Source organism: Hemiscyllium ocellatum, chromosome 23 (genome assembly GCF_020745735.1).
Source record: "Hemiscyllium ocellatum isolate sHemOce1 chromosome 23, sHemOce1.pat.X.cur, whole genome shotgun sequence".
In the NCBI taxonomy this organism is placed as follows: Eukaryota; Metazoa; Chordata; class Chondrichthyes; order Orectolobiformes; family Hemiscylliidae; genus Hemiscyllium; species Hemiscyllium ocellatum.
The window spans coordinates 59857654-59974652 of NC_083423.1; the positions used below are offsets into that span (position 1 = coordinate 59857654).

Genomic DNA, 116999 nt, shown 5'->3' on the forward strand with positions numbered 1-116999 from the left:
AAGATAATAGGAGCAAGCAATAAAGGAGATGTCAGAGGTAGGTTCTTTATGCAGAGAGTTGTGAATGCATGGAGTGCGTTGCCAGCAGTGTGGAGGAAACAGAGTCATTAGGGACATTTAAGCGACTGCTTGTACATGCACATGGATAACAGTGAGTTGAAGGGTGCATAGGCTAAGTAATTATGTTTTACATTAGGATTAAACCTCAGCACAATATTGTGGGCCAAAGGGCCTATTCTGTGCTGTACTTTTCTATGTTCTATATTGCTGAAAATTTGGGCATGAGCCCTCCTTCAGGATTCCTGAAGAAGGGCTCATGCCCAAAATGTCGATTCTCCTGCTCCTTGGATGCTGCCTGACCTGCTGTGCTTTTCCAGCAACACATTTTCAGCTCTGATCTCCAGCATCTGCAGTCCTCACTTTCTCCTATGTTCTATATTTCCAAGTCAGGATAGGGAGTGGCTTGGATGGAACTTACAGATGGTGGTGTTCTCATGTATCTGCTGTTTTGTACTTCTAGATGGAAGTGGTCATGGATTTGTAGTTGTTGTTGAAGGAGCGTTGATGAGTTGTGTGCCATGCTTCTTGTTTAGTGCAGAATTATTTGCAAAATATTTAATTTGGCAAGTTGTGCTTCCATGAGGATGCATATCAGCCTAATGTATTACAAAATGATTGTGTTTGGAAGGTCCATGTGCCTTCAGTTTATTGTGACCTTAATTCCCTACTTTGATCCCTTCATCTGATCACCTGATGAAGGAGTGTCGCTCCGAAAGCTAGTGCTTCCAATTAAATCTGTTGGACTATAACCTGGTGTTGTGTGATTTTTAACTTTGTACACCCCAGTCCAACACCAGCATCTCCAAATCTTGATCCCGTCAGACGTTCATCTCTGGCAATGTGTGCTCACCTGCCTCACTTCCCTCTGCTCAGTACAGTTGCCTGTTGACATCACTTCTTATTGGATCATTGAATGGAAACAATGGAGCAATTAGCAAGGCCAAAAATAGTAATGTTAAGATAAATCTTCATTCTTATCAGCAAGGTCCTTCTCAAATCCTATGAATAAATTATAGTGATTTGCCTTTCTCTCACACTTTCAGTTAATCTTTCCTCTTTCCTCACTCCAATCCAATCAAGGTGATCAGTTCCTTTTCTGTTTACTTAATCTGATTTTCTTTCCCCTTGTCATAAAACAATGAGTGTTGCTGAGAGATGGTTCAATAAACTGCAAGACAGACTCTTTCCTCGCATCTTGAATATCTAACTTCAAATCTCAATTGGAATCTGTTTGTGGTTAATTATTATAGCTGTAGTAGAAAGGATTTGTCTTTAAACACTATAAAAGAGTCTAATCAGTTTCACTTAAGGAGACTGCATCCTCCGCCATACACCCTCAGAGCTTGTCGTCACTTGTATTCATCAGAATACCACAGGTAAAATTTTCTCTGATATTGCTATGATTTCGTCTGTACAGTGCATTTGTTGTTGCGCAAACTGGTTGTTCAGAATTAATTTATAGCAGAAATGTGAAATCTCATAAAATGTTAAATGCAGTAATTTCTTTTCTGTTTGTCCAGTTCTCATCATTGTAAATGCAAAGTCCTGGAGCTGGAGTGTACAATTGTCAAACATTCTATTACACGGTTGGCATTAGATTAGCAGGGAAGTGGGTGTAACTACTGTCCTCAGTATCCCCACAATGGGGACCAAAATATTTGTTCAAAGTTACAAAACCTTTAAAACTATCTAGAAGGACAAAGGCAGCAGATACTTGAAAGTATCATTGATACTTGAAAGTATCATGTAACTTGAAAGTTACATTGGGTTACATTGCTTAAATAGGCCATTCCGCCCAAACAGTCCATGCCAATGATTATGCTCCATTCCAACCTCCTCCTACCTCACTCCTGCCTTGTGCTTTGTAGATGCTGGCCTTTGGAGTCAGGAGTTACATTACACAACAGCATTGAACTGCTCTGATAGCCATCATATTTAAATGGCTAGGCCAACAATTAGAATTTGTCTTTCTCCCACTAACTCTAGATCCCCATTAATCCTCCCACATTTGCTTCCGTAAAAGCGTTTTGGAAGTCTTGTGCACCATACCCACTAAATTCCCAGTAAGAATATTCACTGTATTCCACAAAACATTTATAGTCACTACCCTGGGCCACATCCACTGATTTACCTGTAACATCCACTGTATTCCCATAACAACATTCACTGTACTCACCTAAAAAGTTTTCTCCATACTAAAAATACAAGGATCTTATCAAATATATATCTGCATCTGAAAACACTGAACTATGGTTTCTTGTCTTCTTGCTGTTTCTCCCATCTATTTTGTTCATTCATGGGCTGTGGGCATTGCTATCTGGCCAGTATTTATTGCCTGTTTCGAGTTGATCTTGTGAAGGTGGTGACGAACTGCTTTCTTGAACCACTACAGTCCATGTGTTGTACGTATTTCCACAATGCGGTTAGGGATGGAATTCCAGGAATTTGACCTAGTCATGGTGAAATTAATGACAATATATTGCAAAGTAGGATGGTGAGTGGCTTGGAGGTAAACTTGGTGGCATTTTCAAGTATCTGCTGCCTTGGTCCTTCTAGATAGTTTTAAAGGTTTTGTCTGAGGATGTTTGGTAAATTTATGCAGTGCATCTTGTAGATCATACACACAGCTGTTACTAAGCATTGGTAATGGAGGAAGTGGGTATTTGTTAATACGGTGCCAATCAAGCTGACTGCTTTGTCTTGGATGGTGTCAAGCTTTGTGAGTATTGTTGGAACTGCATCAATCAAGGCAAGAGCGGAATATTCCATCACAATCCTTCCTTATACCTTGTAGATTGTCTACAAGATTTGGGGAGTCAGGAGTTGTATTATTTGCCACAGTCTTCCTAACCTTTGACCAGTTCTTGTGGTCATTGTGTTTATTTGGTGTATCCAGTTGGGCTTCTTAATGGTAACCCCAGGATGTTGATAGTGGAGGATTCGATGATGGTAAAGCCATTGAACGTCAAGGGGTGGTGATTAGATTATCGCTTACTGGAAATGGCTCAGAGCCTGTTGCCCAAATAATATTTGTCACTTGTCAGCCCTTGCCACTTGTCATCTGTTTATTGTCCAGTCTTGTATCATTTGAACATTGACTACTTCAGTAGTCTGAAGAGTCATGAACAGTTCTGAACATTGTGCAATCATTGGTGAATATCCCCATTTCTGAGCGTATGACAGAGAGAAGGTCATTGATTAAGCAGCTGAAGATGGTTTGGCCTAGGGTGCTACCCTGAAGAACTCCTGCAGAAATGTCCTAGAGATGAGCCGACTGACCCCCAATAATCGCAACTAACTTCTTGTGTGCCAGGTATGACTCCAATCAGTGGAGAGTTTACCCCCAGTACCCAGCTTTAATTAGATTAGATTACTTACAGTGTGGAAACAGGCCATTCGGCCCAACAAGTCCACACTGACCCACCGAAGCGCAACCCACCCAGACCCATTCCCAACATTTACCCCTTCACCTAACACTACGGGCAATTTAGCATAGCCAATTCACCTAACCTGCACATTTTTGAACTGTGGGAGGAAACCGGAGCACCCAGAGGTAACCCACGCAGACACGGGAAAGAATGTGCAAACTTCACACAGACAGTCGCCTGAGGCGGGAATTGAACCCGAGTCTCTGGTGCTGTGAGGCAGCAGTGCTAACCACTGAGCCACTGTGCCGCCCACTGAGCCACTGTGAGAATTTCTTGATGCCACACTCAGCTGAATGCTGCTTTGATATCAAAGATTGTGACTCTCATCTCTATTAAGATACTTAGATTGACCATATGATATTTATATTGTTAATTATCAAATCATTTTGAACTAGTTTAGAATTTACCTTTTCTTGACAATCAATCTTTTCTATTGGCTAAATATCCCCATCATTTTCTGTTTAATAATTCCTAACTCACAACTCTCTCCAACTCGCTACTGCCTCCAGCTCACTCCTGTCTACAGCTCACTATCTCTCTAACTCATGACTCCTGACAAGACAGTATTCTCTCCAACTTGATAGACTCTCCATCTTGCTACTCTCTGCAACTAACTACTCTCTCCAGCTCACTGTTCTCTCCAACTTACTACTCTGTCCAGTTTACTAAACTCTCTAGCTTACTATGCTCATCAATCATTACCCTCTCCAACTCACTATCCTCTCCAACTTGCTGCTCGCTCCAGCTAACAGCTCTCTCCAACACCCTACGCTAAATATCCCTATCAATTTTTGTTTAATCATTCCTAACTCACAATTGTGTCCAACTACTCTCTCCAGCTCACTGTCTCTCTAACTCATGACCCCTTACAATACAATACCCTCTCCAACTTGATAGATTCTCCATCTTGATACTCTTTTCAGCGCACTATCCTCTCCAGCTCACTAATCTCTCCAGTTTACTAATCTCTCTAGCTACTACTTTCATCAATCATTACCCTCTCCAACTCATTACCCTCTCCAACTTGCTGCTCTCTCCAGCTCACAACTTTCTCCAACTCACTACTCTCTCCAAATTGCTACCCTTTCCTTTTCATTACTCCAACTAGCTACTCTCTCAGGTTTACTGCTCCCTTCAACTTATTACCTTCCTCAACTCACTGCTCTCTCCATATCACAACACTCTCTAATTCACTACTTTCTGAAGATGCCTACTACTCTCTCCAACTTATGATTCTCTCCAGCTCACCACCCTCTCTGGTTCACTGCTCTCTTCACATTGCTGCTCTTTCCAACTCAGTAATCTCTCCAACTTGCTGCTATCTTCACCTCACAACACTCTCCAACTTGCCACCCTCTCAATTGCTACTCTCTCCAACTTGCTGCCATTTCTAGCTTTTTACTGTCTTCAGCTCATTACACTCCCCAATGCACTACTCTCTCCAGATAACATACCAACTCGCTATTCTCTCCAACTCGCTAATCTCTCCAACTTGCTACTCTCTCCAACTCACTACTCTCTCCACATCATTATTCTCTGCAACTCTGTGCTGTCTCCAGCTCACTATTCTCACCAACTCATAATTCTCCTCAGATCACTAAATGCATCAATGTGCTAATCTCTTCAACTTGCTACTCTGTCCAGCGTTTTATCTCTCCAACTCTCTCTAGCTCTCTGCACACTCCAGCTCACTACCATTTACAATTCACAAGTCTCATTGACTTTCTACTCTCTCCAGCTCACTATCATTTACAACATGCTACTCTCTCCAACTCTCTACTCTCTCCAATTCACTACCCTCTTAAACTCACTACCATTTCCAACCAGATGCCCTTTCCAACTCACTACTCTGCCCAATTCATTATTCTCCCTAAATCTCTATCTTGTCCAACTAAAAAGACCTTATTTTATACATCCTATTGCTGCAAATGTGTTGCTGGTCAAAGCACAGCAGGCCAGGCAGCATCTCAGGAATAGAGAATTCGACGTTTCGAGCATAAGCCCTTCATCAGGAAGGGCTTATGCTCGAAACGTCGAATTCTCTATTCCTGAGATGCTGCCTGGCCTGCTGTGCTTTGACCAGCAACACATTTGCAGCTGTGATCTCCAGCATCTGCAGACCTCATTTTTTACTTATACATCCTATTGGCAATCTGGATCTAAAAGTATTTGCAAATAGGAGGCGAAGAATGGTGGAGGGTTTTCATGATGTTTGGAAGCCTGTGACCAGCAGCATATCATTACACTCTCTAACTCACTATTCTCTCAAGCGCACTAATCCCTCCTAGTCACCATTCTCTCTAACTCACTGTCCTCTCCAACATGTGACTCTCTCCAACTCTCTCTAGCTCCATCACCCTTTCAACTCATTACTGTCTCCAGTTTACTGTACCCTCCAATCATGAGTCTCTCCAACTCTCTGCTCTGTCCAACTTACTACTTTCCAACTCATTACCTTATCTAAACTTGCTAGTCCAGCCAACTCACCAACATCTCCAAATCATTACGCTTTCCAACTTGCTACCATATCCAACTTACTACTCTCTCCATTTCAATACTCTCTCTAACATGTTACTCTGCGATTCCCTTTCCTCTCCAACTCACTATGACTCACAATAATTTGCTACTCTCTCCAACTCACAGTAGCTTACTCTTTTCAAATCACTAACCTCTGCAACTTGTTGCTCTCTCCAATTCGCCACTCTCTCCAGATCACTAATACCTCCAACTTGCTTGACAAAGCAACTTACTATAGTCTTCAACACATTATTCTATACAAATCACTCCTCACTATAACTCACCACATTTTCAAACTCACTACCCTCTCTAATTCACAACCCTCCCTAATTCACTACACTCTACACTTCACTAGCCTCTCCAACTCACTCCTCTTTTCAACTCGTTACTCTCTCCAGCTCACTACACTCTCCTACTTGCTACTCTCTTATGCTCACTACTCTTTTCAATCGCTACCATATCCAACGTGCTACCCTCTCTAGCTCCATGCCCTCTGCTACTCACTACTCTCTCTGAATTGCCACACTCTAACTTGCTACTCTCTCAAACTCACTAATCTCTTGAACTTGCTATTCTCTCCAACTGACTACCCTGTCCAAATTACTACACCCTCTAAAACCCTAATCTTTCCAATTTGTTATTCTGTTCAACTCGCTACTCTCCCCAAATAGCTATAAGCCTGTACTCTTACAATTCCACTACCCTGTCCAACTCACTATAACTCACTACTCTCTCCAACTCACTGATTTCTCCAATTCACTTTAACACACTACACTCTCCAACTCTGCACTCTTGCCAACTCACTACTCTCTCCACTTTGCTGTACTATCTTTGCTGTTACCCTATATCTAACTAACTACCCTATCCAACCTGCTTCACTCTTCATCATATTTGCCACTCTAACAAATTCACCATAGTCTCCAACTCATTATTCTTTCCAACTTGTCACTGTCTCCGAAGCACTACTCTCTCCATCTCGCAAACCTATCCAACTCACGACCTTGTAGAGTTCGCTATCCTATCCAATTCACTGCTCATTATAACTTGCCACTCTCTCCAATTCACTACCCTCTCTAACACACTATTCTTTCCAATTCACTACTCTCTCTGTCTCACTGCACTTTCCACTCACTGCTCTCACCAACCCGTTACTTGCCCCAACTCACTAACCCCTCCACCTCACTACTCTCTCCAATTGGCCACTATCTCCAAGTCACTATTCTCCTAAACTCACATCCATATCTATTTCATTACTCTGTAAAGCTCACTACACTCTCCAACTGACTACTTTCTCTTGCTTGCAACTCTCTCCACCTCACCAGTCTCTCCAATTCATATTTTCTCCAATTTACTGCTCTCTGCAACACCCTACCCCCTCCAATTTTCTACCCTCTCCACCTCATTACCCTTTCTTCAACTCACTACCATTTCCAACTCACTGCTGTCTTCAATTCACAATCTTCTTCAACACCCTTTTCTTTCTCATTCCCTACTCACTCCAACTCTTTATAGCCCATTACACTCTTCAATTGCCTCCTCTCTCTAATTCCCTACTTTCTCCAACTTTCAACTGGCTCCAACCCACTATAACTCATTTCCCTCTCCAACTCACTAATACCACCAAGTCATTACTGTTTTCAACTTGCTGTAACTCGCTACTTTCTCTGATCCATTATCTGTTCCAACTCTCTACTCTCTCCAACTCATTATTTTCTTCAATTTGCTACTCTCTCTAACTCACTATAACTGCCTCTTTCTACAGCTTGCTATTATCTCAAATTGCTATAAGTCACTACCCCTGTCCAATTCACTAATTTCTTAAATTTATTATTCCCTCCAGCTCACTATTCTCTCCAGCTTGCTTCTCTCTCCTCGACACTATTCTGTCCAATTCCCCCTCCTCTTCAACTCACTATCCTCCCCAATTCTGTTCAATTCATTACGCTTCCAAATCTTTACCCTGTCCAACTCTCAGCTCTATCTGACTCATTACCCTCATCTTTCTGAAATCTAACTTCATGGTTAACTCTTTCAACTGATGCACGTTTTAAAAAGATCACAAAATATATTTCACAGTTACATATTTATTCTGGAATTAATAATTCATTTTTCTCTGTTTTTAAACTGATCTCTCAGCCATTACATTGCTTTTCAGTAAGTCATCTGGAGGTGGTAAATGAGGATCTTGCCCAGATTGGAACCTATCACAGGTCAACATGCTTTCTGGGAACCAACATTACATTGTGGCTCGACCAGCTTACTCTGAAGTCAGCTTTAAAGAGCATAATCAGCAAGTGGAGAGGTATCACAAGACAATCTGGGACCATGTCAGGCTTTATTTCAGGTAAGTGATGTGAATTAATTGCATTGTTCTACAAAGGGGTCTATTCAATTCCATAAAACTATTTGGTCATCCTAAAGTAACGAGACAAGAACACAAATGTTGTTAGTTGAGAAAAGAACAGGCTTTGTCGATCAATTATCAATCATTCTTTATCAATTAGTTTATAAGGAATGCAGAAAGAGGTTGGAAAGTTTTAGGATAAAAAATGAGGTCTGCAGATGCTGGAGATCACAGCTGAAAATGTGTTGCTGGTTAAAGCACAGCAGGTTAGGCAGCATCCAAGGAATAGAAAATTCGACGTTTCGGGCATAAGCCCTTCATCAGGAAATGTTTTAGGTACAGGTTTTAAGAGCTCTCATTCCTGCCCCAGCTTGGGGTACATGTAGACCTGGTGTTCTTGAGTGAAGCCCATCAGGTCCCAAACTGAACAGATTTCCAGGAATTGAACCTGACCTTTTGACCTAACATTCTTGCCATTAGTCCCTTGATATGCCAATCCGTATGGTGACTTTTCTTCACCATGCAATCAAAGGACATTTCATTCCTGAGATAAGCCAGCACTTACACTGTCACTATAACTACCATTGTAGCTACGATATTTATGTAGATGATTCAGTTCAGTTTCTCATCAAGGGTAAACCAAAAGTTGCTGATAGTGGATGATTCAGTGATGGCAACTCCATTGAATATCAAGAAGCAATAGGTGGATCCTTGCTTCATGAAAATGGTCATTGCCTGGTGCTGTGTAATATGTTGCCACTTAGCCCAAAACTGGATATTGTCTAGTTCTTGTCGCATTTTTAGAGGTGGACTGCTTCAGTATATGAAGAGTTTTTGAATATTGTGCGGATATCACCACTTCTGCTTTTATGACGGAGAGATGGTCATTGATGAAGCATCTGAAGATGGTTGTGCCGAGGAAAGCAACTTAGGAACTCCTGCAGTGATTTTCTTTTCCCAATTTGCTCACTGCATTGTCCTGATTTTTGAGTATTAAGTCCTGATAATTGGAACTCCAACTGATTTGGTGAATGAGGTTCAAAACCCCTCTTTCATTTCAGAAATGGAGGAGGAAAGTATTTTTTCAATGCTAATTCTATTCCTTACTCAGACTTGAAAAGAGGCAACTGTTACAATATCATTATTAACATGGAACATTTTGCTACAATTGCTTACAATGTTGTTATACTGAATTGGTCAATCTGCATTTCACTCAGATGAAACATCATATTTTTGACGTTCACATGATAAGAGATAAAAGCGGTTTTGTGAATGACTGAATGCAACAATTTCCTTCTCATCACTAATTGTGTAAGGTATGCGGTACATAGTAAGGTTGCAGCTAAAGAACAGAATTCTGAGGATTTTCTAATGGTCTACAGATCAAGTGAAAATAAATCCCCTGTATTCTTTCCTGTACTTGTAGCAAGAATATTGCTCACAGCTAAATTTTCAGCAAATTCTTTTTAAAAATAGACAGATTAAATTCATACAATAATCCATAACATGGAAACATGTATCAAAGGCTTCAAGAAGCTTCTTCTCTGAGGTAGTTTCAAGTTATTGAACTGTGATCTTAACACCAGGACTAGCTTTAAATGCATTGGGCCCCCGATTTCTAAGACAGCTAATTTCTAAGACAGAAGTATTTGCATTAAGCCTTTATGTTATAAAAGAAAATGCAAAGTGTGAAGATTAAATGGAAGAAGTAGAACCAGATGACCTTTCACTCAATACAAGAATGCAATTTGGGTAGTGCGTTGCCTGCTCTTGAGCCTTCCAAATCCTTATGAAGGGACAGTTCTGGTCCCATCTCTTCCTTGGCAATAGAGGTAATCACACCAAAGGGTGAGATCATTGCAGCCATACTCCATCACAAACGTCCAGACATCTCTCAGAGCCTGCTGAGTTAGACCTGACAATTGTTTTAAGGCCTGGATTGGTGTTTACAACTCTCTCTTGCTCCTCAGCTGCTTGTTAGTCTGCTGCTTGACGCAGGAGGAGAACTGGACAAAGAACCTCCCTAACTGGGTACCTTATTGTCTTCACTCTGAAGTGGTGTTAATGATTGCCAACTAATTCTGTTGGTAATTTAAATACCCTCAGCAGGAAGTGGAAACATCTCACAGGAATACAGGTCCCTGGTAATGAGGGTTAACTGAAGAATTGTCACAAAGCTAATTCAAAGTGTGGAATCTGAAGTGTGTCTGACAGGATTAGAAACAAAACAGTAAGTGTTAGAAAATTTCTGCAGGTCTGGCAGTACCTGTAGCAAGAAAAACATAAAATTTGAGTCCAGTAACTCTTCTTCAGAACTGACAGAATTAGAATTGGTTTTGATTATGTCACTGGCCATATGCAGAGTAATATGGCACAATTCATTTCTTGGTTGTCTAAGAGATTGTCTCTCTTCCAGGTGTTCGACTGCAAAGGCAAAAAGGATCTTTTACACGTTCCTTCCCATCGCATCTTGGCTGCCAGGATATAATGTGAAAGAATGGCTTCCCAGTGATCTTGTGTCTGGTGTTAGCACTGGACTTGTGAGTGTCTTGCAAGGTACTACCAGGGGCAAATCAGCCCCACATGACTTAGTCCAAACAAATGCTTGGAATGTTAAACTAAAAATTTCATATTTACAGCCAAATTCAAACAGGTGATGATAAAGAGTTAAAGTGCCTGTCAACATTTTGTTGGTTTTAGTTCTATCATAAACTGATTGTTGATGGCCTTCGAGGATGCAGAAATTGTTCTATGCCTTATCTCTGCAATATCAATGTTTCAAAGATCATCTTGTCTCATGCAAAAACATCAAACAATGGATGACACTCATAAATTTATCCTGATATGAAACTTCCTGAGTTTGCTTTAACCAGCCTGTAATTAGGGTTGTTCATGGAAAAAAACATAGCACAGAGGGAAGCAATTGTTGACGTTGTGAAGGTGATGTGAGTGTGACAATGAGTATTATACTGTCTTTGATTTCTCATACTACTTATTCTGCCTCCAATATTGGAGGCCATCACAATTCCTTTCAACAAAATATTGAGAAGAGCAGAGTCATTACCTGAGTTCACATTACATGCTCTGTTCCCTCACCATTGACTTTGTGCCTCCTCCCTGGCCCCTACCTGAGACTATTCATGACCGTAGCATGTTAACTGACCTTAGGCTAAACCAGCAACCAGTAACTTCTGCATCATCAAAACCACCTATTTCCAGCTCTCATCTCACTGTGCTATGCTTCAACTCATTTACTGCTGACACCCCCACCTTCACCTTCTTAACTTCAGCCTTGACTCCAGGTTGGGATCTTACATTCTACCCCCTGTAAATCAGAACTGAATCTAAAATTCAACTGCCTATATCTTAAACTTGATCCAAGTCCCATTCACATCTGTGCTCCCTGACATATATTGCTCTTAAAGTTTAAATTAAAACTACTTCATGGTTATTCCCCTCTCTGTCTCTGTTAGCTCCTCCAGTTCTTCAACTTTCTGAGGCATTAATGTTCTCCAATTCGACCACCACACATGTTCCAATTTTTAATGTTCCAGTGTGCTTGGTCATATGTTCCAGAATTTCCTCTTCAAATCTTTCCTTCTGTCTTTCTTTTTAAAACCACCTCTTTTGTCTAATAATTGTCTGTTTGATAATTTCATGATATGGCTTGGTATCATGTTGTGTGGAGCAACTTGCAATGTTTTAGCATGATAAAAGAACTTTATAAACCTAAATATTTGTTGTTCATGCATCAGGTATTTTTGTCAACAGCAGTTTAGATAGAATGCTTGATATGTAAATTGGGTGGTTTATGGAATTCCTCATCTTCCTAGAACAAGCGAACAGGATTGTAAAATGAGAATTGTAAAATGAGCACCAGGATGATTGGTCGGGGTGACGTCAGGAAGCACTGCTTCACAGAAAGGGGAGTGAGAATCTGGAATTTGCTTCTGGAAAGGTTGTCGAGGGTGGAGGATGACTTAAAATCTGATCGATTTTTGTCAGCGAAGCATATGAAAGATATGGAGGAGGTACACAGATGAAGTTAAGATGTGATAGAAATAAATGGTAGGATGGCATTTGTCTTTACCAACTCCTTGTCTTCCTTGCAGCTTGAGCTGTTTGTAAACAGCATGTGTTAAAATAAACAAATGGAATTCTGCTCCATTCCAAGAATGTTAGTAGTAACAGTACTTTAATTTAAACCCACACCTAAACAGACATGAGAGGCAGCCCGGCCCCATATACCCAAGTATGACGTCATTCACTTTAAACCATTCCCATTGGTTCAAACCCACCACACACAAGACATCAACAGTAAACTGGTGCTCATCAATTGAACAACCAACCCCATCAATCACATCTTCAACCCTATCAACTGGATCCTCAATACCATCAACCCCACACATGCCCATCAAACTCATCACCAATCCAATCAACCCAAACGCAACCCCATCGAACCATACTCAATCCATTAAACACACCCCACCCCATTAACTGGACTATCAACCTCAACAAACACACCTCCCAATAGCCACTCTCTCACCCCAGCAACCACATTCTCATCCCATCAACCACCCCTCGTCCCATCAACCACTCCTCACTTCATCAACCACACCACCAAACCTGTCAATCATGTCCCTAACCTCATTAATGGACTCGCACCCTATCAAACCTGGGCAGCACGGTGGCACAGTGGTTAGCACTGCTGCCTCACAGCGCCTGTAGACCCGGGTTCAATTCCCGACTCAGGCGACTGACTGTGTGGAGTTTGCACGTTCTCCCCGTGTCTGCGTGGGTTTCCTCCGGGTGCTCCGGTTTCCTCCCACAGTCCAAAGATGTGCGGGTCAGGTGAATTGGCCATGCTAAATTGCCCGTAGTGTTAGGTAAGGGGTAAATGTAGGGGTATGGGTGGGTTGCGCTTTGGCGGGTCGGTGTGGACTTGTTGGGCCAAAGGGCCTGTTTCCACACTGTAAGTCTAATCTAAAAAAAAACCTACACTCACTCCCATGAATCACAATCCCACCCCCATCAAGCCTTTGCTGCCCCATCATTCCACTCCAACACCATCAAACACATCCCAGCCCAATCAAAACCTATCTCTAAAACCAACCACACCCTCAATCCCATCAACCACACCCCGACCCAAATCAGTCCTATCCCACCCCATTAAACATACCACACTTCCATCAATAAGATCACCACCCTCATCAAACCTACATTCACCAATGTCACCCCAGCTTCATATACTTTAAACCCATTTTAAACCCAACAACCCCCCTCCAAATTAACTAGAAACTCACCCCATTAACCCAAACACAACCTTACCATGTCAAACACAACACAAATCCAATTCTATCAAATGAAATCACAAATCATCAGCCCAAACCTGACCCCATTAACCTTTCGTAACTTTTTCCGGATCAGACTGACATCAGACTAACTGGTCTGTAATTCTCTGTTTTATCTCTCCTTTCTTGCTGAATGGCAGAGTTACATTTACTAACCTCCTATCTGCAGCTACCCACTGCAGAATTGAGGGCATTTTTGGCAATCATAATCAATGTATCCAGAGCCTCTTCAGCTCTCTCTTTTGGAATTCTAAGATGTGGGCTGAATGTTCTTTGGTATTTGTGACTTTTACTTCTTTAAGTTTTCCGAAACACTTTTTCTCATGACCAATTAATCTGTTTCTGCATCTAAAGGCTCGATGTTGACTTTATCTGATCTTCAAAGTTTTACAGTCTTGTAAAAATGCTTGCAACCCTAACAAGAGTAAAAATTCTAAAAATTCATTCTTATGGTCCTGACTAGTTTTCTGTCACGTTCTTAATTTCCCATTTTATAAATTTTTTTGGTCATTGCTTGTTGATTTCTAAAACTCCAATCTTCAGACTTTATTTCTCTTGTTTCTTCACTTCCTTCTCAGCATTTTGTATTCAGTCGGGTCCTCATTTGTATTTTCTACCCAATGCCTATTATAAGCACACTTTTTATTAGCACCGCTTTTTTAACCTTTAACTTTTTTTACATCCAGGCATCTGTAGATTTGCTTTTCCAATTTCAAAGAGTACATAGAACATAGAACATAGAACATTACAACGCAGTACAGGCCCTTTGGCCCTCGATGTTGCGCCGATCCAAGCCCACCTAACCTACACTAGCCCACTATCCTCCATATGTCTATCCAATGCCCGTTTAAATGCCCATAAAGAGGGCGAGTCCACCACTGCTACCTGCAGGATATTCCATGAACTCACGACTCGCTGAGTGAAGAAGCTACCCCTAACATCTGTCCTTTACCTACCACCCCTGAAGTACATCTTAACTGTATCCAAATAATCTCTTCTTTATACATAGCTCATTCTTCAGATACAGCTTTCCTCACTTGTCTTTGGCTCTAGTACATCCAACCTGACTCTATTCTTGCTTCAGTTTTCCCCCAGTTGATTATTCTTACTTTAGATTGTTTAATGTTCTTTTCCACCAACATCCTAAACCTTATGATATGATGATCACTGTCCCTTAAATGTTCCCCCCACTGTCTTTTGATCTATTTGGCTCACTTCATTCCAACCTACTCAACCACTCCTCATAAGACAGTACCTCCAGCCAATTGAACCTTCTCTGCACTAACTCCAATGCCAGTGTATCTGCCCTTAGATAAGGAACTGTTCTTAGTATTTCAACTGTGGCTTGATTAGTGCCTTTTATAATTTTAGCAATAATCTCCCTACTTTTATATTCTATTCTCTTTGAAATAAAACCTGCCACTTGCCATCCCTACTACTTGCTCATCTTGAATGTCTTTTGTAATTCATGTGGGTAGATTCCCAAATATCTCTGTTCCGTAGCCATCTGGAGTCTTTCTCCATTTAAATAATATTGAGTTCCTCTATTTTTCCTGTGAAAGGATATATCCCCACATTTCCTCATATTATATTTCATTTGCCAAGTTTTTATCTACTCACCTATTTATATCCCACTGCAGACCCAGAAAGCCACCAATTGCCTTCCACCTATTTTTGTGTCATCCACAAACTTGCCAACAGTACATTCACTTTCCTCATCCAAGACATTACAATATATTGTAAACTATTATAGTCCCAGTACTGATCCTTGTGGTACTCTATTAGTTACAAGTTGCTGAAATAACTCCACAGTGGCCAGTATCTTGTCACCAAGTCACCCTTTATTTACACGTGGAGAGTCCTTGACACTGACCCAGCTCCCTCAGAATAAGCTCTCAGAGTGAACAGATTTTCTGACACTCTTATTCTTATCTGTTAGCCAGGGTTCCCTGCTTGAACCAAATTAACAGCCTTAATCAGGGAACTCATATTTGATGAGGTCACCTGTCAATCACTACAGTTGCCATCCTGAAGATCTCCATGATCTTCTCTATCCTCTACAAGTTAGCCAAATCCTCTATTAATGCCAAAAATTACCCTTAACACCATTGACTCTTATCTTATTACATAGCCTAATGTGTGATACCTTATTAAATGCTTTCTGAAAGTCCAAATATATGGCATCCACTCCTTCCCGTTTATCTCTCCTGCTTGTTACCCCCTTCATCATAAATTTGTCAGGGATGATTTTCCATTCAAAATCTCACGCTGACTCTGCTTGATTAGGTTTCCATTACATCCTTTATGGCAGAGTCTAAAATTTTTTCACGATAGATATTAAACAAACTGACCTATAGTCATCTGGTTTCAATCTCCTCTTTTTGAATAAGGGTGTTACATGGGAAATTTTCCAATTCTCTGGGACTTTTCTCCAATCTTAGGATTCATGGAAGATTAACACCAGTGCATCCACTATCTTTGTAGTTACTTCCTTTAAAATCCTAGTATGCATTCCATCAGATCCAGGGGATGTATTGATCAGTTTCTCTAGCACTATTTTGCAAGTGATAGATATTGTATTTATTTCCTTCTTCTGTTACATCTTTGATTATTTAGTAATTTTGGAATGTTGTTATTATCTTCTAATTTGAAGACTGATGCAAAGTATTTATTCAGCACCCCCCCTTGTCTTTATTGGTTCCCCATTATTATTTCCACGGCCTCATTCTCTAAAGGGCCTATGTTGATGTTACCCTCCCTCTTCCATTTTATATATTTAGGGAAGCTTTGATTGTCCTATTTTAACTTTACTTATAATTTTAACCTCAAAGAGTATTTTCCCTTTTTCAATGGTTTTAAATGTTTCCATTCCTTTGCTTTACCACTAATATTTGCCACTTTGCATGTTTCTTCTTCTAATTTGATATGATCCATGTCCCTGATTCAACCTTTCCTAGAGTCTGTCTTACTCACTGTGAGTAAGACACTGCGAGGATCTTAAACATCTGCCATTGTTTACTAATCATCTTTTTTGATAGTCTTCTTTCCCAGTCCACTCCAACCAGTTCTAACTTCATTTCTTTGTAATGATGTTTATCATCATTGTTTTTGGCCTAAGTTTCTCACTCACAAGCTGAATTCTAAATTCTACCCTGTTATTCTAAATCCCAGCTCTGTGTCTTAGGATTGAGCCATCCACTATCACCTGATGAAGGAGCGACGCTCCGAAAGCTAGTGTGCTTCCAATTAAACCTGTTGGACTATAAGCTGGTGTTGTGTGATTTTTAACTTTGTACACCCAAGTCCAACACCGGCATCTCCAAATCATGACTACTTTGTTATGGTCATTGTTACTGAGGGAATCTTCTGCACTGAGATAATTTGTTAAACCTGTCTTATTACATACTACCAGATCTAAAATAGATTGACCTCTGTTTGACAGCCTGGTTCTCAACTCCATCCTTCAGACTCTAGCTCCAGCACCAAGAGTCTGACCCCCAGTGCTTGTGCCTGACTCACTCTCCCGTGTTCTGATTCCATTTCCCAAGTCCCAGTTCCACTCTTCATGTCCTGATTACTCCTACTGCTTCCCTAAAACAAAGGGATGGCTGTTGGAAGCTTTTTAGAGGAGACACATTTGCTGGATTAGGAGCTTTCCTGACTCAACCTTCCTGGCTACTCGACAAAAATCCAACCCAAAATTTCTTTAGGTGCCAACTCTTCCTTGACTTTTAGTATTTAAATAATAGATAGTAGTTTGGTAGTATAGCATGTGAGTATTGAGTATTCATGAAAAATACATATTTTGTTAGTTATTATTTATTATTAGTCAGCATCCTGTTAGGGGGATCAGTGAATTTGTGGTTGAAGTCTTTACCAATCAGTGCCCACTTGCCATCTAATGAGCATTCACTCCTCATACAGTATGCAAAGTGGTTTTCCTCTTGAATTGGTTTTCTTGCTGGGATCAAAGTAGATGCCCTGACATGGATTTAAATTGAAATCCATCTAACAGAGTTTTATCCAAGCGTTCAATGTCTCAGTGATTCATTGCAATTTCGCATCAGATTTGCCCATCTTTAAGAATTGATCATTGCAACTACCAAGAAAATCAGAAGTGATTTTGATAAATTATGATCATGATAAATTTTAGAATGTAATGTAAATATCTATTTAAGCAGCTATGGGGATCATGGAGAAGCAACCATAAGTTTCTTCAGTGAGGAAATGTTATTAACAACCATGCAGATGTAATATCCGGCCTGCTAGTGTACCATTTCTCTGTGTATTTTTGCAGGGCTGGCTTTTGCTCTGCTGGTGAATGTCCCTGCTAGCTACGGTCTATATTCAGCATTCTTCCCTGTCTTGACGTACTGTATTCTGGGAACATCAAAACATTTATCAGTTGGTGAGAATTTCAAATTTTAAGAGTTATTCATTATTGAATGATTGAAATTGTAAATTTGTAAAACATGCTCCTATCTTGAATATTTCTTGTTTTCACCAGGTCCCTTTCCAGTGTTGAGTTTGATGGTGGGCACAGTGGTGAACAGACTGGTGACTGATGGTAATACAGCAGTGAACAGTACTCTATTCCCTGATGATATGAGTATAGAAGACAGACAGGTCTGGGTTGCTTCATCTGTCACTCTACTTGCTGGGATTTTTCAGGTTTGTGTCTTTTTAGGTATTAAAAAAACTCATTCAAAAAGTAACTATTCTTAACAGTCACCAATAATGTTTTGTATTTCCAGTTGGCTCTTGGATTACTGCAAGTTGGTTTCATTGTCATTTACCTGTCAGATCCAATGATCTCAGGCTTCACCACAGCTGCTGCCATTCATGTCCTTATTTCTCAGCTCAAATTTGTCCTGCAGTTGAATGTTCCGGGGTTTAATGGACCACTTTCTGTGATTTACGTAAGTCCACACAAAAGGCTACTTTCAGCAACTTGCACACCTGATCATTATTATATTTATACTTAATTATACTCTAAATATAGACTATCTGCTTTGTATTATTTCAGCAAAGGGGAAGTCAATAAGTGCAAATTATATTTATATTAATATACTGTAATGAATATAATGATTAATCTATGTGTTCTGCACTATTTTAGACACTGGAATATATTTTCAAACATATCACTGAAACAAACGTCCCAGATGTCATCATTTCACTTATCATCATGGTTGTTGTATTTATTGTGAAAGAAATAAATGATCGATTCAAGTCAAAACTGCCTGTACCTATTCCCATTGAAGTTATAATGGTGAGTAGAGATCATTCAATCTCCATACAGACATATTGAGAAAGGTACCTTTGACTTCAATAGGAGCGTGAGAAAAGGAGGAGGCCATTCAGCCCTTTGAGCCTGTTCCATATTCAATATGATCACGGCTGACCTGTGTCTTAATTCCATTTCCCGTCATTTATTCTGCAAACTTCATTATTCCTGTTTAACAAGAATCTAGCCCCTGCCCTTTTCAATTGACACAGCAATTTTGGCAAGAGGAGCGTTTTATGACATCATCACTTAATCATCTTAAATATTTCAACTGAACCATCCCTGAACTTTATACTCAAGGGTGTATTATTCCAGTATTATTTTGGTGAATGTGTGCTGCACCCTCTCTTAAGATCCGTTGTCCAATCTTGAATGCTGCTTTCTGGGTGGGTTCAAGTTGAACTCTGTACAGCTTGAATGAAACTTTGCGTTCCATGTCCTTTGGGATAAAAAGCAAAATTGAATTAGTTATTTTTCAGTGAGTCTTTTGACCTGCCTATTACTTTTTAGTAATTTCTGGACATAGACCTTTAAGTTTTCTGTGCTACGGAGTACCCAGTTTCTTGCCATTTAGAAAATGCTAAATCTATTTCTCTGGCACCTATGGGTGACCATGGCTGTTCCCACTCACTGATTCTATCAATGTTGTTCTGCAACTTTCTGATCCCACTGATACTATTTTCTCGGTTACCCATCTTGGTGTCTTACATCTCCCTATTGGATTAGATTAGATTCTCTAAAGTGTGGAAACAGGCCATTTGGCCCAACAAGTCTACACCAACCCTCCGAAGAGTAACCCACCAGATCGACTTCCCTCTGACTAATGCACCTAACACTACGGGCAATTTACCATGGTCAATTAACCTAACCTGCACATCTTTGGGCTTTGGGAGGAAACCGGAGCACCTGGAGGAAACCCATGCAGACACAGGGAGAATGTGCAAACTCCACACAGACAGTTGCTCAAGGCTGGAATCAAACCAGGGTCCCTGGTGCTGTGAGGCAGCAGTGCTAACCACTGAGCCACTGTGCTGCCTACTACTTCATTTATAAAAACTGTGACAGTCCTGTACAGAGATCCGTATAGGAGCAAGTTACTGCAGATGCTAGAATCGGAACTGAAATATACTTTTAGTCACTTTGTATACATTCTCCTTTTTCTCTGACTCTCACCTATGTAATAATTCCCTATCCAATGCACTCTCATTTTTGTTGACCATCTTTTCACCTAATCACAGAATTACCCTTTTAATATTGCAGTGACTCCTCCAGTCTCTCCAGCACCCCTCTTTTACCAACGGTGCTCTGGCCTCCTCTGTAGGTCTTCCAATGAAACCTCTTGAAACTTTTGGAAGGCTCTATAAATAAATGCATGGGCTTAAATTCCACATTTGTGACCTTCTCAAAAGGTTCAACAAAGTTTACAGTCCATGTGGTCTCTCTTATTGCTTCATATTCATTCAAAGTACTCAGAACAAACTAAGCAGCTTATAATTTTCTAGTTTATCTCTCAACATTTCCCAAATAGTTGAACAATGTTGACAAGTTCCTAATCCAGAAGGATAATTCCTAAATTCAATGTTTTCATAAGATCAATAGATTTTCTTGCATTATACTTTTAATACCTAGGCCTGGAAACTATCTTACTGTAAATAAATTTATATTGAATATTGTTAGTTCCTGCCTTTGAGTCATTTTTATTTTTCTTTGTAACTCTGGCATTATGTCCTCTTATTTTACACTCTTTACTCTTGCCTCAGCGGTTATAATGGTGAGTAGGGAGCAATCAATTCCCATTGAAGTTGTAATGATCAGGGTCATTCGTTTTGCACGATAAGAGGCTCAAGTGGATTTATGCAAAGATGTTGCAGTTCACAAGTGAATATGGTTAATTATTTGGGTTTGTAACTGATTTATAAGAAGTTATATGATTATGAAACATAAGTATATTAATTAACCATGATTAATTATTTCACAACTCTTGGGATTGGTAATACTGACATTGCATTCACATTGATTCATTCAGTATTGATAAAATATGTAATGTTTGCTCTACATTTCCTGATGTAATTACCTCACTCTGACTGTAGGTGACAAATTTCAACTCAAAATAAACAGGTTTATCCTAATAGTCTCTCTTTGCAATCTCGCAGATACAATTTGATGTTGATTGCTGTGTTGGCAAAAAAATAAAGAGAGGAAGACTTGCTATAGATAGTGAAAAAAATATTCCCCACCTCAAAAGCATTACACTCAAATCACTAAATTCCCACAGCAGTCAGGTTGTGTTCTGCTTATTGGAAATTTCCAGTCAAAATGTCTTATTAGCTTCAAATATCTGTTAATTCTGGCAGTATTGAATAGATATCATAGCTGACACACCTTTGATCTCCACAGTTGATTCATCTTTGACCTCTATCTATGTCTCTTCCAATCAATAGGGACTGCTGTAAAAGATGTCCAGATCTAGAATCTGTTTGTGAAATGATCTCTTTTTGTTAAAAACTCTTCCTGCAATACATGGTGACTAAAGTGTTATACTGCCAGAGGAGGTTGTGGAGGCTGGTACAATAACAACATTTAAAAGGCATCTGGATGAGTACACAAATAACTTGGGATTGGAGGGATATGGCCCAAATGCTGACAAATGGGACTAGATCAGTTCAGGATATCTGGTTGACATGGACGAGTTGGACAGAAATATCTATTTCTGTACAATGCATCCCTACGACTCTATCTATGATTATAATTCAAAACAAATGCTGTATTTTACTGTGATCTTTGTGAAAGGTAGTGCAGGATTGAGAAGCCAAATAGTCTCCCTCTGCTCCTATTTTGTGTGTCTGTGTAATTTGTTAAGCATATACCAAGTACTAAATGTATGAAACTAGAAAAGTAAAAAAGATTTGATTGTTTTTCCTCATTTCTTTGTAGACAATTATCGCAACTGGGGTCTCGTATGCTTTCAACTTCAATGAAAAATACAATGTTGACATTATTGGAAACTTAACAAGTGGGTTAGTGATTTGTTTGTAATATCCTCTTTGTCATCTATGATCAGAACTCAGATTGAACCCAGACCTTTTAGAATCTCATTAAGACTGCAGGCTTTTGTGATTTTCTCGAGGTTTTCACCTCAAACAGTATATAGAATTAATCTCACAAAGCAGGCCATTCAGTCCAACTACTCTATATTAGTGCTTATGTTCTGTCCATGCTATCTTCTTCACCTTGTTTCTATCACTGATCCAGTGATCAAGAGCAGGAACTTGGTTAATATTCTCTCTGTCTCTCCTCTGTCACCTGGGTTGGGGTGGTGGTGGGGGGGGGGCGGGGGTGGGGGGGGGGTTGTGGGGGGGGGGTGGAGAGGTGGTATTGGGTGCTCCCAGGGCAGCAGCACTATCTGACACTTTTGAAACATGTTGAGGTGATTTTTCCATCTCCCTGGGAAACAGGCTATCACTGTGGGCAGATAACTCATGTGTAACCTATTGACCCAAATGTTTACAGCTAAGAGGGAGGTTCCTTGGCCCATTGTGTCTATGCTGATCAACAAAGATCTGATTACATTGCTCACTAGCCCATTCTTCAAGACAACCAGGGATGGACAATAAATGCCAGTGACACTGATATCCCAGAATAATTCAACATATGAATCCTATTGTCCAACTTTTGTCCCACAATCCTTGAGACTTTGACAACACAAGTGAATGAAACGTTTCTCACTCAGCCACTCCTTTGGGCACTGTGTTCTAGATTCCCACAACCCTCTTAGTGAAAAAGATTCTACTCACTCTCTCCTCGACCTTCTACTGCACCCCAAATCTAAGGAAGGATGTGCTGGCATTGGAGAGGGTCCAGAGAAGGTTTGCAAGAATAATCCTATGGATGAAGGGCTTGTCAAGCAAGAAGTACTCAGTGGACTTTCAGAGAATCCCTACAGTGTGGAAGCAGGCCATTTGGCTCACCAAATCATACTAACCATCTGCAGGGCATCCCACCTAGACAACTCCCTCACTATAAACCTGCATTTCCCATGGCCAATTCACCTATCCTGCACAACATTGGACTATAGCAGGAAACTGGAGCACCTGAGGAAATCCACGCAAACATGGGGAGAACGTGCGCATACCATACAGATAGTTACCCAAGGATGGAATCAAACCCAGGTCCCTGGTGCTGTGAGGAACAGTGCTTGTTCCTGCACCACCCAAAAGAAGGATAAGGATAGAAGGTTGTAGGGTGGATCTAATTAAACTACTGTGAGGCCTTGGTACAGTGGATGTGGAGAAGATGTTTCCAATAATGGGAAAGATTAGTATCTGAGGCCACAGCCTCAGAGTGAAAGGATCACCCTTTAGGACTGAGGCTAGGAGGGACTTCTTCAGCCAGAGAGTGGTTAATCTGTGGAACTCAATGTCACACAAGGCTATGGAGTATTTAGATATGTACTTGCAATGCCAAGGAAATGGATTAGAATCGTTAGTTTCCTCACTGGCAACAGACTTCCATCCACAGAAGCAACCCTTTACCACAGAGTCAAAGAACAACAGCGCAGGAAAAGGCCCTTTGGCCCTTCAGTTCTGCACTAGTCAAAAAGCTACTGAGTGCATTTTAGATAGAGATAAGTTAGTTTTAGATTAGATTCCCTACAGTGTGGAAACAGAGCCTTTGGCCCAGCCAGTTCACACCAACCCTCTGGGGAGTAACCCACCCAGACCCATTTCCCTCTGAATGATGTACCTAGCACTATGGGCAATTTGGCATGGCCAATTCACCTGCCCTGCACCTCTTTAGGCTGTGGGAGGAAACCCACACTGACATGGGGAGAATATGCAAACTCCACACAGATAGTCACCCAAGGCTGGAATTGAACCTGGGACCCTGGTGCATGTGAGGTAGCAGTGCTAACCACTGAGCCACCGTGCCACTCTGTTCTTGATTAATAAGGCGATCAAGGGTTACAGAGAGAAGGCAGGAGAATGAGGTTGAGAAATGTATCAGCCATGATCAAGTGGTGGGACAGACTCAATGATCCAAATAGCCTAATTTTGCTCCTATGTCTTATATTCTTATGGTCTCTTACCTTAAGTTTACAACACTTGGTTAATGACCCCGATATTGATGGAAAAAGTGCCTTCCTATCACCCTATCAATACACCACAAAGGCTTATATGCATCGATTAGACTCCATTTTAGCCTACATTTATCCAAGGAAAGCAAGCCCAGCCTTTCTAATTCTTCCTTATATTTCACATTGTCCAGCCCATATAGCACCTTGGTACATCGCCAATGTAATCACATCCTGGTAATCAGAGATGCACACAGCAATCCAGTTGTAACTTAACCAGTTCAAACATTACCTCCTTGCTCTTGTGTAATATGCTTCTGCTAAAAAGACAAGTAGCCCACATATCCTACATATTAACCACAATATCTACATGCCATATTACTTTCAAGACCCCTCTGATCCTCAGTACTTTCCATGGTTCTTTTACTCTGGTATACTCTTTTGTATTAGCTGTCCTGAATTCCATTTGCCGCCCCCCCCCCCCCCCGCGCCCCCCTTTGTCCACCTGACCAGTCTGTTGACATCTTCTTGCAGATTACAGCTTTACTTCTCACAATTTTCCACCCTGGTAATATCTGTGCCATTTGTGAATTTGTTGATTAAACCCTGACATTATGTCCAAATTATAAAGCACAAACAGCACTGACCCCTGCAGAACCACACTGGAAACAGACTTTCATCCACAGAAACAACCATCTACCTTAGACTCAGAGAACAGCAGCGCAGGAAAAGGCCCTTCGGCCCATCACTTCAGCATCAGCCAAAAACAACCACCTAGCTATTCTAATGCCATTTTCCAGTAGTTGCTCCATAGCCCTGAATGCATTGGCATTGCAAGTGCATATCTAAATACTTCACCTCCCCCATTTTCACAGGCAGTGAGTTCCAGATTCCCACCTCTGGCTGAAAATATTTTCCTCACAGTTCCTTGAAATCTTTTCCCCCTTACCTTAAATCCGTGCCCCGTGGTCATTGATCCCTCCATAAAGGAGAACAGTTTCTTCCTCTCTTATCTGATCTATACCCCTCATCATTTTATACACCTCAATCATGTGCCCTCTCAATCTCCTCTGCTCTAACAAAAACAACCCAAGTCTACCCAGTGTCTCTTCATAATCCAGGCAACATCCTGGTAAATTTCCTCTGTACCCTCTCTGGTGCTATAATGTGAATTCCAGAGCTGTACTCAATACTCTCGGTGTGACCTCATAAATCTTTTATACAGTTCTGGCTTAATCTCCCTGCTCTTAAGCTATGTGCCTTGATTAATAAAGGCAAGTATCCCATATGCCTTCTTAACCACTTATCCATCTGTCCTTAAGGAATCATTGGACATGCCCATCAAAGTCCTTCTGATCCTCAGTGCTTCCCAGGGTCCTACTATTCATCATGTGTTCCCTTGCCTTGCCATCACACTTTACTTCCTGCTTCTCAGCCAATTTTGAAACCATTGTATTATTTTGCCTTTGATCTCATGGAATCTTTAATTTTTTGCCATGAGGGACTGATCAAAAACCTTGCCAAAGTCCACGGAGACCACATCAAATGCATTACTCCCAACAACACTTCTGCTTACTTCCTCGAAATGTTTGAGCAAGACTGACTTTCCTTTTGGAAATTCATCCTGACTATGCCGGATAGTCTGTGAATCTCAAAATGTAGACATATTTTGTTTCTCAAACTTATTTCTAATAACATCTCCACTACTGCAGTTAGTCTGGCCCATAATTTTATTCCTTCCATTTTTAATTAGAATTGTAGGCTGTCAGATTTTAAGTAAGCTTCGGTGTTAAAGGATATACAGAGTAACAAAGAATGATCAAATTACTGTCTGTTTGTTTCAGCTATCAGAGTCCTCTCACTCCCAATATGGGTGTCTTACAACAGAGTGTTGGTGATGCTTTCTCGATTGCGATTGTTGGTTTTGCTGTTGCATTTTCTGTGGCCAAGGTCTATGCCATCAAACACGATTATGTTCTTGATGGAAATCAGGTGAGGAATGAGGATTATTGTGTAAATTGCACAAAATGAATTTAGAGAAAGGAAGTGTTTTATGGTTCAATGGGAATTGTGGGAGAGGAAAGAATTAGAGATGAGGGAATGGAAGAATAGGGACTGAGAGAAGAGACAATATGGGAGATAGGAGAGATAGGGTGTGGGAGTGGAGGGAATTGGGAGAGCAGACAGTATAGGGTGGGGGGAAATGGGAGAGGAAGTGCAGTTGTTTGTGTGAGGGGAATGGGAGGGGAGCATCTAAGAGGATGAAGATATGGGAAGGGAATGAGGGAAGCAACGTTGTGAAGGGCTCTGTGGTGGAAGAGGTAAAAAGGGGCAGGTAGAGGAAGCTCAGGAGAGGAGGAATGTGGATGGAGAGCAGTGCTGAGGAGTTTTGGGAAGGGTTGTGTTGGGGATTGGAGCACTGGGAAAGGGAGGGATGCTTCAAAGATATTCAGAGGGTTGTGCCACTGAGAGTTCTTCAGGTTAGGACTGAATCTTGACATAAATGGAATCAGTGAAATTGTCAGTGGTCATCATCATTGGTCCTTAGAAACAGATAGCCGGTTTCAGAGTCTATTCATACATGTGAAAATCGTGTAGGTTTTGTTTTGTTTGCTCAAGGGTTGTGGGCATCCACTCCTAACTGCCCTTGACATTCTGATGGTGAGTTGTCATCTTAAACCACTGCAGGTCCCTATAGTGTGGGCACCTTTAACTCTTTGCTGCCCTCAGAGAAGCTGCCAACAAAAGTCAAGGTGGCATGGATTTCCCTTTACTTGGCCTTAGTTTAAATCTAATACCAAATCAAGATGATCTCCAGACATCCAGCAACAGTGATAGCATCATTAGAGTAAGTAGCCAATCCCACTGAAATGTTACCACAGACAGAAAACAGGAAGTTCCATGTAGAAAATTAAAACAGAAAGTTCTGGAGTTATTCAGCAAATCTGGCTGCGTCTGTGGAGAAAGGAACACAATTAATGTTTCATCAGAATTCAATGTCTACCCTGCACTGAAAATGAATTGTTAATGTATCCAAGTATTTTATAGAGATTGAAATAAATGATTGAGATGTGCAGATATGATTAATGTGGAAGTTGAAACTTTTTGAAAAAATTAGATCCCTGATTGAAATGAAGAAATTTGACATTTCACCACATAAAATTAAATTTTCAGGTTCAGAGAGGGTACTCAAGATAAATTTTTATGCTATAACTCCTTTATAATATAATCAGATTTCAGTAACATGTAATCTAAGTGTTTTCATGTGTGATGAACATGTACGGGGAAAGTTAATTTCATACAATGGTTTCTGACTGATGACAAATGTAGGAATTTCAATATTGTACCAACTTGGATGAACAGAGAGGCCCCTGTTGTGGCATGGTAGTGGTGTTCCTACCCCTTAACCATGAGTTAAGGGTTCAAGTACCATCTGATCCAGAAGGGTCAAGAGATGTGCAATGTTAACCCTGATTTCTCTCCACAGATGCTGCCAGACCTGTTGAGCTTTTCTACCAAGTTCTGTTTTTGTTACATACTTCCCCTTGTAAGGAGCAAAAAAATGCAGTCATCCATGCTGTGCAACTCTGCCAAGTGTATTTAAACTGATGATAGTTAACATCACAGCAAGGATGTTGTTCGATGGAAGAATATATAAATATGATCTTCTGCTCCCAACAAACAACTTCAAACAGTGCTGCCTGTTCTGGTTCACACTTTTGCCTATAATTATTTGACAAATACCATCAACACCATCCTATTCAAAACAGCTGGTTTGATTAGCACCCACCTTCTACTTTCACTCTCTCTATTACAAAAACAAGATGTATTGCAGCAATTCACCTTTAGACAGCACCTTCCAATTCTGTACTATTTACAAGGTCAAGGGGCAGCAGATATAAATGGAACCTCCCCCTCTATCTGCAAGTCACACATCATCTTGGAAATATACCATTGTTCCTTCAGTGTCACTGGGTCAAAACTATGGAATTCCCTAACACCATTGTGGATGTACCACGCCAAGTGATTTAAGAAGGCAGCTCACATCACTTTCTCAAGGGCAACTGGAAATGGGCAATAAATGTTGGCCAATTGTGTGGAGATGGAAAGTGCAGAATAATTTATAAAATTGTAAACTATACACAAATGTTTCTTGATTTCTGTACAGGAATTAGTGGCTTTTGGAGTCAGTAATATGTTTTGTGGAGCATTTCGTGGTTTTGCAGGAAGCACAGCTCTGTCTCGAACTGCTGTTCAAGAAAGCACAGGAGGTAAAACACAGGTATGGAATAGACTTTGCAGATTATTATCACCTTCTTGATCTGTATTGCTCTGTTAGCTTGAGGTTATAGAACACAATCAAGAAACTAACAAGAATACAGTCAGCTCCTGACACATTTTTTGATTCGACTGCAACTATAAATTGCTTACCTTCTACTGAAATACCATACAGAATATAATCACCAGCATTGCGTATTTCAACACTCTGGGATGTAGGCCATCAGGTCCTGAGGATTTATCAATTTTGGGCCCCATTAAAGATGCGAGGTGGGGGAGCAAGGAAGATATACACTTGAAATTATCTAATTGTTGCATTTGTTTCTGAACACACTAACAAGCTTCAGAAAAGGAATCTTCAAACAGAATTAACTCCAAGGGAAAACAAAATGTCTGCAACATGTCAGTGTACAGTTTGTTGAGCCATCAGGGCTGATGAACACACTTGTCAACATAGTTGCAGAGTGGAAAATCATCCAGTGACAGAGTTCAGTCATGGGTGAGCATTTGTGAGCACTGACTCATCACACTTGAGAGGGATGTGAAGCTGTTGGCTTCACTTGGCAGCAGACACCCTCATGAGATAGTAGATGTGTTGGTTTTAATTTCTTATAATTCCCTAGATTCTGGAAATGTCCGATCAAATTGGAAAATAGCAAATATTGTTCTTGAATTCAAGAAAGAAGATAGGCAGAAAGCAGGAAATTACAGGAGAGTAACTTAAATATCTCTCATTGGGAAAATACTGAAATCTATTTTCAAGAGTTTATAACAGGGCACTTAGGAAATCTCAATGCAGCCAGGCAGAGACAACATGCTTTCATGAAAGGAAATTGTTATGGATTCATAGAATCATACAGTGCAGAAAAGGCCCTTTGGCCCATCGAGTCTGCACTGACATATCAACCACTACAGATGTGCTAATTCTAATTCCATATTCTTGAATGTTATGATATTTGAAGTTCTCATCCAAGTGTTTTTTGAAAATTTCAAAATTTTCAGCCTCCACTACCTTCCCAGACAGTGCATTCCAGATTCCTACAATCTGCTGATTGAAAAGGCTTCTTCCCAAATCCCTTCTCAATCTCCTGCCCTTTAACCCAAATATAGGCCCTCTCATGAATAACCCCTCAACTAAGGGGAACACCTGCTATTTCACCTTGCGCATACCTCTCATAATCTTATATACCTCAATCATATCCTCCTTCGTCTTTTCTATTCTAAAGAAAATAATCCAAGCGGATTTAATCCCTCCTTATAGCTTAATTTCTCCATTCCAGGCAATATCCTAGTGAACCCTCTCCAGTGCTACCACATTTTTCCAGTAACAAGATGACCAGAACTGCACACAGTACTCCAACTGTGGCTTGACCGATGCTTTGTATAACTCCCACATTAACTCCTTGCTCTTATAGTCTATGAAATGACTAACAAAAGCAAGAATCCCAATGTAACTATTGTATTCATTTGCTCTGCTGACTTCAGGGATCTGTGAATAATTAGCCCAAGATTCCTCTGTTCCTATAAGCTGCCCAGTGTCCTGCCAAATATGCCTTCACCTTGTTTCTTCTTCCAAAGTGCATCACCTTGTACCTATTAGGGTTAAATGTCACCTGCCACTGGTCTGTCCATCTGACCAATCCATCTATATAGCTATCTTCTTTGCTATTAACCAATCAACCAATGTTGGTGTCATCTGCAAATTTGTCTAACATTCCCCCCTACATTTTCATCTATCTTATTTATGTGAATGACAAACAATAAGGATTCCAGTACTAATTCTTGTGGTACACAACTGAACACCAGCCTCCAGTCACTCAAGCAACATTCTACCATTACCTTTTGTGTCCTATAACTAAGCCAGTTTCTGATCCACTTCACCAAGTGTCCCTCAATTCCTTGTGTTTAAACTTGCAGGACATTGTCAAAAGATTTTCTAAAATCCATATAAACTACATCAACTGAATTTCCCTCATCCACAGACTTAATCATATCTTCAAAACATTCTGAACAAATTTGTTAGGCATGACCTCCCCCTGACAAAACCATGTTGACTATCCCGAATTAGCTCATGTCTTTCCAAGTGGATATTGAATCACTTCTTCAGAATTTTCTCCAATAGTTTCCCAACCACTGACATGAGACTGACCATTCCATAATTTTCTGGTTCGTTTCTACCACCCTTCTTAAAAACTGGAACCAGATTAGCCATCCTCCAGTCCTTTGCCAATATCCTCTTGCCAGAGAGGAATTAAAAATTTGTGTCAGAGCCCATGCAATTTCTTATCTCACCTCCCATAGCAGCCTGGGATGCAATTCATCCAGGCCAGGGGATTTGTCTGCCCTTAAGTCCAAGCAAGCCTCCAACATCCCCCCATTTCCTGAGTCAAAATGTGCAAATTCCTAACAGTCTCTTTTCCTGAATTTAGTACCTATATTCTTGTTTTCCAGCATGAAGACTGAAAAGAAGAATTCATTCAATGCCCTTCCAATATTCTGCGGTTTCGCGCACAGGTTGCTCCCTTGGTCCCTAATGGCCCTACTCTTTCCCTGGTTAACCTCTTCCCTTCAATGAATTTCCAAAATATCTTAGATTCTCCCTAACCTGCTTGTATGTCCTTTTTCATGTGCCCTTATTGCTCTTCTATTTGCTTTTCTGTATTCCTCTGGGGCTGCAGCTGAATTGTCCCCTTTGGACTTCATAAAAGCCTTCTCTTCTTCCTCACCCAGTCTTGAATTGTCCAAGATTTCCAGGATTCTCTGAACTTATTGCTTCTATATTTCCCTCCAAAGGGTACATGTTAGATTTATACACTCTCTAGCCCCTATTTGAATGCCCCTCACTGTTCTGTTGTAGACTTACCTGCAAGGAGCTGGTCCCAAACTACTGTTGGCCAGCTCCTGCTTTATTTTATTAAAATCTTCCTTTCCCCCAATCCAAAGCCATCTTTAGCAGGCCATCTATTTCCTTGTCCAGGACAAATTTGAACTGGACCATGTTGTGGTTGCTATTGATAAAATGTTCCCTCACTACTTTTTTCCTCAGAATCAGATCCAGCACTGAGCCTTCAACGTGTTGATATAAAAAAACTCCCCTGGATATATTTCAAGAAATCCTCCATCTCTAAACCTTTAAAATTATGACTGCCCAATTTATGTTGGGAAATTTGAAATCCCCTAGATTATAACTTTTACATACCTCTGTGAACTGTCTACATATTTGCTCCTCTATTCTGTGTCCCCTCCTGCTGCCAGACTAGCTTAAACTCCTCCCAAGTCTACTTGTAAGGATGTTAGTCTCAATGTGATTTTGGTGCAATGTGCCATCTTCCTCAAAAATGATCCCAATGATCCAGGAATCTAAAAGCTTCCCTCTTACACCAACTCTTGAGTCACGCATCTATCCTATTTTCCTATTTCTAAATTCACTAGCATGTGGCACCAAGAGTAATCCAGAGATTACGACCATTGAGGTCCTGCTTTTTAATCTACTGCTAAACTCCCTGAATTCTTAATGTAAGACCTTATTCCTCACTTTGCCCATGCCATTGGTACCAGCATATGCCATCACCCTCTCCTTCAGGATGCCCTGTAGCTACTCAGTGACATCTGTGACCCTGGCACCAGGGAGGCAACACCTCATTCTAGAACATAGAACATAGAACAGTATGTTACATTACAGGCCTGTTGGCCCTCGATGTTGTGCTGACTTTTATCCTACTCTAAGATCAAACTAACTTACATACCTTACATTTTACTATCATTCATGGGTCTCTTAAGTGTCCCTAATGTAATTGACTCTACTACCACTGCTGGCAGTGCATTCCATGCACTCTCTATGTAAAGAACCTACCTCTGACATCTCCCCTAAACCTTCCAACAATCACCTTAAAATTATGCCCTCTGGTGATAGCCATTTCCCCCGGGGAAAATGTCTCTGGCTATCCACTCTACTTATGCCTCTCAACATCTTAGTCAAAAATCGCACAACACCAGGTTATAGTCCAACAGGTTTATTTGGAAGCATTAGTTTTCAGAGTGCTGCTCCTGCATCAGGTAGCTGTGGAACAGAATCATAAGACACAGAATTTATAGCAAAATATCACACTGTCATGCAACTGAAATGATATGTTGAACAAATCTAGATTGCTGTTAAGTCTTTCACCTTTTAGAATGGGTTGCAGGTTTCAGTTCATTTGAGAATTCTGCTATAAATTCTGTGTCTTCTGATGCTGTTCCACAGCTACCTGATGAAGGAGTAGCGCTCCAAAAGCTAGCGTTGTGTGATTATTAAGTTAGTCCACCTCAGTCCAACACTGGCTCCTCCATATCATCTCATCATCTTGTACACCTGTATCAAGCCACCTCTCATCCTTCTTCACTCCTATGACAAAAGCCCTCGCTCCCTCAACCTTTCTTCACAAGACCATCCCTCTAGTCCAGGCAACATCCTGGTAAATCTCCTCTGAACCTTCTCTAAAGCTTTCACATCCTTCCTATAATGAGGCAATCAGAACTGAACACAATATTCCAAGTGTGATCTAAGCAGCACTTTATAGAACTGCAGCGTAACTTTGCAGCTCTTAAACTCAATCCCCCTGCTAATGAAAGCCAACACACCATATGACTTCTTCATAGCCCTATCACCTTCCTTCTCCTGAAGAAGTGGCTGTTTGCCCCTAACTAAAGAATCCCTTATCATTATTGCTCTTCCTTTCTTCCTCCCTCTGTGCTGTGCAGTCAAGCTGTTTATGATGCCCAAAGTGTGGCTCTGACTGAACTCCTCTGAGGTGCCAGAACCCTCATCTGCTTCCAAAATGGAATACCAGTTAGTGAGTGGTATCCCAGGAGACACCTGCACCACCTGCGTGTACTTTCTGCACTGTCCGATGGTCGCCCATTCCCTTGTATGACCACCTCTCTGAATATGCTATCCACGTAACTCTCAACCTTGCAGGTGTACCACATTGTCTCCAACCATCATTCCAGCTCCAAGACTGGGGGTTCCAGCTTCTAAGCCAGGGACACTGCCTGCATGTGGGGTCATCTAGGACCTTGGCAGTGTCCAGGGCACCCTACATCTTGTTTGACTCATTTATTGAAGTTTTTTGGAAGCAGCATGGGTGGGGGCAATTTCTCCAGTCTGCTCACGAAATGCCTTGGCACCACCAGCCCCATTAATGGCACAACTTGTGTGGCAACATTAGGTGGGAGTTTCCTCTGTACCCCTCAACCAAAGATCGAACTATCTACTCTTCACAGATTCTAGTGCTATCAGTGTCTGTCGGTTTCCATAATTGTCAGGGTTAGATTGTGTAACTCCACAACACCACTCACACCTGTTTGTTGTAAAATTTGTTTTCTTTCAGGTGAGGTGGAACAATGATATACGAGAATACACTTGGTTCTATAACCTTCTTGTGCATGACATTGACATGACCCTCCTCAACCCTCTCACTCATACTCCATTTATGAAGGCGCCTGATGTCTGAGTGACACATCGAGCTACTTATATTGAATTTGTGGGATTATTGGGTACTCAGCTTACTCAAGCACATGCAGCTCTTTATAGAATTAGGGAGCTGATCCCCAGGTTCTCACTAGCCACTCACCTTTCCAGATCTTACCAGAACATCAAATCTTTTATGACCCGGGCCTACATCTTTCTAGTCATTCCTCCACTGCTAACCTCCAGGCCCAATGTCATCCAGGTCCTTCTTTTGTATCTGTGGGTGGATTTCATTGAGACACCAACAACAATATCTCTCACCTCTCAGTGGCTATCTCAGTTAATACCTCAGGAGAAGTGTCAGGGAACTTTGGAACCAGTTGTGGCTATCTGCCTGTGCCAATTCTGGTGATCTGCAAACTTTCATGAGCCATTTCCTCTGAGTCACAAACCCACTTCATGGCTTCCCTGGCTTTCAAAACATTGTCCATTTCGAGCTCTTGCCTCCAGGCAGCTCTTCGAGTGCCTAACTCTCCTGCTCTATCATATCAATGGTCTCAATATGATGCAGAGAACATGATTTGGAATTGTTCCCCAAGGATTGTGTTCTCAATCCCAGATTGAAAGTCCAATCCTAGAAATTTGTCTAGAAGTGAATAGAATAGAATCAATTGACACAGAAAATTGTGCCTGTCTTTCCCATAGCCCTGCAAATTCCCCCTCTAGTAGTATTGATCTAATTCCTTTTTAACAATGATTATTGATTTGCTATCCATCACCTATTCAAGTTGCGGATTTCAGATCTTAACAATTAGTTTTATTAGAAATAAATTATCCACATATTCTATGCCAAAGTTTTCACATTTTGTTGAGATTACATTCCCTCCAGTGTAGAAATGGGCCCTTCAGCCTACCAGTTCACCCGACCCACCAAACGAGAACCCACCCAGACCCATTTCCTTCTGACTAATGCACCTAACGCAATGGGCAATTGAGCATGGCCAATTCACCTGACCTGCACATATTTGGATTATGGGAGAACACCAGAGCACCCAGAGGAAACCCACGCAGAATATTCAAACTCCACACAGACAGTCACCTCAGGCTGGAATCAAGCCTTGGACCCTGGTGCTGTGAGCAACAGTGTTAACCACTGAGCCACTGCGCCACCCCAATGTGATAATGTGTGATCAATCCTCATCATTGGAAGCCACCTCTCCTGATCTATCGTATCATCCCTGTAAATCCTCTTTACACCCTCCCCAAAGCCTCAAAATACTCCTTAAACAACATACCTATCAGGAACTAAGAGACTTTGCACCAAGAAACTGACTGCTGAACATACGGGGTGTTTATAATTGAGGAAAATAGCAATTGATTAAAATGAGAACATTTTTAATTGATTAATCCATTGATTCATTTTGACACAGCTTGCTAGTCTGATATCTGCTGTGATGGTGATGATTGTAACTCTGGCCATTGGGTTTCTGCTTGCACCACTACCCAAGGTAGGTACTCAGATATTTATGCTCTAAAATGACAGTCTGGGCTTTAATGATGGCTTTTTATTGCCTAATGTCAACAGTGTCACCTGAGGTTGAGTAGAAACAGTGCAATCATTGAAATCTGACAAATGCCTTTGCTGGTTTTAGGAGGTATATGCAATGCAAATCTCCATTTCACTGGAGAGCCATTGTTTAATCAGATATATAAAAAAACAAGTTCTGCATAATTGGCAAAACTCATTTATTTGTCGGTTTTTTGGCCATTTAGGAGTGCCACAGGAGTGTCTGAAATTCAACTGCTCTTAATGTATGAAAACATGGAATTGCACAGAAGAGACCATTCAGTCCATCACTTCTCTGTGGCCTCTTTGAAAGAGCTATCTAATAAATTTCACACCCCAGTTGTCTCCCAATGAACTTGAATGCTTTTTGTTTCAAGTATTGTTTCGATTCTCTTTTGAAAGCTATTATTGAATATGCTTTCAGTGCCATTTCAGATCATGAGTAACTGCATGCAATCATTTCCCATCTCCTTCTTGGTGCATTTGCCATCATCTTAAATCAATGTATTTTGCTTGCCACCCTGCTTGCCACAGCAAGCAGGTTCTTTTTATCTGCTCAGTTAAAACCCTTCATGATTTTTTAACACTGATGAATCTCCTCTTAGAAGTGATCTAAGGAGAACACTTCTAGTTTCCCTATTGTTTCCACAGATCTGAGATCCCTCAACTCTGACATAATTCTAGTAAATCCTGACTATACCTTTAACACTGCCTTGACATCCTTCGTACAGTATCATATCGACAAATGCATACAATTCTGCAAATGAAAACAATTCCATGTTTTATAAATGTTTGACCCAACCTCCTTGTTTTTGTACTCTGTAAATATGACACAACTTTAGAATACTGTATACAACTTTAAGATTTCTTAACAGAAGAAAGTGAAAAGTATAAAATTGTTTCAAGAAATAAAAATGATTTTCATTGTCTAATAATGTATTAACAGATACATGGCAAAGACTGTAAAAATGATTAATGAGGCATTTTAGTTGGAACCCATTACCGTGTATACCTTTGGATAAGGTCTAGTCCTCATTCCCAGATAAAACTTTGTGGCATTGTTGCTCATACCTATTCATAATCTATAAGGGAGCTCAATACAAAGGATCTGAACAAAACAGTCAGCCTTGAAATGAAGCTCATAACCCATCCATACAAATCTTGTATTGCTCTATCAGAAGTCAAAATAGCAGGAGTCTGGTCTTTTAAATGTGTTGACATACCTATTTATTTTGTCTTTTTATTCTCCTCACAGTCGGTTTTAGGAGCTCTTGTCATCATAAATTTGAAAGGAATGTTAATGCAATTTAGAGAAATCGGGATTCTGTGGAAGAAAGACAAGTTTGACTGTGTAAGTGCAAATGAGACGCAGTGTCAGCTGCTGCATTATGTAAGTGACTTCATCAGCTACCATTTTTGAGAAGCAGATTCCCAGATGTGGAGCTCAGAGAGAAAGTAGAGGAGATGACATCACAAAGAATAGGCAGAAGAAACACAATCAGCCCCACATATGTTTCCCATTCAATCAAAGTCAGTAACAGGCAGTGAGGAAAGATGTACACAAAAACTTTCTGGGATTCTGCCTGCCATTCAGGGCCTTTCTGAACATCTCTCTCTTTCTCACTGATTACTAGAACTATTGTGCTGTAATGAATTTTATAGAAATACTGGCACTTGGTTAATGACGTTTTTATAACAACTGAGGAAATAGGACTTCCTGTTTCTTCCACGAATAAGTTATGAAACAGGAACTAACTTACAGTTGTCAACATTTGACCATTTTGTCTTTTTGTTCAACTTTTCATTCTCACTGTTTCTGTTTCACTCTCCCCTTTTCTATGATTCTCTATTGCCCTGTTTTGATTTGACTTCATATCTCTGTTATTTTGTTCTCTCTGTTTATCTTTCTTTCTTTCCCTTTGCTTCACCGTCTTTCCATTCCCTTTCCTCTTTCCAACCAGCACAATGATTTTGCTTTTAATGAGCACCTCCTCAGTCCAATAAGAGACACTCTTCCTTCATCCAGTTATAAATATTTTGTGTGTTTTCTCTGAAAGTAACAGTATGAAAATCCAGGTTACTTTACATTAGATTTTAAGTCCTTCAATATTCTCAGTATCTCAAAAGAGTAAGCCTCTTCCTTTAAACAAACTCCCTTTCAAATATCAAATTCAATTTTTAAAAAAAGTCTAAGCCAGTATCACTATTTTCTGAGTTGTTTCATCTACTTGGGTGACTTGATTGTCCCTCAGTGTTACTGCCTGCACTGTCACTCAGTGTTACTGTGACACTGTCTGGCAGTGTTACTCCCACATTACACCTCAGTATCAGTTTATTAACAGGTTTTGAAGAACTGAATCTATAATATTGACGCAAGTCTTCATTTCTTTCAGCTGGTTTGGATAATGGCTTTCATTGCTGCTGTTCTTCTTGGGCTTGACATTGGTCTTGGGGCAGGTGTAGGATTCGAACTGCTGACTGTTGTGTTCAGAACACAGTTGTGAGTATATTCCAACCTATGAGCTGCTGTTTAGAGTTGTGGACTCATGAATGTTTTAATTGTTTTCTCTCTGAAATCTTTCTATCATTCCCAAAGTATGCTCCCAGAATTGGACACAATCTCCAGTTGAAGGTGAATTGTTATTACGAAGGTTATTCATAACTGCTTTGGTTTTGAACTCTGTTCATGGATTTTCAAAACAGGAATCCAGTTTAAACATTTGAAGTTTTCCACCTTGAATGGTTTATGCATATTTACCTTCAGGCCCCTCTGCTCCTTTTGAATTGCATTTTAAAACTTTATCCTGTTGTTGCACATTTTTCGCATCAGTTCACATTTCTCTGCATGAAATTTCATCTGCCACATATCCATCAGTTTCACCTCTTGAAATCTCTCACTGTCCTCCCCACGTTTAACAAATTTTTCAACATTCCTGCCATATTACGTCATGTATACCCAAATGGTATATCATTCATGCACATCAAGAAAAGCATTGGTCATAGTATTGGCACCTGCAAAAATTGCATTGTACAATGTCCTGCAGCCTGAATTACAACTGCAATTACAAACACTTGTATCTGTTTCCTACCTCTGTTGCCCATGTGCTTTGACTTTTCTCCAAGTCAATTATGTGGCTTTTTATCAAAGACCTCTGGAAGTCCATCTAAACCACATCAATTGTCGTCATCAACCATCTCTGTTACCTGATCAAAAACTCAACAAAATGAATCACTACCTTGAACAAACCTATGGTTTGCCTTCAATACTCCAAAATATTCCAAGTGACTTCTACTTGTGCCTCAGATTACTGCTTTGAAGATTGAGATTAAGCTTTAAGGTCTGTGGATGCTACGAATCCCTACACTCTATTCCTGGTGACTTACCAACTTTCAACAAAACAGCAAGTAAACTGTTACACTGGCACAGCCCCTTCCATTACAGCAAGTACATTGTGTGGTGGTACCTGGTTTCACCTTTCGGACACATTGCATAAAGCCCAATTTGTTGCATTGTTGCAAATTGTATTTTCCATAAATCCCTCTCTATCGCCTTGAACAAAGACTCTTCTCTTTCCATCCTTCAGTTTTAATGGACTGTAAGAAATCCGAAACTCCAAGCACAATCCAATTGCAGAAATGTAGGTCACTGATAAGTGAATTGATGCTTTCTCTGTGCTTTTACTTCATTTTATTTCATTTTACGCTTTGATTATATTTTATCAAATACACATTGAAAGCTCTGACAATGGTGTCATAAGTGGAGGTTTCTCTATTTACATGTGCTTTGCTAAAACATCATCTGCAATGCTGATTGCACAGAGAAAGGTACTGACCTGGTTTGAATTGGCTGTTCATTCTGAAGCATTCCTGTGTCCAGTGAATCATCTATGCCAGTTTGGCCATATTTCAACTTGTCATGGACTTTTCTCATCTATGGTGCTGTTAGGGCCTGTTCCATGACTTCCCCCTTATTAGAGATTGCTTCCTGCATTTTCCATTTTGTCAGTCACCATGTGGATTGGGCTGTTCCTTTTGTGACTCCCCCCTGCTTTGTCCTGTTGCTAGATTACTCATTCACTGCCACTATCTTTTTTTTGGTGGGTCTTAGATCATGACCAACCCGCTGTCTCAACCTTTAGCTTTTAGAAATCTATTTCTTTCTTAAACACATTCAGTGACTTCATATTATCCTGCAGTAGAGACTCCCACAGATTCACTACTCTTTGAAGAAATTTCTCATCTTATTTCAAAATTGCCTACTCCATAGGGAAACGAGGGATGGGCAGTAGATGATGGCCCAGGCAGCGATACCCAAATCCCACAAATGAATTTTAAAAAAGCAGGAATATTTGGATTTGGAGAAGATGACCTGAGGCCTATGTCAATACTGTCTTGGTCACTGTTAATGAGGTGGTAATCATTGGTTTATTGCAATGACTTTAATATGGGGGTTGGAAGTTCATTTCAGACTCAAATGGGACACCAAGATTGCAAATAATCTGCTTTACCCTTCTGGGGCAGAATGTGGATGATATATAGGGGGGGACCTCATGTAGATCCTTGCAGGACCCTACAGGTGACCCTACGTGAGCAGGGAGGGAAATCACTGTAAGTGATTCTCTGGCTATGATTGGATAGATAAGAATTGAAACAACACAGTGGCCCTGGACAGCTGGACAACAGTGGAGAGAGGTTAGAGAAGAATGATGTGGTCACTCTGTCAAAAGCTGCTGACACATTGAGGAGGATGGTGTGACTATTCTGTAAAGGATTGAAGATGTATTGGGAGGATGAGGAAGTATCATTTGAGGGATTGAGTGCCAGAGCCATGATGTCATGCTGCAACTGTACAAAATGCTAGTGTGGCCTCATTTGGAACATTGTGTACAATTCTTGTCGCCCCATCACAGGAAGGATGTGGAAGCATTGGAAAAGGTGCAGGGGAGATCTACCAGGATGTTGCCTGGTCTGAAGGGAAGGTCTTATGAGGAAAACCTAAGGGACTTGAGTCTGTTCTCATTGGAGGCTAAGAGGAAATTTAATAGAGACACAGATGATCAGATTGGTTAGATAGGGTGGACAGTGAGAGTCCTTTTCCAAGGATGATGATGTCAGCTTGTACAAGGGGGCATAGCTACAAATTGAGGGGTGATAGATTTAATACAGATGTCAGAGGCAGGTTCTTTATTCAGAGAGTGGTAAGGGCATGGAATGCCCTGCCTGCCAGTGTAGTTAGCTCAGCCACATTAGGGGCATTTAAACAGTCCTTGGATAAGCATATGGGTGGCACAGTGGCACAGTGGTTAGCACTGCTGCCTCACAGCGCCAGAGACCCAGGTTCAATTCAGGCAACTGTCTATGTGGAATTTGCACATTCTCCCCATGACTATGTGGGTTTCCACTGCGTGGGTTTCCTCTGGGGGCTCCGGTTTCCTCCCACAGTGCAGGATAGGTGAATTGGCCATGCTAAATTGCCCGTAGTGTTAGGTGAAGGGGTAAATGTTGGGAATGAATCTGTGTGGGTTGCTCTTTGGAGGGTTGGTGCGGACTTGTTGGGCCGAAGGACCTGTTTCCACACTGTAAGTAAGCTAATGATGATGGGATAGTGTAGGGGATGGGCTTAGATTAGTTCACAGGTCGTTGCAACATTGAGGGCTAAAGGGCCTGTTCTGCACTGTATTGTTCTATGTTCTATGTTATTTTTATCGCAGTGGTTAGGAAAAAGAAGGAAGCATATGTCAGGTATAGACAAGATAGACTGAGTGAATGCTTAGGAGAGTATAAAGGAAGTAGGAGTATACTTAAGAGGGAAATCAGGAGGGCAAAAAGGGTACATGAAATAGCTTTGGTAAATAGAATTAAGGAGAATCCAAAGGGTTATTACAAATACATTAAGGATGAAAGGGTAACTAGGGAGTGAGTAGGGCCACTCAAAGATCAGCAAGGTGGCCTTTGTGTAGAGCTGCAGATGATGGGGAAACATTAAACGAGTATTTTGCATCAGTGTTTATTGTGGATAAGGACATAGAAGATATAGAATTTAAGGAAATCGATGGTGGTATCTTGAAAGATGCTCATATTACAGAGGAGGAAGTGCTGAATGTCTTGAAACGCATAAAAGTGGATAAATCCCAAGGACCTGATTGGGTGTACCCTAGAACTCTGTGGGAAGCTAGGGAAGTGATCACTGGGTCCTTTGCTGAGATTATTGTATCATCAATAGTCACAGGTGAGATGCCAGGAGACTGGAGGTTGGTTAACGTGGTGCCACTGTTTAAGAAACATGATAAGGAAGAGCCAGGTAACTATGGACTAGTGAGCCAGCTAATTATGGACTAGTGAGCCTGACGTCAGTGTTGGGCAAGTTGTTAGAGGGGATCCTGAGGGACAGGTATTTGGAAAGGCAAGGACTGATTAGGGATTGATGAAAGTGAGTACTGCATATGCTGGAGATCAGAGTCAAGATTAGAGTGGTGCTGGAAAAGCACAGCAGGTCAGGCAGCATCCGAGGAGTAGGAAAATCGATGTTTTAGGCAAAGGTCCTTCATCAGGAATGAGGCTGGGAGTCTCAAGGGTGGAGAGATAAATGGGAGGGGTGGGGGTGGGGCTGGGGGGAAGGTAGCTGAGAGTGCCATAGGTGGATGGAGGTGGGGGTGAAGGTGATAGGTTGGAGGAGAGGGTGGAGCAGATAGGTGGGAAGAAAGATTAACTGATTAGGGAAATCACGTTTCATGAACTTGATTGAAATTTTTTGAAGAAGTTACCAGGAGGATTGATGAGGGCAGAGCAGTAGATGCGATCTATATGGACTTCAGTAAGGCGTTCAACAAAGTTCCCCATGAGAGACTGGTTGGCAAGGTTAGATCTCATGGAATACAGGGAGAACTAGCCATTTGGATACAGAACTAGCTCGAAGGGTGTTGGTAGAGGATTGTTTTTCAGACTGGAGGCCTGTGACCAGTGGATTGATGCTGTATCCGCTACTTTTCATTAATTATATAAATGATTTGGATGTGAACACAGGAGGTATAGTTAGTAAGTTTGTAGATGACATCAAAATTGGAGGCGCAGTGGACAGCAAAGAAGGTTACCTCAGATTACAACAGGATCTTGAACAGATTGGCCAATGGCCTGAGAAGTGGCTGATGGATAATTTAGATAATTTAGATAAATTTAGATAAATGTGAGGTGTTGCATTTTGGGAAAGCAAATCTTGACAGGACTTATTCACTTGATGGTAAGGTCTTAGGGAATGTTGCTAAACAAAGAGGCCTTGGAGTGCAGGTTCATAGCTCCTTGAAAGTAGAGTCGCAAGTAGATAGGATAGTGAAGAAGGCATTTGGTATGCTTTCCTTTATTGGTCAGAGTACTGAGTACAGGAGTTGGGAGGTCATGTTGCGGCTCTACAGGACATTGGTCCACTTTTAGAATTTTGTATGCAATTCTGGTCTCCTTTCCATCAGAAGGATGTTGTGAAATGTGAAAGAGTTCAGAAAAGATTTTCAAGGATGTTGCCAGGGTTGGAGGATTTGAGCTAGAGGGAGAGTTGAATAGGCTGGGGCTGTTTTCCTTGGAGCGTTAGAGGCTGAGGAGTGACCTTATAGAGGTTTATAAAATTATGAGGGTTATGGATAGGATAAATAGACAAAGTCTTTTCCCTGGGGTTGGGGAGTCTAGAACTAATCCCAAATGGGATTAGATTAATTTAGGATACCTGGTCAGCATGGACAAGCTGAACTGAAGGATTTGTTTCAATGCAGTACAGCTCTATGACTCTACGTTAACTTCTGCTGGACTTAAAGGAAGGAAGATGAGAGCGATAAAAGGAATTGGCCAGGGTGAGAGGGAGTAATGGTTGTAGTGAGAACAAGGGTATCAGTTGTGGAGGTCAGCATGGGATTCAGCAAATCAAAAGTTGTAGAAATATTATAACAAATGAACATTTGAAGGCTAGCCAGCTGGAATGTCGAAATTGCAGTTCTAAGTTAATTGGGTAAAATTTTACCAATGGATGGATACAAAGGAAAATAAGCTTGTGACGTGGGTAGAGTAACACATGGAAGGTGACTGGAGATGGCCATAGTTGTGATTTGAAGAGTAAGATCACGTGAGATGGTAAATCAAGGATATGGCCATGAGTATGGAGAGTTTACTTAAAGAGAGAGATTTTCTAGTTCAGAGTTTTTCCAACAACACAATTGCTAAAACTCTTTTAGTGTCAGGAACAGATACACATCTGAAAATGGTGTTAAGGAAGATAACATGCACAAAGTATTGAATGAATTGAATTGAATTGCATTGAATTGAATTTATTGTCAAAGGTACCGAGGCATAGTGAAAAGCTTTGTCTTGCAAGCAATACAGACAGATCACAGAGTTAAATAGCATAGATAAGTAAATAATAGGTAAAGAGCAGCAAAAACAAAAGCACAAGTACAGGCAAATGTCAACAGTTTGTGAGTCAATTCAATATCCTTAACAGTGGGGTAGAAACTGTTTTGAAACCAGCTGGTGCGTGAGTTCAAGCTCTGTATCTTCTCCCCGACAGTGGAGGTTGTAGAAAAACATTGACAGGGTGGGATGGATCTTTGAGAATGTTGGTGGCCTTTCTTTGACAGTGGGCCCGGTAGATGGAGTCTATAGATGGAAGGTTGACCTTTGTGATCATCTGGGCCGAGTTCACCACTCTCCATAACCGTCTCCGATCTTGAATGGTACAGTTGCCATACCAGGTAGTGATACATCCAGACAGAATGCTCTCAGTGGCACACCTATAAAAGTTGTCAAGGGTATTCACCGTCATGCCAAATTTCCTCAGCTGCCTGAGGAAGAAGAGACGTTGTTGGGCCTTTGTAACCAGTGCGTCCGCATGAAGAGTCCAAGAAAGCTTGTTGTGGATGACCACTCCCAGGAGCTTGACACTCTGCACTCATTCCACCTCAGTGCTGTTAATGTGTAGGGGGCTATGAGTAACATCCCACCGAAAGTCAATAATGAGTTCCTTGGTTTTGCTGGCATCGAGAGCTAGGTTGTTCTCAGTGCACCATTTTTTCAGGTCTTCCACCTTCCATCTGTAATTTGTTTTGTCACCATCTGAGGTTTGACCACCTATGGTGGTGTCATCAGTGAATTTGTAAATGGCATTAGTCTGGTATTTGGGTGCAGTCATGGGTATACAGTGAGTACAGTAGGGGCTGAGTACACACCCCTGGGGGACTCCAGTGTTGAGTGTTAGTGAGGATGAAATATTGTCCCCAAACTTCACTGATTGTGGCCTGTGAGTCAGGAAACTGAGGATCCAGTTGCAGAGTGTGGGACTTAGTCCGCGATCACTAAATTTAGTAATCAGTCTCAAGGGGGTAATAGTGTTGAAGGCTGAACTGTAGTCAATGAGTAGGATTCTTACGTAGCTGTTCTTGGTGTCAAGATGTTCCAGGGAAAAGGCAAGTGATATGGCATCTGACATGGATCTGTTGGCTTGATAGGCAAATTGGAGTGGGTCAAGAGTAGTGGGGAGGCTGGAGCTGATTAATGCCATGACCAGCCTTTCAAAGCACAGCATGACTACTGAAGTTAGGGCCACTGGGCGGTAGTCACTGAGACATGCTACATGAGCCTTCTTAGGCACAGGGATGATGTTGGCCCTCTTGAAACAGGCAGGGACAGTGGCCTGCTGCAGGGAGAGGTTGAAGATGTCCGAGAATACCTCTGCCAGTTGACCTGCGCATGCTCTGAGTGCACAGCCTGGTACTCCGTCTGGTCCCAGCGCTTTCCTTGGATTCACACAAAGGAAACCTGATCTGACGGTTGGGATAGGTTCATCAGGATTTGTCAGTATAGGTGTTACCTCTGCATTGAAAGTCTGCTCAAAGCGAACATAGGCAGCGTTGACATGATCGGAGAGGGATATCGTCTGCTATCTCACACTGTCTCCTTTCAGAACCTATGATGTCATTCAGTCCTTGCCATAGTCACCAGGTGTCTGTCTGGGTCTCTAGTTTGGATCAGTATTTGTCCTTGGCTGTCTGAATGGCTCTGCGAAGGTCATACTTGGATTCTTTATATTTGAGTGGGTCTCCTGATCTGAAGGCCTCACACCTGGTTTTAAGCAGGTTCTGTATGTCTTGATTCATCCAGGGTTTCCTGTTGGGGAACACTCGGATTGACTCCCTTGGTATGCAGTCCTCCACACACTTGCTGATAAAGTCTGTGACGGTGGTGGTGTACTCATCCACGTACCTGTGAACTGTTTGAACACGGCCCAATCAGCCGATTCCAGACAGCACTGTAGTTGATCCTCTGCCTCCTCCAACCAGCACCACACCTGTATCTGCGAAGGGGTCTCCTGCTTGAGCTTTTGCCTGTAAGTCAGGAGTGCAAAATGCTTTCACAGTAATGGAAGTGAGAGTGGGCAATTTGGCCCATCGAACCTGCTCTTCCATTCATTAAGATCATGGCTGACCATTGTCTCAGCTCCTCCTACCTGCATTATCCCCATAACCCTTAATTCCCCTACCATGCAAAAACCCGTCCAATTGTGTCTTGAATATATTTAATGAAACTGCCTCTACAGCTTTCTCGGGCAGAGAATTCCATAGATTCACAATTCTCTGGGAAAAGCATATCCTCCTTATCTCTGTCCTAAATCTATTCCCCCACTATCTAGAGGCCGTGTCCCCTAGTCCTAGTCTCACCCACCAGTGGAAACAACTTGCCTGCCTCTATCTTATCTATGAAAAAATGAAGACTGCAGATGCTGGAGATCATGTTCGAAAAGTATGGCGCTGGAAAAGCACAGCAGGTCAGGCAGTGTTCAAGGAGCAGGAGAGTAATGTTTTAGGCATAAGTCCTTCATCAGGAATGTGTGGGTGGCGGGGGGGGTCGGTGGGGGGGAGGAACTGAGTCATAAATAGGAAGGTAGGGGTGGGGGGAAGGTAGCTAGGCAGATGATAGGTAAATGCAGGTGGGGGGTGATTGTGATAGTTCGGTGGGGAGGGTGGAGCGGATAGATGGGAAGGAAGATGGACAGGTAGGACAGGTCAAGAGGGTGGTACTGAGTTGGAAGGTTAGATCTGGGATAAATTGGGGGGAAGGGAGATTATGGAACTAGTGAAGTTGATGTTGATTCAGTGCAGTTGTTGAGGCGTTCTTCCTCGAGTCGTCGGGTGGCTTGGATTTGGCGTTGGAAGAAGTCCAGGATTTTCATATCTTTAGCAGAGTGAAAGGTGGAGTTGAAGTGCTTGGCCACAGGGCGGTGGAGATTTTTGGTGCGTGTGTCCCGGGGAGGTTCCCTGAAACATTCTGCGAGTTGTCGTCCTGTCTTCCCAATGTGGAGGAGACCACATTGAGAGCAACGGACACTGATGAGATGATAGGATATGCATGAAAATCTCTGCTGGATGTGGAAGGATCCTTTGGTGCCCTGGATGGAGGTGAGGGAGGAGGTATTGCAGGTTTGTAGCAGCAAGGAATGGTTCCAGAAGTGAAGGATGGGTTGGTGGGGGGGCATGGAACTGATGAGTGAGTCGGGGAAGGAATGGTCTCTGCGGAATGTTGATAGGGGTGGGGAAGGAAATATATCCTTTGTGGTGAGTTCTGATTGTAGGTGGCAAAAATGTTGGAGGTTAATGTGCTATATCTGGAGATTAGTGGGGTGGAAGGTGAGGACCAGGGAGTTCTATCCTTGTTGCGATTGGATGGATAAGGTTCAAGGTTGGAGGTGCTGGAACTAAAGGCCATGTGCTGGAGAGCATTGCTGACCATGTGGGAGGGGAAATTGCAGTCCTTGAAATAGGAGGCTATCTGGGATGTCCTGAAGTGGAATTGCTCCTCCTGGGAGTAGATACAGCAGAGGCAGAGGAATTGGGAATAAGGGATTGTGTTTTTACAGGTGTTGGAGGAAGTGTAATCCAGGTAACTGTGGGAGTCTTTGGGTTTGAAGTAAATGTCCATGTTGATTGATTGCCAGAGATAGAGATAGAGGGGTCCAGGTAAACTTGAAGTTAAGATGGAAGGTTTTCATGAAGCTGATGAACTGTTTAACCTCCTTATGGGAGCATGAAGTGGCACCGATATATTTATAGATTGTCAGCCTATATCTATTAGATTAGATTTCCTACAGTATGGAAACAAGCCATTTGGCCCAACAAGTCCTTACTAACCCTCGGAAGAGAAACCCAGCCAGATCTCTTCTCCCATTCCATTTTTACCCCTGACTAATGCACTATGGGCAATATAACATGACCAATTCACTTGAACTGCACATCTTTGGATTGTGGGAGGAAACCCATGGGGAATACGTACAAACTCCACACAGATAGTTGCCCCTGAGGTGGGAATCGAACTCCAGTCCCTGGTGCTGTGAGGCAGCAGTGCTAGCCACTGAGCCACCATGCCACTCTCCAAGAGAAAAGTCCCAGAACTTAGTGGTATTTCACTTTTACCAGACCAGGCTGAGTCTGCAAATCACTGGTACATTTCAGAGTCACTGGGACAATTAATCTGAATATCAGTACATATGTAAATACTGTGTACAATATCTTATTCCAAGATGGCTTTTAATTCTTTCTACTTAAGGAAATTAACTGGTGTGGTTGTGTAGTTTATGGTTTGACATATTGATTAACATACTGATTAACATTTTGCTGCATTTGTAAAATGTTAAAGGACTGGTATACAACAATTAACATTTGCACCACACTGGGGTCAGGCAATAACCATCTGTAATGATAGTATCTCACCATTTCCGTGTTACCATCATGGAATCTTCCACTATCAACATCCTGTGGTTACCATTGACCATAAACTGACATGGGCCAGCCATATAAGTACAGTGACTACAAGAGCAGCTCAGAAACTATAATACTGCGGTGAGTAACTCACTTCCCAACTCTCCAAAACTTGGCAACAGTCTACAAGGGCTCAAGTCAGGCGTGTAGTGGAATGCTCTCCACTTGCTTGATTGACTGCAGTTCCACTAACACTCAGGAAGGTTGACACTATCTTCAACATGCAGTTGGCTTAATATGCACGCATCCACCACCTTTATCATTCAGTTCCTTCACCAGATATGCATAGTGGCAAAAGTGTATACCATCTGCAAGATGCACTGAAGCAACTCACCAGTGCTCCTCTGACATCATCTTCCAACGTGACCTATAGGGACTTCAGTAAAGCTTTCAACAAGTTTCCTCATGTCAGCAAGGTTAGATCACATGGAATAGAGGGAGAACTAACTATCTAGAAACAGAACAGGGCTCTCAGGTAGAATATAGAGGGCGGTGATGGAGGGTTGCTTTTCAGACTGGAGGCCTACGACCAACAGTGTGCCACAAGGATCATTACTGGATCCACTATTTTGTTATTTATATAAATTATTTAGATGTGAACATAGGAGGTATAGTTAGTAAGTTTGCAGATGAAACCAAAATTGAAGATGTAGTGGATAGCGAAGAAAGTTACCTCGGAGTGCAAACGGGATCTTGATCAGATGGGCCAATGGGCTAAGGAATGGCCAATGGAGATTAATTTAGATAAATGTGACGTGTTGCATTTTGGAAAGACCAATCAGGACAGCACTTGTAAACTTAAAGGTAAGGTCCTGGGGAATGTTGCTGAGCAGAGATCATGGAGTGTGGGTTCATAGTTCCTTAAATGTGGAGTCGCAGGTATATAAGATAGTGAAGAAAGCATTTGGTATGATTGCCTTTATTGGTAAGTGCATTAAGCCTAGGAGTTGAGAGGCCATGTTGCAACTGTACAGGATATTGATTAAGCCACTTTTGAAATACTGTGTGCAATTCTGGTCTCCCTGTGATAGGAAGGATGTTGTGAAACTTGAAAGGGTTCATATTGTATGGATGAATTTTAAATTTACAAAATTTACATGGATGTTGCCAGGATTGGAGGGCTTGAACTATAGGGAGAGGCTGAATATGCTGGGGTTAGTTTCACTGGAGTGTTGGAGGCTGAGGGGTGACCTTATTGAGATATTGAAAATCATGAGGGGCTTGGATAGGGTAAGTATACAAAGTTGAAAAATGTGTTGCTAGAAAAACACAGCAGGTCAGGCAGCATCCAAGGAGCAGGAGATTTGATGTTTCGGGCATAAGCCCTTCTTCAGAAATGAGGAAGGTGTGCCAAGCAGGCTAAGATAAAAGGTAGGGAGGAGGGACTCGTGGGAGGGGCGTTGGCAATGCGATAGGTGGAAGGAGATTAAGGTGAGGGTGATAGGCCAGCGAGGGGGTGGGGGCGGAGAGGTCGGGCGGTACTGAGTCCAAGGGTTGGGACTGAGATAAAGTGGGGGAAGGGGAAATGAGGAAACTGGAGAAATCTGCATTCATCCCTTGTAGTTGGAAGGTTCCTAGTCGGAAGATGCGCTCTTCCTCCAGGTGTTGTGTTGCCATGGTCTGGCGATGTAGGAGGCCAAGGACCTGCATGTCCTTGGCAGAGTGGGAGGAGAGTTACAGGATGGTTGGGTTGGTTGGTGTGGGTGTCCCAGAGGTGTTCTCTGAAATGTTCCGCAAGTAGGCAGCCTGTCTCCCTTGGCCTCCTCCATCGCCAGACCATGGCAACACGACGCCGAGAGGAAGAGCGCCTCATCTTCCACCTAGGAACCCTCCAACCACAGGGGATGAATTCAGATTTTTCCGGCTTCCTCATTTCTCCTCCCCCACCTTATCTCAGTCCCAAACCTCGGACTTAGCACTGACTTCTTGACCTGCAATCTTCTTCCTGACCTCTCCACCCCCACCGTCTGTCCGGCCTATCACCCTCACCTTAACCTCCTTCCACCTATCGCATTGCCAATGTCCCTCCCCCAAGTCCCTCCTCCTTACCTTTCATCTTAACCTGCTTGGCACACCTTCCTCAATCCTGAAGAAGGGCTCATGCCCGAAATGTCGATTCTCCTGCTCCTTGGATGCTACCTGACCTGCTGCACTTTTACAGCAACACATTTTTCAGCTCTGATCTCCAGCATCTGCAGTCCTCACTTTCTCCTAAGTATACAAGGTCTTTTCTCCAAGATGGAGGAGTTCAAAACTAGATGGCATAGGCTTACAGTGAGAGAGGAAAGACTTAATAGGGACCTAAGGGGAAACTTTTCCATGCAGAGGATAGTGTGTGTATGGAATGAGCTGCCAGAGGAAGTGGTGGAGGCTGGTACAATTACAACATTTAAAAAACATCCGGATGGGTATATGAATAGGAAGAGTGTAGAAAGATATGGGCTAAATGTTGGCAAATAGGACTAGGTTTATTTAGGACATCTGGTGAGCTGAAGTTGGACCAAGGGTCTGTTTCCATGCTGTATATCTCTATGACATTATAACATTGTCACCACACCATCTTTCCAGATGGACAAGTTCAGTGGATACATGGGAACACCACCACCTGCATGTTCCTCTCCAAACCACTCACCACCCTGACTTGGAAATATATTGCTGTTCCTTCAGTATTGCTGGGTCAAACTCTTGTAATTTCCTCCCTAAACCCACTGTGGGTCTACCTACTGCAGCAGCTCAAGAAGGCAGCTCACCATCACCTTCTCAAGGGGCAAATAGGGATGGATAATAACAGAGACACATTGTAGGGATGAATTTTAAAAATTGCAGCAAGTGATGTAAGTTCATTTGCGCTATGTAGTCTGTTTGTGTAGTATTAATAAGCAGGTAATGTGTGTGAAGCGTTTGGTGTTTTGTCATTCACCAATAAAGAATCTTTATTTAAATTACCTACCACCACTGTAGCATTTGGATCAGTATCCAGAAACACAATGGTAAAAAGTAGTAATCAGTTCAAACAACTAATCAGTACATGGGAATCATCATCATCTGTTGTGCTGAGAATGATTCATCCTCATGGAAAGTTGAATGGACAGTAGTGAGGTATCAGTGGTATGGTGGGTTTGCAGATGTGGTCGAAATCTTATAATGGCTTAGTTGCCTCTTCCCGAGTAAGCAGTCATGACGTTGCTGGATTTTTATCTTGAGCTGCTGCCCTCTCTTTCCTCGTCTCTTTTTCTGTTCTCTCAATCGATACATTTGTTGATTGAAAGGCCCTGTTTGGGTGGGTTGCGATTGGGTGGATCGCCATCTTGATCCTGACTGGGCTACTGCTTCTCGTGTGTGATGTTAACAGAGTTGAGCTTTTGGGAAGTTTCAAAATTGTTTTTTGAATGTTTCCTTCAGGCTCCCAGGTGATCAGATCCCCTGCATTGTCTTGTGCAGACCATCCGATTGAACAGTGTTGAGCTGAGCATTCTGATGACATGCTCTATCCATCACAACTGATGAGATTAACATAGTCACTAACTTTGGCCTCTGTGTCTAGGAAGACCGTGATATTTGTTATTTAGCTTGCTTACTTAACTTGCATGATTAAGTACAATGCAGATTAACAAATTCTAGAGCTTTTATATAACATAGTGTGCAGAAGAATACTACACAACAGACTTTGAGATTAATGTTGGGTCAAGAATCACGTGGAAATAAAAAAAAGGTGGTCGACCAATATATGGGAATGATCAGCACATTGTGTTTTATTTTCAGTCCACAATGTTCTGTATTGGCAAATATTAGTGGAACGGATATCTACAAGAACAGGAAAGACTACCTCAATGTAAGGAAATTACTTTATCATCATCCAATACCATTGGCTGTCTTTAATAAATCTGTACATCTACAAATTAAACTTGTTCTCACCTCAGATTTATGAGCCTGAAGGAGTAAAGATTTTTCGATGCCCTTCACCGATTTTCTTTGCAAACGTTGACTTCCTTAGGAGCAAACTCATTGAGGCTGTAAGTTGCCATTTATCGTATAATTTGAAACATGACCTGGACTATTTCTCCTGGTTTTAACATTGCTCAGTTTGTTCAAAGCTATTTCATTAATTGCTTGATGTTGTATAATTCATTTTGATTTTCAGTAAAATTAAAATAGCCCAAGATGAAATATTTAAACTGCTTTGAATGGTCTGGAATAATCTGGAATACATTATGTTTTGATAAATTTCGGGTGATTCTATTTGATTGACAGTGAGATTTCATCCAAGTAACTAAACTCCTGGAAACTCCTTTCTGCAGATTGGGTTTAATCCACTCCGAATCCTCCGGAAAAGGAATAAAGCTCTGAAGAAGATCAAAAAAATGTTGCGGAAAGGAGAGTTAGTCATCACTTCAGTAAGTTCTGTTTCTTGTAAAGTAGAAAAACCTGGAAATTACAGTGTTGAAATGTAAGATACTCAGTGGATCTCATTACAAGTTGGACAAAGAGTGAAGGATTGGGATACTCTCAAAATGAATTGTGTCTGGCTAATTTAATAGAGTTTTTCAAGTAAGTCTCAACAAGAGTGGATAGAGGAGAACTGGGACATGTGTTGTATTTGGACTTCCAGAAGGCACATAACAAAGGATGCATAACAAAAGGGTGTTCGATAAGGTGCTGCATAAAAGACTCATCCATAAGATAAGAATGCATCGGGTTGTGAGGAATGTACTAGCATGGATAACTGGTTAATCAATAGAAAGCAGAGAGTTGGAATAAATGGATGTTTCTCTGGTTGGAGATCAGTGGTGAGCAGGGTACTTCAGGGTCGATGTTGGGCCTGATATACATAAATGATTTGGAAGAAGATGAGTGTAATGCATCCAAATTTGCTGATGATACTAAATTGATTGGAAAAAGCAAACTGTGCAGAGGATGTGGAGGGTCTGCAGAGAGATTTAGATAGGTTAAGTGAGTGGGCAAGGGTCTGGCAGAGGGAGTACAATGTTGGTAAATGGGAGGTTATCCACTTTGGAAGTAAAAATAATAGATCAGAGTATTATTTAAATAGTGAAAGATTGCAGCATGCTGTAGTGCAGAAGGACCTAGGAGTGCTCTCATAAATCGCTACAAGTTGATTTGCAGGTGCAACAGATAATCAGGAAGGCAAATGGAATTTTGGTCTTTGTTGCTCGATGGATTTAATCTAAGAGCAGGGAGGTACTGCTGCAATTGTACAAGGTGTTGGTGAGGCTGCACCTGGAGTATTGTGCACAGTTCTGGTCTCCTTACTTGAGGAAGGACGTACTGACTTTAGAAGCAGTGCAGAGGAGGTTCACCAGGTTGATTCCGGAGATGAGGGGGTTATTATCTGAGGAGAGGTTAAGCCATCTGGGACTGTACTCCCTAGAATTTAGAAAAATGAGGGGGGATCTTATAGAAATATAAAATTATGAACAGGACACATACGATAGAGGTAGGCAAGTTGTTTCCGCTGGTGGGTGAGACTAGGACTAAGGGACATGGCCTTAAGATTAGGGGGAGTAGATTCAAGACAGGAATGAGGAGGAACTGCTTTTCCCAGAGAGCAGCTTCATTAAATATATTCAAGACCCAGTTGGTTGGGTATTTGCTTGGTAGGGAAATTAAAGGTTATGGGTAGAATGCAGGTAGGAGGAGCTGAGACGATCAGCCATGGTCTTAATGGATGTCGAAGCAGACTTGACTGGCCAAATGGCCTACTCCTATTTCTAATACAATGAAAATAAAAAGTTGAGCCATAAGAGCCCATGCTATTGTAGGTAGTATATTGGCATGGATAGAGAATTGGCTAATGGGCAGGCAACAATGGGTGGGGATTAAAGGTTCAATTTCAGATTGACAATCTGTGAATAGTAGGGTCTGCAGGGATCAGTGCTTGGACTACCGCAGTTTACAATATATATTAATAACTTGGAGGAAGGAACTGAAGCCAAATTTGCAGACGACACAAAATAGATGGAAAGGCAAGCTGTGAGGGAAATACAGAGAGATAGGTTAAGTCATGGGTAAAAAGTTGGCAAGTAGAATATCATATGGGAAAAGGTGAACTTGTTTATTTTGGAAGGAAGAACAAAAAGAAACAAATACTATTTAAATAGAGAAAACCTACAACACAATGGGATTTGGCGATACTTGTATATACAACATAGCAATCTAGCACACAGGTGCAGCAGGTAATCAGGAAGGCTAATGGATTGTTTGCCCCTATTTCAAAGGGTTTGGAATATAAGGGTAGGGAGGTCTAACTGCAACTGTACCAAGTGCTGGTGAGATCACATCCAGAGTACTGTGAGCAGTTTTGATCCCCTTATTTAAGGTAAGTTCTCATTTAATTGGAGAAAGTTCACTAGATCGATCCCTGGTATGCAGAGATTGCTTTATGAGCAAAGATTAAACGGGTTGGGGCTTTACTCACTGGAGGTTAGAAGAATAAGTTGAGACTGCATTGAAACATCTAGGATTCTTAATGGGCTTAACAGGGTAAATGTTGAAAGGGTATTTCCCCTCATGAGAGAGTCTACGACCAGAGGGCATAGTCTCAGCATAAAGGGGTGCCAATTTATGACTGAGACGATATGGAATTTCTTTCTTTCAGAGAGTTGTGAGTTTTTGAACTTCCATGCTTCAAATAGCTGTGAGGCCATAATCATAGAATCATAGAGTCATTGAGATGCACAGCACAGAAACAGACTCTTTGGTCCAAATTGTCCATACTAACTAGATACCCTAACCTAATCTGGTCCGATTTATCAGCACTTTGCCCATATCCCTCTAGATCCTTCCTATTCAAACACCCATCCAGATGCCTTTTACATGTTGTAATTGTACCAGTCTCCACCATTTCCTCAGGCAGATCATTCCATACACGTATCACCCTCTGTGTGAAAATGTTGTTCCTTAGGTCCCTATTAAATGGTTCCCCTCGCACCCTAAACCTATGCCTTCTAGTTCTGGACTCCCCCACCCCAGGGAGAAGATCTTGTTTATTTATTCTATCCCTGCCTCTCATGATTTTATAAACCTCCATAAGGTCACCACTCAACCTCTGATGCTCCAGGGAAAACAGATCTGCCTATTCAGCATTGTGCACATTTAAAACAGAAATAGATAAATTCTTCATCAGGGTGTGGGGGGGGGGGGGGGGGGGGGGAGGGTGTTAGGTGGAGGGCAGAATCTGGGGTTACAGAGAAAAGACAGGAAAGTGATATGAGGGATGTCAGATTAGCCAAGGTCGTATTAAATTGTGGAGCAGGTTTCAGGGGACAACTATATATGAAACACAAAAAGCTGGCACATGTAATCAGGAAGACTAATGGAATGTTGGTTGGCAATTATTTCAAGAGGGTTGGAGTATAAGAGTAGGGAAGTCTTAGAAGTACAAGATTCTGGTGAGACAACATCTGGAGTACTGTGAGCAGTACAAATTCTGTTCCTATTTCCTATGGTCTAAATGGATCGGAAAATTAGTAAAATATTACCCAAATCCTTATAGTACTGCATTCCACATACTCAAATGTGGCAGTTGTGCATCATAAACCCTTTCAATACTGTATTTAAACTCTTTTGTATCTCCATATCTATCATATCCAATCATATTAATGTTTTCATGCAGAAAGGCTATGTTCAAACTGCAGATAGAAGTCAGGAGAGTGACTCGGAAAATGAAGATAATAACACGATTGAAGAACTGGATAAAGCGACAGATATGAAGGAATTGCCGATGCGGATTGATTGGAAATTACCTCTTCCAGCTGGTCTTTCTGTTCCCACTGTGGAAATACATAGCATTGTCCTTGACTTTGCTGCAGTATCTTTCCTGGATGTGTCTGCTATGAAAGGCTTGAAATCGGTAAGCAAACAAAAACAGAAATTGCAGTAAAGTTCAGCAGATATGGCAGCATCAATTGCAAAACATGAACATCTCCTTCCTTAACTATTACCCACCTTTTACAACCCCAACTCCCATCACCAAATGGGTTGCTTTCAGTACAGCCAACCTATTTACAACTACCCATAATCCTCATTATCCACTTCTCTTCTCTGACTTACTATGAACAATCCCTTTGTCTTGTGATGATACCATGGCTTTAGAGCTGTATTTTGTCCTGGTGTTTTTTGTGAAAGGAGTTTGAGACAGAGCTGCTGAGCAGTCTCTTCCAAGCCATTAAAGTGAACAAGTTGTGAGGCCTTGGGTTTTATAAAAGTTTGAACAACAGAGTCAGCATGAATGGGTGGAGTCAGCCTCCCACTGAACCAAGGTTTCAGTTTAGCTTTCAGCAGTTGCTGGGTTTTGGAGTAGGTTGTCTCTCTCTGTTACAGAAAAAAATTGGAACTCTTTCAGCTGACAGAATTGCACGCGACACAATCTGTTTTACTGAATTTGCCTTTGCTAAGGGTGTGTTTATGGGATGTTACTATACAGGAATATTTGCTATTTAGTAGTTTAAAATCTTTTATTCTGTTAAGTTTTCAATTGGAGTAAAAGTTATATCAATTCTGCTTTCTTTTTCTTTTGTATTTTAACTGTAAAGTAAGAATAAAGTATGTTTTGCTTATTTCTGAGTACTGTAACCAATCAAATTACATCTGGAACATAGCACCTTATACTCAACTTTAAATAAGATAAAAGTTATGGTCTAAGCGTTACCACCTTGATATATTCACAGGGAGTGTGGTCTGGTCCATAACCATTTCCTCCCTCTAGGCTCTGTCTTCTCATATCCATTCATTCCTTTTCACCAACTCCCTCCTATCCTCCCTAGCCCACTGTCAGCACAAATGCCATCTTTTCCTAAATAGGGTCATAGGATTAGAAAGGTTAACTGTTTTCTTCTCACAGATGCTGCCAAACCTGCTGAGTTTCTGAGCAAATTCTATTTTTATTTGTTTCAAATGTCCAGCAGCTGCTTGATTGTTCTTTGTTTTATTGAAATTGATAACAAATGGTTTGAACAATGGAGTATGAAGGCTAAAAAGATTCGATAGAAAGACAGGAAGAGAGACAGGAAGAAAGAGAAGGACAAAAAGGAATTAAGAACATAAAGAATCACAAAGGCAGACAGAGAGAAAGACAGTCTTGCATTTTTGGACCACTTTTCATGTCCACCTGATATTTTGAAGCATTCTGCAGCCAATGAAGCACATTACAAAGCACTGTTGTAAAGCAGGAAAAGTTGGAGCTAACATGCACTCACTAATGTCCTTCAGGGAAGGAAATCAGCTATCCTCAACAGGTCTGTCCAACATGGATTCTAGACCAAAGCAAAGTGGTTGATTCTCAACTGCCCTCTGAAATGGCCCAGCAAGCCATTCATTTGTTTCAATCACTACAAAGACTCAACAAAGAAATGAAACTGGATGGATAATCTAGCATAAATCTAGGCACCAGAAATGGTAACAGTCAAAACAGCCCTGCCAATCCTGTCAAATCCTCTTTACTAACATCTGGGGCCTAGTACTAAAATTGGGAGAGCTGTCTCACAGACGAGACAAACAACACAGTCATACTCACAGAATGATACCTGGCAGACAATGTCATAGACGCTATCATCATCATCCCTGGATATGCCATGTCCCACCTGTAGGACAGACACCCAGCAGAGGTAGTGGCACAGTGGTATACATTCAGGCGGGGGTAGACCTGGGAATCTTTAACATTGACTCTACACCTCATTAAGTATCATGGCTTCAGGTTAAACATGGGCAAGGAAACCTGCTGATTACCACATACTGTCCTCCCTCAGCTGATGAATCAGTACTCCTCCATGTTGAGCAACACTTGGAGGAAGCACTGAGGGTGGCAAGGGTACGAAATGAACACTGAGTGGGGGATTTCAATCTCCATCCCCAAGACTGGCACTGCACAAGTACTAATAATCAAGCTGGTTGAGTCCTAAAGGACATAGCTGTAAGACTGGTGATGATGGAACCAACATAATGGAAAAATATACCTGACCTCATCCTTAACAATCTGCTGGCTGCAGATGCATCTGTCCATGACAATATTGGTAAGTGACTACTGCACAGTCCTTGTGGAGGGAAGTACCATCTTCCCATGGAGGATAACCTTCATCATGTTGTGTGGCACTTCCACCATGCTAAATGGGACTGACTTCAAACACATCTAGCAACTCAAGTGCTGAGAGCCATCAACAACAGCAGAATTGTACTCTAACACAATCTGTAACTTCATGGCTCAGAATATTCGCCGGTTCAATGGAGAGCACATGCGGGCATGCCAGGATCAGCACCAGGCATACCTGAAAATGCTGTGTCAACTTGGCAAAGCCATCAAACAGGATTACTTGCACAGCTAAAAACAAGGGCTGCAGATGCTCGAAACCAGATTCTAGATTAGAGTGGTGCTGGAAAAGCACAGTAGTTCAGGCAGCATCTGAGGAGCCAGAAAATCAACTTTTCGGGCAAAAGCCCTTCATCGGGAAAAGAGCTTGCTGATTACTTGCATACCAAATAACATAAGCAGCAAGTGATGGACAGAGCTAAGCGATCCCATAACTAATGGATCAGATGTAAGCTCTGCAGTTCAGTCACATCTAGTTGTGAATGGTAGTAGACAACTAAACAACTGACTAGAGGAGGCATCTCCACAACATTCCCATCCTCAATTTAGGAAGAGTCCAACACAACAATGAAAAAGACAAGGCGGAAGCACTCGCAGAAATCTTCAGCCAGAAGTGCTGAGTGAATATTCCACCTCAGCCTCCTCCTGTGTTCCCCAGCATCACAGATACCAGTCTTCAGCCATTCATTCACATGATATCAAGAGACACTGAATATTGCTATGACAACACTCCAGCATTCAACATTCTGAAGACTAATGCACCAGAACTTTCCACTACTCCAGCCAAGCTCTTCCAGTACAGTTATATCATGGGCATCTACCCAACAATATGGAAAATTGCCCAGGTATTTCCTGCACACAATAAGCAGGTTAACTCTAACTCAGCCAATTCCCACCCCATCAATCCAGACTCGATCATCAGTAAAGTGATAGAACGTGTCATCTATAGTGCAATCAAGCAGCACGTGCTTAGCAATAACTTGCTCAGTGATGCCCAGTTTGAGTTCCACCAGGGCCACTCAGCTTCTGTCTGGCAGATAGGACATTGATTGTGGTTGTTAGAGGTCAGCCATCTCAGCTCCAGGACATTTCTGCCGGAGTTCTTCAGGATAGTGCCCCATGCTTAACTATCTTCAGCTGCTTCATCAATAACCTTTCCTCCACCATAAAGTTAGAAGTGGGGGTGTTTGCTGATGATTACACAATATTCAGCACCATTTATGACTCCTCAGATACTGAAGCAAGATCTGGATAATATCCAAACTTGGGCTGATAAGTGACAAGTAACAACTGTGCCATAGAAATGCCAAGCAATGACCACTAACAATAAAAGACAATTTAACCACTGGTCCTTGCCATTTTTATGGTGACAACATAACTGAATTCTCCAATATCAACATCCTGAGGGTTACTATGGACTGGAAACTCAACTGAACTTGCCACTTACACACAATAGCTACAAGAGCAGGTCAGACGCTGGGAAACCTGCGATGAGCAACTCACTTCCTGACTCCCAAAGCCTGCTCATAATCTACAAGGTACAAGTTAGGAATGTGATAGAATCTTCTCCACTTGCCTCGTTGTGCAATTCCAACAACACTCAAGAAGCTTTACATCATCTAGGACAAAGTAGCCTGCTTGACTGGCACCACATCCATAAACTTCCACCCACTCAGTATCAGCAGTGTGTATGATTTATAAGATGCACTGTGGAAATTCTCCAAAAATCCTTCGATAACACCTTCCAAACTCCACGACCACTTCCACCTAGAAAGACAAGGGCAGCAGATACATGGGAACACCACTATTTGCAAGACCCCCTCCAAGACACTCACCATCTTGATTTGGAAATATATTGTTGTTCCTTTGACTGCTGTCAAAACAGATAATTCTCATGAAAGCAGTAGTGAACTTTTTTGAATCATGAGTCTGTATTTTGCCTCCATTATCACAATCACAATATATTCCACCAGTTTTTTAGTGACCTCTTTAAAATAATTTGTCACAATTGAAAATATACCATATTGCATCTGTTAAAAAGAATTCCTTTAATTCGAGATGGTCTAGAAGAAATCAAGGAGAGAATTTATTTAAAAATCCAATTAAACGTTAGATATCAACTGTATAGAAAGTGATCTCTCCATCTCTCTGTCTCAACAGATCTTGAAAGAATTTTTCCGGATTGAAATTGATGTTTATATCGCTGCTTGTGGTGGTAAGTTTCTTTCTCACTAGACTTTTGCCACTTTTGAAATTAAACCAATCCTCTCAGGACTTTATTAATTTGTTTAAGTCAAGAAGGTGACAAATTTGCTCCACTTACATCTATATGCTCAACTCCAATTCGACAATTTTAAAAAAACTATTAAAATAAGACAACACTATCCAGGACAAAGCAGTCCTCTTGATCGGCACCCAATTTAACAATATATGATATTCATTCTCTCCACCTTTCATCATTTTCCACTAGGGCACACACCATTCAAGTTTGTGTAATTACCTTTCCCGAGGAGTGGCATACAGAATTCTTGACCACTTTTAAGGCAGAGTTATATAGCTTCTTGACTGTAAAGGGTATCAGGCATAGGTGGAAAAGTAGAGTTGAGGCTGTAATCAAATCAGCCATGATATCATTCTATGCTGAAGTGAGCTCAAGGGGCCAATAGCTTACTTCTGCTTCTAATTCCTAGGAATGTAACTGAATTGGATAAGATCAGAAGTCAGATAACACCAGGTTAGGAACCGTGCTCTAAAAGTTTGTGATTTCAAATAAACCCATTGGACTATAATCTGGTGTTGTGTGACTTCTGACCTTGACCACCTCAGTCCAACTCCAGCACCTCCACATCATGGATTGGTTAGACAAGACAGAAAGTAGAAATTAGGAATATACAAGTATCTTCTCAGTTTTCCAGGTCACTAGTTCCCAGTTTCAACTTACTATCTGCTTGCTTCAGGTTGCCATGTGTGTCATTCCTGGGTACAAGTACATGCAATCTATATTAATGACTACAATGGATTGACTGTCACAACCCTTGCCATGAATTTACATGGCCTCACATTAATCAAGACAAAGCCAGCTCAGATTCTTCCCTGTATCACTTTTCAGCACAACGACCTTTCAGTTCCCACCTTATCTTTTCATATCTCCTCCTGGAAATGACTCCTACTCAAATTACGTACAACCACACTTCCAAAGTCCAACTATCTATCTCGCCTCTCTTCTATTTTTGGTGCCTCATCCCCATCAAATCTTTCATTCTCCTTTGTTCCTTCACTGTTACAACTCTCAAACTTGCTCCTATAGGAAGAAGGGATGCAGATTGAAATAAATATTGTGCTTGGCCAGACTCAGCCACTGAAAAATCATGAAGTCAAGATGTTCATGAAAGATAGGGAAAGAAAAGGTGGAGGCAAGTTTGGGGAATACATTGCACTGTTGGCAAAAGTGAAAGCCCTGGAGAGAGTAAGGTGAGAATTCATTAATATTTTATTGGCTTTTAAATGTCTCAAAAGAGTGATTGAGAGAGAGAGACAGACAGTGAGAGAAATCTGTAGTGAAATCACAAAAGGTATGCAAAAACTAGGGTAATAATGTTGTTTGAGAGGAAGTCTTCAGATATTTGAGTAATTGATGTCAGAGGAAAGAGGAAAAATTTCTGAAATTTGTTCTACATTTCCTTGAGCAGTATGTTATCAATCCAAATAAGGAAGGAAGTATTGCTAGGTCTTGTGCTGAAAATGAGGCTATGTCAATAGGACCATTTGTCCGTGAGGAGCACTGCATAAGAGTGATCATAGAGTCATAGAGATGTATAGCATGGAAACAGACCCATTGGTCCAACTTGTCTATGCTGACCAGATATCCCAACCCAATCTAGTCCCACCTGCCAGCACCCGGCCCATATCCCTCCAAACCCTTCCTATTCATATACCCATCCAAATGCCTCTTAAATGTTACAATTGTACCAGCCTCCATACAGCTGATTCCATATACGTACCACCCTCTGCGTGAAAAGTTGCCCCGTAGGTCTCTTTTATGTCTTTCCGCTCTCATCCTAAACCTATGCCCTCTAGTTCTGGACTCCCCGACCCCAGGGAAAAGACTTTGCCTATTTACCCTATCCATGTCCCTCATAATTTTGTAAATCTCTATAAGGTCACCCCTCCACCTCCGATGCTCCAGGGAAAACAGCTACAGCCTGTTCAGCCTCTCCCTATAGCTCAAATCCTCCAACCCTGACAATATCCTTGTAAATCTTTTCTGAACCCTTTCAAGTTTCACAACATCTTTCCAATAGGAAGGAGACCAGAATTGCATGAAATATTCCAACAGTGGCCTAAACCAATGTCCTGTACAGCCGCAACATGACCTCCCAACTCCTGTATTCAATACTCTGACCAATAAATGAAAGCATACCAAACACCTTCTTCACTATCCTATCTACCTGTGACTCCAGTTTCAAGAAGCTATGAACCTGCACTCCAAGGTATCTTTGTTCAGCAACACTCTCTAGGACCTCACCATTAAGTGTATAAGTCTTACTTAGATTTGCTTTCCCAAAATGCAGCACCTCGCATTTATTTGAATTAAACTCCATCTGCCACTTCTCAGCCCATTGGCCCATCTGATCAAGGTAATCTGAGGTACCCTCTTCGCTGTCCACTACACCTCCAATTTTGGTGTCATCTGCAAACTTACTAAGCACACTTCTTATGCTCGCATCCAAATCATTTATGTAAATGACAAAAAGTAGAGGACCCAGCACCGATCATTGTGGCACTCCACTGGTCACGGCCCTCCAATCTGAAAAACAACCCTCCACCACCACCCTCTGTCTTCTACCTTTGAGCCAGTTCTGTATCCAAATGGCTAGTTCTCCCGTATTCTGTGAGATCTAACCTTGCTAATGAGTCTCCCATGGGGAACTTTGGCAAATGCCTTACTGAAGTCCCTATAAATCACATCTGCCCTCATCAATCCTGTTTGTTACTTCTTCAAAAAAGTCAGTCAAATTTGTGAGACATGATTTCCCACGCACAAAACCATGTTGACTATCCCTAATCAGTCCTTGCCTTTCCAAATACATGTACATCCTGTCCCTCAGGATTCCCTCCAACAACTTGCCCACCACTGACGTCAGGCTCACTGGCCTATAGTTCCCTGGCTTGTCCTTACCACCCTTCTTAAACAGTGGCACCACGTTAGCCAACCTCCAGTCTTCCGGCACCTCACTTGTGACTATTGATGATACAAATATCTCAGCAAGAGGCCCAGCAATCACTTCCCCAGTTTCCCATGGAGTTCTATAGTACACTTGATCTGGTGCTGGGGATTTATCCACTTTTATGCATTTCAAGACATCCAGCACTTCCTCCTCTGTAATCTGGACATTTTGCAAGATGTCACCATCTATTTCCCTACAGTCTATATCTTCCATGTCCTTTTCCACAGTAAATACTGATGCAAAATATTCATTTACTATCTCCCCATTTTCTGTGGCTCCACACAAAGGCTGCCTTGCTGATCTTTGAGGAGCCCTATTCTCTTCCTAGTTACCCATTTGTCCTTAATATATTTGTAAAAACCCTTTGGATTCTCCTTAATTCTATTTGCCAAAGCTATCTCATGTCCCTGTTTTGCCCTCCTGATTTCCCTCTTAGTGTACTCTTACTTCCTTTACACTCTTCTAAGGATTACATAGAACATAGAACATTACAGCGCAGTACAGGCCCTTCGGCCCTTGATGTTGCACTGACCTGTCATACCAATCTGAAGCCCATCTAACCTACACTATTCCATGTGTGTCCATTCACTCGATCTATCCTGTCTATACCTGACATATGCTTCCTTCTTTTTCTTAACTAAACCCTCAAATTCTTTCTCTATACCTACCAGCCTTCCCTTTCATCCTGTAGGCCACACTCAAAACAATGATTAACTTATCTGATTCTGTGCTGTGATCTTTGCCTAACAGTTCCTCCAAGATCAGTTGTGAATTTCACTGTTTGACCATTTTCCCTGATGCACTCCGACGTTCAGCGATACATGAATTCAAACATCAAAGGCAGGTTCTCTCTCTCTCTTTCTCTCTCCTGCAATGACCTCACCATGTGCTTCCTTTGTCTGATTGGGAAATACACGGAGCAATCTATATTGGAAGACAGAAACTTCAACGGGCTGAGCAGGGATCTTGCCAGAGTAAAATAGACAGAAAGTGACAAGAAAAATTGCAATGGAACAATGGTTGATCTTCAAGATAAAATATGTTAGGTACAGGTTTATTTCATGTAACAAGGACAGGATTCTTCAGGTGAATTCTTCAAAGAGAACCAGGTCAAATAGAATAAATTGAAAGGTGAAGTGAAGACAGAGACAAAATGAGAATCAGGTGCAAGTAATATAAAAGGGAATGCCAAGGTTCTAGCAATATGTAAGTAGTCAGTGGATAATATGTGGCAGGATGAGACTGATTAAGGTCAATTTCACCCTTGCTGTTGAAAGCCTCATCTCTTGCCTCAAGACTTGACTATTCCATACTGCCCTGGCTGGCTTCCTACACCCTACTTTCCATAAAACTTGGGTTTATCCAAAGATCTGCTACACAGCCTCTTGCTTGCACTAAGTCCTGATCATTTGCCACATTGTACTTGCTGACCTGGACTGGATTCCAGTTAAACAAGGTTTGATTTAAAAATTCTCAGCCTTAGTTTCAAATCCCTTAAATTCTTACATGACACAACAAATTTCCCTTCAAAATCATTCAACATCTCTGCTTTGACCACCATTGTGGGCAGTGAGTTCTCAGTTATTCATACTTTGAAATTTAAAATAATGGGAGTTGATGTCAATGCAGCAGATACAATTCTGAACAGGTTTGACATCACTACAGCTAGAGAATCTAGAACATGGGTCGTAGTCATAAGAGAAAAGATCAGCCTTAGAGTAAGACTGGGATGAAGAGAAGTGTCTTCATTTCAAAGACTTGAACCTTTGGACTTAACTATCTCAGATAGAAATGCAAATTCAGCTGCTGAGTATATTCAAGACTGGGACTGACACACTTTTGGACCAGAGAATTAAGGCATATTGAGATTTCTGGGATTAAAAATTGGTCATAATCCTGTTCAATGGTGAAGCAGGCACAAGGGTCCACATGGACTACTCCTGCTCCCAGTACATTAGTTCTAACAGATATGCAAGCCTCTTCACCACTCAGGAGAAAGTGAGGACTGCAGATGCTGGAGATCAGAGCTGAAAATGTGTTGCTGGAAAAGCGCAGCAGGTCAGGCAGCATCCAAGGAGCTGGAGAATCGATGTTTCAGGCATGAGCCCTTCTTCAGGAAGAAGGGCTCATGCCCAAAACGTCGATTCTCCTGCTCTTTGGATGCTGCCTGACCTGCTGCGCTTTTCCAGCAACACATTTTTCAGCTCTTCGCCACTCAAACAGGAGTTATTCAAGAGGCACTATCTCAGGGCAACTGGGATAGGCAATAAGTATTGGCCTTATCATTGTTTCTAGCTTTCTGAAGATGAATAAAAAATGCTGGGTTGAGCTATTCCTCATGCACAGGTGAGTGCCAGTGGACACATTGCTGGTTGGATAAGCTGCTTATCTTGTTGTGCCAGTTCCTCCATCTTGTACTATGTAAGCACAAATTTCCAACCAAATTTGAGCAGTGGCAAGCCCAAAAATTGGGACTTGGAGATTTACCAGGTAAGAATTTGATCGATGTGGCTGCTTGAAATTAAAAGTTTTGGGAATAAAAATGTTTTAACATAGAATTATTTTAGTATTGTGATAAAAAACATTTTTTGAAGCTTTTCATCTTGAACTCTTCAATATAATTCATAAGAAATACAACATTTATGCTACCTGAGAGGAGAGTGTTGATTGATTGGCATATGGTAATAGTAGTGGTGTTGCCATAAAGAATCTAACAGATTATTGACATTTAACTGCCAAGCTTTGTTTCAATTTTAAACCAAGTGGGTTAACTCTTGTTATTTTGTTTATTCTCAGATTTAATCCTGGAGAAATTAAAAAGTTGTGAATTTTTTGACGATGAAATCAGTCCAAAAATATTCTTTCTTACTATCCACGATGCAATGCTCTGCATATTGGACAAGCATGATCCCAGTAATTCTGTCAACATCATATGTGACAAGGTATCTTTGGTTAGAACATAGAGCAATACGGCACAGGACAGACCCTTCCACCCATGATGAGGTGTTGAACACAATGCCAAATTAAACTAATTCCTTCTGCCTGCCCATGGTCCATATATCTCCATTCGTTGCTTATTCATGTGCCGAACTAAGAAGACTCTGAAATGCCCGTATTGTATTTGCCTCTTCAATTACCCCTGGAAGCACGTTCCATGTACATACCACTCTGTGTAAAAGCTTGCTCCTCATATTTCCCTTGAGCCATTCCCCTCTTAGTGGGCGGCACAGTGGTTAGCACTGCCACTTCACAGTACCAGAGACCCAGGTTCAATTCCCACCTCAGGCTACTGTGTGGAGTTTGCACATTCTCCCCATGTCTACGTGGGTTTCCTCCAGGTGCTCAGGTTTCCTCCCACAGGTGAATTGTCCATGTTAAATTGCCTGTAGTGTAGGGGAATGGGTCTGGGTGGGTGGTGGGTTGGTGTGGACTTATTGGGCCAAAGGGCCTGTTTCCTCACTGTAAGTAATCTAATCTTACCTGTAGTATTAGACATGAGAACTCTGTCAACCCTATCTATGCTTTTTATAATTTTATAAATCTCCATCAGGTGTCCCCTCTCCAGGAAAAACAGCCCTAGTTTTTCTAGCCTCTCCTTATAGCTCATATCGTCTAATCCAGGCAGCATTCTGATAAACTTCTTCTGCACCCTCTTCAAAGCCACTACATCCTTCCTATAATGTTGCGACCAGAATTGATTGTTGTTTGTTATTTACTTTGAATTTTCACCTTTCCCCTTCAGTTCTTTTGAAAATTCATTTTGCATTTTCATGTTTCCCTTCTGCACATATATTTACTTTGCTTTCTTCCTGTATGTTTGCTCACATCGCCTCTCATCCCACATGACTATCAGTGTCCTATTGTAATTCTGCATGGTTCTATGCCTCCTCTCTATAGCTCCATGTCCTTCATTGTCTTTTACTCCTACAATGGCCTCTTATCCTCCAGGCTCTCAGTGCCCCTATCTCCCTGGCCCTAAGTGTCTCTTGCATGGTTCCATAGCTTTCAATGCCTAACCCTTGTAACCTTTTCCCGTATGCAATCTTTTTGAAGAAGAACAGGGAAATCTCTGGACAATATGTTGCACTGAATTAACAGTACATAAACAAATCTTCTTGTCATTCCTGTATTGCTCTTTGGAATCCTTCTCAGTCCAAAATGGCTGTTGTATTTCACATATTGTGATAGTGGCTACACATTAAAAAAACCCGAAGTGTGGTCTGATACACTGGAAGAATTGAAGGAAGGCACAATATTCTGGAGCTTCATCTGGATCTCTCTGTGAGACCTGGAAATTTGTAGATAATTCTTCTTCAAATCAAGAAAATAGAGCCAAACAGCTTTTGAACCAACAGTTTTTTAAAAATTAATTTCTTCTACATGCATTTTCATTCTATCTGTAAAAGAGGTGAACTAGTTATTATAATATCAGAAGATCATCAAATAACCAACTAATCATGTACAGAAACAATTAGTGAACCTGTTGACTATGCATCAAACACATTAACTAATCACATGCAGAAGAGCTGTAGAAAACAATACTGAGTATTGAAACAGAAACAGTACAAAACAATTATCTGCTGTTTACTCATATTCACAATTAATACAATGTCTGGCCACAAAGTTTACAAAATGTGAAAATGTGAATTACAATTGGATTACAATCTGAACTCAGATAACAGAGCTCAGTAATTTTGTTGTAGGTACATAACATCAAGGAAACAAATTCTGAAGGAGATTTAAAAAAGAGGAACTTTGGGGTAAGCTAAAAATATATCCTTCATTCTTTTAGGAGACAGTATTATTCTTGCCACGTTAACACTTCCATAATCTGGTTTACTTTCAGGTGCAGTCAGATACAAAGTTCTGAGTGTCTGTAAAACAAACAGAAAACTGATGCAACAAATATTTGGATCAGAGAATTGCAAGCTAACAAGTTCCAAAAAGGACTATAATTTGAGATTGATTTATGTGCAGAATTTATTTTGCGTAAACTGTCACAATCCATCTTGAAATTTTGGCTAATGAATGTATATTTGTAATTTTTAAGGCAAACATGTGACATAACATTGTACATGACAAATCAGTGCTGATTTAACGAGTGAGGCAGTATCCTATCGTCAGTGTGGGTCTGAGGTCTGTTTAGGAAGATATTTGTAGCAGTTCTAACAAATCATACATAAATTTGCTGATCACATACTTCCCGCCCTCTAATATTGACAATAGCTTTAAAGTTGTATTACATTATTCACTCTTCCAGAGAAATAGCAGCAGGAGAAGACCATTCAGCACCTTGAAACTGTTTTACCATTTGATATGACCATGACTGATCTGATTGTTGTCACTTCTTTTTTGTCTGCCTATAAATCCTCAACTCCCTTGTCAGTGAGGAATCTGTCTAACCCAGCCTTAAAAATATTCAATAACCTTGGTTCAAGTACTCTTTGGGGAAGAGAGCTCTGACAGAAAAAAAATCCCTCACCTGTCTGAACTGGAAGGCTCCTCATTTTTGATCTGTGTCTCCTGGTCCTAACCTCTGTTGAAAAGGGAATCATCCTTTGGTATCCACCCTGTCAAGTCCCCTCAGGGGCTTTCAATTATTGAAAAGACGTATCATGAAGATCTCCTCTCATTGAAAACATGTCCAAAATATGCAAACTTTCCTTATAGGACATTACCCTCATTCCAGGAATCAGCTCAGAAATCTTTCTGCTTCCAATGCAATTATGCTCTTTTTTAAATAAGGAGAAGAAAGCTGTACATGGTACTCTGGATGTGGTCTCACCAAAACGCTGCACAGCTCCAGTAAAATTCTCTACTTTTATATTCCATTCTCTTTGTAATAAATAAGGACATCCCATTTGCCTTCCTTGTCATTTACTGTACCTGCAAATTAATGTTTTGTGATTTTTATGCTGGGACATCTGCATCCCTCTGTATGTTAGAGTTCTGTGATCTCTCTCCATTTAAATAATATTTTATGTAATTTTAAATAATTTTATTCTTCCTGCGAAAATAGACAAGTTCATATTTTGGCATATGATGCTTTATCTGCCAAATTTTTGACCTCTCACTTTATCCATCCCATTGTGGACTCTTTGTGTCTTCTTCACAACTTACTTTCCTGCCCATCTTGGTGTCTTCAGCAAATTCAGCAATCATACATTCTGTCCCTTCATACAAGTAAATAGTTGAGGCTACAGCAGTGATCCTTGTTGTATTCTACTCATTACATCTTGCCAACCTAAAAATGGCCTATTCACCCCATATCTTTATTTTTTATTAATTTACCAATTCTTTAGATATACTGATATGTTGCATCCTCCACCATAAGCTATTATTTTGTGCAGTAACCTTTGATGCAGGAACATAGTATCTTCAGGTTCCCCTTACTCACTCTGCTTGTTACTTACCTTTCACAAAACCACATTGCCTCTGCATGATTGCATTAAGATTTTATAAACGCCTGTTGTAACACCTTGAATGATAGACTCTTGCATTTTCACGTACTAGATATTAAGCAAGCTGACCTGTAATTTCCTGCTTCGTATCTTCTCCTTGAATACAGAATTTACATTCACTACTTTCCTGTCTGATGAGATCTTTCCAGTATCTAGGGTATTTTTGAAAACTGAAATCAATACTGGGAAGAGATAGGAAAATCTCTGAGTGGGATTTGTGCAGGGAGAAGATCTGTAGGACCAGGGCCAACGTAAAGAAAGAGCAAGCTATGAATAGCATGTTTGAGTTCCACAGCAGCTACTGATACCTCAAAGCTTGGAATACCAAAATGTCAGCTCTCTCTAACACACTGCCTACAATGGGGTTCAGGCCCCTAGATTGAGAAGCCTGGTATAGAATAAAGTCCCCGGATGCTGCCTGAACTGCTATGCTCTTCCAGTACCACTAATCCAGAATCTGGTTTCCAGCATCTGCAGTCATTGTTTTTACATAGAATAAAGTCCATCAGGACTCAGGGACTTGTCAGATGTAGTTCCAATAATTTTCTCAGGGACTTAACATAGTGATTGTAATTGTTTTAAATTCCTTTCTCCCTTTCACCTCCTGATTCACAGTTTGTGTCTTGCACAGCGAAGACAGATGCAAACTTTCTGTTCAAATCATGTACCAATTTCCCCATTTTCCATTATTCGTTCCCCAGATTCAGTCCCTAGAAGGCTAATGTTAGTAATTTTTCCTTCTTATATCCCTGTAGAAGATTTATTGTCTGTTTTTATGTGTGCTTTCATTCATATTTTAATTCTTTCTCACCATTTCTTTTGCATTTATATTTGATGGATTTTATATTCAATCTAGTCTTCTCACCTGCCATTAACTTTGTAAAATTGAATGCTTTTTCCTTCAATTTAATTCCATTTTCAACTTTCTTAGTTCATTGCAAATAACGCATCCTTCTCCTGGAATCTCTCTGTCTCTCTCATCGGCATAAATCTGTGCTAACTGTTAAGAAATAGCTTCTTTAATACTTTTATGCTTCATCTCTTCTCAGCTGTTCTTGAAAGTAAATCTCAGTTCATGCTCTGCCTTCATGCCCTTATATTTAATTTTAAAACACCAATATTAACTCTCTTTTTACCCCCAAACTGAATTAAAAAGTTACTCATGTGATAATCACTGCTACTTAAGGGCACCTTTGTCAAGAGACAATTAATTCATTCTATCTCATTTAGCATGAGCAGATATAGAATTAACTGCCCTTGGACTGGCTCTGGAACATGTCGCTGTAAGAATCTGACTTGAAAAAGTTAAAAATCACACAGCACCAGGTTATAGTCCAACAGGTTTAATTGGAAGCACTTTAGCTTTCGGAGCGACGTTCCTTCATCAGGTGATTGTGGAGGGCTCGATCGTAACACAGAATTTATAGCAAAAATTTGCAGTGTGATGTTACTGAAATTATACATTGAAAAATTGATTATCTGTTAAGCCTTTCATCTGTTAGAATACAGTGATAATTTCACTTCTTTCATCTGTAAATCACAAAAGTTGCATCCTCGGGTTAGCTGTTAACAATGGTGATATTATGAAGATGTTAGCTCCCTGTGGTTCTCTGTCTAAACCTGATGTTTAGATTGATTCTAATTTAAAAAGTGAGATAACAGAGTTTTACATACATTCATGCAGTTTTTGAGCTCAGAGTTCCACATGAATGTACGCAGTTTTTGAGCAAAGTGCAATGTAACTCTGCAAATACAAATTCACCACACAAAATATATGTGTGCATGTGGGTCTTTGTCTGTCTGTGTGTGTGTGTCTGTCTGTCTGGGGTGGGGGTTGTGAGTGTGAGAAGGTGTGTCTGTGTGTAGTGAGTGCAGAGTGTCTTAAGTCTGTGAGGGGGTGCATGTGTGAGTGTGTGTCTATAAGGGTGTGTGTGGGTGTCTGTGTGCGCGCCTGTGTGTACCTGTGTCCATGTGTACATGAGAGTGTGTGTGTGTAGGAATATCTGTATGTGTGTGTAGTGCAATGTTGATCACCTGTAATGTGACATGAACCCAAGGTCCTGGTTGAGGCCCTCCCTATGGGTACCGAACCATGACTTGAAATTATGACTTGAAAAACACTAACTTCATCCTTCAGACTACCTCGTCCAATCTTAAAAATCACACAACGCCAGGTTTAATTGGAAGCACACTAGCTTTCGGTGTGACGCTCCTTCATCAGGTGATAATCTGAAGGAGCGTCGCTCCGAAAGCTAGTGTGCTTCCAATTAAACCTGTTGGACTATAATCTGGTGTTGTGTGATTTTTAACTTTGTACACCCCAGTCCAACACCGGCATCTCCAAATCATGTCTTCCAATCTTATTTATCCAAACAATGAGTAGATTAAAATCACCTATGGATTATTGTTTTATCTTTTTCATAACACCACACTATTTCTTCCCATTTACCTCTTCCAACAGCATGGTTTCTGCTAGGACAGCTACAAATTACAAGCGACCTCTTTCCTTTGCCATTTCTTATCTTTCACCAAACTGATTCGTACATACTCACACCACTGAAACCTTGTGCCGTATGCACTTGCGTCACTGAACCCTTTCTGCTTTTACACTCTCAGTCCCAAACAATCACTCCTTTCTCACACTCACAGCCAGGACCGCTGGTGGCTTTATACTCTCACAATCCTGAACTTCCAGTCCTTTGACACACACACAGCCCTGTACTCCTGCTGCTTTTCTCATTCACACTCAACAAATATTATACCCTGATGTCCATCATCTTAGATGTATAAGCAAACAGCTTCTGATTACAGGTTTTTCTGTCAGCAAAAGCTGATCAATCACCTTTCTTGATCTTTGACTGTCAATATGACATCCCAGCAGTTTTGATATGAAACCCACAACATAGAACTTTTGAAAGTGCAAGAGTAACAACCGAATTAAAATATTTGGCGGATCTGCAAAACAGGGCTGGGTAATGAACACCGGTCTTCAATTAAAGCCATATCCTGAAAAGTGTAAAGAATTAAAGTTTGTCATCTAATGCTCCACTTTCTGTCAACTGTTTACTGAACATAATTTTGCAATCTTCATGGTATTGATGCTACTTCCCATGATGGAGGCAGTAGTGGGTGATGACAACAATAACGCAGAATATTTCCCACTTCCTGAAAATGTGAAGTCAGCAGCTGATGTTTTGGGGGTAATTGGGAATGGGTTGAAGATCAGAAGAGGCTCACCACCCTCAATAATGCATTAGCAAAAACCTCAGAATCCATACTATTTCCTTTCACTGTTCTAACGTGGACCTGTCAGCTAAATGCAGGACAGTTAGATTGGGGTGAAGAAGAACTTAAAACATTAATTCTCTTCACAGATGCTGCCAGGCTTGCTGATTTTTTTCTAGCTATTTCTGTTTTGTTTGCTATTGTTCTGTCACATTCTGCCAATTACAAGCCAAGTAAATTAATTTTGAAATTAAGGTAATTTTGAAATAACAATAAACCCAGGGTTCAAGTCCCACTTGCTCCAAAGATATATTGTAACATCTCTGAGAATATCTGGAATCTGGCAAGGAGGAAGGATCTAGTCGTGCAGTTGTAGTGTCCTTACCTATGAACCATGAGGTCTGGATTCAAGTCCTACTTGCTGCACAGATGCATCCCGGAACAGGTTGATTTAAAAAGTATCTCGAAGAACGGTTTGATTCCAATTGATCTATGCAATTAGTGGAAAACTGCAATAATATGGGAAGCTTTAGGATTATATGATTCACCAAGGGCAGGGAGGGGTTTTTTCTGAATAGCATCATAAATCTTCTAATTATCACAATGTTGTACATTGGTCAGATTTCTTACTAGTGGCATGCTATTCTCAATGGTGGAACAGTATTGCACATCATTTCTGCTCCCTTGCTCCCTCTCAAAGATTAAGTGTGGGGAGGCATGTAGCCAGGAGGAGGGGGAAGCTTTGAAATGCTGATGCAGCTACTGACAGTCAGCACTTATTAAAGGTGGTTTTGTTTCAAATTTAAATTTCATCTGTCAATATTTTGCATTATATCAATTTCAGTGTACATCATTCATTACTTGTTGGGATTAGCTTTGTAGGAAAACTAAATGTATTGTCATGTTTCTTGGTTAACACGTTTTGATGATTACAGGAGAGTTGGGATGTTTCCATTATTGTGGCAGAAACAATGTTGTGTTTTTGTTCCCTTTGTACTGAATGCTCATGTCCAATGTCTAACGCACCATTCGGGTAGGATATGATTGAATTTCCAGGCTCAGCTAACCTTCCTTTCTATGTATTGCAAAGGATATTGTTCAAACTCACTCTCAGTGGAGATAATTAAAATGAAGACTCAAAGTCCTATTAAAGTTGTCCAAGTTAATATCTTGAGATAGACACACATTTGGACAATACTTTGGGTCTCTCATTTTCTTACTTTGACTAACAGTCCCCAAAGCTGCACCCACTCAATATTTCCAACTTCACTCTTCCATGCGCCTGACCCCACCCTCCTTCCTCCCTTGCATTCATCTTCCATGGACCCAGACTCTGAGCATTCAAAACAGTCCCCTCATCTCACGTGATTCCGCTGTTTCAGTCTTGAAAGTCCACTCAGTCTGCCATCCTCCTTCTATACATTTCAACAAGGAAAATCACTGGCCTCACACAATTGTGCAAAATGCTGACTTCATCCTAACATGAACTCAATGTAATGAGAGTCTCCTGTATACCAACTCCTTAAAGATAGGAAAAAAATACACTAATGAATTTTCATAGCATGTAAATACATATAAGTACATAGTGCCACAGGACAGTCTGAGATCTAATACGTCATGCTGCTGACTTTACCTCTGCATTTCATCCTGCTTCTGAGAAATCAATTTTTTGTATTCTGTGCATAAAGACTGGATAAAATCTAACATTGCCACAGCCATCTTGTGGCCGTTGTGACATTAGCAAGCTGAATCATGAAATATTGCTAAATATCTTGATGGTATATTGAATTGTGGCACATGTTTTGTTTAAAAATATGTTCACACTAATGATTGGAGTAAAAAATGTAACAATTGGCATTGTGTCTCATTGAGAATCACTATATTTCTATGAATGGAAAAAGATGAAGAAAGTTAAGCCCATCCCGACCAGAGATTAAAGTGTTGGATTTTTTTTATTCTACTTGATCAAAGCAAAACTTGGGATCAGGACAGACGAAAATAAAAAAAATGATCAAATAATGATGATGGAGCCAATATTTCTATTTTTCAAACCTTGTTTATATAATTACTGTCCACTTGGATATTGAAAATACAATTCTCATCATAATTACACGTTGCAATAATCAAGCATGTGAATTGAAACAACTAAAGAGCAAGCTTTTTTAAATCTATATAGTGCAATTTGAAAGTGTTAATCTTTCATAATTCAATGTAAAAGAGCATCAAAGGGAAGTGGCCATAATATAATAGAATTTTAGGTTAGGTTTGAAGGTGATGTAGTTTAATCTGAAAGTGGCATCGGTATGAGGGGCAAATTGACTTTGGTCAATAGAGAATTCACATTAAAAGATGTGATGGAAGGCCAAAAGACTATGAGATTTAAATGTATTAATAGGCCAATTGGCACATTCTGTCATTCAATGATACCTGAGATGTTTCTCAACCCCAGTTTCTTGCCTTGTCATTGTAATTCATGATCCTCTTACCAACCAAGAACCTATCTATCTCTGTCTTAAAGAAGCTCAATGACTTGGTCTGCACAGCCTTCTGCAGCAACGAATTCCACAGACTTAACATTATCTAACTGAAGAAATGTCTCCTTATCTCAATTCTAACAGAGTTGTCCCTTCACTCTGAGTATATACCTTCAGGTCCTAGTCTCTCCTAGACCTTTCAGTATTCTGTAAATTTCAATCAGATTCCTCCCTTCACCCTTCGAAACAAAGACAGACCCAGGGTTTTCAACTGCTTCACATATGGCAAGCCTTTCATTTCCAGGATCATTTTTGTAAATCTCCTCTGGACTCCTCCTCGGCCGGCACATCCTTCCTTAGATACAGGGCCCAAAACTGTTTACAAATTCTAAATGCACTTCCTAACACAGCCACGGCAGTAAATTCTTACTCTTGTATTCTATTCCATATGAAATCCCACAATAGCAGTTAGAGACATTTGAATTTGGGGATGACATGGTGGCTTAGTGGTTAGCACTGCTGCCTCACAGCACCAGCGACACAGATTTGATTCCAGCCATGGATGACTGTCTGGGTGGAGTTTGCACATTCTCCCCATGTCTGTGTGGGTTTCCTCCGGGTGCTCTGGTTTCCTCCCACAGTCCAAAGATGTGCAGGTTAGGCGAATTGGCCAAGCTAATTCAGGGATGTGTAGGTTAGGCGCATTAGTCAGCGGTAAACGTAGAGTAACAGAATAGGTCTGGTTGAGTTACTCCACGAGGGTGGTGGGGGGGAAGGTGGGGTGTGTGTGTGCGGGGGGGGGGAGTGTACTTGCTGGGCCGAAGGGCCTGTTTCCATACTGTAGGGAATCTGTTCTATTTTAAATGAATGCTAACAATGGATTTGCCTTCCTAACTGCAAAGTGAACTTGTATGTTAACCTTAAATGAATCCTGAACTAGGATTCCTAAATTCGTTTGTGTTGTGGATTTCCGAAGCCTTTACCCATTTAGAAAATAGACTATGCCTCTATGTTTCCTACCAACATGCATAACCTCACACTTTCTCACAATATACTCCATCTTCCACTTCTTTGCCCACTCTCATAGCTTTTTAAAATTAATTCATGGGATGAAGGTACTGCTAGCTAGGCCAGCAGTTATTGACAATCCCAAATTACCCAGAAGGCAGTTAAGAGTTCACTACATTGTGTAAGTCTGGACTCATGTATAGCCTGACCAGGTAAGGATGGCAATTTTCTTTCCTAAAGGGCATTAATGAACCAGATGAGTTTTTCCCAATGTTTGATAATGGATTCATGGCCAATACTAGACTCTTAATTCCAAATTCTTATTGAATGCAAGTTCTATTATCTTCAATGGTGGGATTTGAACGCAGGTGCCCAGAACATTAGCTAGGCATCTGGATTAACAGGCCAACAATAATACCACTAGGCTATCACCACCCCATCCTAGCCTGTCCAAATCCTTCCGCAGCCTCCCTGCCTCCTCAACATTACATGTTCCGCCATCTATTTTTGTGTCATTTGCAAACTTAGTAATAATGTCCCCCGTTCCTTCATCCACATTGTTATAATTGTGGTCCCAATGCTGACCCCTGTGGAACTCCATTAGTCGCCAGCTGCCATTCTGTGAAAGACCTCTTTATTCTTACTGACCAATCCATTACCCACCTTGTCCCTAACAGAACCTTCAGAAGACTTTTGAAAAAGGGTAACTGGACCTGAAGCACTGGACCTGCTTTCTCTCCACAGATGCTGTTAGACCTGCCGAATTTTTCCAGTAATTTCTGTCATTATTGTAATAGTGCCTTTCTTATATGTCTTTTCTTGCTCCTGATTTATTTTCTGCCCCACATCCTGACTACAGCTAGGAAGCCTGCACATAACTCCCAACAAGGTCTCTATTCCTTTGTGGTTCCTCAATTCTGCTCACACCGGTACTATGCCTTCCTGATCCTTTATTGCTTTTTGCTAATGATGTAATTTAAGTTTTTAATAATAAGGCAGCTCCATCCTCTTTGCCTCTCTGCCTGCCATTTCAATAAGGATTCTAGATATTTAGCTCCCAACTCTGATCCTCTTGCAGCCACATCTTTGTGATTCTCACAACATCGTACCTAGAGTCATAGAGTTATAGAGATGTACAGCATAGAAACAGATCCTTCGTCCGACGTGTCCATGCTGAACAGATATCCCAACCCAATCTAGTCCCAGCTGCCATCACTTGGTCCATAGCCTTCCAAACCCTTCCTATTCATATATCCATCCCGATGCCTTTTAAGTGTTGTAATTGTACCAGCCTCCACCACATTCTCTGGCAGCTCATTCCACACACATACCACCCTCTGCATGAAAAAGTTGCCCCTTAGGTCTCTTTTATATCTTTTCTCTCTCACCTGAAACCTATGCTCTCTAGTTATGGACTCTCCCACCACAGGGAAATGACCTTCTCTATTTACCCGATTCATGCCCTTCATGATTTTATAAACCTCTAAAATGTCTCCCCTCAGGGAAAATGCTCCAGGGAAAACAGCCCCAGCCCAGTCAACTTCTCCCTAAAGCTCAAATCCTCCAACCCTGGCAACATCCTTGTAAATCTTTTCTGAACCTTTTCAAGTTTCACAATGATTGGAAGGAGACTAAAACTGCACACAATATTCCAGAAGTGGCCTAACCAATGTCCTGAACAGCCTCAACATGACCTCCCAACTCCTGTACTCTGACCAATAAAGGAAAGCATACCACGCCTTCTTCACTATCATATCCACCTATGACTCTACTTTCAAAGAGTTATGAACCTGCTCTCCAAGGTTTTTTTGTTCAGCAACACTTCCCAGGACCTTATCATTCAGTGTATAAATCCTGCTGTAATTTACCTTTCCAAAATGCAGCACCTCGCATTTATCTAAATTAAACACAATCTGCACTTGTCAGCTCATTGGCCTATCTGTTCAAGATCCTACTGTTATCTGAGGTAAGCTTCTTTGCTGTCCATTACACCTCCAATTTGGTGTCATCTGCAAACTTACTAACTATATCTCTTATGCTCACATCCAAATCATTGATGTAAATGATGAAAAGTAGAGGACCCAGCACCAATCCTTGTGGCACTCCACTGGTCACAGGCCTCCAGTCTGAAAAACAATCCTCCACCACCACACTCTGTCTTCTACCTTTGAGCCAGTTCTGTATCAAGATGGCTAGTTCTCCCTGTATTCCATGAGATCTAACCTTGCTAACCAGTCCCTCATGGGAAACCTTGTTGAATGCCTTACTGAAGTCCGTGTAGATCATATCTACCACTCTGCCCTCATCAATCCTCTTTGTTACTTCTTCAAAAATTTCAATCAAGACATGATTTTCCACACATAAAGCTGTGTTGACTATCTATAATTAGTCCTTGTCTTTCCAAATACATGTACATCCTGTCCCTCAGGTTTCCCTCTAACAACTTGCCCACCACCGATGTCAGGATTACTATTCTATAGTTCCCTGGCTTGTCCTTACCACCGTTCTTAAACAGTGGCACTACGTTAGCCAACCTTCAGTCCTCCGGCACTCACCTGTGACTATCGATTATATAAATATCTCAGCAAGAGGCCCTGCAATCACTTTGCCAGCTTACCACAGAGTTCTAGGGTACACCTGATCAGGTCCTGGGGATTTATCCAGTTTTATGCATTTCAAGGCATCCAGCACTTCCTCCTATGTAATATGGACATTTTTGAAGATGTCACCATCTATTTCTCCACATTCTATATCTTCCATATCCTTTTCCACAGTAAACACTGATGCAAAATACTTGTTTCATACCTACCCCATCTTCTGCGGCCCCATGAAAGGCCACCTTGCTAATCTTTGAGGGGCCTATTCTCTCTCTCGTTACCCTTTTGGCTTAATGTATTTGTAAAATCCTTTGGATTCTCCTTAACCCTATCTGCCAAAGCTATGTCCCCTTTTTGCCCTCCTAATTTCCCTCTTAAGTATTCTCCTACTGTTTTTATACTTTTCTAAGCATTCACTCGATCTATCCTGTCTATACCTGGCATATGTTTCTTTCTTTTTCTTAACCAAACCATCAATTTCTTTAGTCATCCAGCATTCCCTATAACTACCAGCCTTTCCTTTCACCCTAACAGAAATATACTTTCTCTGGATTCTCGTTGTCTCATTTCTGAAAGCTTCCCATTTTCCAGCCGTCCTTTTACCTGCCCCCAATCAGCTTTTGAAAGTTCTTGCCTAATATCATCAAAATTAGCCTTCCCCCAATTTAGAATTCAACTTTTAGATCTGGTCGATCCTTTCCCATCACTATTTTAAACTAATAGAATTATGGTCACTGGCCCCAAAGTGCTCCCCCACTGACATCTCAGTTACCTGCCCATGCCTGCTTTCCCAAGAGTAGATCAAGTTTTGCACCTTCTCTAGTAGGTACATCCACATACTGAATCAGAAAATTTCCTTGTACATGCTTATCAAATTCCTCTCCATCTAAACCCTTAACACTATGGCAGTCCCAGTCTATGTTTGGAAAGTTAAAATCCCCGACCATAACCACCTTATTATTCTTACAGATAACTGAATTCTCCTTACAAATCTGTTTCTCAATTTCCCTCTGACTATTAGGGGTTCTATAATACAATCCCAATTCGGTGATCATCCCTTTCTTATTTCTCAGTTCCATTCAATAACTTCCCTGCATGTATTTCTGGGAATATCCTCCCTAAGTACAGCTGTAATGTTATCCCTTATCAAAAATGCCACTCTCCCTCTCTCTTGCCTCCCTTTCTGTCCTTCCTGTAGCATTTGTACCTTGGAACATTAAGCTGCCAGTCCTGTCCATCCCTGAGACAAGTTTCCGTCATTGCTATGATATCCCAGTCCCAAGTTCCTAACCGTGCCATGAGTTCATCCGCCTTTCTTGTTAGGCCTCTTGCATTAAATTAATGCAGTTTATTTTATCAGTCCTACCTTGTATTTTGCTTTGTCCTTGCCTGCCCTGACTGTTTGACTTGCTTATTTTCTCAACTGCATCTGTGTCAGATTGACCTCTTTCCTCACTGTCTCTCTGGGTCCCACTCCACCACACACACACACACACACACACACACACACACCTAGTTTAAATCGTCCCAAGCAGCTCCAGCAAATCTCCCTGCCAGTATATTACTCCCCTTCCAATTCGGGTGCAATCCGTCCTTCTTGTACAGGTCACTTTTACTCCAGAAGAGATTCCAATGATCCAGAAATATGAATCCTTCTCCCATGCACCAGCTCCTCAGCCATGCATTCATCTGACCTATCCTCTTCGTCTTGTCCTCACTAACTCATAGCACTGGATTAATCCAGATATTACTGCTCACAAGGACCTTCTTTTTAAATCCTGCCTAACTGTCTATATTCTCCCTTTAGAATCTCATCCTTTTTCCTTCCTATGTCGTTTGTTCCAATGTGTACAATGACCTCCTGCTGGTCCTTCTCCCCCTTGAGAACATTCTGATGCATCAATGATCTTGACACCAGGCAGGCAACATACCATTCTAATTTTTCGCTGATGGTTCTATGTCAGTTTCTTTCTCTCTTTCTCTTTCCTGCACAGACCATGTGCTGCATTTGTCTGTTTCTCTCACTTTTAAAAGTGCCGTTGTTTTGACATTTTTCTTCTCCAAAATTCCAAAACAGTGCAGCAGCATATAAAACAGTAATTGCTGCTCCTAGAATTCGAGGAAATCACCTTCAACACCTAAAATACCTCAAAGCCTATTATAGCCAGAAAATTTTCCCATCCTCCATCTTGGAATATCCAGAATCCTGGCTGCCAAGTTTAAGCTGCGCTATCAGTTTATTTACATTTAAGAACAATACCCTCAGTCCTACAATGACTATCTGCCTCAGAGTTGTCCCCTTATCTGCTGCGTCTAAAATTAAATTCCTGAGCCTTTCAATACTCTCTGCTCTATTACTCATTCTGGGAACTTTCATAACCTCTCCTGAATTCCCCACTCCACCCTACTTTAATGAGTTTAAAGTTCATGTTACCACCATATTTAGCCATTCCACTCAGATACTGGTCGCAGATTGGTTAAACTGGAGTCCATTCTGACGATGCAGTTCCGTCCTGTCCCATTACTGATGACAGTGCCCCATGAAATGGAACCCCTCTTACTCATATCACTACTTCACCAGCGGGTTTACTTCCCTAGTCTCTTTATCAAATTGCATGTGTCTCGGGTAATAATTCAGAGATTACGAACAGAGAGTCTGATTTTATTTTTGTTTCTAATTCCTCACATTCCCCAAACAGGACCTCCTACCTACTCTTGTTGATGCCAACATGGAGCATAACAATGGATCTTCCCCTCCTCTCTCCAGTATCTTTTCAAGTTGACTTGAAATAATGTTCACCTTGGCACCAGCTAGGCAACAAACAATGCAGGACTCTTGAACCTGCTCACAAAGGATGATATCTGTCCCCTAATTATACAATCCCTGACCACTACACTTTTCTTTGTGGTGTTCCTGCTTGAATGGCTTCCTGGATCACGGTGCAGTGGTCAGTTTGACCACCCTCCCAGCTGACTCTTGCCTCATCAGTACAGAGAGCAAGTACATCCTACTCTCTGTTGGACAAGGCCAAGAGCTGAGTCTTCTCCCATGTCACTTTCAGGGTCTCTCTATATTTACATTCATTTTGGGGCACCAGCAGAGTTTGATAACTGAACAGACCCCCATTTAACCTCAGCAGAAAGACTTTAGGTGGTGGTGTTCCCCACTGCTCCATGATGGCTGCTGCCCCAAGCTTTACTGCATCCCTCAGCACGTGGTCCTAGATCTTGGAATGTGCCAATTTGCACCACTCAGTTGAGGTCAATTCCTTGCTCTGGAAATCCAAAAAGTTTCAGGCGCACCAAAAAGCATTTTTCACTGAGCCGATGATCCTCCGGGCGCAGTCAATGTTTGTCTTGGTATGCGTCCTGAGAAACAGACTGTGCAGCATAGTCATGGAACTGCTCAGGATGAACTTTGATAAAAACCGGTGCATCTCTCTTCAGACTTCCTTTGCAGAGAGACATTCCAGCAGAGATGTGTGACAATCTCTACACCCCACAGCTTCGAGGTCACCTTGCAGTGGATAGAGAGTTTGGAAATATAAGAAGGATCTCACAGGTAGTGCCCTTCTCACCACCAGTCTAGCAATGTCTTAAGGCTTTGGAATGCTCTGTTGATGAGGCACTCTGCCACACTTTGACAGCCTGCTCAGGAAACAACCTAACAGGATCCACACTCTCCTTTTCCTGCAGGGTCTTGAGGATGTTAGGTACTGACCATTTCCTGATGCACTTCTGGTTGGTGTTCTCATTGAAAAATACTCCATGAAAGCGAGATGATGTGGAGCGGTCCAATTACTTGGAATATTCTGCTGCAATGAGGCCAGTCCCATTCTTTGCAACACTGGGGACAGGTAGAACCTCTGAATGTAGTATTACTTGATGTTAGCATACTGAGGGTTAATGCACAGTTTGTTGCAGCTGCAGCCACTCACAAAGATTACCATTAGGGTGAGGGCAGTATTGGGTATGCAGCCCCCTCCACCCCACTCCAGAGTTTTATACAGAGAACATAGAATGTAGAACAATCCAGCACTGGAACAGGCGCTTCGGCCCACCAAGTCTGTGCTGATCATGATGGCATTTTAAACTAATCCCATCTGCCTGTACATGGTCCATATCCCTCTATCCCTTGCCTGTCTGTGTATCTGTCTAAATGCAGCTTAAACTTTGCTATTACATCTGCTTCAACCACCTCCAATGGCAATGCGTTCCAGACACGTACCACCGTCCGTGTAAAAATCTCACCTTACACATTTCTTTAAGCTTTTCCCCTCTCACCTTAAACCTGTAGTTCCTAGTATTTGAAATTTCCATGCTAGGAAGAAGTTTCTGATTATCCACTCTATCCATGCCTCTCATGATTTGATATACTTCTTTCAGTGGGCCCCTCATCCTCCAACTTAATTCAAGTTTGTCCAACTTCTCCTTCTAGCTAATATGTTCCAATTCTGTAAATATCCCGGTAAAAGTCTTTGGGATCCTGGCCGAAGCCTTCACATTTTTGTGACCACAACTGTACACAATGTAGCTGAACTATGCTCTTAAGCAGCTGCAACATGACTTGCCAACTTTTATACTCAATGCAGGTTGGTGCAACATTGAGGGCCAAAGGGCCTGTACTGTGCCATAAAGTCCTTTGTGCTATGTTCTATGCCCCTACCAATGATTGTAAGCAAACTGTATCCTGCCTGAAACATCTATATGCTGAAACCCTGAGCTGCCAGTCCAGGGCTTCCTTCAAGCATGTCTCAGTAATTGTAACTATTTCAAATTCCGACATGCTGTTCAATGCTCTAAGTTCATCCACCTTACCAGTCAAATACCTTGCATTAAAATAGATAAAATTTAGCCTTCTGGACCTCCCATGTGCCTTATCCTGCCCAATTTTTTTCTGCCTACTGGCCTGTCATAGCATTCCTTCTCTATCTGATTAGTCATAGAGGATGGGAAGTTTGCAAATGTGACACCATTGTTTGAGAAAGGGGCAAAGGATAACTCGGGAAACTACAGACCTGTCAGTTTAACATCAACAGTAGGAAAACAGATGGAGACCATAAATTTAAGTAGATATGTAGTTAGAGAAAAATAAATTAATACTTGAAAGTCAACATTGCTTTGTCAAAGGCAGGTCATGCCTATCAAATTTACTTGAATTCTTTGAGGAGGTGACACAGGCTAATGCCATGGATGTTGTATATTTGGCCTTTCAGAAAACATTTCATACAATGCCACAGGGCAGGTTGGTTAGCACATTAGAAAAGATTGGGATTAATAGGTCCTTGGCAGCATGGATTACAAGCTGGCTAAAGGACAGAAAGTAAAAGGTAGGTACAAATGGGCATTTCTCAGATTGAAAATTAGGGATTGGTGTTCGACCCTGCTTTTTTCTAATTTATATAAATCATTTAGAGATGGGTATTGAGAGCAAAATCGTATAAATTTGCAAATGATACTAAGCTAGGGAGAAAAATGAATTGTGATGATAATGCTGAGTGACTTCAGAGGGACATTGCCATGTTGGCCAATGGCTTGCACCCGGGAGATGAATTTCAATGCAGAGAAATGTGAGATATACATTTTGTAGAAGAAACACAGAGAGACAACATAGGTGTAATGGTAAAACTTCAAAGGGAATATACTTGAGGGGTTCACATGCATAATTTTCTGATGGTGGCCAGGCAACTTAAAACAGGTGTGAAGAATGCTTTTAGGATCCTTGGGTTTATGAATAGAGGCATAGGATATAAAAGTGAGGAAGTGATGCTGCCCCCTAAAAGTCATTGGTTAGACCACATTTGGAGATCAGTGTTCAGTTTGTGTTCGTTCAGGGCATCAAAAATGTGGGAAGATTAGAGAAATTAGACTTATTCTCCTGGAGCAGAGAAGATTAAAAGGTAACCTTGTTGAGCTATTCAAAATTACGAACAATTTTGACAGGGTAAAGAGGATATTCTGTTTCCACTGGTTGGAATGTCAGGATCTACAGATCACAATTCAAGATTGAATTGCTTTTAGGAGAAGCATGGGATCTATAGATCTGAGAGTTTGATATCAGTAGAGGGCAAGTTGTTGGAGGTGATTCTGCATTTGGAGTGTTAAGAAATGATTAGTGATAGTATGGTCACGTAAGAGGGAAATCATGTCTCACAAACTTGATTGAGATTTTTTAGGAAGTAATAAAAAGATTGATGAGAGCAAATTGGTGGATGTTGTTTACTGGGACTTTAGTAAAGCCTTTGATAAGGTTCCGCATGGTAGACTATTTAGTAAAGTTAGATGATATGGGTGAGCTTGCCAATTAGATGCAAAATTGGTTTCTCGGTGGGAGACAGAGGGTAGTGGTGAAAGGTTGTTTTTCCAACAGGATTGATACTGGGAACACTTTTGTTTGGCATTCATATAAATGATTTGGATGGGAATATAGGAGGCAGAGTTAGTAAGTCTGTGGAGTGAAGAAGGTTATTTAAGGTTACAAAGAGATCTTGATCAATTTTCGGCTGAGGTTTGACAGATAAAGTTTAAGTTGGATAAATCTAAGGTCTTGGATTTAGGTAAAAATGTAACAAGGGCAGGACTTCTACTATTAATGGTAAGACCCTGGTGTTGTAGAACAGAGAGACCGTGGGGTCAAGTACATAAATATTTGAAATTTGCATCAGGAGACAGGGCACTTAGAAGACATTTAACAACAGATTACTTACAGAGTGGAAACAGGCCCTTCGGCCCAACAAGTCCACACCAGCATTTACCTAACACTACAGGCAATTTAACATGGCCAATTCACCTAACCTGCACATTTTTGGACCCTGGGAGGAAACCCACACCAACACAGGACAAATGTACAAACTCCACACAGACAGTTGCCTGAGGTGGGAATTGAACCCAGGTCTCTGGTGCTGTGAGGCAGCAGTGCTAACCACTGTGCCACCATGCCTTTATTGCTCAGACTGTTGAAAATAGGAGTTAGGACACAAAAGGCTTGGAGGGATATGGGCTAAATGCAGGCAAGTAATTTAGTTTGGGAACATGATCAGCATGGACTAGTTAGACTAAAGCATTTACTTCCTTGCTATATGAATCTGAGTCTATGGCTCTGAGAGGTATAAGTGAGACAGGGGGAAAAAGTTTTACTCAGATAGTTGTTAAATTTGGAATACACTGCCTGGGACGGTGGTGGAAGTTGATTCCAAAAGAGAAATTTCAATAGAGAACCGGATATATATTTGAAAATGATGAATTTAGAGGGCTGTGGAGATACGGCTGAAGAATGGAACTAGCTGGGTAGCTCTTCTGGAAGCCAGAACTGTCACATTAGGTTGAATGGCCTCCTTCTGTGCTCTAGGTTCAAGAGCAAACCTCCCAACAAGAATATTGAATCCATTCCAAACCAGCTGAAACATGTTCAGCTTATACCTGTCTCACCTACCCCAGAAACTGTCTCAATGATTCAAAAATCTAAAATGTTCAATCTTACACTATCCCTTTAGTTACATGTTCATCTGAACATCTTCCTATTCCTACACTGAGTAGCATGTGACATAGGAAGCAATTCAGGTGAATTGGCCATGATGAGTTGCCCATAGTAATAGGTGCATTAGTAGGGAGTAGGGGAATGGATCTGGGTGGGTTACTCATTTTTGGAGGTTCGGTTGGACCAAAGAGCCTGTTTCCACATTGCTGGGAATCTATTCTAATCAGTGGGTGGCACAGTGGTTAGCACTGCTGCCTCATAGCACCAGAGACCCAGGTTCAATTCCCACCTCAGGCAACTGTCTGTGTGGAGTTTGCACATTCTCCCCATGTCTCTGTGGGCTTCCTCTGGGTGCTCTGGTTTCCTTCCACAGTCCAAAAATGTGCAGGTTAGATTGCCCATAGTGTTAGGTGTAGGGGAATGGGTCTGGGTGGGTTGGTCTTGGGAGGGTTGGTTTGGACTTGTTAGGCCGAAGGGCCTGTTTCCACACTGTAAGTAATATAATCTCAAGATTGCAACATTAATAGTTCTCTTCTTCAAGCTACTGTCACAGGACCTAATTTCTTTTTAAATGCATGCCATTTATTCATGTTGGTGGTATTGATGTGTGCCGCAGAGACATTCCTGATGAAGGGTTTATGCCTGAAACATTGATTCTCCTGTTTCTTGGATGTTGCTTAACCTTCTGTGCTTTTCTAATGCCACAGTTTCAACTCTGATGTGTACCACGGCTGCTGGTTGTTTATCCTCTCCCTTCAGAATGCCCTTCAGCCACACTGAGATATCCCTGACTCTGGCAATGGTCAACATACCATTTAGGAGTTGCGTTTGCAATCACATAAGCATTTATAATCAGTTCCCCTTAGAATTGAATCCTTTCTAAGTAAACCTATCCCAGTCTTTTCCACCCCTGCTGTGCAGCAGCACCAGCAGGGGAAGATAATCACAACCTTGGCTGTTGCTGCTTTCCCCTGAGAGGCAATTCCCATTTCCTCCCAACCAAAAGTAGGATTTAACATTGGGTACATCAGTTTGAGAGGGAGTTGGTCACAGGAGACTCCTGCACCAGCTCCTCGTTTACTTGTATTCCTGTTGATCATTCAACATTTTCTACCTGTCTAGCCCTTACTTGTGATGTGATCAGCACCCCAAACATGTTATCCACACATTCTCAGCCTCACGGATGCTCTGTAGTGAGTCTGTCGCAGCTTCATCTGCTCCTTGCTGCAAATCAGGAGTTGCAGCTGAACACACTTCCTGCCTACGTAGTCACCATGGAGACTGGAAGAGTCTCTGATGTCCCACGTCTTGCAGAAGAGCATTCCACAGGGCTGAGCTCTCCTGTCATTATGGTCCTTACCAACTACAGACAATAAACTGGGAACAAATTACTCAACCTTATCCAAAATTCACCAAATCAGATTTCTTACTGTCTCTCTTTCCCTTCCTAACAAATTACAAAAACCACAAAATAAAGACTTTATACTCTGTCTCCTCCTGGTATTACTCACTCAGTTGCTAAAGCTGGTTCCTAAGCAGCCACTCCTCGTATCCCATATCACTTTTTGAATTTCAGGAGCTTTGCCTCAGAACTCAGTGATGGTTCCACCCACTCTGCTCCCCTCCTGCTCTGAATGAGCTTGATCTGCTCCCTGTCCCTCTTTTGTTTCAACTAAACTCAATCTGCTCCCTTTCCTTCTCCCACTCCGACTGAACTCAGTCTGCTCCCTTTCCTTCTCCCACTCCGACTGAACTCAGTCTGCTCCCTCTCCTTCTCCCACTCCGACTGAACTCAGTCTGCTCCCTCTCCTTCTCCCACTCCGACTGAACTCAAGCTGTTTTCTCTCCTTCTCCTACTCCGAGTGAACTCAGTCCACCCCGTCTCCTTCTCCCGTTCTGACTGAACTCATTCCGCTTCCTCTCCTGCTCTGCCTGATCCTGATCCATTCCCGCTCCCTCTCATTCTTCTGCTCCGATTGAGCTCAATCCATTCCTCTCCCTTTCCCAGTCCGATGGAACTCAATCTGGGCTGTACTCCTCTGGTTTTTATCCACAAACTCTGCTGCTGTTCACCCCAGGTTAACTCCACTCTGTTCACCCCAGATTAACTCCACACTGCCCCCTCTCATGCTCCGACTAAGCTGTGTTCAAGAAATTTGCTTAATCAAAATGTGAAGCCCAAAAGGCTGAGTTATGCCAAATAGCTTTTGAAAACTTAAAAAAAATTTCAACAAATTATTCAGCTCTTCTAGTCCCAAATTTTGTAGGAGTCAGTTCAAATTAGATATTGAGAGCAGTGACAAAAAGGCTGAAGCTCGGAATGATGAGGCCGGAATGCATTCTCCCGTTCTGCAGTCTCAATCAATGGAAGGGACTGCCACAAACTAAACATGAGGTAAAGTACCGAGGTGGGAAAGGAGATGAACAATTCCCAGCCTGGAATCAACTTGTCATTGTTAAGGATCCAGCGAAACTGTAGATCCTTGCATCGGGAATCAGCACAACATACGGCTTTGTCCGACTCAGAGCCAGACCTTGCTGGCTTCACCTCCAATCCAATGACACCTCATCACACCCTAGGAGGAACAGGACTGCTCCCTTAACCTTGGTCAAGAGGCAATATGCCCCATGGAGGAACAGGACTGCTCCGTCAGCCCTGATCAAGTGACAATATAGTCGAGAATGTCTTGTGAAAAAACAGAACAGGTCAGGCAGCATCAGAGGAGCAGGAGAATCGATGTTTCGGGCATAAGCCCTTCATCAGGCCTGAGGGAGCTGTCCTGTTCCTCCTGAGGGTATTGTCTTTTGATCAGGCCTGAGGGAGCTGTCCTAATCTGCCCGGGGGTGAATCATCCTGCCCGAAACATCGATTCTCCTGCTCCTCGGATGCTGTTGACCTATTGTGCTTTTCCAACATGACACTCTCAACTCTGATCTCCAGCATCTGCAGTCTCACTTTCTCCAAGTGGCAATATATCCCAGGAAGGAACAGGAGCAGCTCCCTCAGCCTTGATTGAGCGGCAATGTTCCCACCCACCCTACTGTCACACCCCTGGCCGAAATAGGACAGCTCCCTCAGCCTGGAAGGAGGGACATTTCCCTCCCCCCGCCCCCGCCTCAGGCAGGAACTGGACAGCTCCCTCAGACCTGATCAACAGACAACACACTCAAGGAAGAACAGGAGTGTTCCCTCAGACCTGATCAACAGACAACACTCTCAAGAAGGAACAGGACAGTTCCCTCAGCCTGGAACAAGGGACATTGCCCTCCCACCCCCCCACCCCCCTCCACCCCAGGCAGGAACAGGTCAGCTTCCCTCAGACCTGATCAAAAGACAATATCCTCTGGGAGGAACAGGACAGCTCCCTCAGACCCACAAGGGGAAATCCTACCTCCCCCCGCCTCCCCCAAGGAGAAACAGGACAGCTCCTTCAGGCCTGTGAAGATGCAACACTTCACCCACAGCATAGGGGATTCAGGATCCAGTGTTAGGACCATGGGAGAACATCTATTAGAGTTTTGCAACAAAATGATAACTTACAAGTGGGTTTGAAAATTGTCAGTATAAATATGCATGGTGTAAAAACTATTATGCAATGTGTTTCCACATTGGCTAACCTCGCCAATTTCAAAGTGGACCTCCTGTCTCTGCAGGAGTGTGGGACACTGACCTCAGCAGCTCCAGGAAACGGTCAAACTTGTGGATCCACGGGCCTTTGATTTGGTCGGGGAAAACAATCACCATTCCTCCGGCCTGGATATTCTGCTGTGAGGTGGCAACTTTAACATCTCCAAAGTTAAGAAAGTGGAGGGTGGGTGCCTCCTCCAAAAGAAATGTTCCCCTGAGACTAATTAATGTGTGCTACTGCTGGCAACATCCCGGCCAGTCACTCGGGTCGGAGACTTCAACTGCATCATCAATGTGGAAGGATGATCTGTAAGGGCTGACAGCAAACAGGATGCCATGTTCAGATTCCTAATGGAAACAATCAAAGTTGTCAAATTGCATGACATCTTTGGTACCGCTGCAGAGAGAGTGCAGTGTAGGTACATCTGGTAGACAGGCCTATCTGATCAAGGACAGATTTTCTTTTTGTGTCTAGCACATTCTTGGTCAGATCCACCGATGTCAAGCTGGTGTACTTTTCTGACCACTGTCTCCTACTGGCTGACTGAAACTTACAGAATGATCAGTACGCCAGCAAAGGAACGTGGAAGGTGAATGTGAAACTGTTGACTCCAGAAAATATTGTGGAATTCAAAAGGGATGACACAAGTTGGAAAAGCATGATGCCTCTCCTTGATTCTGCAGTTGATTGGTTGGAAATAGTCAAGGAGTACATCAAGAGGTCCTTCATCATAAATGTGTTCAGGAGGTGAGAAAGAGTTAAACTCCAGAAAAAAACAACCATAAAACTGGAATATCTGCAGATGTTGTAAAGCAGAAACAAAACAGAAATTGCTGGAAAAAAATCAGCATGTCTAGCAGCATCAAGAGAAGTCAGAGTTGGCATTTTGGATCAAGTGATCCTTCCTCAGAATTGATGGTAGGTAGGAAAATGTGGGTTTTTATGCAAAAAATATGGTGGGAAGTTGATAAGGGGTAATTGATAGGTAGAGATAGAACCCAAAGAGAGACAAAAATGGTTGGACAGACAAAGGAGTGGATAATGATCTGGCTAGGAGGTTGAATAACTGTTAATGGACTCTGTTATTGACTAACAATGGGTTATGTGTAATAGCAGAATATGCGATTACAAAACCTGGTGTGTGTGTGTGTATGTGTGTGTGTGTGTGTGTGTGTGTGTGTGTGGTGGGGGAGGGGCAGGGTGTTAGGACATTGGAGAGTTCAAGCTCTAAAGTTATTAATATTGATATTGATATTAACACCAGGGGGCTACAGGGTCCCCAAGTGGAAAATGAGGTGTTGTCCTTCCAGCTTACACTGAGCTTCACTGGAACACTTCAACAAGCCTGAGCCAGAGATGATGACCATGGAACAGGGTGGTGTGTTAAAGTGGCAGGTGACTGGAAGCTCAGGATCTTTTTGCAGGAAGAACGTTGTGTTGTGTGAAGCGGCCACTGAGTCTATGCTTCACTTTCTCCAATGTAGAGGAGACCACATTGTGAGCAGTTATTGCAATAGACTAGATATCGATTTCAATAACTTCAGTGCTTGAACTCTCCTAAGTCCTAGCACTCTTGTCTCCCCCCCCCCCCACACACACACACATCAGGCTTTGTAATCACCTAGTCTGCTATTACACACAACCAATGTTTAGCCAATAACAGTCTCCATTAACAGTTATTCACCCTCCTAACCAGATTGTTATCCATTCCTTAGTTTTACCAACTGCTTTTTTCTCTCTTTGAGCTCTCTCCCTATTCTACTCCTCACCCCTTCGCCACACTCTATCCTATGCATTAAAAAACCCAACTTTCCTAGCTACCTCAGGCCAGAGAAAGGATGACTGGACTCAAATTATGAATTCTGATTTCTCTTCATTTAAAAGTTGAAGTTCTAAATTAGAGAAAGGTCAAATTTGATGGTATTAGGCAAGGACTTTCAAAAGCTGATTGGAGGCAGATGTTCGCAGGTAAAGGGATGGCTGGAAAATGGGAAGCCTTCAGAAATGAGATAACAAGAATCCAGAGAAAGTATATTCCTGTCAGAGTGAAAGGGAAGGCTGGTAGGTATAGGGAATGCTGGATGACTAAAGAATTGAGAGTTTGGTTAAGAAAAAGAAGGAAGCATATGTCAGGTATAGGAGAAAGTGAGGACTGCAGATGCTGGAGATCAGAGCTGAAAATGTGTTGCTGGAAAAGCGCAGCAGGTCAGGCAGCATCCAAGGAGCAGGAGAGTTGATGTTTCGGGCATGAGCCCTTCTTGAGGAAAAGCCCTTTTCCTGAAGAAGGGCTCATGCCCAAAACATCGACTCAGCAGATGTCAGGTATAGACAGGATAGATCGAGTGAATCCTTAGAAAAGTATAAAGAAAGTAGGAGTATACTTAAGAGGGAAATCAGGAGGGCAAAACAGGGACATGAGATAGCTTTGGCAAAGAGAATTAAGGAGAATCCAAAGGAGTTTTACAAATATATTAAGGACAAAAGAGTAACTAGGGAGAGAATAAGGCCCCTCAAAGATCAGCAAGGTGGCCTTTGTGTGGAGCCACAGAAAATGGAGGCGATACTAAATGAATATTTTGCATCAGTATTTACTGTGGAAAAGGATATGGAAGATATAGACCGTAGGGAAATAGATGGTGACATCTTGTAAAATGTCCAGAATACAGAGGAGGAAGTGCTGGATATCTTGAAATGGTTAAAGGTGGATAAATCCCCAGGACCTGATCAGGTGAACCCGAGAACTCTGTGGGAAGCTAGAGAAGTGATTGCTGGGCCTCTTGCTGAGATATTTGTATCATCGATTGTCATAGGTGAGGTGCCGGAAGACTGGAGGTTGGCAAACGTGGTGCCTCTGTTTAAGAAGGGTGGTAAAGACAAGCCAGGGAACTATAGACTGGTGAGCCTGACATTAGTGGTGGGCAAGTTGTTGGAGGGAATCCTGAGGGACAGGGTGTACATGTACTTGGAAAGGCAAGGACAGATTAGGGATAGTCAATATGGCTTTGTGCATGGGAAATCATGTCTCACAAACTTGATTGAGTTTTTTGAAGTAACAAAGAAGATTGATGAGGGCAGAGCAGTAGATGTGATCTGTAAGGCATTCGACAAGGTTCCCCATGGGATACTGATTAGCAAGGTTAGATTTCATGGAATACAGGGAGAACCAGCCATTTGGATACAGAACTGATTCAAAGGTAGAAGACAGCGGGTGGTGGTGGAGGGTTGTTTTTCAGACTGGAGATTTGTGACCAGTGGAGTGCCACAAGGATCGGTGCTGGGTCCACTACTTTTCATCATTTACATCAATGATTTGGATGCAAGCATAAGAGATATAGTTAGTAAGTTTGCAGATGACACCAAAATTGGAGGTGCAGTGGACAGTGAAGAGGGTTACCTTACATTATACAACAGGATCTTGACCAGGTGGGCCAATGGGCTGAGAAGTGGCAGATGCTGTTTAATTCAAATAAATGCAAGGTGCTGCATTTTGGGAAAGTAAATCTTAGCAGGACTTATACACTTAATGGTAAGGTCCTAGGGAGTGTTGTTGAACAAAGAGACTTTAACGTGCAGGTTCATAGTTCCTTGAAAGTGGAGTCACGGGTAGATAGGATAGTGAAGAAGGCATTTGGTATGCTTTCTTTTATTGGTCAGAGTATTGAGTACATGAGTTGGGAGGTCATGTTGCAGCTGTACAGGACATTGGTTAGACCACTGTTGGAATATTGTATGCAATTCTGGTCTCCTTCCTATCAGAAAGATGTTGTGAAACTTGAAAGGGTTCAGAAAAGATTTACAAGGATGTTGCCAGGGTTGGAGGATTTGAGCTACAGGGAGAGGCAGAACAGGCTGGGGCTGTTTTCCCTGGAGCGTTCGAGGCTGAGGGGTGACCTTATAGAGGTTTACAAAATTCTGAGGGACATGGATAGGGTAATTGGATAAAGTCTTTTCCCTGGGGTGGGTGAGTCCAGAACTAGAGGTTTAGGGTGAGAAGAGAAAGATATAAAAGAGGCCTAAGGGGCAACTTTTTCTCGCAGAGGGTGGTACGTGTATGGAATGAGCTACCAGAGGAAGTGGTGGAGGCTGGTACAATTGCAACATTTAAGAGGCATTTGGATGGATATTTGAATAGGAAGGTTTGGTGGGATATGTCCGGGTGCTGGCATGTGGGACTAGATTGGGTTGGGATAGCTGGTCGGCATGGACGGGTTGGACCAAAGGATCTGTTTCCATGCTGTACATCTCTATGACTCTATGACTCTATGACACTAGCTTTCAGAGCGCTAGTCCTTCATCAGGTGGTTGTAAAGTATACAATTGTAAGACACAGAATTTATAGCAAATGTTTACAGTGTGATGTAACTGAAATTATACATGAAAAAAAACTTGATTCTTTGATAGTGACCATGATAGTTTCACTTCTTTCATACGTAAATCACAATTTTTTAATAAAAAAGTAACATTCTCAGGTTAACTTTAACAATTGGTGTCAGCCCAGATAATATATTTAAGGTGTTAAGTCCCCTTTGTGCTGTTGTTTATGCCATACTGTTTAGACTGATTCTAATCTAAAAAATGAGTTAACAGTCTTACATGGATTCATACAGTTTTTGAGCAAAATACAATGTAACTCTGCAAGTACAAATTCACCCCACAAATGTATATGTGTATGAGTGCATGTGGGTTTTGTGTGTGTGTGTGTGTGTCTGGGGTGGGGGACTGTGAGTGTCTGTGGGAGAGAGTGTTTATGTGTGTGCGTGAGTGTACAGGGGTCCAAGTCTGTGAGAGGGTGCATGTGTGAGTGTGGGAGTGTGTGTGTCTATAGGAGCGTGTCTGTGTGTGTGTGTGTCTGTATATAGTAATGCCTGTGTGTGAGTGCGTGTGCGCGTGTGTGTGTGTGTGTAGGAGTGTCTCTATGTGTGTGTGCATGTGCATGCGCACGTGTGTGTCTGTGTGTGTGTATTGGGAGGGAACATTCCTGTCTGGTGATTGTTGTGCGGTGCCCATTCATCCGTTGCCATAGCCTCTTCTAGGTTTCACCAATGTACCATCCCTCAGGGCATCCTTGCTTGCAGAGTATGAGATAAACAACGTTGGCTGAGTCACATGAGTACCTGCCACGTAAGGCAGGAGTGTTCCCTCCCAGTTAGAGAACACTTCAGCGGTCCAGGACATTCGACCTTGGACCTTCAGATGACCATCCTCCAAGGCAGACTTCAGGGCAGGCAATGGCAAAAAGTGGCCAAGCAGAGGCTGATAGCTAAGTTCAATATCCATAGGGAAGGCCTCAACCGGGACCTTGGGTTCATGTGACACTACAGGTGACCACCATTGCACTACACACACACACACAGACTCTCCTATACATACACAAACACACACTACACGTACTCCTATACACACACACACAGAAAGTGTTATACACAGACTCATACACACTCCTACAGACACATACCCTCCCACACACACATATGCACTCTCTCTCACAGACACTCACAACACCCCCTCACACACACAAGGTCAAATGTTTCCATGAGATGAAAAGGATCAGACAGGTATAGTTTCCCCTACCCAAAGTGAAGAAAATTTCTGAGAAATTTGTCTTAAATTTCAGGACAATGATTACTCCATTGACAGAGTCGTTCAGCATGGAAACAGACCCTTCAACCCACCATATCTATGCCAATCAAAAAACACCAAACTGCACAAATTTCATTTCCCTGTATTTGGTCCATTGCCTACAATGCCCAGGCATTTTGAGTACTTATCCAGATGCTTCTTAAATATTGTAAGAGTACTGCCTCCACCACCAGGCAGCACATTCTATATTTCTACGACCCCCTGAGTGAAAAGAAATTCCTTTTATAAAGTTGTAACAAGACATCCTTGTTCTGATATTCTACACCCCAGCTAATGAAAGCAAGCATTCCTTATGCCTTCTTCACCACCCCGTCCACATGTGCTGACAGTTTTAGGAACCTATGGTCTTGTACACCAAGATCCATTTGTTTCCCAGTACTCTCTAGGGACCTACCATTCATTGTACAAATCTTTCCCTTATGAAACCTCTCAAAGTGCATCACCTCACATTTATTAGGGATAATTCCATCTGCCATTGCTTTGCCTAGTTTACCAGCTGGTCAATATCAGATTGTGTCCTGAGACCATCCTCCTTTCTATCAACAAAGTCATCAATTTTTTTGTCATCTGCAAACTTACTCATTATACCTTTCACCTTCACATTCACATTATTAATGCGCATATCAAGCAGCAAGGGTGCCAGCACTGTTTGCTGTGGAACACTTCTGGTCACAGGCTTCCAGTCACAAAGTCCATTGACACTTCAGTTGTGTCCAACAAAATCCTATCTCTAAAATTGAAAGAGTCTGGAACAGTTCCTAAAGATTGGAGGGCAAACAAGATAACCCCATTACTTAAAAATAGAGGTGGATTCTGGGCTGGAAAATTACTTGCTGGAAAGGCGCAGCAGGTCAGGCAGCATCCAAGGAGCAGAAGAATCGATGTTTTGGGCATGAGCCCTTCTTCAGGAAACCTGCTCCTTGGATGCTGCCTGACCTGCTGCGCTTTTCCAGCAACACATTTTCAGCTCTGATCTCCAGCATCTGCAGACCTCACTTTCTCCTGGAAAATTACTTTCAAGGCCTGTGAGGCAAAGAGTGAGGCTTGTTGGCTCTTCACCTCATGGTGACCCTTATTGATACCGAACCCCATCATCTGCAGCAGGAGTATGTTCTGCATGATATTTGATATGTATGATTAGATTACTTACAGAGTGGAAACAGGCCCTTCGACCCAACAAGTCCACACTGACCCACTGAAGAGCAACCCACACAGACCCATTCCTTTAGAGGCAGCATGGTGGCTCAGTGGTTAGCCCTGCTGCCTACAGTGCCATGGACCCAGGTTCAATTCCAGCCATGGGTGACTGTCTGTGTGGAATTTGCACATTTTTCTTCACACAGCGGGTTGTGAGTTCATGGAATGCCCTGCCCGTATCAGTGGTGAACTCTCCTTCTTTATGGTCATTTAAGCGGGCATTGGATAGGCATTTGGAAGTTATTGGGCTAGTATAGGTTAGGTAGGATTCGGTCGGCGCAACATCGAGGGCCGAAGGGCCTGTACTGTGCTGTATCCTTCTATGTTCTATGTTCTATATGTTCTACATTTACCCCTTCACCTAACACTGCAGTCAATTTAGCATGACCAAGGTGGAGGGAGTGGAAATGAGGAAGCTGGAGAAATCTACATTCATCCCGTGTGGTTGGAGGGTTCCTAGGCGGAAGATGAGATGCTCTTCCTCCAGGCGTCATGTGGCCAGGGTCTGGTGATGGAGGAGGCCAAGGACCTGCATGTCATTAGCGGAGTGGGAGAGGGAGCTAAAGCATTCAGCCACAGGGCGGTTGGGTTGGTTGGTCCGGATGTCCCAGAGGAGTTCTTTGAAACGATCCGCCTGAAACGCTACTTTAAGTTCCTTTATATGGACTTGGACTTGCTTAGTGCCAAGGTTTTGGAATGGAGGAGAAATTTGTTAGGTGTTTCCAGGACAGATTTTTGAAACAACATGTAAACAGTCCATTAAGGAAGGGGCCATACTAGACCGGGTGTTGGAGAATGAGTCCAGCTAGGTAATTGAGATTTCAGTAGGGAAGCATGTCAGGAAGTGACCATCATTTTATAAATTCTAAGTTACTTATAGATAAGGATGAGAGTAGTCCTCGGGTATTAAATAGAGAGAAGACTAACTACCACTATATTAGATCAGAACTGAAGAATGTCAATTGGTGGCAGTAGATGTTTTATATATAGACTTTAGCAAGGCCTTTATTGCAGGCTGATACAGTCACCTAGGATCTGTGGTGAGATGGTATGATAGATGCAGAACTGACTTAGTCATAGAAGACAGAGAGTAGCAGAAGAGTGTATTTCAGGTTGAAGATCTATGACTAGTGGTGTGACTAACAGGGATCAATGCTGGGACCTCTGTTGTTTGTAATGCATATACATTACAATAAAGGTGACCTCATTAGTATGTTTGCAAATGACACTAAGATAGGGGGAGCTGTGGAGAGTGAGGAGGATTGCCAGCAGATACAGCGGGATGTAGATAGGGTGGAGACTTGGGCAGAGAAATGACAGACGAAATTTAATCTGGAAAAATGTGAAGTGATGCATTTTGGAAGATCGAATGCAAGAGAGAATACAGTAAATGGCATAATGCTTAATAGCATTAACGTACAGAGATATCTAGGTGTACAGGTCCACAGTTCCCTGAAAGTGGTAATACAGATAAGTTGGTCGAGAAGGTATATGACATGCTTAACTTCATCAGTCTGGGCAAAGACTGGCAAGTCAAGTCACAGCTGGATGGAAGTTGAGTAATAACAGGATTACCTAACACACCATTTTAAATTGGAGAAAGGCTAACTTTGACAGTATTAGGTAAGAACTTTCAAAAGTTCATTGGGGTGAATATTTGCAGGTAAAAGGATTGCTGAAAAATGGGAAGCCTTCAAAAATGAGATAACGGGAGTCCACAGACAGTTTATTCCTGTTAGGGTGAAGGGCAAGGTTGGTAAGTGTAAGGAATGCTAGATGACAAGGAAATTGAGGTTTTGGTCAAGAGCAAGAAGGAAATATATGTCGGGTATAAACAGCAGAGATTGAGTAAATCCCTAGAGGAGTACAAAGGCAGTATGAGGGAAACCAGGGGGGAAAAAAGGGGACATGAGATAGCTTTGACAAGTAGAGTTAAGGAGAATCTAAAAGTTTCTAAGAATAGATTAAGGATAAAAGCATAACTAGGAAGACAATAGGGCGCTTAAACATTGATCGTAGAACATTACAGTGCAGTATAGGCCTTTCAGCCCTCGATGTTGTTCTGACCTGTGGAACCAATCTAAAGCCTATCTATCCGACACTATTCCATTTCCATCCATATGTTTATCCAATGATCATTTAAATGCCCTTAAACTTGGTCTGTCTACTACTGTTGCAGGCAGGGCATTCCACACCTCTACTATACTCTCTGAGTAAAGAAACTACCTCTGACACCTGTCCTATATCTATCACTTCTCATTTTAAAGCTATGTCCCCGCATGCTAGCCGTCACCATCCGAGGAAAAAGTCTCTCACTGTCCCCCCATCTCACCCTCTGATTATCTTACATGTCTCAATTGAGTCATCTTGCAACCTTCTTCTCTCTAACGAAAACAGCCTCAAGTTCCTCAGCCTTTCCTCATGAGACCTTCCTTCCATACCAGGCAACATCCTAGTAAATCTCCTCTGAACTCCTTCCAAAGCTTCCACATCTTATGCGGAAAGTCAGGAGGCATGGGATAGAGGGAAACTTGGCCAATTGGATTGAAAACTGGCTAACCGGTCGAAGTCAGAGAGTGGTGGTAGATGGTAAATATTCAGCCTGGAGCCCAGTTACAAGTGGAGTTCCGCAGGGATCAGTTCTGGGACCTCTGCTGTTTGTAATTTTTATTAATGACTTGGATGAGGGAGTCGAAGGGTGGGTCAGTAAATTTGCAGATGATACGAAGATTGGTGGAGTTGTGGACAGTGAGGAGGGCTGTTGTCAGCTGCAAAGGGACTTAGATATGATGCGGAGCTGGGCTGAGGAGTGGCAGATGGAGTTCAACCCTGCCAAGTGTGAGGTTGTCCATTTTGGAAGAACAAATAAGAATGCGGAATACAGGGTTAACGGTAGAGTTCTTAGTCAGGTGGAGGAACAGAGGGATCTTGTGGTCTATGTACATAGATCTTTGAAAGTTGCCACTCAGGTGGATAGAGCTTGTAAGAAGGCCTATGGTGTATTAGCGTTCATTAGCAGAGGGATTGAATTCAAGAGTCGTGAAGTGATGTTGCAGCTGTACAGGACTTTGGTTAGGCCACATTTGGAGTACTGTGTGCAGTTCTGGTCGCCTCACTTTAGGAAAGATGTGGAAGCTTTGGAGAGGGTGCAGAGAAGATTTACCAGGATGTTGCCTGGAATGGAGAATAGGACGTACGAGGACAGGTTGAGAGTTCTCGGCCTTTTCTCGTTGGAACGGCGAAGGATGAGGGGTGACTTGATAGAGGTTTATAAGATGATCAGAGGAATAGATAGAGTAGACAGTCAGAAACTTTTTCCCCGGGTACAACAGAGTATTACAAGGGGACATAAATTTAAGGTGAAGGGTGGAAGGTATAGGGGAGATGTCAGGGGTGGGTTCTTTACCCAGAGAGTGGTGGGGGCATGGAATGCGCTGCCCGTGGGAGTGGTAGAGTCAGAATCATTGACAACCTTTAAGCGACAATTGGATAGGTACATGGATGGGTGCTTAATCTAGGATAGATGTTCGGCACAACATCGTGGCCGAAGGGCCTGTTCTGTGCTGCATTGTTCTATGTTCTATGTTCTATCTTTCTTATAATGCAGTGATCAGAACTGTACACAATACTCCAAGTGCATCTGCACTAGAGTTTTGTACTGCTGCAACATGACCTGACTCTGAAACCCAATCCTTCTACTAGTAAAAGTTAACACACGGTATGCCTTCTTAACAACCTTATCAACCTGGGTGGCAACTTTCAGGTATCTATGTACATGGACATGGATCTCTCTGCTCATCTACACCATTAGCTCACTCCTCTGCATTCTTGTTGCTCCTTCCAAAGTGAACCACCCCAGACGTTTCCACATTAAACTCTATTTGCCACCTCTCAGCCCAGCTCTCCAGCTTATTTATTCCCCCCTATAACCCGCAACACCCTTCAGCACTATCCACAACTCCACCAACCTTAGTGTCATCCACAAATTTACTAACACATCCTTCTCCGCCCTCATCCAGGTCATTTACAAAAATGACAAACAGCAATGGCCCCAGAACAGATCCTAGCTGTACATCAATAGTAACTGAACTCCAAGATGAACATTTCCAAATCAACTGCCACCCTCTGTCTTCTTACAGCTAGCTAATTTCTGATCCAAACCGCTAAATCACCCTCAGTCCCATTCCTCCATAATTTGTGCAATAGCCTGCTGTAGGGAACCTTATCAGATGCCTTACATAAATCCAAATACATCACATCAACCGCTTTACCCTAATCCACCTGTTTGGTCACCTTCTGAAAGAACTCAATAAAGGCTGTGATGTACGCCCTACCTTTCACAAACCGTGTCGACTATCCCTAATCAACTTATTTATTTATAGAGGATTATAAATTCTATCTCTTATAATCTTTTCCAACACTTTATCCACAACTGAAGTAAGGCTCACTGCTCTATGATTATCAGGGTTGTCTCTACTTTTAAAGATCAACAAGCTGCCTATGTGTGGAACTGCAGGAGATGGGGAGTTATTAACAAATATTTTGCATCAATGTTTACTGTGTAAAAGAACATAGAAGATAGAAAACATTGGGAAGTAACTAGCAAAATCTTAAAAAATGTTCATGTTACATAGGAGGAGGTGCTGGACATTGTAAAACATATAAAAGTTGATAAATCCCAAGGACCTGATAAGGTGCACCCTGGAACTCTGTGGGAAGCTACAGAAATGATTTCTGGAATCCCTGCAAGATATTTGCACCATTAATTGCTACAGGTGAGGAGCCAGAAGACAGAGGTTGGCTAATGTGGTGCCACTATTTAAGAAAAGTGGTAAGGAAAAGTCAGACATCTATAGACCTGTGAGCCAGTGGTGGGCAAGTTGTTGGCGGGAATCCTGAGGGAACAGATTTACTTGTATTTGGAAAGGCAAGGGCTGATTAAGGATAGTGAGCATGATTTTGTGCAAGGGAAATCATGTCTCACTAACTTAATTTAGCTTTTGGAAGAAGCAATGAAGAGGATTGATGAGGGCAGAGCAGTGGACATGATCTATATGGCCTTCAGTATGGCATTTGGAAAGGTTCCTCATGGTACACTGACTAGCAAGATTAAATCAAATGCAAAACAAGGAAAACTAGCCATTTGAATACAAAGCTAGCTCGAAGGTAGAAGACAGAGGGTAGTGGAGGAGGGTTGCTTTTCAGACTGGAGGCCAGCGGTGTGCCACAAGTATCGGTGCTGGGTCCACTGTTTCTTATCAGTTATATCAATTATTTGGATGTGAACGTAGGAAGTATAAATGTTATGTTTGCAGATGACACCAAAATTGGAGGGGTAGTGGACATAAAGAAGGTCACCTCGGATTGATCAGATGGACCAATGAGCCGAGGAGTGACAGATGGAGTTTTATTTAGGCAAATGTGAGATGCTACATTTTGGAAAGGCAAGTCAGGGCAGGATTTATACACTTATTGGTAAGGACCTGGAGAGTGTTGCAGAACAAAGAGACCTTGGCGTGCAGGTTCATTGTTCCTTGAAAGTGGAGTTGCAGGTAGACAGAATAGGGAAGAAGATGTTTGGTATGCTAGCCTCTATTGGTTAGTGCATCGTGTGAGGGAGTTGGGACATCATGTTGCAGCTGTACAGGACATTGGGTAGGCCACTTTTGGAATACTGCATGCTATTCTGGTCTCCCTACAGGAAGAATATTGTGAAACTTGAAAGGGTTCTGAAAAGGTTTTACAAGGATGTTGCCAGGGTTGGAGGATTTGAGAAATAGGGAGAGGCTGAATAGGATGTGGATATTTTCCCTGAAGTGACAGAGGCTGAGCGGTGCACTTATACAGGTTTATAAAGTCATGAGAGGCATGGATAGGGTAAATGGACAAGGTTCTTTTCCTTGGGGTGAGGGAGGCCAAAATTAGAGGCCACAGGTTTAAGGAGACAGGAGAAAGATTTAAAAGGGACCTATTGGGGGCATAGCTGGAGTGTGTATGGAAAGAGCTACCAGAGGAAGTGGTGAAGGCTGGTACAATTACAACATTTAAAAGGCATCTGGATGGGTATATGAGTAGGATTTAGAGGGATATGGGCCAAATGCTGGCAAATGGGACTAGGTTAATTTAGGATATCTGGTTGTCATGGATGGGTTGGTCCGAAGGGTCTGTACATCGCTCTGACTCTATGACCAGAAAACTGAACACAAGCATTAAAGCTACTATTAGTATTAAGATGATTATGAGCTTTGAAAATCATCATGAAAATTCAATATGGGTTTTGCAGTAATTTTGCATTACTTAAAATATATTTGTTTTTCATTTAGAATTGTGTAAGACCAAATATTGCTACTGTGCAGAAAACCCATCCATATTTTGCTCTGTAAAAGTTAGTTCCATGTAGTGTACTGGTTTAATTTTTTTAACAAACTATATTAATACTGCATTATGCAGAACAGATAAGACTTGAAGGACGTCCTATAGAAAGTAGCATCCATTGGTATTTTAAAATCAAGAGGCTATAATAATCAGACAGTAAATCAATACAGTCTGTGGAAACTTTTGAACTTTAATGATTTTTGATACATTCTTATCACCGATAGTGAACCTTATGTTAAATATTAAAGGTTGAAAGCATCCCTGCACATTTGCAGGTTGGCAAGATCTTTGCATAATTGGTCCGAAGGGGTCAGTACTAGCTGTACAAATACCAGGTTTTGCATCATACTGTGCTGTGCTGCTTTAGTTGGTACTGGAGGTGCTTTTGCATGAGCAGTGTATTCCACATGAGGCTGCACCAATGCAAAATGAGACCCTGAAAACTGGTGCGGAGATTATTCTATGAGAGAAACCTGAACCTATTTCTTTTGATGCATGCAGATTACAAATCTTATGTTCTTTGGTTATTACAAAGATTGTCATGTGTAGAAAATGTTAAGTGCATTATTGAGTTGCTACACATCTGAGTGGGGGCACAAAATCATCAGACGCAGCAAACTCACCTTCTTCAAACTACCCAAAACCATTTAAAGTCAGTCTGCACATTTTAAAGCAGATGCTCTTTCTGGTTGGAGCTGGTGTTTTTGGTATGGAGCCTCTGAGGAGTGCCTGACCTGGCAGAGGAGTGATTAATAGCGCAAAGGCAAGATAAAACATTCTTGCATTCTCAAAAGGGCAGCCTCGGAGAAAGACTGATGCCCCTGAGACATAAGAGAATAGGAGCCCTCTAAATGAACTGTAGCAACAGTTGATAGCAGTCAGCTGTCCAGCAACAATTACTGAGATGCAATGTCACAATAATCTTAATAATCTTAACCAATGTCAAGGTGAACAATTATATTTTGAAGTGTTCCCCCTACTGGTTCCTTATTATCTATCCTGCTTGTTACTTCCCCAAGTACTCTGATGAATTTATGACCCTGATTGTACGATGATTTTAGAAAATAGGACATAGAACATGATAGCGCAATACAGGCCCTTCAGCCCTTAACGTTGCACTGACCTAAGGAACCAATCTGAAGCCCATCTAACCTACATTATTCCATTTTCATTCATATGTTTATCCAATGATCATTTAAATGCCCTTAAAGTTGGCAAGTCTACTACTGTTGCAGCATCCGAGGAGCAGGAAACTCCTGATGAAGGGCTTTTTCCCGAAACGTCAATTTCCCTGCTCCTCGGATGCTGCCTGACCTGCTGTGCTTTTCCAGGACCGTTCTAACTTAGACTCTAGTTTCCAGCATCTGCAGTACTTACTTTTGCCTACTACTGTTGCAGGCAGGGCATTCCATGCCACAAATACTCTGAGCACAAAGTCTACCTCAACGAATCCAATGCCTCTGAAATCTCCTACTAGGCTTCCCAGAGAATCCTAGGATAAACCCCATACAGCCAAGGAACTTATGTATTTTCACATTTTCCAGAATTGCTAACACCTCCTCTTTGTGAATCTCAATCCCTTCTACTCTATTAGTCTGTATCCCAGTATTCTCCTTGACAACATTGTCATTTTCTTGTGTGAATACTGACAAAAGATATTCATTCAGCGCTCCCCCTATCTCCTCAGTCTCCACACACAACTTCTCACTACTATCTTTGATTTGCTCTAATATTTCTCTAGTCATTCTTTTATTCCTGATGTACCAATAGAAAGCTTTAGGGTTTTACTTGATCCTGTCTGCCAATGACGTCTCATGTCCTCTCCTGGCTGCTTTTAGCTCCCCCTTTAGTCTTTCCTGCCTAACTTGTAACTCTCATACATCTTGAGTCTTCACATCTCATCCGAACATAAGCCTTCTTCCTCCTCTTGACAAGAGATTCAACTTCTTTAGTAAAATACGGCTGGCAGATACATGCTTACCAAGGACACACAGTAGCTGTTCCTTGAATATGCTCCATATTTCAATTGTGCCCACCCCCTGCAGTTTTCATCCCCATCCTTTGCATCCTGAATCTTGCCTAATCGCATCATAATTGCCTTGCCCCCAACAATAACTCTTGCCCTGCCCAATCTATGCCTTTCCAACACTATATTTATCTCTGTCTTCATGTTGAGAATTTCCGCCACAAATTCACCTGCACCTCCACACACATCATTTACTGCATTCGTTGCACCCAATGTGGCCTCCTCTATATTGGGGAGACAGGCTGCCTACTTGCGGAATGTTTCAGAGAATACCTCTGGGACACCCGGACCAACCAACCCAACCACCCTGTGGCTCAACACTTCAACTCCCCCTCCCACTCCACCAAGGACATGCAGGTCCTTGGACTCCTACATCGCCAGACCATAGCAACACGACGGCTCGAGGAAGAGCGCCTCATCTTCTGCCTAGGAACCTTCCAACCACAAGGGATGAATTCAGATTTCTCCAGTTTCCTCATTTCCCCTCCCCCCACCTTGTCTCAGTCCCAATCCTCAAACTCAGCACCACCTTCCTAACCTGCAATCTTCTTCCTGACCCTCTCCACCCCCAGCCCCACTCCGGCCTATCACCCTCACCTTAACCTCCTTCCACCTATTACTTTTCCAATGCCCCTCCCCCAATTCCCTCCTCCCTATCTTTTATCTTAGCCTGCGTGGCACACTCTCCTCATTCCTGAAGAAGGGCTCATGCCCGAAACGTCGATTCTTCTGCTCCTTGGATGCTGCCTGACCTGCTACGCTTTTTCAGCAACACATTTTCAGCTCTGATCTCCAGCATCTGTAGTCCTCACTTTCTCCTTCATGTTGAGAATACCCTCTATTGTGTCATGTGGCCCACAGACTTTGCTAAATACAAAGGACCTCAAGTTGATCTAGCAACTAAAACTGAGGATCCATTTTAAGCATCAGAATTATATTCACTACAAACTGTAACCTTGAGGCCTAACGTATTTACCTTTATGAAATTGTCTAGCTATGCCCTGTGGCCTAAAGTCAGGACAAATCCAACCCGGCCAGCTACAGCTTAATCAATCTACTCATGATCACCATTAAGGTGATGGAAGCGATGGTCATTGACAGTGTTATTAAGCTGCACTTGTAGAGGAATAACTTGACTTTCAGTTTGGGTTCCGCCAGGGCCTCTCAGCTCCTGATTTCATTATAGCTATGCTCTAAACATGGAAAAAAGGGGTAGAGCTTCAGAGGTGAGGTTAGAGTGCCCTTGACACCAGATATCATTTGACTGAGTGTGACATTAAGGAGCCTCAGCAAAACTGGAATCAATAGAAATCAGGGCAAAATCAACTGCATTACACTTGACAAGAGTTGAAGATGAGGTAGTCATCTTAGTCCCAGCACATCTCTCCAGGAGTTCCCACAGCCAACCATGTTCAGCTGCTGAACAATGTTCAGCATCATTTGTAACTCCTCAGATGCTGAAGCAGTCCATGTGCAGCAAGATTTGGAGAACAATGTGGCGGCACAGTGGTTAGCACTGCTGCCTCACAGCGCCTGAGACCCGGGTTCAATTCCCGACTCAGGCGACAGACTGTGTGGAGTTTGCATGTTCTCCCTGTGTCTGCGTGGGTTTCCTCCGGGTGCTGCGGTTTCCTCCCACAGTCCAAAGATGTGCGGGTCAGGTGAATTGGCCATGCTAAATTGCCCGTAGTGTTAGGTAAGGGGTAAATGTAGGGGTATGGGTGGGTTGCGCTTCGGCGGGTCAGTGTGGACTTGTTGGGCCGAAGGGCCTGTTTCCACACTGTAAGTAATCTAATCTAACATCCAGGTATAGGTTTTTGGTTGGATTAGATTCCCTACAGTTTGGAAACTGGCCCTTCGGCCCAACAAATCCACAATTGCCCTCTGAAGAGTAACTCACCCAGACCCATTACCCTGACTAATGTAACTAACACAATGGGCAATTGAGCACGGCCAAGTCACCTAACCTGCACATCTTTGGAATATGGGATGAAACCGGAGCAGCCAGAGGAAACTCACAGTCACCCAAGGCCGGAATCGAACCCAGGTCCCTGGTGCTGTGAGGCTACAGTGCTAACCACTGAGCCACCGTGACATTCCAGGTGGATAAATGGCAAGTAACATACATGCCACACACATTTTGGGCAAGAATCATCTCCAAAACAGGGTTGTTGGGTTAGTTTATGGAATGCACTACCTTTAAATGTCATGAACGTAGGTTCAATTGAGGCATTCAAGGGGCATTTAGCAGTTTTTTTCCGGACAGTAATGTGTGCATAGATATGGGGTAAAAAGGCAGGAGATTGACATGAAATAACAAAACCAATGCAAGTAAGGTGCGCCCAATGGCTTCGTTCTGTACCATAATAATTTAAATTTGATGATAATATGCAGAGTTCTGGTTGTAAGTTTGCTCACTGAGCTGGAAGGTTTGTTTTCAGACATTTCGTCACCATACTCAGTAACATCATCAGTGAGCTTCCCGTGAAGTGCTGGTATTATGTCCCACTTTCTATTTATGTGTGTTGGATTCTTAAGGTGGGTGAGATTGTTTCTGGTTCATTTTCTCTGAGGACGGTAAATGGGGTCCAAATCAACGTGTTTATTGATGGAGTTCCGGTAAGACAATAGACAATAGGTGCAGAAGTAGGCCATTCTGCCCTTCGAACCTGCGCCACCATTCATTATGATCATGGCTGATCATCTTCAATCAGTATCCTGTTCCTGCCTTATTTCCACAACCCTTGATTCCACTATCCTAGAGAGCTCTATCCAACTCTTTCGTAAATGAATCCAGAGACTGAGTCTCCACTGCCTTCTGGAGCAGAGCATTCCACACATCCACCACTCTCTGGATGAAGAAGTTTCTCGTTATCTCTGTCCTAAATGGCCTACCCCTTATTTTTAAGCTGTGTCCTCTGGTTCGGGACTCACCCATCAGCAGAAACATGTTTCCTGCCTCCAGAGTGTCCAATCCTTTAATAATCTTATATGTCTCAATCAGATCCCCTCTCAGTCTTCTAAACTCAAGGGTATACAAGCCCAGCCGCTCCAATCTTTCAACATAAGATAGTACCGCCATTCCAGAAATTGATCTCATGAAACTAAGCTGCACTCCCTCAATAGCCAGAATGTCTTTCCTCAAATTTGGAGACCAGAACTGCACACAATATTCCAGGTGTGGTCTCACCAGGGCCCTGTAACAGCTGCAGAAGAATCTCTTTGCTTCTATACTCAATTCCTCTTGTTATGAAGGCCAGCATGCTATTAGCTTTCTTCACTACCTGCTGTACCTGCATGCTTGCCTTCATTGACTGGTGTACAAGAACACCCAGATCTCTTTGTACTGCCCCTTTACCTAACTTGACTCCATTTAGGTAGTAATCTGCCTTCCTGTTCTTGCCACCAAAGTGGATAACTATACATTTATCCACATTAAACTGCATGTGCCATGCATCTGTCCACTCATCTAACCTGTCCAGATCACCCTGTAATCTCCTAACAACCTCCTCACATTTCACCCTGCCACCCAGCTTTGTATCAGCAAATTTGCTAATGTTACTATTAATACCATCTTCTATATCATTAATATATATTGTAAAAGTGGTTCTGTTCTGTGAAACTGACACCCGGAAGCGGCAAGGACAGATCACTATAAATGCCGGAAGAAACATCAAAGAAGCGCTTCGCAGGAGGCTCCACAGCACTGATGATGCCTCCTAGCCAGGGGACGAAACGTTTGCAACAAAAACTTCCAGCTCGGCGAACAGAACCACTACAACAAGCACCCGAGCTACAAATCTTCGCACAACCTTTGAATATATTGTAAAAAGCTACGGCCCCAGCACTGATCCCTGCAGTACCCCACTGGTCACCGCCTGCCATTCCGAAAGGGAGCTGTTTATCACTACTCTTTGTTTCCTGTCAGCCAACCAATTTTCAATCCAAGTCAGCACTTTGCTGCCAATACCATGCGCCCTAGTTTTGCTCACTAACCTCCTATGTGGGACTTTTGGCCTTTTGGAATTCTTGTGCATGTCTCTGTTTAGCTTGTCCTAGAATGGATGTGTTGTCTCAGTCAAAGTGGTGTCCTTCTTTGTCTGTACGTAAGGATACTTGTGATAGTGAGCTGTGTTTTTTGGTGGCTAGTTGATGTTCATGTATCATGGTGGCTAGTTGTTTTGCCTGTTTGTCTGATGTAGTGTTTGTTACAGTTCTCGCATGGTATTTAGCAAATGATATTTGTTTTGTTGGCTGTTTGTACTGGAATCTTTACATTTATTAATCTCTGTTTAAGGGTGTTGTTAGGTTTATCGGCTACCATGATGCCGAGGGGTCTGAGTTGTGAAAGTCATTTCAGAGATGTCTTTGATGTAAGACATGCAGAAGCAGAGCAGTAATGTAGAGACTGGAACAAGCAGCCCTCCCGACTATCCAGCCCAAACTTTGGGTCTGCTACATGGATGACACCTTTGTCATCACAAAATGGAACAAATTAGAGGAAACCTACAACACCATCAACAATATCCTAACTGGCATAAAATTCATGCAAGAGGAGGAGAATGACAACAGACTCCCATTCCTAGATGGCATTACTAGTTGGGTTGGGATGTTATTCAGAGGGTCGGTGTGGACTTGATGGACCAAATGGCCTGCTTCCACACTGTAGGGATTCAATGATTCTAAAATTCTTTTCCAGCCACACGTTCATCTGTCTTATCCTCCTATTTCTGCAGTGATTTGCATGTGGCACTGAGAATAATCCAGAAATTACTATGTTTGAGGTCCTGCTTGTTACGATTTCACCTAATTCCTAAATTCAGATTGCAAGACCACATCGCTGCTCCTACCCAAGTCATTTATACCAACATTGACCACAACTTCTGGCTCTCCACTCTCCAAGAGAAACATCCTACAGTTTCTCTCTTACATTCTTGACCCTGGCAGCAGGGAGATAACATACCATCCTGAGATATAGTATCTTTGGAAGATGTGCAAGAGGTGGAGTCTAAGAATGCTAAACCTAAGTTTTGAATGCAAAGGCCAATTGCACAGAAATTGAGAGGTGAGATCAAAGGTATCAATAGAAGGTCCATCCACTAATCCTGACCTCTCACCTAAGGCCCTTTAACTTCTTGCCACTGTCAGGGTCAAACTCTGGAAGTTCACCTCCCCTTACAATGCGCTCCCATTCACTTTGGATGATATCCCATGAGGGCCCTCACAGAAAAATTGTTTCTCTTCCACCACCAAGTCCTCCAGTGCTCAAACTTTGAATATCAATATGCACTTTCTTTCTCTTCTCGGTTCACCCTTTCCTTGATGGCTGTGTCAGTCCAGGCAATCTAAATTGGAGATTGGCCAATTGGAGAAAGGCCAATTTTGATGGTGTTAGGCAAGAACTTTCAAAAGCTGATTGGGGGCAGATGTTCGCAGGTAAAGGGACGACCGGAAAATGGGAAGCCTTCAGAAATGAGATAACAGGAATCCAGAGAAAGTATATTCCTGTCAGGATAAAAGGGAAGGCTGGTAGGTATAGAGAAAGAATTTGAGGGTTTGGTTAAGAAGGAAGCATATGTCAGGTATAGACAGGATAGATCGAGTGAATGGACACACATGGAATAGTGTAGGTTAGATGGGCTTCAGATTGGTATGACAGGTCAGTGCAACATCAAGGGCTGAAGGGCCTGTACTGCGCTGTAATGTTCTATGTTCTATGTAATCCTTAGAAGTGAGATCACCCCACTGATTGGAGAAGCAGCTGGTTTGTCAGGTGACTGTGTTGCTGATGTTTCCATCTGCAAAATCTGAGCCTGGTAGGGTTTCTTTTATTTTACCCCTCAACCTGCCTCAATTTGTATTTTCATTGGGCATATTTCCTGATTCCAAGCTAATGTACATAAGATGATATCTGCCGGGAAGGAAGCACTGCATATACCATTTTGGAACCCAAATAAGCCCATTAATGAAGCAATGGGCACTCTGCAACTTAATATTGCAATTGTTGAATTTCTAAGATCTTGGTTTGGAGCTTTTCAGGTTTGACATAAGTTTCTGACATCATTCAGTTGATCAAAAGCTTGCCATTAAAGTTATGGTAAATTCCAGGGGTTTCCAATATTTAGCATTATCATATACAGTCAGACAATATATAACAGCAAGTTACAACTAAACTAAAATTTTTGACTATGAAATTTTCATGAAAAGAACTTTTCACACAAGATACATGCAAATGTAATGCTCTCATACACTTCCCAATTAATTTATGCATGTGTAAAAAACTATGTGTTTACTTTTCTATGCTTTTTAAAATTAAAGTCGAAATGTAAAAGCACTGTTTTAAAATCACTAACCCTAAACTTAATCCTAACCACCATTAAAGAGCATATACAGCATTAATAAGATGTGGGTGTACCTTTAAGAGAATTAAGGACTTGGCAAGTACACCCAGTGCTGCAGAATTTACAAAGTAACATTTTGATTAAGAACAAACAGCACTCACTGAGTGGCCTGGAGACAAAAACAAATTCGAATTTGGCCAGTCAGTTCAAATTATACCCCCAAAAATACCAATTTCCAATCAAGTTTGAATTGAGTATATTGACGATCTTAAAAGCTAATGACACAATCTGGTGTTCTTGGGTATAAGACCAGGGTGAAATTGAACAGTTGAGAGGAGAACTGCCAATCCTAGCATGTACCAGATTGCTTGAAAAGACATCTCTCTTGAAAGTATCTTTTCGATCAATAACTTGTAATGCAGTATTCTTAACAAGGAGAAAAGAAGACACAGGAAGATCCGAAGACAACAAACTACAGCTGCCGGATTTTAAGAAGTGTTGCTTTGTAAATCTTTATTGGGAATTTTATTGGACTAGTATTATAGAAGGGAAGGTTAAAGAAAGAAATTGTAAATAGTGGTTAGTTAATTGTTCTCTATTATACTTTAAGAAATAAAGTTGTTAATTTTACTGTAATTAGGCCTTGGCTGCTTGAATGTTTACAGATTACTGCACAGGGTGATCAGTGGCAAATGGAATTTAGTCCAGTTAAATGTGAGGTAATGCACTTTGGCAGGACAAACAAGGCAGAGGAATTCATATTGACCATTGAAAACACAGAGGATCAGAAAGACCTTGGTGTGCATGTCCAACAGTACCTTAAGGCTGCGGGATGGGTAAATAAAGTAATTAAAAAGGTATATGGGATTCATGCCTTTATTCATTGAGGGATAGTTAACTAACTGTGAGGCATGTTGGAAATGTATGCTTTAACTGTTAAGCTACAACTAGCGTTGACAGTTCTATAATCCACATGAGAGTGGGCTGTGATTCCACCGGAGAGGGTGCAGACATTTACCAGGGTGTTGCCTCGTCTAAAAAGCTTTAGTTATGCAGAGAAATTGGATAGTCTAGGGGGTGTTGCCCTTGTGTGTGTTGGGGGGGGCAATGAATGAGGTGTATAAAATTATGAGTGATAGGAGGTTTAGAGGAGATGAAGGGAATATGTTTTCCCCAGATAGTGGTGGGAACTCTGCCCATAAAAGTGGTACAGATAGAAAACCTCATAATATTTAACAAGTTCTTCGATGTACACTTCCAAACCACACAAGTGCTGTAAAATTAGGTTAGAATAATTAGGTGCTTGTTTTTGACTGGTGCAGACTTGATAGACATTTTTTCTGTGCTGTAGACCTCTCTGACTGCATATTTTGTAAAGTGAGTCCAACCCTCATGCATTGTGTAACAGCTGTTTGAACAAGAAGTAATTGAAGTTTGGACTCTGGATGAACTGGAGGTGAGGGGTTGAGCAGAGATGCAATTTTGAAACTTGAAACAGTATGTTCAGCCCCTGAGTTTGTGCCAATCTTTTATCTTACTCTAAGATCAAACTTACTTACATACCCGTCATTTTATTATCATCCATGTGCCTATCCAAGAGTCGCTTAAATATCTCTGACATACCTGACTCTACTATCACAGCTGGCACTGCATTCCACGCAGTTACCATTCTCTGTGAAAAGAAACTACCTCTCGGATCTCCCCTAAACCTTTCTCCAATCACCTTAAAATTATACTCCCTTGTAATAGCGATTTCCACCCCGGAAAAAAGTCTTTGATATCCACTCTATCCATGCTTCTCATCACCTTGTACACCTTTTTCAATTCACCTCTCATCCTTCTTCGCTCCAATGAGGAAAGTCCTAGCTCCCTGAACCTTTCTTCATAAGACGTGCCCTCCAGTCCAGCCACATCCTGGTGAATTTCCTCTGGTGAACACTCTCTCTAAAGCTTTCACATCCTTCCTATATTGAGGTGACCAGAACTGAACACAATATTTCCAGTGCGGTCTAACCAAGGCTTTATAGTGCTGCAGCATAACCTCACAGTTGTTAAATCCCCTGCTAATGAAAGCCAACAGACCATTCGCCTTCTTAACAACCCTATCAACTTGGGTGGCAACTTTGAGGGATCTATGTACGTGGACCCCCAAGATCCCTATTCCTCCATACTGCCAAGAATCCCGCCTTTAACCCTGTAACCTGCATATAAATTCGATCTTTCACTTTTGAGATTGAACTCCATCTGCCACTTCTCAGCTCAGTTCTGCATCCTGTCAATGTCCCATTGCAGCCTACAACACTACCCATGATTTTACCAACCTTCGTGTCATCAGCAAACTTATTAACCCACCCTTCCACTTCCTAATCCAAGTCATTTATAAAAATCACAAAAAAGCAGAGGTCCCTGGACAGATCCCTACGGAACACCACCAGTCACCGAGCTCCATGCTGAACACAGTCTTCTATTGGCGAGTCAATTCAGTCTCCAGATAGCCAGGTATCCCATGCCTTTCTGAATGAGCCTACCATAGGGAATCTGATTCTCAAACCTCTTGATAGAATCCACATACACCATATGTACTGCTCTACCTTCATCAATGTGTTTTATCACATCCTCAAAGAATTCAAGAAGGTTTGTGAGGCATGACCTGCCCTACACAAAGCCATGCAGACTATCTCTAATCAAACTATGGTTTTCCAGATAATCATAAATCCTGTCTATCAGAATCCTCTCCAATAAGTTGCTCACCAGAGACGTAAGACTGACTGGTCTGTAATTCCCAGAGTTATCCCTGTTCCCTTTCTTGGGCAAGGGAATAACATTTGCCACCCTCCAATTATCTGGTACTACACCAGTGGACAGTGAGGACCCAAAGATCATCGCCGAAGGCACAGTAATATCTTCCCTTAATTCCTGAAGTAACCTTGGGCATATCCCATCTGGCGCAGGGAACTTATCTATCCTCATGTGTTTCAAAATTTCCAACACATCCACCTTCTTAACATCACACTGTTCCAGCATATCAGCCTGATTCATGCTGTCCTCACTACCAAAAAGGTCCCTCTCATTGTTTCAGTATTTACTAAAGTATTCATTTAAGGCTGTCCACTACCTCACCCGACTCCAGGTTCAAGTTGCTTCCACTATCCCTGATTGGCATTAACCTCATTCTGGCCATCCTCTTGTTCCTCACAAGTGTAGGCTTTTCCTTAATCCTATCTGGCAGGACTTTTTCATGCCCACTTCTAGATCTCCTAAGTCAATTCTTAATTTCCTTCCTGGCTACCTTATAAACATCTAGAGCCCTGTCATATCCTGGCTCCCTCAACCTTGAACAAGCTTCCTTCTTCCTCTTGACTAGATGTTCCACATCTCACCATCCAAGGTTCCTTCACCCTTCCATCTTCCTTGCCTCAGCAGGACAAACCTATCTAGCACTGCAGCAAATGCTCCCTGAACAACTTCCACATTTCTGTTGTGCATTTCCCTGACAATATCTGCTCCCAATTTATGTTCCACAGTTTATGCCAAATAGCATTGTGCAATTCCTCCTCCCCCAATTATATACTTTTGCGTAATATCTGCTCCTATTCCCCCTCCTTGACTATAGTAAAGGTCAGGCAATTGTGATCACTTTCACCAAAATGCTCTCCCACTGAGAGATCTGACACCTGGTTCTTTGCCAAGCACAAATCCGTTATGGCTTTTCCTCCTGTCGGTCTACCTATCTACATATTGATTCAGGACTCCTTCCTGGACACATCTGATAAAATCTGCTCCATCCAAAATATTTGCACGAGGAAGTTTTCAATCAATATTATGAAAGTTGAAGTTACCCATGAGAACAATTCTGCTACTTCTCGACATTTCCAAAATCTATGTCCCAATCTGCTCCTCCATATGTCTGTTGCTACTGGGAAGTCTATAGAAAACATCCAATAAAGTGACTACACCTTTCCTGTTTCTGACTTCCACCCATACTCAGTAGACAAACCCTCCTCAATGACCACTCTTTTTGCACTCTCTTATACTATACCTGATTAGCAATGCCATTCCCTCTTCTTTTTGAAACATCTAAACCCCGGAATATTCAACAACCATTCCTGCCCGTGATATCTAATCACAACATCGTAGCTCAAAATACTGATCCATACTCTACATTCATCACCCTTATTCCCGATGCTTCTTCCATTAAAATACTCATTTCAACCCATCACACTGACTGCAACTTTGCCCTATCAACAGTCTATTCTTCCTCACAGACTCTCTGCACGCTGTATCTGCCTGTTTAGTAGCTACTCCATCCTATGATCCGGTTCCCACAGCCCTGCCAAACTAGTTTAAACCCTCCAGAAGAGCAAACCTCCCAACCAGGATAATGGCACCCCTCCAGTTCAGGTGCAAACCATCCTCCTTGTACAGGTTCCACCTTCTCCAAAAGATACCCAAATGATCTATATATCTGAAGGCCTCCTTCCTATACCAGCTTTGCTCTTGCTCTTTGTTCCTAGCCTCAGTAATCTGTGGAACCGGTAGCAATCCTGAGATTACTATTCTATTCGTCTTGCCTTTTAGCTTCCAACCAACTCCCTGTATTCACTTTTCAGGTCCTCATCCCTTTCCTTAGCTATGTCATCAGTACCAATGTGTACCACGACTTCTGGCTGCTCTGCCTCCCCCTTCGGAATCCAGTAGACTTGATCAGAGATTTCTCACCTGGGTACACTGTGGCAATATACCATCTGGGAGTCTCATTTGCAACCACAGAATCTCATGACTGTCTCTATAACCATTGGATCTCCTATTACTATCGCACTCCTATTTTCCCCTCTCCCCTCCTGAGTCACAGAGCCAGGCTCAGTGCCACAGACCTTTCCCTTGGCAGGTTGTTTCCCCCAACAGTACCCAAAGCACTGTTACTTATTACTGAGGGCAATGGCCATAAGAGACCTCTGCACAGTCTGCCTATTCCCTTTCCTGACAACAAGAAGTTGACCCATTGTCAGGTAACTTGATAGCTTGGGCTGGGAACGAGATCAAAACAGAAATGATTTGATCTCTACCAGCTCAGAAGCAATT

At 41.9% G+C, this 116999-nt stretch overlaps 1 protein-coding gene across 1 annotated transcript; it reads left to right on the top strand.

Moving 5' to 3' along the window:
* The first annotated feature begins 8221 nt into the window (after nt 1–8221).
* On the top strand, nt 8222–68364 carry LOC132826965 (chloride anion exchanger-like). Its single transcript, XM_060843292.1, has 21 exons — nt 8222–8332; nt 8584–8600; nt 10766–10905; nt 17998–18108; nt 18208–18371; nt 18455–18619; nt 18817–18969; nt 21919–22001; nt 25900–26047; nt 28224–28337; nt 35213–35290; nt 36605–36700; nt 37743–37849; nt 51900–51969; nt 52058–52150; nt 52436–52531; nt 55771–56007; nt 60400–60454; nt 66264–66409; nt 68171–68227; nt 68314–68364. Exons 1-21 carry the CDS (start codon nt 8222–8224, stop codon nt 68335–68337), a joined length of 2265 nt encoding a protein of 754 aa, XP_060699275.1. The 3' UTR covers nt 68338–68364.
* Nucleotides 68365–116999: the final 48635 nt, after the last annotated feature.

Coding starts and splice junctions, on each gene's coding strand:
- LOC132826965 (XM_060843292.1), top strand. CDS start 8,222: ATGCTTTCTGGGAACCAACATTACATTGTGGCTCGACCAGCTTACTCT. Junction 60,455..66,263: donor TTATATCGCTGCTTGTGGTG/GTAAGTTTCTTT, acceptor GTTTATTCTCAG/ATTTAATCCTGGAGAAATTA. Junction 68,228..68,313: donor TAAAAAAGAGGAACTTTGGG/GTAAGCTAAAAA, acceptor GTTTACTTTCAG/GTGCAGTCAGATACAAAGTT.